The sequence below is a fragment of the Mizuhopecten yessoensis genome, unplaced genomic scaffold (assembly GCF_002113885.1).
Source record: "Mizuhopecten yessoensis strain PY_sf001 unplaced genomic scaffold, ASM211388v2 scaffold6135_1, whole genome shotgun sequence".
Taxonomy (NCBI): domain Eukaryota; kingdom Metazoa; phylum Mollusca; class Bivalvia; order Pectinida; family Pectinidae; genus Mizuhopecten; species Mizuhopecten yessoensis.
The window spans coordinates 2,809,361-2,927,039 of record NW_018406397.1 but is presented as its reverse complement, the minus strand read 5'-3'; the positions used below and the strand labels follow the sequence as shown (position 1 = coordinate 2,927,039).

Genomic DNA, 117,679 nt, shown 5'->3' with positions numbered 1-117,679 from the left:
ACAATAGGTCTGCTGTCACCGTTGCAACATTTGGGATTTTTATTTTTCTCTTTTCTTCATAACAAACTTTTTGTTTCCTAGTGCCTCGTTTAGCAATACCTCACTTTTGGCCTTGGTGTTGTTTAGCGATAGCCCAAGTAGGATAGGCAATGGGTTCTCTCCCCAGACCGGGATATACCCTCGCAACAACTTGTTTACCCGTTGTGAGTATAATGTGACCGGGTGGACTACTGTGTTGGGTGCCTTCAGCATGGTATTTCAATGCCTCCAGCACACATGAACTCAAGCAGGCATACATTACTAAAATGAAGGCATGTCCTTAAATAACCTTGGCCGTTGAAAGGACGTTAAACAAAATAAAACCAATTTGCTCACTGTATACTGTAAGAGGCAACAAATGAGGGAAACCCTTGCAGAAATGGGAATTTTCTTTTGTGTCTTTATTTCGAGACTCAAAAGTGACCAAAAATAAATCTGCAACATTTGGGATCTTAACTGTTTTCTCGTTTCTTCTTAACAACTTTTTAGTTTCCAAACGCCTTTCTTGGCAATGGTATTCTCTCAAATGTCCTGAAATGTTTAGTTATTTCCTGCTAAACGTTCGGCATTTAGGGTAATCACCACACTTTATTAACACTGTATAATATAACCTGATGTAACACTGTCCTGAGTGACTTTGACATAGAATTTCAGTAAGGTTGTTTTCTAAATTCGGCACTGGATCCACGTTTTCCGAAGAAGGCAAACACTTAACGTTGGCGTATTCATTTATTTTGCCATAGTTTAACGTCCTCGCAACAGCCTCCCATCGTCATAAAAGGACAGGTTTCTAATCAATTTTGATCTGTCCATTGTCCTCTTAGAAGAAAACAAATAGAAAAAAGCAATTGTTTAATTAACTATATATTTTATATTGATATTTCACATGAGCATTGAAAAGTATCGTATAGCGAGGCGTTTGTTTTATTACAAAACAAAAACAGCTTTTTTTAGAATCGCTGTGGTTTATTCTTGTGTGTTTTAAAGAGAATCTCCTGACAAAATACATTTGATAAAGTTTTTGGTGACTTTTTGTTATGCGATTAAAAATAGTCTCCAAAATCAGTTCTATTTGATTTAGTAGCAGGCTCTCTTAAAATACAATACATATGAGGGCGATACTGTCAAAGTCATCAAGGAGCGGAGCAAAACGGATACTTTTTTGTGAGGATGTAAAATATATTTTTCAGATATAATAGTGTCATAACTTGTACCCAATTCTGTTGCAATAAGGTGCGGCAATCAAACATGTTTCAATATAAAAACGAAAGAAAAATCATCCAAAATGTTGAATTTCTTATGCGGCAAAAATTTGGATTTTTCAAGCCCCTTTTTCACGAACGTTCCTCCAAGTCTTAGCTATGATTATATTGAACTCAAGAAATGCTATCCAGTGTTAAATTCATCATTTTAAAGTTGTCTTTTTCTCCTAGATTACGGAAAATTCTCCGGCCCCTGTGATAATACAAGTGATACACTTGCTGAAATGTCAATATAACTAATGAATATTTTAGCAAATATTGTAAGGGCCATAACAACATTTGCTAAAAAATTCTTTGCTTTAACAAATTTAAAAAAAAGCAGAAAATCAAAGAAACAAAAGATTGGGTCCAATCATATTGGAGGGGTTACCAACCGGCACCTATTCAAGGGCGTGATCCCACTACTGTCTGACACGGGGACTTCTGCCTGCTGTGTTTCCACCCTGGGCCGAATCGTCCCTCCTTATACAAGCTGGTCACGCTGGGCTCCGCTAATGTGGCCATATTGATACCAGACTTAGCGCGGACGCCCTATAGACACAGAACACCGGAGGGTAGAACCCCCGCCCTCAAACCGTCCACAAACCTCAGCCTCCAAGTCTTAGCTATGATTATCTTGAACTCAAGCAAAGCTATCCAGTGTTAAATTCATCATTTTAAAGTTTTTCTCCTAGATTACGGAAAATTCTCCGGCCCCTGTGATAATACATGTTCCGACTATCAGCCGACTATGATGACAGATAACGTGCAGGCCACATTATGCCCCGGGGGTCAAGTTGTGCGCTATGCGTTTGTAGGGTTAAAGGTCATACTGCTACGTGGCAAATACGTGTAAATATTTCGAAAATATGTTATCAAATATACAACCAAATTTGTGTAAAAGGCAAAAACAAATGAAGGTAATAAAATCAATATCAGGATATGTTAAAACAGTAATGTCTATATTGTATACTACATATGAAAGGTTATATATCCGATTTGTTTACATTTCTCTCGGCTGGGAGTTGTGGCGTGCTCCTGTAATCCAGTTACTTGGAGGCCGAGGTTGGTGGACGCTTTGAGGGCGGGGGTTCTACCCTCCGGTGTTCTGTGTCGATAGGGCGTCCGCGCTAAGTCTGGTATCAATATGGCCACATTGGGGGAGCCCAGCGTGACCAGGTTGTCTAAGGAGGGACGAATCGGCCCAGGGTGGAAACACAGCAGGCAGAAGTCTCCGTGTCAGACAGTAGTGGGATCGCGCCCTTGAATAGGTGCCGGTTGGTAGCCCGTCCAATATAATTGGACCCAATTTTTTTTTTTTCTTTATATTTCCGGGTTGTTTTTAATTTATTAAAGCAAAGAATTTTTTAGCAAATGTTGTTATGGCCCTTACAATATTTGCTAAATTATTCATTAGTTATATTAACATTTTGATACAGTAGTTATGCTTTATTTAGTTATTTCGACCGAATTAAGTCTTGACAACAATGAAATTTATGACGTTACAATAGCAAATATTGTTATAGTCTCATAACAACATTTGCCTTCTCAATGCATTACAATGGAAGGATGCAGAGCAAATCAAAATATAGGAAAATAATCGAAAAAATGCATGCATATCTTTTTTATATATGCAAGAAACCATAATTCCCGTTGTGCAAAATATTGACGCCACATTCAAAGAAATACAGTACAGTTTATTATAAAGTATAAAAGGTTTGATAGTTCTCGTAATGGTCGCTGAAATAAGTCAAAAGCAAGTTTGATTATTGCTCTCCTTTAAATTTGTTTTCATAATCAATACATGCACTATTTAATATGATATTCAAATAGCTGACTATGTAATTGCACTGCCTATAAACTACATACTAAACAATACCTTATGTAGGACATTCATGATTTTGGGTATCTCAAATGTCCCCTGAAAAGAAGACACTGAAGAAACAGACCCGATGCACGACACGCATCTGGATATAGCAGGTCTTTTCTTTTCTCTAACCTGTACGGGTTTATTCTCAAACACTTATGAAAATCTGGACATAAGAAACTTCGTGGCCATATGGAAATAAAACAGGACACTATCTGGATCTTTGATAGCCATATGGGAGCTCCAAATGGCCTTGGGAATGTAGTTCTTCATCTTCATATTATTAGCTTCCTCAGTCGATACCGACGATTACGGATGTGGGTCTTGTGCTGAAGTGCGTTAATTATGTACAGTGATTACTTTTTTGATTTTTTTTGTTATTTGCTATAGGATAAAAGCAGTGAGTGAGTGTTAGTTATGGTGTAGGTTTTGTATATGTTCGATTATGTTATATGTGGTACATGTCCTGAATTCTGCTAGTGTATTTGATTGGATTATTGTTGTGGGTAGGAGGTTCCCATACATTAAACGGAATCTTTCCTCACGGAGGCTCCACGGACTCGATTATTTACCAGAACCGTTAATCAACTTGAATCGCAACAGAGAAAAAATACGGAGTCGACTTTCATTGCTTCACGCTTTTTTAGATATAGTGAAAATACAAGTTTTCATTCAATTGAGAAAGGTTATTTGTGTTATTTATTTGTCGTTGCCGCAGTCAGATCATATGAAAATGGCTTCCATGGATTATAGGGCAATTTTTAAGTTTCACTTGCCGATAACGGGCTAAGCAGTCCTTTCTGCCACCCATTCAAGCTGAATGTCAAGCAGAGAGGCGAAGTACCAGTTTTGAAGACTCCAAACCACTTGCCTCCCTCTCTTGTCAAACGTCAATCACCTCGGCCTGAAGCGAGGTATTGTCAAGAAAGGTAGCAATGAAGTAGAAATAAATGTATACAGATCCTAATCGTTGCAAATGATGCATCAGTTTTGTTTGGTCGCTTTCGTGTCATCGTAGACTACAGGGCACAGGAATGAAAAAAGAATATGCTCGCTGTTACTCAATGCATTTTCCCCTGTAGGTTCGGGGAAAATATTCCTGGTGTATCTCGCTACATGTCGTAAAAGGCGACTAATGTTGGGTTCCCCTGCAAAATCAAGGGGTTTCTTCGGTGTTTTTTGCCAAGGGAACATTGCAGAAACTACAATAGGTCTGCTGTCACCGTTGCAACATTTGGGATTTTTATTTTTCTCTTTTCTTCATAACAAACTTTTTGTTTCCTAGTGCCTCGTTTAGCAATACCTCACTTTTGGCCTTGGTGTTGTTGAGCGTTAGCCCAAGTAGGATAGGCAATGGGTTCTCTCCCCAGACCGGGATATACCCTCGCAACAACTTGTTTACCCGTTGTGAGTATAATGTGACCGGGTGGACTACTGTGTTGGTTGCCTTCACCATGGTATTTCAATGCCTCCAGCACACATGAACTCAAGCAGGCATACATTACTAACATGAAGGCACGTCCTTAAATGACCTTGGCCGTTGAAAGGACGTTAAACAAAATAAAACCAATTTGCTCACTGTATACTGTAAGAGGCAACAAATGAGGGAAACCCTTGCAGAAATGGGTATTTTCTTTTGCGTCTTTATTTCGAGACTCACCCCTGTGATAATACAAGTGATACACTTGCTAAAATGTCAATATAACTAATGAATATTTTAGCAAATATTGTAAGGGCCATAACAACATATGCTAAAAAACTCTTTGCTTTAACAAATTTTTAAAAAGCAGGAAAATCAAAGAAACAAAAGATTGGGTCCAATCATATTGGAGGGGTTACCAACCGGCACCTATTCAAGGGCGTGATCCCACTACTGTCTGACACGGGGACTTCTGCCTGCTGTGTTTCCACCCTGGGCCGAATCGTCCCTCCTTATACAAGCTGGTCACGCTGGGCTCCGCTAATGTGGCCATATTGATACCAGACTTAGCGCGGACGCCCTATAGACACAGAACACCGGAGGGTAGAACCCCCGCCCTCAAACCGTCCACAAACCTCAGCCTCCAAGTCTTAGCTATGATTATCTTGAACTCAAGCAAAGCTATCCAGTGTTAAATTCATCATTTTAAAGTTTTTCTCCTAGATTACGGAAAATTCTCCGGCCCCTGTGATAATACATGTTCCGACTATCAGCCGACTATGATGACAGATAACGTGCAGGCCACATTATGCCCCGGGGGTCAAGTTGTGCGCTATGCGTTTGTAGGGTTAAAGGTCATACTGCTACGTGGCAAATACGTGTAAATATTTCGAAAATATGTTATCAAATATACAACCAAATTTGTGTAAAAGGCAAAAACAAATGAAGGTAATAAAATCAATATCAGGATATGTTAAAACAGTAATGTCTATATTGTATACTACATATGAAAGGTTATATATCCGATTTGTTTACATTTCTCTCGGCTGGGAGTTGTGGCGTGCTCCTGTAATCCAGTTACTTGGAGGCCGAGGTTGGTGGACGCTTTGAGGGCGGGGGTTCTACCCTCCGGTGTTCTGTGTCGATAGGGCGTCCGCGCTAAGTCTGGTATCAATATGGCCACATTGGGGGAGCCCAGCGTGACCAGGTTGTCTAAGGAGGGACGAATCGGCCCAGGGTGGAAACACAGCAGGCAGAAGTCTCCGTGTCAGACAGTAGTGGGATCGCGCCCTTGAATAGGTGCCGGTTGGTAGCCCGTCCAATATAATTGGACCCAATTTTTTTTTTTTCTTTATATTTCCGGGTTGTTTTTAATTTATTAAAGCAAAGAATTTTTTAGCAAATGTTGTTATGGCCCTTACAATATTTGCTAAATTATTCATTAGTTATATTAACATTTTGATACAGTAGTTATGCTTTATTTAGTTATTTCGACCGAATTAAGTCTTGACAACAATGAAATTTATGACGTTACAATAGCAAATATTGTTATAGTCTCATAACAACATTTGCCTTCTCAATGCATTACAATGGAAGGATGCAGAGCAAATCAAAATATAGGAAAATAATCGAAAAAATGCATGCATATCTTTTTTATATATGCAAGAAACCATAATTCCCGTTGTGCAAAATATTGACGCCACATTCAAAGAAATACAGTACAGTTTATTATAAAGTATAAAAGGTTTGATAGTTCTCGTAATGGTCGCTGAAATAAGTCAAAAGCAAGTTTGATTATTGCTCTCCTTTAAATTTGTTTTCATAATCAATACATGCACTATTTAATATGATATTCAAATAGCTGACTATGTAATTGCACTGCCTATAAACTACATACTAAACAATACCTTATGTAGGACATTCATGATTTTGGGTATCTCAAATGTCCCCTGAAAAGAAGACACTGAAGAAACAGACCCGATGCACGACACGCATCTGGATATAGCAGGTCTTTCTTTTCTCTAACCTGTACGGGTTTATTCTCCAACATTTATGAAAATCTGGACATAGGAAACTTCGTGGCCATATGGAAATAAAAAAGGTCACTATCTGGATGATTGATAGCCATATGGGAGCTCCAAATGGCGACCAGTTTTGAAGACTCCAAACCACTTGCCTCCCTCTCTTGTCAAACGTCAATCACCTCGGCCTGAAGCGAGGTATTGTCAAGAAAGGTAGCAATGAAGTAGAAATAAATGTATACAGATCCTAATCGTTGCAAATGATGCATCAGTTTTGTTTGGTCGCTTTCGTGTCATCGTAGACTACAGGGCACAGGAATGAAAAAAGAATATGCTCGCTGTTACTCAATGCATTTTCCCCTGTAGGTTCGGGGAAAATATTCCTGGTGTATCTCGCTACATGTCGTAAAAGGCGACTAATGTTGGGTTCCCCTGCAAAATCAAGGGGTTTCTTCGGTGTTTTTTGCCAAGGGAACATTGCAGAAACTACAATAGGTCTGCTGTCACCGTTGCAACATTTGGGATTTTTATTTTTCTCTTTTCTTCATAACAAACTTTTTGTTTCCTAGTGCCTCGTTTAGCAATACCTCACTTTTGGCCTTGGTGTTGTTGAGCGTTAGCCCAAGTAGGATAGGCAATGGGTTCTCTCCCCAGACCGGGATATACCCTCGCAACAACTTGTTTACCCGTTGTGAGTATAATGTGACCGGGTGGACTACTGTGTTGGTTGCCTTCACCATGGTATTTCAATGCCTCCAGCACACATGAACTCAAGCAGGCATACATTACTAACATGAAGGCACGTCCTTAAATGACCTTGGCCGTTGAAAGGACGTTAAACAAAATAAAACCAATTTGCTCACTGTATACTGTAAGAGGCAACAAATGAGGGAAACCCTTGCAGAAATGGGTATTTTCTTTTGCGTCTTTATTTCGAGACTCACCCCTGTGATAATACAAGTGATACACTTGCTAAAATGTCAATATAACTAATGAATATTTTAGCAAATATTGTAAGGGCCATAACAACATATGCTAAAAAACTCTTTGCTTTAACAAATTTTTAAAAAGCAGGAAAATCAAAGAAACAAAAGATTGGGTCCAATCATATTGGAGGGGTTACCAACCGGCACCTATTCAAGGGCGTGATCCCACTACTGTCTGACACGGGGACTTCTGCCTGCTGTGTTTCCACCCTGGGCCGAATCGTCCCTCCTTATACAAGCTGGTCACGCTGGGCTCCGCTAATGTGGCCATATTGATACCAGACTTAGCGCGGACGCCCTATAGACACAGAACACCGGAGGGTAGAACCCCCGCCCTCAAACCGTCCACAAACCTCAGCCTCCAAGTCTTAGCTATGATTATCTTGAACTCAAGCAAAGCTATCCAGTGTTAAATTCATCATTTTAAAGTTTTTCTCCTAGATTACGGAAAATTCTCCGGCCCCTGTGATAATACATGTTCCGACTATCAGCCGACTATGATGACAGATAACGTGCAGGCCACATTATGCCCCGGGGGTCAAGTTGTGCGCTATGCGTTTGTAGGGTTAAAGGTCATACTGCTACGTGGCAAATACGTGTAAATATTTCGAAAATATGTTATCAAATATACAACCAAATTTGTGTAAAAGGCAAAAACAAATGAAGGTAATAAAATCAATATCAGGATATGTTAAAACAGTAATGTCTATATTGTATACTACATATGAAAGGTTATATATCCGATTTGTTTACATTTCTCTCGGCTGGGAGTTGTGGCGTGCTCCTGTAATCCAGTTACTTGGAGGCCGAGGTTGGTGGACGCTTTGAGGGCGGGGGTTCTACCCTCCGGTGTTCTGTGTCGATAGGGCGTCCGCGCTAAGTCTGGTATCAATATGGCCACATTGGGGGAGCCCAGCGTGACCAGGTTGTCTAAGGAGGGACGAATCGGCCCAGGGTGGAAACACAGCAGGCAGAAGTCTCCGTGTCAGACAGTAGTGGGATCGCGCCCTTGAATAGGTGCCGGTTGGTAGCCCGTCCAATATAATTGGACCCAATTTTTTTTTTTTCTTTATATTTCCGGGTTGTTTTTAATTTATTAAAGCAAAGAATTTTTTAGCAAATGTTGTTATGGCCCTTACAATATTTGCTAAATTATTCATTAGTTATATTAACATTTTGATACAGTAGTTATGCTTTATTTAGTTATTTCGACCGAATTAAGTCTTGACAACAATGAAATTTATGACGTTACAATAGCAAATATTGTTATAGTCTCATAACAACATTTGCCTTCTCAATGCATTACAATGGAAGGATGCAGAGCAAATCAAAATATAGGAAAATAATCGAAAAAATGCATGCATATCTTTTTTATATATGCAAGAAACCATAATTCCCGTTGTGCAAAATATTGACGCCACATTCAAAGAAATACAGTACAGTTTATTATAAAGTATAAAAGGTTTGATAGTTCTCGTAATGGTCGCTGAAATAAGTCAAAAGCAAGTTTGATTATTGCTCTCCTTTAAATTTGTTTTCATAATCAATACATGCACTATTTAATATGATATTCAAATAGCTGACTATGTAATTGCACTGCCTATAAACTACATACTAAACAATACCTTATGTAGGACATTCATGATTTTGGGTATCTCAAATGTCCCCTGAAAAGAAGACACTGAAGAAACAGACCCGATGCACGACACGCATCTGGATATAGCAGGTCTTTCTTTTCTCTAACCTGTACGGGTTTATTCTCCAACATTTATGAAAATCTGGACATAGGAAACTTCGTGGCCATATGGAAATAAAAAAGGTCACTATCTGGATGATTGATAGCCATATGGGAGCTCCAAATGGCGACCAGTTTTGAAGACTCCAAACCACTTGCCTCCCTCTCTTGTCAAACGTCAATCACCTCGGCCTGAAGCGAGGTATTGTCAAGAAAGGTAGCAATGAAGTAGAAATAAATGTATACAGATCCTAATCGTTGCAAATGATGCATCAGTTTTGTTTGGTCGCTTTCGTGTCATCGTAGACTACAGGGCACAGGAATGAAAAAAGAATATGCTCGCTGTTACTCAATGCATTTTCCCCTGTAGGTTCGGGGAAAATATTCCTGGTGTATCTCGCTACATGTCGTAAAAGGCGACTAATGTTGGGTTCCCCTGCAAAATCAAGGGGTTTCTTCGGTGTTTTTTGCCAAGGGAACATTGCAGAAACTACAATAGGTCTGCTGTCACCGTTGCAACATTTGGGATTTTTATTTTTCTCTTTTCTTCATAACAAACTTTTTGTTTCCTAGTGCCTCGTTTAGCAATACCTCACTTTTGGCCTTGGTGTTGTTGAGCGTTAGCCCAAGTAGGATAGGCAATGGGTTCTCTCCCCAGACCGGGATATACCCTCGCAACAACTTGTTTACCCGTTGTGAGTATAATGTGACCGGGTGGACTACTGTGTTGGTTGCCTTCACCATGGTATTTCAATGCCTCCAGCACACATGAACTCAAGCAGGCATACATTACTAACATGAAGGCACGTCCTTAAATGACCTTGGCCGTTGAAAGGACGTTAAACAAAATAAAACCAATTTGCTCACTGTATACTGTAAGAGGCAACAAATGAGGGAAACCCTTGCAGAAATGGGTATTTTCTTTTGCGTCTTTATTTCGAGACTCACCCCTGTGATAATACAAGTGATACACTTGCTAAAATGTCAATATAACTAATGAATATTTTAGCAAATATTGTAAGGGCCATAACAACATATGCTAAAAAACTCTTTGCTTTAACAAATTTTTAAAAAGCAGGAAAATCAAAGAAACAAAAGATTGGGTCCAATCATATTGGAGGGGTTACCAACCGGCACCTATTCAAGGGCGTGATCCCACTACTGTCTGACACGGGGACTTCTGCCTGCTGTGTTTCCACCCTGGGCCGAATCGTCCCTCCTTATACAAGCTGGTCACGCTGGGCTCCGCTAATGTGGCCATATTGATACCAGACTTAGCGCGGACGCCCTATAGACACAGAACACCGGAGGGTAGAACCCCCGCCCTCAAACCGTCCACAAACCTCAGCCTCCAAGTCTTAGCTATGATTATCTTGAACTCAAGCAAAGCTATCCAGTGTTAAATTCATCATTTTAAAGTTTTTCTCCTAGATTACGGAAAATTCTCCGGCCCCTGTGATAATACATGTTCCGACTATCAGCCGACTATGATGACAGATAACGTGCAGGCCACATTATGCCCCGGGGGTCAAGTTGTGCGCTATGCGTTTGTAGGGTTAAAGGTCATACTGCTACGTGGCAAATACGTGTAAATATTTCGAAAATATGTTATCAAATATACAACCAAATTTGTGTAAAAGGCAAAAACAAATGAAGGTAATAAAATCAATATCAGGATATGTTAAAACAGTAATGTCTATATTGTATACTACATATGAAAGGTTATATATCCGATTTGTTTACATTTCTCTCGGCTGGGAGTTGTGGCGTGCTCCTGTAATCCAGTTACTTGGAGGCCGAGGTTGGTGGACGCTTTGAGGGCGGGGGTTCTACCCTCCGGTGTTCTGTGTCGATAGGGCGTCCGCGCTAAGTCTGGTATCAATATGGCCACATTGGGGGAGCCCAGCGTGACCAGGTTGTCTAAGGAGGGACGAATCGGCCCAGGGTGGAAACACAGCAGGCAGAAGTCTCCGTGTCAGACAGTAGTGGGATCGCGCCCTTGAATAGGTGCCGGTTGGTAGCCCGTCCAATATAATTGGACCCAATTTTTTTTTTTTCTTTATATTTCCGGGTTGTTTTTAATTTATTAAAGCAAAGAATTTTTTAGCAAATGTTGTTATGGCCCTTACAATATTTGCTAAATTATTCATTAGTTATATTAACATTTTGATACAGTAGTTATGCTTTATTTAGTTATTTCGACCGAATTAAGTCTTGACAACAATGAAATTTATGACGTTACAATAGCAAATATTGTTATAGTCTCATAACAACATTTGCCTTCTCAATGCATTACAATGGAAGGATGCAGAGCAAATCAAAATATAGGAAAATAATCGAAAAAATGCATGCATATCTTTTTTATATATGCAAGAAACCATAATTCCCGTTGTGCAAAATATTGACGCCACATTCAAAGAAATACAGTACAGTTTATTATAAAGTATAAAAGGTTTGATAGTTCTCGTAATGGTCGCTGAAATAAGTCAAAAGCAAGTTTGATTATTGCTCTCCTTTAAATTTGTTTTCATAATCAATACATGCACTATTTAATATGATATTCAAATAGCTGACTATGTAATTGCACTGCCTATAAACTACATACTAAACAATACCTTATGTAGGACATTCATGATTTTGGGTATCTCAAATGTCCCCTGAAAAGAAGACACTGAAGAAACAGACCCGATGCACGACACGCATCTGGATATAGCAGGTCTTTCTTTTCTCTAACCTGTACGGGTTTATTCTCAAACATTTATGAAAATCTGGACATAGGAAACTTCGTGGCCATATGGAAATAAAAAAGGTCACTATCTGGATGATTGATAGCCATATGGGAGCTCCAAATGGCGACCAGTTTTGAAGACTCCAAACCACTTGCCTCCCTCTCTTGTCAAACGTCAATCACCTCGGCCTGAAGCGAGGTATTGTCAAGAAAGGTAGCAATGAAGTAGAAATAAATGTATACAGATCCTAATCGTTGCAAATGATGCATCAGTTTTGTTTGGTCGCTTTCGTGTCATCGTAGACTACAGGGCACAGGAATGAAAAAAGAATATGCTCGCTGTTACTCAATGCATTTTCCCCTGTAGGTTCGGGGAAAATATTCCTGGTGTATTTCGCTACATGTCGTAAAAGGCGACTAATGTTGGGTTCCCCTGCAAAATCAAGGGGTTTCTTCGGTGTCTTTTGCTAAGGGAACATTGCAGAAACCACAATAGGTCTGCTGTCACCGTTGCAACATTTGGGATTTTTATTTTTCACTTTTCTTCATAACAAACTTTTTGTTTCCTAGTGCCTCGTTTAGCAATACCTCACTTTTGGCCTTGGTGTTGTTGAGCGTTAGCCCAAGTAGGATAGGCAATGGGTTCTCTCCCCAGACCGGGATGTACCCTCGCAACAACTTGTTTACCCGTTGTGAGTATAATGTGACCGGGTGGACTACTGTGATGGGTGCCTTCAGCATGGTATTTCTGTGAGGAAGTTCTCTTCATTCGGCATACGATCCGCTCTATTGCAAGAAGGCAAATACACCAACATAACCCTGGCCCCAGCACGCATGCATTTCACACATGAAGGCATGTCCTTAAATGACTGTTGATAGGTCGTTAAGTGAAAAAAAGACAACTTCTGGCTGCATGTTGTAAGAGGCAACAAATGTAGGAACCCCCTGCAGAAATTAGATTTTCTTTTGTGCCCTCTATTTCGAGACACAAAAGTAGTTGGTTAGTTGTTATCTCCTGCTAAACGTTCGGCATTTAGGGTAATATCCTGCTTCTAGCACACATACATACATGCATGCATATATTACGCAAATTGAGGCACAACATTTACTGACCTTAGCTTTTCATACGACCTTAAACACTATCAAACCAAACTCTAGACACCAGTCTTCTGATCACCTATGCTGTTGAAAGGATGTAAAACTATAAACAAATACAATCCAAACATTATATATCTACCAGTATTTGGTGTCAGGATTTCAAAACTTCTTCAATACATAATAATTAACACTGTATGTTAAGTCCTTCCGGTATTTATTCAATAGATAGAAACATTGCTTGCTGCTACAAATTCAGGGCAAGCTGAATGCAAACCAAAACATGAAACCTGAGCAATCAATTTAGAAAACATGACATGCATTGACTCAATTTGTGTATAGGATTGTAAAGGCCACTAAATCTGATTCCAATCCTAGACTTCGTTAGATCACCGGTTGTGTGGGAGTCTCATCGAAAGGTTTGAAATCTGGGATTGTAATCAGTTTTAGTGGGCCGATACAGATCCTGGTCAGTGTGCTTCAGAAACCATTCTTTAAAACAACAAAATAACTCAAATATTGTAACAAGAAGCCATGAGGGCCTGTATCACTCACCTGGATATTCAAACAGCCATGGCAAAATATTTGCTTTATTATTAAAGCATATTTTGCAATTATTTCTTTAAGTACTATGGGGGACAACACCCTTTCTTTATGTAACACTTGATTTCCTTGTCCTAACCCTGCTTTATAGCAAATATATATGAAAAATAACTAACTGGTCGAGAGGGGTAGATTTAAAAAAAAAAAAAAAAATGCCCCCAGGAAAGTTAAAGACCAATTATACATTGAAAGCAAATTTCATTGAGGTATTTATATATATACTTTTATCATACAGAGCTTTGTTATGACTTAGGAACTTGATGGTTTCCATGTTATGACACAGGGACTAAGCCACCAGGGTGAGGCTGACCCAGGCACCAGTCCTAGTAGCAGTATTATATTTGTCTCTCCATGCCTGGCAATTCTATAAATGGTAATAGTGTCGGCATCTCAAATGTTTCAAGTTGTGATCTAGACTAAGAATTTGGGATGGGGTTGAAATCAGGAGTGTATAGCATGATGGTGTTCCTCTCTTCATACCTAGCAATCGTATAAATAATTATGGGGTAGGGATCTCTACTGATTCTGGAACAGTCTCTTGTGCCGAGACCAGACCCTGAAGGCAATCCTTGCAGCAAGGTTGTATTTATGTAACGCCCAGCAAAAATAAATGCCTTTAGCCCAAAGATTCTGGTTAATATCCCTTCATCCTCGTAAAAAGAGGAAAGATTATGTTTACCATTTTGTCTTTTAGTCCTTCAAATTTCCCCTGCCAAATGGTGATTTACACCCTTCATTCATACAACTTAAGAGTCCCCTTGGCCCAAGGACGCTCAAGATCTTATTTAGCTGAAAACTCTTCACCCATGAGAATGGAGAAGGATCAGCCCATTAATGTTCAAGACCAGATTTAGTCAAATTCTACTTTCTACTTTACTGTTCTTGACTAGCCCTAAAGAAAAATGGTTGACCAATAACAGATTGATGATGCGCCATGGCATAAGCTCTCCTTTGGACCAGGTGAGCTCAAATTCAAGTTAGTCTTCAAACAACAACTGATTATGTAAATTTCAAACTGATATAAAGATTGACTGATACACAAAAATGGACTGTATGCCCTCTTGAAATTTGGAACACAAGTGAAAAAAGTTGTTGGTAAAAACTTAACACAAACTGGAATTTCATTAAATAACAAAGCACAAAGCAATAACACAATTGTTCTACAAGCTACAGTAATATGTATGACAAACAGCACTACATTAGTAAGCCCGAGTTTCCTCTTGCCCCGACACCAGACTTGACAGACAGATGTCTGGTAAGGGTCGGGCTATACAATAGTATAACCATAGCTAAAGCAAGGATAAAATTTAACGGATAAAAAATTATACGACATGTATAGGTAATCTCATGGATTAAAACTTAACATGATAACAGACAAGAGCACTTCTAGAATATATCTATATTATTAACGGAAGCTCATACAAGCATTTGGACCGAGAAAGAACACGTGTAATACTCGAAATCAGTATACATTTTCTTCGGATGCTCACATGGGAAATCACTTTTGCCATCAATTAAAATCTAGCACTGCAGAGCCTCCACAATATACACAAGTTAAACTTAATTAGCAGAGTGTATCGGGAAACTTTCGCCCCTTTATGGCTACCATCCGTTTTCCCTCAGTGTTTGCCTTTCACGTGCAACTAGTGTGAATAAAATGTTGTGTATTAATATTCACTTATAAGATAATTTTGTCCTCGTATCAGAGGGCTGAGGAGACAAAAGTTAAACCTTCCGTACACAGCACAGAAGACATCTGCGAGTTAAAACAACTTATTTCCTACATTGCATTATCATTTGCCTATTTATAACAAATTATGCCCGGTAAACTTCTCTGTATTATTTACTTGATCGTTACTGTAGCAATATTTAAATTTTTCAGTCTCATCATCATTCCTATGTTACTTCCGCTGTAAGATGACTTCAATAAGACATAAAACAAGCCTAATCTTGCCGAATACTATTTTATAAATGTATCTACTTCAAAATGCTAAACTCAGCAATTCTTTCCCCACAACAATGCAAAAATGACACTGTGTGAAATATCAGCTCTACACATGAGTACTCCTGTTTTCCCAAAGAGGGAATTGGCAAGTGTACATAATATATAAGCATCACACTCTTCAACACTGAAAATAAACTGGAGGGTTCTGTTTATGCAAATAAAACTTTGTTTTCAAACTTACATTCGTAAAACACATATTTGTATATATATATATATTCTATATTTTCGTATCTAGTATGTGGTATATATATATATAAGTAAAGTACTTGTTCAAATTTCTCTGTTTACAATCATCATCCTATACAACACCATGACAAAAAAATAGGTCTACACATTGTTAGTTTGTAAAGTGTCAATTTTAGCACGTAACAACCATATATATAACATCTACAAAATAATCTTAACCTTGTGTTTATCTGACAGCAGTTTCAACACGGTATTACGATCACAGAATGTCTACATTGCATCATCTATATGTATATTAATATAACCTGGACAGACTTTGTAGCAATAACTTAACAAAGTCACCCCTTAACACACATTTGAACTCTTCCAATTCGAAGGTTGGAATAGTTCATTATAAAATTTAAAGGATGAATGGGTTTATCACCTGCATAGCCTTATCACAGGTAACTTAAAGCACAAAGTATGCTTATGTACCATCACAGTTAAACATGTGTCCGTGTAGAAAGTAATTTGAACAATAGAATGTATTGACTATGTAAAGGAGCAATACTATCCACTAAATATTTATGAGTATTTTTGTCTCCCTGTTAGGTATGTACTGGGTATATTGTATCATAATGTATAAAATGTTGTGCATGAGAGTTTACTGCATTCCTTCCATTACTACACTTACTGTTGTACAAATTTTTACGCAACGTCACTGTCAAAATTTGGAAGAAAATGATTTTTTAATAATTGACTCATTGCTGAAGTTATCATTGTAGCCATTTCTTTCAATATTTTGATATTTCATTTGCATATTCTATCAAATTTTATATATTAGGTAAAGATTGCTGTAAAATATCAGCCATGGGCTTTGGTATGAATAAAGCTAGCACACAAACTTTTGAGGTAAAAATAGCATTGGAAGAAAGAAGCACAATCAGTGACGACCATTTTGAAGTACTAGACTTCTTTGTCTTTTGAACTTACACACCAGAACAAGAACCAGTGCTAGTGAAATATCCCAAGAATGGTAAGTGAATTTTTGCCATTCAGTGTGAATCACACTACAATTCCTAGACACATAACGTACAGTTCTTCGTCACTTGTTCAAACAGATGCACTAACCTATACGATATGTCGCTGGAGCTTATTCTGTACATTCAACAATGACCTACGCCAACGGTACGATTATTGAAACATTGTTGAGAGAGATCACGTAAGATATGATAACCAGGTTGGTACAGAGAATGAGATCTGTGTAAGGATGTGCGAGATATGTTCAAAGATGATTCAATGACGGTTGGTGATGTGGTCAGCTATGGACAGTCAGTGGTCAGTTCTCTGGCTGGTACACAATGCCGCCTGGGCCTGCCAGAGAGGTCTTACCCATGAGGTCAAGATCGACCTGACGAGCAGCCTGCCTGCCCTCAGAGATGGCCCACACTACCAGAGATTGCCCTCGTCGACAGTCTGTGTGAGGAAAAAAAGTCACCAATATTAAATCATTATATATTCTATAGTATATATTCTATATACGGTTTCCTATTGCTAAAATTATCTGTGAGTTCAAATAATTTATTGAACTCATAAAAATAATTGTATTATCTAAATCTTTAGCCAGAAATTTTGCATGTCCAACTTACAAAAACTTCAGTTGGTGAGAGACCTCCTGACACTTACTAACTTTTTTATCTTCCAAATCTAATATTGTATACAATATGAATAGCACTCAATTAATGACACACTATCAAAAATATTGAAAACTGAAAAAGATATGCAACTATTATTCATTACTGATAACAAGTAAATTTCACAAATTAAGTCATCTGGTTCATACACCTACTTTTTTGGCCATTTGTTTTAATTGTACTTTTAAAAGTCCCCCAACCTCAAGAAAAACATCAGTATCAAAGATGAATGAAGCGCCATAACTCGCATCAGAGTATACGTATACAATTATGTCCGAGACAAAGTGACTGACGTGGAGACAGAATGCAAGCCTTCAGCGCCCTCTGGTGGTACCAGTAGAGGACTAAAGTTACATACCTCCAGCTGCATACACTTTCGGCACACTGGTGCTGTATTTATTTCTTGGAGTCTGAAAGTTCCCTCGAGGGTCAAGTTTGGTTGAGATTTCCTCCACAATCTTTTTCTCCGGCCCCAGGAATCCCATAGCCAACATAACAATGTCACACTTGATCAACCGTTCAGATCCTGTGGGATGTAAAAACGAAAATCAACACTTCACAGATCACTTCCTGTCTATTTCATCAAGAAACAGGTCATCAAGGCTTTACAAATCGTAAGTTTCAATCCTTGGGATTCTATCATTGTATTGGATTACTATTAGAAGCAAGAGGTCAAAAACATGGCGTATGTGCGGTTCCTTTTTTTTAAAGCCCTAGTCTGTGAAGGATACCTCAGGTATTTATTAGTCCTGTATACAAGAATATTTAATGCAACGAGAATCAGAACACTTAAACCTTGTTATAATGTCATCATTTGTCCAAAGAAATTTTAGAATTATTAAGAGTTTGGGGATAAATTGAGAAAAAAACATATAAAGGAAATATGAGAAAATATGAAAAACAGACATTGAAATATGTTGACGGTAGGCGAGGTGGCAATTGAAACAACAGGTATTACATAAAGGTTCTACTATATAGTCAAAAGTTGTTCATAAGGTTGTATAAAAACCAAAAAAAGTAAATAAAAAGGGTTATAAAATCATTCCAAAAGTACTTCATCATGTCCATGCAGACATAACATAATTAAAATATGAATATTTTAACTTTGATAACATTGGTTGTCAAAAAAGGTTTGGCTTCAATGAATTTGATATCCTGGAACTTATTTATCATATCATGAAATCGCTGGGGCTTTTTTTTCAAGCGAATTTTCGTAACCCCTTGTACAGCAGCTACCACGTGCACTACCATGTTATTCAGAAGTACACATTGAGCATTGACAATGAGTTGAGAGTCGTACCTGGTACATCAGCCATCGTCCAGCGGCCGGAGTCGTCCTTCTTCCACTCTACTAACATGGTGTTGATACCACACACGTTGCCCTTCCCGTCATCCACAAAGTTCTGTAAAATATAGACAAGGTCAAAGAACACTTTACAGACATATACTGCGAATCAGTAGTTTTTGTGGGGTTTATATGATTTTGTTGATTTCGTAGGAAATCCATAAATAACTTCAAGTTTGATATATAATAGTTCTCTGTTTGAGCAGGTAATCTTAGTCCATGAATTCATGTACCCACGAAACGGTGTTTTGTCGGAAAACCACCAAATTTGGGTCCCACGAAAATATCTGATTTCACAGTATATACCGTCTACTGTACTTGACTGATAATGATGTCCAAAAGCACTGATAAACAAGCCATTCAGATTGATATGTCTCACCTGTGCCGTGCTTTGACCATCAATGCACATGTCAAGTTTGGTTGGTGTAGCACTTATAGTTTCAGATGGTGTAGCACTGATAGTTTCAAAGAAACTAACTTAAACGCAAAAATTTAATGTTGATGGAGATGCTGACAAAGTCAATGGACCATGAAAGGTAGGCCGCATCAGCATTAGATGTACTACCTAAGGTGCATCTATGGTTCAAGTTTGGTTGGTCTAGCACTTAAACTTTCAGTGAAGCTAACTGAAACGCAAAAACTTAACGTTGACGCCGCCGTAAAAGCAACACCTTAGTCTCGCTTTCACTACTTGGTGGTGGCGAGACAAAAACTCTTGCAACTAGAGCTGTCGCCAGGATGACTGACTAATACCCCCAGGAGTTGCATGGACAAGTATTTCGCACAAAGGGGCATAACTCCATCAGGAGAAGTTTTCCGGACAAGTAACTGCAGACGACATCCAGACAGACATTCAGACAGGGTGATTCCAGTATACCCCCCCTAACTTCGTTGTGGGTGTATAATTAGAAACCTCACCAACAGATTTTACATTGTAAATCTTCAGTTTTGCTTTGATCATATCCACACAACATACAGAACTCTCCTGGGAAACTAATATATACTTACTGTGCTCTTAATATTGAATATCCTGGGGTCCCGTCCAAACTTGAGTTCCACTTCCTCATGGCCATAGTCCATCTTGAAAACACGTGGCCAGGTGGGCCAGGGGTTGTCATTTGCCCGGGATGGGGGAGGTGGTGGCAGTATCTCAAAAGATGTGATGCTCTTGGCACCCTGTCACAAACAAAACGTAGCTTCTTAATTTGATATTCATGTAATTTATCTATACATTGTTACAAGATCTCCCATAGGTGATTGCTCAACATAGGCTTGACTGTAGTTTTACGTCATTTTCATAGTATTCATTGCCCAAAAAAAATCAGGCTATATAAAGGATAAATATCTGTGCTGAATTTGTATGTCCCACCTTTGTTATTCCAAGTTCACCTGTCTACTTAGAGTACATTAGTGAAACAAAAATTGATCAGCTGTCCCCATTACAAAACCTTGGACATTTTTCTTTCCTTCCTACCCTTCAATAAGTAGTGCCTCCCCAGGCACCTCTGGCTAGCCTGTAGTAAAATAATGCGACAGGTTGGAATGTCATGTTACTGTGTCCAGGTTATGACATATGAGTGGAATGACACCTTCAGGTGGCCTCATTAACTGCATTGTCTTCAAATGAACTTGAGGATGTAAAACACAAAAACAAATCTCTCCTCGTATGACTTTCCTATGAGGGGAGGTAGCTAGACAATCCCATACCATATCTTCTCCCTTCCCCTGAGACCTACCTGTCAGATGGAGGTCGCTATCAAGTCACATCCCAAGTCCCTTCCCCCCTCCCCTCAGAGAGAAGTGGCTATAAAGTCACACCCCATGTCCCCCCTCCCCTCAGACTTACATGTCAGAGTGAAGTGGCTATACAGTCACACACCATGTCCGCCTTCCCCTCAGACTTACATGTCAGAGAGAGGTGGCTCTACAGTCACACACCATGTCCCCCCTCCCCTCAGACTTACATGTCAGAGAGAAGTTGCTATACAGTCACACCCTACGTCCCCCATCCCTCAGACTTACATGTCAGAGGGAAGTGGCTATACAGTCACATTCCATGTCCCCCCTCCCCTCAGACTTACATGTCAGAGTGAAGTGGCTATACAGTCACACACCATGTTCCCCCTCCCCTCAGACTTACATGTCAGAAAGAAGTGGCTATAAAGTCACACACCATGTCCCCCCTCCCCTCAGACTTACATGTCGGAGAGAGGTGGCTATACAGTCACACCCTATGTCCCCCATCCCTCAGACTTACATGTCGGAGAGAGTTGGCTATACAGTCACACACCATGTCCCCCATCCCTCAGACTTACATGTTGGAGAGAGGTGGCTATACAGTCACATCCTGTGTCCCCCCTCCCCTCAGACTTACATGTCGGAGAGAGGTGGCTATACAGTCACACCCTATGTCCCCCATCCCTCAGACTTACATGTCGGAGAGAGGGGGCTATACAGTCACACCCTATGTCCCCCATCCCTCAGACTTACATGTCGGAGAGAGGTGGCTATACAGTCACACCCCATGTCCCCCCTCCCCTCAGACTTACATGTCAGAGGGAAGTGGCTATACAGTCACACACCATGTCCCCACTCCCCTCAGACTTACATGTCAGAGGGAAGTGGCTATACAGTCACACACCATGTCCCCACTCCCCTCAGACTTACATGTCAGGGGGAAGTGGCTATACTGTCACACACCATGTCCCCCCTCCCCTCAGACTTACATGTCAGAGGGAAGTGTCTATACAGTCACACCCTATGTCCCCCATCCCTCAGACTTACATGTCAGAGGGAAGTGGCTATACAGTCACACACCATGTCCCCACTCCCCTCAGACTTACATGTCAGAGGGAAGTGGCTATACAGTCACACCCTATGTCCCCCATCCCTCAGACTTACATGTCGGAGAGAGGGGGCTATACAGTCACACCCCATGTCCCCCCTCCCCTCAGACTTACATGTCAGAGGGAAGTGGCTATACAGTCACACACCATGTCCCCACTCCCCTCAGACTTACATGTCAGAGGGAAGTGGCTATACAGTCACACACCATGTCCCCACTCCCCTCAGACTTACATGTCAGAGGGAAGTGGCTATACAGTCACACCCTATGTCCCCCATCCCTCAGACTTACATGTCGGAGAGAGGTGGCTATACAGTCACACCCGATGTCCCCCCTCCCCTCAGACTTACATGTCGGCGAGAGAGGTGGCTATACAGTCACACCCTGTGTCCCCCTCCCCTCAGACTTACATGTCGGAGAGAGGAGGCTATACAGTCACACCCTATGTCCCCCGTCCCCTCAGACTTACATGTCGAAGAGAGGTGTCTATACAGTCACACCCTGTGTCCCCCTTCACCTCAGACTTACATGTCGGAGAGAGGAGGCTATACAGTCACACCCTGTGTCCCCCCTCCCCTCAGACTTACATGTCGGAGAGAGGTGGCTATACTGTCACACCCTATGTCCCCCATCCCTCAGACTTACATGTAAGAGGGAAGTTGCTATACAGTCACACCCTATGTCCCTCATCCCTCAGACTTACATGTCGGAGAGAGGTGGCTATACAGTCACACCCTATGTCCCCCGTCCCTCAGACTTACATGTAAGAGGGAAGTTGCTATACAGTCACTCCCTATGTCCCTCATCCCTCAGACATACATGTCGGAGAGAGGTGGCTATACAGTCACAGCCTGTGTCCCCCCTCCCCTCAGCCTTACATGTCGGAGAGAGGTGGCTATACAGTTACACCCTGTGTCCCCCCTCCCCTCAGACTTAAATGTCGGAGAGAGGTGGCTATACAGTCACACCCCACCTCCCCCCAGCCTTACATGTCGGAGAGAGGGGGCTATACAGTCACATCCTGTGTCCCCCCTCCCCTCAGACTTACATGTCTGAGAGAGGTGGCTATACTGTCACACCCTATGTCACAAATCCCTCAGACTTACATGTAAGAGGGAAGTTGCTATACAGTCACTCCCTATGTCCCTCATCCCTCAGACATACATGTCGGAGAGAGGTGGCTATACAGTCACACCCCACCTCCCCTCAGACTTACATGTCGGAGAGAGGGGGCTATACAGTCACACCCTGTGTCCCCCCTCCCCTCAGACTTAAATGTCGGAGAGAGGTGGCTATACAGTCACACCCCATGTCCCCCCTCTCCTCAGACTTACATGTCGGAGAGAGGTGGCTATACTGTCACACCCTATGTCACAAATCCCTCAGACTTACATGTAAGAGGGAAGTTGCTATACAGTCACTCCCTATGTCCCTCATCCCTCAGACATACATGTCGGAGAGAGGTGGCTATACAGTCACCCCCTGTGTCCCCCCTCCCCTCAGACTTACATTTCGGAGAGAGGTGGCTATACAGTCACACCCTATGTCCCCCTTCCCTCAGACTTACATGTCAGAGAGAGGAGGCTATACAGTCACACCCTGTGTCCCCCCTCCCCTCAGACTTAAATGTCGGAGAGAGGTGGCTATACAGTCACACCCTATGTCCCCCCCCCCTCAGACTTACATGTCGGAGAGAGGTGGCTATACAGTCACAGCCTGTGTCCCCCCTCCCCTCAGCCTTACATGTCTGAGAGAGGTGGCTATACAGTCACACCCTGTGGCCCCCCTCCCCCCAGACTTACATGTCGGAGAGAGGTGGCTATACTGTCACACCCTATGTCCCCCATCCCTCAGACTTACATGTAAGAGGGAAGTTGCTATACAGTCACTCCCTATGTCCCTCATCCCTCAGACATACATGTCGGAGAGAGGTGGCTATACAGTCACACCCTATGTCCCCCTTCCCTCAGACTGACATGTCAGAGAGAGGTGGCTATACAGTCACACCCTGTGGCCCCCCTCCCCCCAGACTTACATGTCGGAGAGAGGTGGCTATACTGTCACACCTCATGTCCCCCCTCCCCTCAGACTTACATGTCGGAGAGAGGTGGCTATACAGTCACATCCTGTGTCCCCACCTCCTATGATCACAACATCTTTGTCCTTAGCATGGAACTTTAGGAAGTCTAGGTCGTTTCCTTCTTGTTTCTTCTGCCAAGTTTCGAGGAAACTCATTGCAAAATGAATGCCATTCAGCTGACGACCTGTAAAACAGATCAATTCATTATGATCACAAAAATTGCATTCCTGGATTTCGGCATACGTCTTACTTGTATTGTTTGTTCAGCCTGTTGAGCAACTTGATGATGGTGTATGCCCATATAGCTAGAGGTTTACAGGTATTGTCAGGTTCCTAAGATGTAAAGTACCCCAAAAAAGTACTTACCAAATATGGCCAGGTTTGTAGGGGGGGGTTGCCTCAAGAGGCAGCACTTACCAAGCATGGCTAGGTCCCTAAGGGTGTGAGACCACCAGAAACAGCACTTGCAAGATTGGATAGGCCCCTAGGGAATGTGGCACAAAAAACATCACTAGGTTGGTAGGTCCCTAGGTTTATCTGGTCCACAGAGATAAGACTAACAAGGTATTGGAAGGTTCCCTGGGTGTGCGTGCCCACAAAGGCATCAATAACCAGACACCGATACAGATCCCTATGGTGTGTGGGCCCAAGAGTTGTGGCTTACCAAGTATAAGAAGGTCCCTAGGGTTTGTGGCCCCAAAATACAGGACTTACCAGTATGTCCCTAGAGTGTTGCCCCTAGAGACAGTACTTACCAGGAATAGGTAGATATCTAGGGTGTGTGGCCCCCAGAGACAGTGCTTACCAGGAATAGGTAGATCTCTAGGGTGTGTGGCCCCCACAAACAGTATTTACCAGGAATAGGTAGATCCCTAGGGTGTGTGGTCTCCACAGACGGTACTTACCAGGTATAGGTAGATCCCTAGGGTGTGTGACCCCAGAGTGAGTACTTACCAGGTATAGGTAGATCCCTAGGGTGTGTGGCCCCCAGAGACAATACTTACCAGGGATAGGTAGATCCCTAGGGTGTGTGGCCCCCAGAGTGAGTACTTACCAGGAATAGGTAGATCCCTAGGGTGTGTGGCCCCCACAGACAGTACTTACCATGAATAGGTAGATTCCTAGGGTGCGTGGCCCCCAGAGTGAGTACTTACCAGGTATAGGTAGATCCCTAGGGTGTGTGGCCCCCAGAGACAGTATTTACCAGGAATAGGTAGATCCCTAGGGTGCGTGGCCCCCAGAGTGAGTACTTACCAGGTATAGGTAGACCCCTAGGGTGCGTGGCCCCCACAGTGAGTACTTACCAGGAATAGGTAGATCCCTAGGGTGTGTGGCCCCCAGAGTTAGCACTACTGCATCATAGTCCTGTACTAGCTGTGTAGATGGGAGGTCCTTGCCCACCTCCACCCCGGTTATAAACTCCACTCCCTCCTCAGCCATGAGGTCAACACGCCGCTGGACAACCTACAATACAAATTAATCTCAGGTATATGTATAATATAGACAAGTTACAGGTAAAACACCTGTATTTTAACAGATACAACAAAGGGACAAGTCAATAATTGGTACAATTCAGGGAACAACAGGAAAATGACATAATTACTGTTTGTCCGATGTACACAATCTCAACTCTAGTGACTATGTTACCAGTGCTACAGCAATGTAGAAATAACTGCCATTCCTTTAACTTTCTACTACCTGGAATTCCTCACTTTGATACATGATAAAAATCCTTATTCTGATAGAGCGAACTTTTTTCCAAACAGTTTAGAAAGATGATTTCGAGTTGTAAATAGTTAAAAACAAATTTCATTTCTGAATATTGTTCGTATTTTTGTTCTTGAAATGTGTTATTCTGAATATTACAGAAACCAAAGTGTGTCGATTAACCTTGTTTGACTGACTGCAGGTTGGATTTCAAATTAATATGAACTTGTCAACAGACAAGTACTGGCATAGGAGACTGCAGTATGTTAGCCCTTCAACATACCTCCTTGCTGAGTTTCATGGTGGGGATGCCATACCTCATCAGACCCCCGATCCGGTCATTCCTCTCATACACCGTCACCAAGTGACCAGCCTACAGTGAAAATGGACCATCAGTGAAATAATCATCAATCATCATAGGACAAAGTTTAAAGGAAAATTTAACAAAAAAATTAAAACTGTCATGGTATTTGCTACATATTCACTGTCTGAATTTTCAAATATTTTAATTTCTACTGAAGTTGGACTCAATGTAACTACCAAATGTTACCGGTTTCATTTGCCCATAAAAGTAAGATTAGATTAACATTGCCTGTGCTTATGCACATAAGGGACATATATTCGACATTCAATAACTGCAGCTTCACATTCCAGAAGATATTGAACCTCGAAATTAGTGGTCAACTTGAGCTAGTAAAAAGATGACTGCTGTAGGCTTGTGGCTGAGCATGAGCACCGTGTCTAGACAATATTCTTCCGCGACAATTTATCAGGAAATTTTGTGTATTTAAACCTATGAATTCATCAATAAAAATCAAATATGACATTTAAAATATACTTTTTTGTTTTGTTCCTTCATAATTTGGCTGTACTGAACTATCAGCATACACCATTATGATGTATGAATGTCCTTCAATGACTACAGACTACTTTTTTGTGCATTACGTCAACACATAGACTTGCACAGGCTCCAGAATCTGGGTGAAAATATCAGAATGGAATTTCACAAGTACCAATTATTGCATTGAACACATACAGATCATGACACAAAATAAGTAACACTGCACCCAGATTTTTGTGTGAACACTTCAAAACAAAACATCAGTAAAATCTTATCACTAAATAAACATTATTTAGAGAGATTATTACAATTTTCAAGTGATTTTTAATCGGGTATCTTCCCTAGTAAACATTTGTGCATGTTGGATATTTACCTTGTTGAGTTGGGCCGCGGCTGCCATTCCTGAGGGCCCGCTGCCAACAACGGCCACCTTCTTGCCTGTCCTGTGCAGAGGAGGCTCTGGCTTTATCCAGCCCTGCTCAAAGCCGTGGTCAATGATAGAACACTCGATGTTCTTAATGGTCACTGCTGGAGAGTTGATCCCCAACACACATGCACCCTATTGGATTTAATTAGTACACATTGGTCAATACACATTGGTCAAATCTATATTACTTTATTGGGAGTCGATCGACCGTGTAAATTAATTGATGCTCAACTTAAAACATTTTTGTGAAGCAAATGTAGTGCCTTTCTGATGGCCCAAGACTTTGTAAAAATTAGAACTATCATGGTCACATTACGAATGAAAATGAAGCTACTTCTACTGATTCAAAACTCAGCTGTGGTTTTCTGTATTGTTATACTAGTACGACTACCTTTCCCAAGATATTTCTTGCTTGGAATAGACAATTTTTATAATCACACCGATTAATGTATATATGAAGTTATTGAGTCTACACAGACATTTGAATAACTTGCTTTAGACAGGTAAGGTAATTACATTTTACTCAACACATAACGTACCTCACAAGGAGCAGGACACACACGGCCAGTAAACTCGGGGAAGTTGTTTGTCTGTAACAGTTGGTCCAGGGCCTCCTTCCATTGGTTCTGTGAAAACAACACATGTATATATACAGAAGAAATATGGCAGACATGATCCCTTATCATACTGTATATCGGGCATTTTTTGCTCAGTCAATTTTTTTGCCCTTTTTCAATAAAAAATTCGCCCTTCACATGTAGTTTCTAATGGCTATATAATGCATGTTGTGTATCAAAATTCGCTGTCATGATAGATTCGCCCTCCAATTAATCTGAGGCGAACAATCCCCAGTATACAGTAGCAGTTTACAGCAAAGATCAGGGATTCCGCAAGATATACAAATAAACTAATGTTTTTATGGAACAGTAAGACAATGCCCCTCCATTTCCCAAAGAAAGTGATAGGTTGTTAACTGTTCTACTTTCAAATGGGTCTAGTTGAAACAGTAGTAAGGAATGGAAGCTCAGCAACTGTCCACAAAATAAGGGTCAATATTAAACAGTATAGCAGGAGATAACTACTAATGAAGAAAATGTTACGTTTTACATATCATGAATATATGATACATGAAACTGACCTTGAAGACAAGGTCATTCCACTTGGGTATAATGTTGCTGAGTGGACAGCCATTGTCGGACTGGCAGAAGGGCACTCCACAGTCCATACAGCGAGCGGCCTGCTTCTGTAATCCCTCCTTCACAACGCCATGATTGTAAATCTCCTGCCAATCCTTCTGGCGCGACTTCACGTCGCGGTACTGGTACGTGGCACGGTTGTACTTCACAAAACCTCTGTAAACATCCAAGTTTGGTTCAAACATAAAAATATCTAAACCTTACGTGCAGAATCAAGCACTCTTGTAAAAATAGCCAATAAAAGTAAAGTTACATATTTGTTTTCTGTGATGGTATCTTTCTACGATTAAGCGGGGCTAATAGTTTCGGGATTAAATTTCGCACACCATGGCTAGGTAAAAATATAGCACTAACTAGTGTTTTGTGAATGTTTTGGATATCATAGTTCAATGTAATTATATTCACTGGGTAGTTAATTTCGCACTATCTCTGGTGACCGCGAATATAGCAAAATTAAATCCCACTCGAATATTAACAATTATACAGTATGTTGTTTATCCTAGATGGGATGATCTATTTTTTTTTCATTTATTCATCCTTTACTATGGCTTCTTCCTTGACAACACTGTTTGCCCATTGTCAGAACAATGTCACTTGGTGGGATATCAAACTCTTTCTAGGTTATTACATTTCGTTGAAGTAGCGAAATAGACTGGAACAACATCAGTTGGTACCTTCATAATATATCAACTAGCAGTCAATAGTGAGGCTGAAAACTTCTAAAATAGCATTAAAACTCAAATAAATAGATTTTCCTCTTAGTATTACAGTAGTTTATGTCAGAGACAGTTTGGCCAAAAGTAATATTTACCTTAGTTTATCCAGCTTTTCAAGGTTTTTCTGGTTACGCACAGCATCTGGTATAGCTTCCTCTATATCTACAATCTTGGCCACCTTGGTCTTCGCCTGAAGGTCACATACACACAGTCGTTAAAACAAATACATCTCAGGGGACTGTACATATTTTGTATATCTTTCATATCTATATCATAAACATCTTATGGTATTACACAGGGGTTTCTGGTTAATCAGATCTTGTGACAGAGAATCAAATTTATCTTAACATTTCTTGACTAGAAAGTGTAAATCATTTAAGTTTAAATATAGAGAACAATGCAATCGTGGATGGAAAACATAAAATAACATTATCATCTCTCAGTTTAGCCTTTCTTTAAATACTCTGAAGTAAGGGATATTTTAGAAATTAAGATATGGGGGAAAGAAAGCACTCAAAACTATTTATTTCCTGGGGTTCACTATACAATTGTTAACTATTATTTTAAAACACATCCATCCATATATTATTAATAATCCCCCCGATCCCTACCCCAAATCCCCACCACATTTTCATATATTGATCTAATTATTCCCCCCCCCCCCCCATTTGTGTGGGGGTAGCCCCCCTTACTTTTTCCTCCCTGCCGTTGATGATGAGATCCTCCCCGTCGTCATTGCTGTCGCCATTCACGACCCCGTTTACAGCCTCATTGTGTACGGCTGCCTTCTCATTCTCCGCCTCCAGCAGGGCCCGTTTATACTCATGGGGGAACACCTATCAAAAAAGTCCAACAAACTAGTCTTATATCTCCTATTGAGTACACAAACACGATTGTTTTAATGCTAACACAAAAACTGATGAAAATAGCACCAGTTAAGTTTGTACAAAAGAAAACATAATAATCTATCTTTCCTTTTTTCCACATGAAGGTATATATATAATATACTAAGTCTGCAACCTAATTTTAATCTTGATTCGACAGAATAAAATTAGTATATACAACCTATAAAAGATTCCCTAAATTTGAGATAATTCAAATCTAGTCCTTCATAGTATGGAATAAGTATGAGGACTTTTTCTATCAGAGAATTTGTATTGACTTTGAACTGTGCAAGACTTTCCACGATTTTATGATTTTTCATACAAGTGGGACAGAGGATAACTATACATAACTATTGCAATGCTGTTTGCCACCCATCTCAATACTAAGTCACTTGCCTACATTAGTGAGAGGAATTACAGACTAAGACAATGATAGGCACCTTAACAAAGTGTTTCTTCTCTTCCTGCCAATTGTCAAGGATACTTTGGGCCAGACGGGATCCTGTCTTCTGCTGGAACTCTGTCAGGAGGTCCTGGACAAATGTAAGATCCTCGGGAAGGTCAAGGGGCTCCAGGGCGACAGATTCTTGGTTGCATCGCTGGTGGAACATCTTAAGTCTGACACAAGACAGATACTTGTAAATTAAATTGTTGGTTGTTGGTGAGGACCATCATATCATAGTAAAAAATCCATAGGAAACTTTGTCACATAGATACTTATGTCAATAAAACAATTCTTCCTTGCTGTAAAAAAAAAAGGAAAAAAAAAAAAATTGTTTTACATAAGGATCGCTGTCCCACTGCACTGTGTTTTTTCCTATATAGAGTTACCTCCCCTTAATTTTGTTTTGGATGTACCTGTAGCATAGTTGGGCCACTATTCTTCTGTTGACAAATTCGCTAAGTCTGTTAGTGCGGTAGTATAACAATTTGAGGACCTGGGTTCGAATCCTGGTCTAGGAACACTCAGAACACTATTATTGAACAAGTAACATTTGATATTTGTTGTAAATTGTAAGGCAGAGGAAAATATTGAAATGATCAGCTTCTATTGCTACAGCTAGACAGTCTGAACTTACTTGTCATATACATAGGCTATGCCACCAGACATTCCTGCAGCGAAATTCCGCCCTGTTAATCCAAGAACCACAACTCTGCCCCCGGTCATGTACTCACAGCCATGGTCTCCACAGCCCTGTCAAGTAACCAAGACAGTGTACAAGTCACAAACAGATAAACCATGGTGTCAGAAGATAGGTCACTGATACGGCTGAGCATATCATTAATTTTTGGTCTTTTAAAACGATTGTAAAAGGCTGTGACAATTTGATATAACTTCACAATTAGACTCAAGGAAAATTTTAAAATTCTTTTTTTATAATGTTATATTTATTGTATAAGGGGAAAATTTCACTGCAGTTTAACTTTCGCCTTTCCAAATTATTACAACAGTGAATATTAATTAGTACATAGCATACCCTATACAGTAATTAAATGTAAAGGGCAAAATTATACTGAATGAACATAGATGTTACTGGCGATGGGCAAATATTTGACTGGTCGAAAGTTTCACGGTATACTTTAACACTTTATCTGTTTGTTAAAGGCAGTATTGTCCTCCATATTGTTTCAGTAAGGACCAGACACACACCTCACAGACGGCTGTGACTCCGGAGTTACGGACACAGAACCGCTCAGCTGTCTGCCCACACAGGAAAGCCTTCCCTGACGTAGCTCCATACAGGACAACGTTGCCAACAATGATGTTTTCCTCGGTTCGGAATGATGGAGACATGTCCTTGGGAGGGTAGATCACGATCTCTCCACCAGACAAACCCTAGGGTCACAAAACAGGTCAATCAGACAATTATATAATCATCCGCTGTTTATATTTAGGTAAATTTATTTCAGTTCACTAGCAAGCTTAGGTCTGTTAAATCACTTGATATTATATTAAAAAGAGCATAAAAGGAACATAACAATATACATTGCCCATCACTTGCAATGAAACAAAGGAATAAGACAAGGTGCACTTTCTGCCAATTTAGTATTTCCTTTTTTTGCCCATATTCCAAATACTCTGGGGCATGAGACCCTATATCAGCACATGACACTTATCAAGATACAAAATTTTAAGCAAATTTAGTGTACGTAAATGAAAAAGCTAAGAGGTCACAATGTGCTCTGCACAAAATACAAAATAATATTGAAACCCAGCCAGCCAGACAATGCCATACCATAATGCATCCTGCCATAGATAGGCCTAGAAAACCAAGGCCCTTAGCTGAGGTCCAAACTATATATATGTAAATAGATCACCAATGTATGATTACTTGACATCCATATTCTCACAAATTTTACACCATTTTTTAATATAATCACACAATTATGTCCGCTGATGCCAAGAAACAATGCTGACAAATATCCTGTACCTTGCCGACGTAATCGTTAGCATCACCCTCCAAGGTCACATGGATGCCCTTGGCTAGGAAGGCACAGAAGCTCTGACCCCCTGACCCCTTCAGGTTGATGATGATACTCTGGTCGGGGAGTCCCTCCTCCACCGTCTTCCTGTAACAGAGGAACAATGATGTAATAATTAATGGTAATGGTACAATTAGTATGTATATCTGGAGCAGCACACACATCTCTGTATATTGTGGTCTACAAGACTTGATTTCAGTACATGTATTCTGTCTTTTCGTATTGCAGAGTTATCTGCTCTTGTGAGCAGGTATTGATTGTTATCATTAGTTTGTGTGAGAAAATAACGTTGTTTTCTCAAAAGTTTATGACGTTACTCTCACAAACAAATGATGTAACAATCAATACCTGCTCACAAGAGCAGATAACTCTGCAATACGATAAGACGGAATATGCAACACTCGGCATTATAGTTACTTACAGAGTATATGAGACGTGCCCCCCGGACAAAGGACCATAACTCCGTATATAATGGAGCACACACGATTGGATTTCAGTATCTTCCAACATCTAAAGAATTATCTCCGTACAAAATTTGATAATGTGAGAGACAGAATGTATGAGATATGTTCAGGACAAAGTTATGGTAAACAAGAGTCGTATTGATAATTCCTGTCATACAATCCAGTTTTAGATACCCATATGTAAAGGGTTGATATAATTCTGTAAATCGTTTTGTTTTACAAAGTACTTCTAATGTGGTACATGCATTATAGAACATGAACTACCGATGACCCATGGACACAGGAATATTTGCTTCCTCACGATAACCATGTTCCATGAAAGGTTTATATATGAAGGACATATAGAGCTGCCTTACAGGGACACATAGTAGCTGAGAGTGGCCCCAAATGTCCGGTCCTCGTTACTGATGTCCATATCTATGACCACCTGTTTCTGTTGACCCTCGATGACCTTCCGTGCCTGCTCCAGCACTTTGTAGTCCTGAGGAACAAAACAGAAATGTTTATCAGATAAAAGACTTGTTACTGACAATTAGGGTCAAGGTAACAGGGAACATATTGACAGATCTACACATTTAGGTCTACACTACCCAAGACACTTACACATGTATCAATGTTTTATTTATCATTATCATCTATCATTATTTTTTCAACAATTTCACCTGGTGTGTTATCTCAATATTTCATTGTAATTTACACTATATATATATATAAAGGTGCATTGGTTCAGATAAGTTTAAACAATAAGGTCTGTTGATAAATGAAACGCATGTACCTATAATTTTCTACACAGGTAATAATATACAACATTTTATACAACATTTGATTTAGCGCCCTATCTAGCTAACATAAGCCACTCTAAAGCGCTTAACAGTACATAGATATACAATTTATACAATTAGCATATGTACATTAATCAATACAATTTTGAGGAATTCGCAGGAGCTGCCTTATCAGGCGCTAACTACTAGTCCTATGCCACCTGGGTAATAACTTCTTTAAAATTTTGACATGAACATTCATGTTAACTTATAGGACACAAACCCAATCCAATGTATAACAACACAAAAGAATAAATATCACAAAGGTCCAGGTGAGTGATTCTACACGAACACATACCAGTCGTTTCTCCAGATCGAATTCCTGAGGAACGCTACCGCCCACAATATTGGTATCCGGGCGCATGTGTAACGCGTTGGTTAGCATGGCCTGGTAGTCCAGAAGACTGGCTTTGGGATTCTCCGGGTCAGGGTTGAACGCTAATCTGTCTGTGCATCCAACCAGTTCCTGGAACTTCCTAAAACCCATCTTAGCCATAATCTGTCGGATCTATTGGAAAGAAAACCTATATTAGTCTTTCAGTTACACAAAAGTATTTCATTATTGTCATTGAACCCTTTTTAGACAGTTTGAACATTTCATTTTTTACCACGCATGAAGTTGGATATAGAGTTTTAGGAAACATTATTAAGTACCTGCTATGCAGGAAAAGGAGTTTTTGATTATCAATTTACCTAGGTCAGGTGTGCTAACCATTTAAAAAAAACACCATGCTTTTACAGCCAGGAGCTTTTAATTCAGGATAGATTTGAACATTAGTCTTACCTCTTCTGCAATGAAGAATAGGTAGTTGACAACATATTCAGGTTTTCCAGCAAATTTCTTTCTCAGCACAGGATCCTAATATTGAAAAGGGAAATGTATATTTCAATGATATTATTGAATTATTTCAATCCATATAATCAAAGCATTATTTACGGAACAATATAGTGAATATAATATTTTAAAGGATTGTACATAGTAGATATCTCTATGGCCCTCAAGACAGTATTTGCACATCTTAATGCCTATATTTCTAAACTCCAATAAATATTTTTCTGAAAATGGTACATGTACTAGCAATTTAGAATATAGTTATAATTAAAATATATCGTATTTAATGTAAGTACGGGGTACTATTACACTGACCATTTTTTAGCTATTTTATCAGTCTAATTGACATATGAGTTATTTTTCCTTTAATAAGAAGTCCTATGATTAATTCTGCTATGAGCATATATTATACAGAATTTGTGCGCAACTGAATTCTATCCATGTCCATCTGGCAGTGAACGACTTACCTGTGTTGCTATGCCGACTGGACAATGAACAGCTTACCTGTGTTGCTATGCCGACAGGATGATGAATAGCTTACCTGTGTTGCTATGCCGACTGTACAATGAACAGCTTACCTGTGTTGCTATGCCGAATGGACAATGAATAGCTTACCTGTGTTGCTATGCCGACTGGACAATGAACAGCTTACCTGTGTTGCTATGCCGACAGGACGATGAATAGCTTACCTGTGTTGCTATGCCGACTGTACAATGAACAGCTTACCTGTGTTGCTATGCCGAGTGGACAATGAATAGCTTACCGGTGTTGCTATGCCGACTGGACAATGAGCAGCTTACCTGTGTTGCTATGCCGACTGGACAATGAACAGCTTACCTGTGTTGCTATGCCGACTGGACAATGAACAGCTTACCTGTGTTGCTATGCCGACTGGACAGGTGTTGAGATGACATTTCCTCATCATGGTACAGCCCATGGCTATAAGAGGGGCGGTACTAAACCCGAACTCATCAGCCCCCATCATGGCAGCAATCAAAACATCCCGCCCTGTAACACACACAACCACAACTCTCATATAAATACATGTATATCATAGAAAGATGTTTCAAGTCGAGTTAATACCAAAGAAAACCAATAGCATTAGCATCAGTCACAATCCCTGTGAAAGGATTTAACCTAACTAAAGTAGAGGAATTGTGATTGAGCTCACAATGATATACGTATAATCCTGCACTTGCCAAAATTTAAAGTTTCAAGGGCCACAACTCCAAAGGGCAGGTGAGCTAAAAGTCAACTGTGTTACAGATATATATACCTGTCCTAATTTGACCATCAGCCTGGAGGACCACTCTTGATCTAAGGTCATTCATGACAAGTACTTGATGTGTCTCTGAGATGCCTAGTTCCCATGGTAGCCCGGCGTTCTTTATCCCGGTCCAGCTGCTGGCTCCGGTACCACCATCATGTCCAGATATAGTGATGTGCTCAGCATGACCCTGGGAATAAATTACAGATCATAAATCATCAAGTTTAGATTATTGAACCAAGAAAACCTCTCAAATATTGTTTCATTGATATTTCCTAAAACTCTTACCTCAATTTTTATGAAAATAAATATACTCTATCTTGAATCATCAAGTTTATTTTATTGAACCAACAAAACCTCTAAAATATTATTTCATTTTTATTCACTAAAACTCTTGCCTCAAATTTTACCAAAAAAATCCCATGATTTTTTTCTATTGTCATGATGTAATATCATTTTATTGGGAGTGGGGAGCTTGAAAATATTGTTTAACATTACAGCTTTAATGCTTATTGTTGTATATGACTACAAATATACCTCCATTTCAAATGTGTATGTCTGTTCAAAGCTGTTGATAGGGCGTTAAACAATACTAACCCAAACTAAACCAAACTAGAGGTACTAATTTACCACTACATGGTAATTATGAGGACCTTCAGCATCAGACTATAGAACATCACTTAAACTATGCACCTTGAAAAGTGCATATCTTTTTTTTTTTTTTTTATTTGTGCAAAAGAGTGAACAATGTCCATATATTAGATAGTTACCTTGGCGACACCAGCTGCTATGATCCCCACGCCGACCTCCGACACGAGTTTGACACTGATTCTGGCTAGGGGATTGGCACACTTGAGGTCATAGATCAACTGTAACCACAACCAAAATGGGTATTATAATGGCACATGTAAAAGGAATATTCCTACAGAATGAACCCGAAATAAGTATAGGTTATACATGTCATACTTCTTAAATAAATATAGGATCTTACATTAGTTCCGATTTCATAAATTTCATATGAAATGAAACGAGTGTAAGATCATTTTTATCACATAATCAAGATTTGTGGCATTTATTCGTGTAAAATGACAATTTGCATGCAACCTTGAAATGTAAATACGTAGCCGCCATTTTGACTCCAGTGCCTAAGTCTGTGACGTCATAATTGAAACAATTGAAACTTAATTATAACCAATCACAGGGCTGATACAAAAAACATGACATGGGTATATTCACTGGATGACACAGTACAATATGTGATAAATATAAATATATATATGTACTCTCATCGGGACGGTTTCTAGAGACCAGTCTCTATGACACCTGATTTTAAGGAAATCTTGTAGTGTATGACTCTAAAAGAATAGCTCCTCTTTCTTAACCCTGATTTTGAACAATACATAAATTATTTTTGGAAGTTGGTAAAAAATAAAAATTGTGTACAGTTGTTTTGTTGTTGTTGTATCAGAAAGATAACATATATTAATGTTTACATCTATCCCACTAGAGTATTTTCTGTATACTACTGTGATATCAATAACAAACTATGCAAAGGTATTTAACACAAAATAGGACTATGTGTAATAATTTCTATGTGATGCAAATTATTTTTTTGGGGCTATTACACATTTGAGCATGGTAAATTTGAAATTTGTTTTATTCACATTGAATTATAAGCATACAGATACCATCCTCTATATCTGATTGGACTCATAATTACCTCTGCAAGATCCTCAATGGAGTAAATGTCATGATGAGGGGGAGGGCTGATGAGCCCCACCCCGGGGACACAGTGACGTGTCTTGGCAATATCCTTTGACACCTGGAACGAAACACATTAAATATTTATGCAGTAATGATGATTTAAACATTCTCTGGATTCTTTCCAAAATGGCTGCTTGTCATATAACTGTTCAATCTATATGAACAAGAAGTTATTCATGTATTCATGAATATTAACACAGTGCCCTACAGCTTAAGTAATTAAGTAATGTATAACTTAAGGTTAAAGCTCCATCAAAAAACACTAATTATAATCAAACTGAAAGTATGTCAAAATCATACGTGGCATACAAATTTTTCATTTGAAAATAAAGGGTGACAATGTATATTAACACCCTGTCCACCGCTGAGAAGAGAATACCAAACACATCTTTGTTCATTCTTAATAATTACAATGTTGATCACTCATTATTTTTCTGCAATGATTACATTAATTTGACACTATTCACGGACTGACTGTTACGGTACTAAAAATTTAAAATGACCAATCAGAATACAGGATGTCTATGCAAGGCTAGGTACACATTACCAACAGTTGCGTACCTTGTGACCTGGTAATTCGCCTCCTTCCCCTGGCTTCGCTCCCTGGGCCATCTTGATTTGTAGCTCATCAGCGTGTGACAGATACGAACTGGTGACTCCAAACCGACCAGATGCCACCTGTTTGATACTTGACCTCTTGTTAAACATGGGGTCCTCGTTATGGGTGTAACGGTCAGAGTTCTCTCCCCCTTCTCCTGTGTTAGACTTCCCTCCTACCCGGTTCATGGCTACAGCTAGAGTGGAGTGAGCCTCGATAGACAGGCTCCCAAAGCTCATAGCACCTGGCCAATTAAAAAGACAATACCGGTACATTAATTACCTTATATACCACTGACAAATTAAAATTGATTACCTGAATCAACAGGTGATCAAAATTTATTGTTTTCTAACTAGGACAGCAAGGATGAATAATCTTAAAAAGTTCTGTATTGTTTATATATAGAGTAAGATATATTAGCTTCTTTAACATAGCACATCTCAGAAATATTTTAGCAGGTTAATTGAAATTTTATATCGTATTATTTCTAAGGAAAAGAATATACGGTAATGATTGCTGTCAAGTAAATAACTTTGTTCATTTCTTTATTCTCCATTAAGATACAAGAATAAGTCAAGAAATGTCCCATTTACCTGTACAGAAGCGTTTGACGATGTTAGCAGCCTCCTCAACCTCAGACACGTCCAGAGGCTCCTTGGCATAGACAAAATCCAGCTGGCCGCGCAGTGTGCACTTCCTCACACTGTCCCACGACGACTCGGTAAACTTGGCGTAAGCATTCTTGTTATTATTTTTCGCAGCATCCTGTTCAGGTGATAACATTGTATAACAATAATACATGTATGATAACATTTGAGAACTACGAATTTTCAAGTGCAGAATTTTTGTTTTCATTTAACTTTCATTTGAAACAAATTTTCTGGCACAAACTCCCACGTTCAAAGTCATCTTATATTATTCATTTACTAATGTCCTCCATTCATACTGCAAAACAAACCATACTGTTAGAAGAAATATGATATTTATTTTAAATATGCTTCCATAATCCTTATTGTCAGTTCCAACTTGTTCTGAAATGGATGTTTCACTCTATTAAATTAAGTTTTGCTAAACATCTGTAAACACTGAACATCACATTTTGGATGTTCATCATAGAGGGTCATCAAATTATTTTACATTACCTGAAGGTTAGCTATGGACTGAGGGTCATTGATGTGTTTCTCTCCCCCGTCCCTCCAGTGGTAGAAACCAGGGTTCATGACAAGGGCGTCATCACATTCCCTGTCTGAGTAAGCCTGCTGATGTCTGTTGAGTGTCTGTGTAGGTACAAAGTCACAAGTCAGTAGCATTGCTGGTGTCCTACATATATGTCTACACATCAAATTTGTGATTCATGTCAGAGTTACATTGAGCCATTGAGGCTTTTTTAAACAATAAGTGTCATAAACATAAACATCCTTGTAATACTCTTCATCACAATTTAGATAATTATCAATGATTTTTTTTCAATGTCATTTCTTTCTTTGCCTTTATTTTTAATGCTAACATCAAACTTAAGTCCTCGAAAATGCAATGAAAATGTATTTATCAAGCAGATATATCTTTTTACAATTTCATATTTTTAATTACATGTATTCAATTATTGCCCTATTGTAAAGAATCAAGTGATTAGCTCGCATCATCCTTTGCCTTAAAGAGTTATCAATAATCTGCTTACCTCAGAAGCGAGTTCCTTGAAGGCGACTCCTCCTATAAGGGAGGCAGTTCCTTTGAAGCACAGGTCCACTACCTCCTTGTGTAGACCTACTGCCTCAAAGATCTGGGCTCCCTACAAATTTAATTAGAAGAAAATTGCAATTAACCTGTTAATACAAGGTAACAGGGCTTGAATACAAATGAAATATTTGTATGCTAAAATGTTATTTAAGGCATTCAGCCCTGAAGACACATTTGAACTCTTCTAATTCAAAGGTTGGAAAAGTCCATAAGGAACTTTTAAGGGTGAATGAGTAAATCAGCCATTTGGCTGACAGTTACTATTGAAATCTCAAAATGTTAAGAAACATCAGTATCCATTTCAAAAACTAGCCAGGCGGCCTCTTTAAAATACAATACTATGAGTCAAGACAGCAGCTCTCTTAAAACACTTTATACAGACATCAATTAAGTATATATTATTCATTAATAGGTTGCCACTTAAGACAAGTAAGAAACAGATGGTAATTGAAGGATCCCTGTACCACTGCCAAAAACTGTAACGGAGTGATGGAAATGACTTAAGCTTGTATAAATAATTTTCGAAAGAAAACCATACGTTGCAGAACTATGAGAAATAATATGAACCCGATACTTCAGATTATTACGCTAAGGCGCTGAGCTACCTGGTCAACAGAAGTGGCCTAGCCAAACAGTGCTACAGTTATATCTACAAGGAAATTAAGGGGAGGTTACTGTATATAGGAAATTCAAAACGCACACTGAAGTGGGACAGGGACCCCTTATATTGATGATAGCTTAGGTGTTAAGGTTCTTAGATAGAAAGTCACTCAAAGACAGGAATCCCCTTATAACTGGTCGTCACTTCATAAAGGGAACCACGTAGACAGCAAGTAAGTAAAGACATGTGCTCAAAATGGAGGACAGTTAGCCAGGTTCCTACCTTGTAACTGTGTAGGGTAGAGGTATATGGTTCGTACCTTGTAACTGTGTAGGGTAGAGGTATATCGTTCGTACCTTGTAACTGTGTAGGGTAGAGGTATATCGTTCGTACCTTGTAACTGTGTAGGGTAGATATGCCCATCTTGGCCATGACCTTGGAGATGCCCCGAGCCACAGCATCGCGATAGTTTGCGTAGACTACGTCATCTGGCAGAGGTGGGTTCAACAGTCCGTCCTCCCTCAGGCGGGCGATCGTCTCAAACACCAGGTAGGGGCAGATCGCGTCTACACCGTAACCCAGTAACGTACAAATGTGGTGTACCTCCCTGTGGAGGTCAAACATATATAATTACATATAATTAATACAAGCTCTAAATTTGCTAGCATTCACATTTGTCAAGCTTCTTCAGGTTATTGATGCATTATCCCAGTCACAGATGAAAGTATGATACAAATTCAAACAGTTTATTCACAGGATAATAGAATCTGGTTCATTATTTAACTGGTGTTTATCCATATATCCTCTTAACTCCAGTGACTATTTTTGGCTATATGTCCTGCACTGTTTACCTTACACAACCAGATTTCCTGGACTATAAGAGTTTGGGTTAACTTCAGTTGAAATAGAGATTAAACTTATCACATGTAGTTTTGTTTTGTTCGAAATGCTTCAAATACATCCATTCAACATAGATTTATACTACATATTAAGTGATTTTAAATAGTACTAAAAGACTGTCAGGATACTTTCCCCGAATTTCGAAGTAATAAATGGAATAATTAAATATAATTGTTCGACCAGATTCCCTTTTACTACAATATGGCAATGTTCCTGACCTGGCCTCGCCCGTCTCCAGCACGAGTCCCACCTTCAGGCGGAGCTTCTTGTCAATCAGGTGGTGATGGACAGCTCCCACGGTCAACAGGGACCTGACAATTAATTATTGTACGTCAGATACAGGAAATCAAACACATATAGTTAACAACGGATTAGAGAAAAGAATCATTAAGGATCCCTGTCCCACTGCACCATATTTTTTTCCGATTATGCAAAAACCTCCCCTTAACTTACGTTTGAATATATGGTTAAAGAAATAGTGTAACATTCTGAAGTTCTGAGTTCGAATCCCAGTCTAGCCCCATTCAATTTTTACATTCAGAACACTATTGTTGATTCCATTTTGTTATATTTCTTCATTATTTTTGTGATTTATCAAAGCTATAGTCATGCCAGGGAAAAACAGTTTCCAATACTTTATTACAGATTTTGGCATTGGTAAAAGAAATCCTTAAGCAAAACCATCAACTTAACTTAAACTTAACTAATAACAAAATTAAAATTAAAATGGTATAAAATCCTATCTGAACTTGGTATACTTACGGTATAGGTATACGGTCCTTGCCAATTTGGCGGTCTGTCAGACAGATTAATTGGTATTCCTCTGCAGCCTCAGCAGCCTCCAGACACACCCTGTGTAGAGCAGGGACCACTCCCTCCGGCCCCTCACTCACGGGGAATGTGATGTCTATCTGCTTTGTCTGGAAACACATGAGGAAGATTAAATCAGAGTTAGCTCCCTTTTAAGAAATCGTGTGCATGAGAATACTGACCTGTCTTATATAGCAGGACATGTTTTAACAAACAATAATAATATTTGCTCAATTTAGAAATACCTATACATTTAGTATTCAATAGAAATGAAGATTCTTTACAGCTTTAAAGACGTAGAAATGGTGGAGGTGCTCTTTTTCATAGCCAACACAGTTAAAGGAAAAGCATTCAGTCAATGAAAATTCCACTTACTATATAAAAGAGTTTTGCAAAAAATCCAATGTAGAATACTTATACTGACTATATTTATCACGCTAAGAGAGAGACAGAGACAGAGACAACCTACCTTCCATCCCTTGTGGGTGGTATATTTGAGCACCTCCATATCCTGTAGGGACAGTATGGGCTGGTCTAGCCAGAGTCGTTTACATTGCTCCGATGACGGGTCCAGGATGTTAGCCTCGGGTCCTATGGGGCATTCCTGAAGTTTACATTACAGTATTATTGTGATATTATTCTTGTTTTTAAAAAGTATTGTGGTTTTTTACAACATACAATATCAAGAGTTACCAATCAATTACCTTATTAAAAACTGATTTTTTCAATAGGTTTATTTCCATACATGCACATGTTTTTGTTCAGCGTGACTTACCAGAGACATGACAATTTTCTCCCTAAAGGGGTCTATGGGTGGGTTGGTGACCTGGGCAAACAGTTGTTTGAAGTAGTCAAAGATCAGAGGGTTGTATTGGGACAGACACGCCAGTGGAGCATCATTTCCCATAGAGCCCAGCGCTTCCTTCCTGTAATAGCAATTTTCACATAGATGTACACATCAGGAGAAAGAGAAATGTAAGGCAAAACTGGGGTTTGAACCAAACTCAAGATGGATGCTCTACCTATTGAGCAACTGGTCGCCGACAATCATCCCAGTCCATTTCTGCTACATTCCTCCCTACTTTTTCTAAGACTTTGCCCCCGAAGACATCACTATTAAAACCCCGGATTGGGGTAATCCCATTCCAAGCAATCAGCAAGTGCTTGACAGATTGGAACCCGGGAGCTTCCGATCTCTGGGTCGAATCACAAATTCTTTTTTGTGCACATTTACATATGATGTACTTTCACTATGCCAAGTTACCAAAAAATTCAACATACTTTTAAGGAGGAGTTGCGCTTATAATGTTTCTTGAACAAAAGATTTCAAGGGCCATAACTCCAAGAAAAATTGACAAACTGCAAAAATATTAATGGGTATCTACACACGATGTTCTTTCACTGCATAAAGCTACAAAAACAAACCCAACACAAAGTTAAGGAGGAATTTTGCTTAAATAAAAAAATATATTGTAAGTCCTACTCACTTGTCCTTGACCATGGGTAGTACCAGTAAGTTGATGGCCTCCACGGTGTAACCATACAGGGAAAGGCGTCTGTCCTTCTCCAGGAACCCTCCTTGACTGTACTCCTCCACCTCTGGTCGGAGCTGCTTCACGTCCCCATTGGGAACATGTGCTCGGTGGAGCTCACTCAGGGACATTGTCTACAGAACAGGGACAGAGATTCTTCAGGACTTGTTGGGAAAACAACTCTTCATAATGCTATACAAGTTATCATTCTGATGAGCATTAAAATGTATTATGACAAAAATGATCTTTTGAATATTATGAACATACATATATTTTAGAGGTATTCCAATTTAACCCTTTTCACGCTTCGAATAATGTGCTAAATTATGGTTGCGCTAATTGAAGTGTCTGTATATAGTTTTCTGTTGCATATATTGTGAGTGCACAAATTTGGCAGCACGCTAATCTTTTGTTCGATTATACACTAAAAGTTGAGTCTGCTAAAATAAGTACTTTTCACAGTTAGTCAATTTCTATTGATAATATGTAGACAAGAACCGACCTTGGTTTATCAGCCAGATTGAGATGTATCAAAGAATACAAGAACTGTCAGAAATGTGACCTACCTCTTCAGTCAGCCATTTCTGGTTGGGCCGGAGGGTTGCAATCTGCGTCTTGAGAACCTCATCCTTCATAAACACTTTCTGATGTGTGTCTACAAGCAACATCCTGCCAGGCTTCAGACGACCCTGTGAAAATAATAATTTCTGGTGAGAAATTGATACACTATACAATGTTTAACTCATTCACCCTTACATTTTTAGACTGGACTTGCCCAGACTTTGATTTGGTAAGGTTCAAATGTGACTTGAGGGGTGAGTGGGTTAACAGAACATCCATGTCCAGTGAAAGTATTCCTTTGTGCATTGTTGTTAAGATGATATGATGTGCCTTCTTTCCTGTCCATTGTGACAAAGTAATTCTTTTATAGTTTAAGCAAAAATGTGTGTGCCGTATCCACATTCGATGGCATTTAGGTCATTTATCGTTCTTGAAATTACATGTCGAGATTTGTCAGCCAAGCTTAATCCTTTTATGGCTTGGAAAAATAATATTGTACTTGCCATATATGACCCTACTTGAAACACCTCTGTTGTGGAAAATCAAGCAATATTAAATCAATGGTAAATCACAAAGTTCAAGAAAATTTTAAGGTTGGGAATGTATGATACAAGTTGGTTAATATGTCTTAATAGCACATTACACTGCGACAGTTTGAACATGTAACCCACCTTCTGTATGATGTCTGCGTGAGGGATGTCCACCACGCCCACCTCACTAGCCATATACATGTGGTTAGATTTGGTCACATAGAAACGTGAAGGTCGCAGACCATTCCTGTCCAAGATGGCTCCAATGTACCTCCCATCGGAGAATGTCAGAAGGGCTGGAAACAGTTTCATATCTCACCTCAGAAATGTTAAATACGTCAATTTATATTCACACTGCCTAATAATTTGTAGATTTTAGTTAGGAATAAAATAAGCAAATTGACTGAGATTTGGTTTTGTAAATAACTACACAAAAAATATCTGAAATCATCTTTGACCAACACAAAAACATCAAACTGTCGTTATTTACAACAATTATGAAACTAGTTCTTCAACCTTATATTAATCACAATTGTCGGCCAATGTGGACACATGCAGAAAGACTTATGTGGGAGGAAACTTAATTGCCCAGAGAAAACACACGTGGATGTGCAGGTGACCCAATACATTTCCTCATCCTATCAGGAACTGAAATCCACCTGTCTTGGTGCAAGTGTGATGTCCACTGCACCACCCGACCACCTAACATACAAATCTAATAATATCCTGGCTGTAGACGTGTAGTTTTCAGTTCTATAAGTACTGTAATAACTGCATAATTGTGAATTGAAAATATATTTTTGTTCAGGTTAAAGTAATCTGCAGGTTGTCCCCATATAGTATAAGGACGACTGACCTGGTCCATCCCAGGGTTCCATAGCAAAGGCGCTCCACCGATAGAATGCCTTCTTATCTGCGGACATGGTCTTGTCATTCTGCCAGGCCTCCGGTACCATGGTCATCACCGCCTGCAAAACAATATTCGTATTTGTTCCATCACGACACTTATTTCAGGCTATGTCTCAAAAATCATCACATGCATAAGTTTTCCATGGGTTTTTAATATCAAAATCTATCAGCAGAACTAGGACCCAAAGAATAGACAGTCTATATGATATATCAGGTTTACTTTGTATTCAAACCATATCTTTTCAACATGAATTTTAGTCAATTAAACCATGTTAGAGAATAAGATTTTTCTAACAACATCCGAGAAATTACAGCTAATTTTAGAAATATACAAGTAAAATTTCAAATATTTTGGAAAATCTTGTCAAGCAAATGATGTCTAGTTTCATCTTTTTTTTTTTTTTAAATTTGTCAAGATAAGAAGGTTCTATTACAGTGTAATCATTGAGCATGTTTTCCTACTTCAAATACGGGGTATATTTGAAAGTTTTCCTCCCCCCTCACCTCTGGGAGCTGGCGTCCACCAGCCATACACAGGAACTCCAGCACATTGTCTACACAGCCGGAGTCTGACATACCCTCCTCCACGACGGGGTACAGGTCGCGTAGCTGGTTCCCGTATACATCGCTACTCATCACCCCCTCACGTGCACGCATCAGATTGTTGTTCCCTCGTAGGGTATTGATCTCCCCATTGTGGGCCAGGTACCTGTAAAGACATTCAACTTCTTATTTGACACGAGCTTGATAATAGCATATCTTTCTCAAAACTTAATTTTGTTCAGGTTGAAAATATGAATTGATCAATTCTCAGCAATTCTTTTCTGTAAAGTTTGTTACAGTCTATAAATTGTCTTTGTTGGCCAAGGAAAAATTACCAGGAATTACTTTTGCAATTTTAAACATATCTTGACATCTAAATATGCTGTATGTGAATACTATAGAGTATATGTATCCTGTTATTGTCATCCATATGTTGTTAATGATTGAAATCTTTAACTTTCTTTGTGCTGACCAAAACATAGTTCAGCACATAAACCAATCCAGCTGAGATATTTCATAGGAAACACGTCAATCTTTATTGTAAGAGTTGTCTCCCCTACCTCTGAGGGTGCGCTCTCTCCCAGCTGGGAAATGTGTTGGTGGAAAATCGGCTGTGAATCAGAGCAATGTGCGTCTCAAAATCTGGGTCTTCCAGATCCTTGAAGTAGGTCCACAGTTGTGAGGTTGTGAACAGGCCCTGAAAATATCATCAGATCGTTTGGATACAAATATGATAATAATGCGATAAATATGCTGAACGTAAATCACCCAAATGCATGTACATAATGTATACCTGGTAGTTCAGGGTACACTAGGGTCTAATGAGTATAGAAATAGATGTATGCTCCTGAAGCATGCATGCTGTTGCATGAATTGACTGTAAGTGTGCTAGAAAAGGAAGTTTCCCATAACAATATACAAATATGAACATTTTTTTTTGGAAAGATAGTCATGTCAGCAGAAAATACATCTTGTGATAATTTTTCATCAAAACTTTATACTCTTGCATTTTGGATTGTCCTTTTAAAGTGAGATTGTCATTTGACCTTTTCACTAGAAGAGTAATGAAAAACATATAGAATTAGAGATTTCTGATTTCTGGAAGCCATAATTTTCTGCTAATCAAGCAGCTTAAAGCTAAAACAGTTCAAGTCTATGAAACTGGAAGAACCTGCTAATACAATCTTTGCTTTTTGAGATGGAATGACAACAAACTATACTATGAAATTCAAAGATGACCAACTGGCAGCTATCTTGGTCTTGTGATCAATACCCAAATTAAATTGGAGAACTCAGGAACAAACAAAACTAGCTTGTTAAATTGGAGAAATAAAGATAATAAACAAAGTCCTTTCTGAATTGTTGAAGAGAATCGTTTGTTTACAAAAAAACCCATCTAATTATCATATTAAATGTTAATAAATGTTACAAGCATGACCATGCCATCATTTAGGTAAATTGTTGACATATTTATCAGAAAGCTTTCAGAAGGTCATAGAAAAGGGTTTGTAGGTTTTCTTCTATGGAGCATCAAGCTCATAATCATTCTGAGCCTATCTTAGGCAATTATCTCCCTTTTTCCCTGTCATTTCTAACACTAACTTTCTACGTTTAGCTTTGACCTTATAAAGCACTAAATTAAAAATGCAAGGTAACATAGACTAACATCAATTGAAAGGATTACTTCAAAGAATTTGTATGCATATTATGATAAGATCTGTCTAAATCTAACTTGAATAACTCTATTTACAGGTAAAATCAGTGCTATGTGAAGCTTAAGGATCACTGATACAACAAGACATGGTTGCCATGTTTTCACATCAGAGCACAAGTTCCAGCAAGGTATAGCGGCCATGTTGAATAGCTTTTAATGGACATAGTATGGAATTTCTCAATATTAATCTGCCAAATCTTCAATATATACTTTCTAATGAAATATATACCATTGTATTTACAGTATGTACTTAAATATGTATCTGTCCTTCCTGATAGATTCTGTTGCCACTTTGGTTAAATAAACAATCGACAATGTATACTTTTCTTTTCAAAAATTGGTACAAAATGATCAAAGGGTATTTTTATGGACAAATTCCAGTATCTTCTTTAAAATGCAAATTACATATCTTGAATTACACTCTAATTCTCTAATTCCCTTGCTTTTATTTTTTTTAAATCCAGAGTGTAAACTAAGGTGATGTAAGCCTTTGATCGTTGTGTACATTAAAGAAAACCAAAATACTTGCACATTATATCACATCTAATCTACCTGTAGCCATGAATATCACAGATTTAAGACTTTCATTTCAAATCTTTCTTTTTATATTCAGTTTCTTTAAAATAAACTAGTAGTTTTCAGTAACAAAAATCCATCAGTAATTTAAAATGGATAAAATATTTAAAAGTGACATTTCATGTTTTATATGGAATTGTAAGGAGATTACTTTTGTGACCAGAACATTACAATTTATATAAGGATCGCTAACCCGCTGCACTGTTTTTTTTTCTACATATACAGTAATCTCCCCTTTACTTCTGTTCGCATATAACTGTAGCACAGTTGGGCAAAGACACTTCTGTTGACCAGGTCGCTCAATAGGTTAGAGCTATCAGATAGTATATCAATCTGAAGTCCAGGGTTCAAATTCCGATTTAGCCCGCCATTTTTTTATACTCAAAACACTGCTGTTGATTATATTTTGTTTATTTCATCTTTATTATTTCTCATAAAAGTCCCCCAAGTTGTTTTTTTTTAGAAACGATTTATCAAAGCCATAGCCATACCAAAAAACAGTTTCCTACAGTTTCCTAGTTTCCTACAGTGGTACAGGGATCCTTAATCCTCAGGTTTTTGTATACACAGTAGCCTGCCCTTTAATTCAGTTTGGATATAACTGTATCACAGTTTGGCCCTGCCTCTTCCATAGACTCAGTAGCTCAGTCAGTTAGAGCGATGGTATAATAGTCTGAAGTCCAGTGTTAGAAACCCGATCTAGCCCCACTATTTTTTTACATTCAGAACACTATTTTATGATTTTCCATAAAAGGCCCACAAGGTCAATTTTCTCTTCAGAAATGATTTATCAAACCTATCATTATGACCTGAAAAACAATTTCCAATGAGAGACAACAGTGAGTTAACGCCCTTTCAGATGGCGCTGCAACCAAGTTGGCCTTACAAAATTAATGCATACTGTAGAATTGCAAGTATTGAATCAAATAAAACACATTCTATAAATATCTGAAGCATATAAAATTTATGAATTAAATGAAAAGTGTCATTGATTCATTTTTAATTTCTTTTAACAATTTATAACATGAGGTGAAAATGTTTTAACATTTAATTAATGTATTAAACAAGTTTCAGTTTTTAACAGTAAATAATTACAATACTGTTTCAAACAAAAACATGTTTCGAATCATGGGGCATTTCAATTACTTTCGTTAATCTATCAAACATTATATAATCAACATTTTTTAATGCAACTTTATGGGGCATTTCAATTACTTTCCTTAATCTAATAAACATTATCTAATCAACATTTTATAATGCAACTATCTAAGTGTTAATAAGAACTAATAATTACGTATTATAGTTCATATCATTTGATCAAAAATATGAAATAAAAAAATATCTTTTTGAGTCTGTTGCATTGGCAGGCGACGCCACTGTCCGCATTGGAGTTGTAGGACTTAGTTGGTGGCAGTGCCATCTAGTGAGGAAGCAAGGGCACTAACTCACTGATGTCTTTCATTCTTTGTTTGTTTTTTGGCATTGGTACGAGGATCCCTTATATATATGTAAATGTACTCTTAAATCACCTGTATGTTCGTTTAGACTTGCCCTACTCCTAATGGTTTAAATCTAATATGATATAACACAAAATATCTAAGGAGGATAATCAATGATTTATTGACTTAAAACTGCTCAACATTTGTTCCATTTTCACAGAAAACCTTTTTTAAGTGAATTTGTATCATAAATTATACATGCGTTGAATAAAATAGATGCTGATGAAAGAAAAAATTGCACATTTTATTCATTGAATGCTTAAATTAGTTATCTGTGCCATGTAAAAATAAGGTCCTTAATTAAGTAAATTTATGTCTGGTCAGAAGCCAAACATTTAAGCTATTTTTGGAATCTATAAACACATATTCCTGCCAACTTATGTAATGAATAATCGTGTATGGTCCTGTCAAAACTCAAATGTTATAACACCTTTAAAATATTATAAAAATTTATAATATGTTATTTAAATTATTCAAAACAGCTGAATTTCCTACTTCACAGTCTATAAACACACCTTTTTTCACCCTGAGTATCCTGCATACTTGCTGCTTATCAATTGCAACATCCACAACGATTGATAGCGAAAGAAAAAACTTAGTTACAAATTCAGCATTATTGAAACATACTACTCAAATAAATTTCCAAAATATGCCTTTTTATTTTTCAGAATATTGATTCAGCAACTGTAGTAACAGACAAAACAGCCTGTACATGTGTATGTATATATTTATATATGTATTCAGTAATTAACACATACAGGCTAACACATGTATACTCCTGTTGTCAGTGTCAGCTATACATGTACTCTTATCGTGTTAGTTTTGATCAGAGCTGGGGGATGGTCCGAGCTCTGCTTCCTATACTCCAGTGTAATTAGTTTTGAGGTAATATTTTATTGATAAATTGGCGCCTATGATTGGATTGGTCTGCAATGTCTACAAATATTTATTTAATGAAATCACTGTCCATACACTGTACATCTGTAATGTGGCATGCTATGTTGCCCGAGCCAAATTCTTCAAGCCTTGGTAGCTTCACCAGATCTTTACAAAACTTTTAAAATTGTGTTGTTGTTTTCTTAAAACTTCTAAAAATTTACAAATAATACTTACTGTTGTCATCAAATAAATATTTTGAATCTCTCATCATGCCTTGTGTATTATTGAATATAATTATTTTAATAGTCTGCATAAAGTATTTCTATTTATCTTCCCCTGTAGCTTATCATACTTTCAATGGAAATACAATGTGCATGCTACAAGTGTAAACCTAAGGGCAGCCCTGGAGCCCTCTTACACTACTTCCCCACGTGAACACTAGCATAGATCTCATTTCATTCAAGGTCATGTGTACAGTAATTAAGTGTCCATAAATAACTATCATTCCCCTTTAACTTTTATCAAGCTTACCACATACAGGCTCATTCAAATGTTTTGCATCAGCAAAGACATAAATAGCATCAACACACTTGTATTTAGCAACACAATAAAACACCTTGAACTTTTAAAAAAAAATCCTATAAATGACATAACACCAACAATCTACTGGCTCACCTAATATTGTTACCCTGCTAATCTTGTTTTTCGTAAATGATATAATTTTTAATCTTACAAGTCTTATTTATTCACATATGATATCAGGGGTGGCGGAAGTGGTGGGAGAGGTTTCTGTGAGTGGGACTACAAAAGTTAAGCTTTATCAGCGAACAGGCCCCAACTAGAAGAAGTCATCAGGGGTTTCTATGAATGGGACTGAAGTCACCAGGAGTTTCTATGAATCGGACCCTGATAGGATGGGGTCACTGGTCCCACTTTCACAAATATTTCCTTTTTACTAAAGGAAATTCTTAAACTCAAATTTTTCCATAGAAAAGAATTACTGAAGTGAGGGAAAAAATCCTTCACCATTAACACTTGCCTTGAAAAAACAGTGAAGTAATTAATGAGAACATTCAGCTTGGGGCCTCCATAGTGTCTGTAAGTTGGGCCCGATAAGTGAGTATCTAGTGTCTGTAAGTCAAACATAGATGGAGCAAATCCCCGAGTAATGTCTATGAGTGGGCCCTAATACATGTAGTATGAGTCACTGATTGGTGTCTGTGAGTTAAACCTTGATGAGGTTTGTCACTAAGTGGTGTCTTTGAGTAGGGCTCTGATGGGGTGAGTCGCTGAGTGGTGTCCATGAGTGAGGCCCTGATGGGATGAGTCACTGAGTGCTGTATGAGTGCTTAGCCCTGTTGGGCAAGTCACTGGGTGCNTGGGGCGAGTCATTGAGTGGTGTCTGCGAGTGATGCACAAATGGGATGAGTCACAGAGTGGTGAAGGTAATTGGGGCACCAATTGGATAAGTCACTAAGTGGTGTCTTGGAGTGAGGCACCAATGGGGTTAGCCATTGGGTGGGGCATCAATGGAATGAGTCACTAAGTGGTGTCTTGGAGTGAGGCACCAATGGGGTTAGCCATTGGGTTGGGCACCAATGGGATGAGTCACTGAGTGGTGTTTGTGAGTGAGGCACCAATGGGGTTAGCCATTGGGTTGGGCACCAATGGGATGAGTCACTGAGTGGTGTTTGTGAGTGAGGCACCAATGGGGTTAGCCATTGGGTTGGGCACCAATGGGGTTGGTCACTGAGTGGGGCACCAATGGGGCGAATCATTGAGTGGTGTCTGCGAGTGAGGCACAAATTGGATGAGTCACTGAGTGGTGTCTTGGAGTGAGGCACCAATGGGGTTAGCCATTGGGTAGGGCACCAATGGGATGAGGCACTGAGTGGTGTTTGTGAGTGAGATACCAATGGGTTTAGTAATTATATGGTACATCTTAAGCTTGTATCTGTAAATGAGGCCCTGATGGGATGGAATAACTAAGCAGTGTCTATATGTTGGGCCCTTGGGCACCAGGAATCACTATGTGATGTGGTTACCTGAAGAACCCAAAGCTTGGGTCGAGACCATCGAGTAACAAATTTCTGTTTGTATTTGGAGTCAAAACATGAGGATGGCATTTGAGAGTATACATACCTTGTACACAATGACATCTGTAGACAGGGTACAGATGAAATACCTCAAGTCCTGCTCAGGGATGTGATGGGAGCTGTACTTTCTCAGCAGGTACACCTGTTCGTATACAAATTATCATGACAATTACAAGACCCTAAAATACCTCAAAATGTGTCGCTAGATCTAAAAAAAAAAAAACTGAAACAAATAAAGTGAGTGGTGGCTCACAGAGTTATCCCTCTCTCACATGGTGATAAAGTTAACTTTGACCCTGTAACCACTGAAATAAGTTTGGGTGTAGAATTGATGTTACCATACTATAGTGTAAATATAAACAAAATTGAGGATTTCATGATATACCTTACAAAACAAGCGTTTTACTTCAAAAGTTGTAAAGTGTGACCTTTGAACCTGAAGATCAAATTCGGTTTATAACCCGATATCAACATATCACAGGGTAAATATAGACTAAATTTGATGAGAGGTCCATGCAACGTCTTGTCATGTACTTGTAATTTATCTCATATTTTGAAAACGTAACTTACCTGTCGCTTAAACTCCTCAATGTCGTCACTGCCAGTCACAAACACCTAAAGAAGAAGAAAAATTCTGTTATTTACCACACCTACAGAAGCAAAGGTATTTCTGATAATCTTGTTGATAATGATTATACAAAAAACGTTCTCAATTCAACCATCTCTTATTTTCAAACGGAAATCATCAACACTTTATGGTAAGTTTTGTATATTTTGGTTGTTTGAACTATGCTATATTTTTTTCTTAAAAGCATGTTGATATTACACATACAAAGATGATATATAAGCTTGCATTAATGGTTTCTGTTGTGAAGTTCAAAGCAACACATCACCTTAGAAACAGTTTCTTTTAACTCCAATACACATTCCAAACACAATGTACCTGTTACACAATCTTACAAAAAATATCAATCATGAAATAGCTTTAATGCTTGCCTAAGACCTTACACCAGGATACATGTAGCTTACTGAGAGCCATTGTCCTGACAAATCAACACTGGTGATCACTATTGTTGATGGACATGGAGAATTTTGAATATGGTGCATATGTTTAATTTGAGATTTGACAATCGGGAGCTAATCAGGTGATTGCTGAATAGGGTTTTATTGTACAACATTTCTTTAAAATAGTGCCTTTTATTTTAATAGGGATAAAAATTGAAATATTTCCACATCTGAGTGCGTTTGTATGTACGTAGGAACACCAATGTTTTTGAGAAGTATCGGTGAATTTTACCTTTAATTCAGACTTATGTTGACATGTTTCAACTCAATGGGTGAGTTGAGTCAACCACGTCGACACAAATCTTAATTCAATTCTGCTTATTATACGATATGACTGCTGTCTACGCTCTGTTGGAATACATTGATGAGCTATTAGTAGGGACTTTGTATACTAACAGTATCCATGGCGGTAGACTTTGTATACTAACAGTATCCATGGCGGCAGACTTTGTATACTAACAGTATCCATGGCGGTAGACTTTGTATACCAACAGTATCCATGGCGGTAGACTTCGTATACTAACAGTATCCATTGCGGTAGACTTCGTATACTAACAGTATCCATGGCGGTAGACTTCATATACTAACAGTATACATGGCGGCAGACTTTGTATACTAACAGTATCCATGGCCATAGACTTCGTATACTAACAGTATCCATGGCGGTAGACTTTGTATACCAACAGTATCCATGGCGGTAGACTTCGTATACTAACAGTATCCATGGCGGTAGACTTCATATACTAACAGTATCCATGGCGGTAGACTTCGTATATTAACAGTATCCATGGCGGTAGACTTCGTATACTAACAGTATCCATTGCGGTAGACTTCGTATACTAACAGTATCCATGGCGGTAGACTTTGTATACCAACAGTATCCATGGCGGTAGACTTCGTATACTAACAGTATCCATGGCGGCAGACTTTGTATACTAACAGTATCCATGGCCATAGACTTCATATACTAACAGTATCCATGGCGGTAGACTTTGTATACCAACAGTATCCATGGCGGTAGACTTCGTATACTAACAGTATCCATGGCGGTAGACTTCATATACTAACAGTATACATGGCGGTAGACTTTGTATACTAACAGTATCCATGGCCATAGACTTCGTATACTAACAGTATCCATGGCGGTAGACTTCGTATACTAACAGTATCCATGGCAGTAGACTTCATATACTAACAGTATCCATGGCCATAGACTTCGTATACTAACAGTATCCATGGCGGTAGACTTCGTATACTAACAGTATACATGGCAGTAGACTTTGTATACTAACAGTATCCATGGCAGTAACCATCTGAATTGCACCTAATTTTCTACTTATACGGGATGCATGTCTCCAGCCCTCTTGAGTGATTTGGGGAAGCTTCGATAGAAGGGACGAGATGCTGATGATCACAAGCCAGACATGTTGATATTGAACAGACATGTTAACACTTAACTCAATGATTTCAAGGACTTGTGTGTGTAAAAACAGTGTCTCAACTTGACACAAAGTAACTCATTCATTTAGAAAATTACTTCACATAAAATTTTAAGATTTAGATGATAATTTACTCCATTGTCATCTGTTTAATTCTGCGAAACTTGAATTTACCAAAAAAACAAAAAAATAAATTTATTGCTAACGATTTTTTATTTTAGGTAATGGCGTAATAGTTCTTGCTATTATGCAATTAAGAAAATTATTTGGAGAATATTTAAATGGTTAAAATGATTGTGTAACAGGTACAGTATATGTTCAAAGTCAACAGGGAAGATAAACCAGGTATATGTACATATGTACCAGGTATACGGGAGTAGGACAAATCGTGTGTATCGCAAAACAAAGCACATGCATCCATTATGGCAAGACAATTTAAAATTTCAGCAACAGTGAAAACTACACCCAATCTACATATTAAACAATTTTACAAAACATTTCCGAAGCTATGTCCTTTCTATTCGTCTATTGGATTTTGGCTTTTGGCAAATAATAAATGAATATTTATCAAATTAATGACTCGGAGAGAACAATAGCACAAAGTATGACAGGTGAAACTGTTCTTTATATTGAAGAAGTAACCACTGAAAGTGTGTCTACCAGACTAAGTGTACGAAATAGTAAATCAACATTTATAGCTTTAGAGTACTCAAAGTGAAATGAATTGTTTTTATGAAGAACATAAAGTCAAAGAAAATGAGATTATTCTGCAAACATCAAACTTCAGTGTCTGTTTTTCAACAGGGAAAATTTATGTTGATACATGTATAACATTATTTAAATGTAGCAGACATACCTGGTTTTAAACTCAAAATTAAACAAGCCTGGGGCCATATGTAACTGTTTCCATTTGATTAAAAGTCGCATGGAAATCAATGTTTTACAATCTAAATAAATAGCACATGTAAATCTAAGGTGCAGTTTTCACTTTCAGAAAATTAAATCACACACTTGCGGTGAACCAAGGTCATTTGAGAATGTGAAGGTCAATGCTGATTTTGTTTGTTTGCTTTGAACTTCACAGAAACAGAAAATCATCTACAATATTCACACGAGTCCCTCCAACAGTAGAGAAGAGCTTGATGAAGTCAATACTTGCTGTATTAGACAAACCTATTTATAGAACATTTCAGTCACGTGACTTTCAAGGGCAGGTAGTGGTGATCTAATCACATGATTGAGAATTATGGGCCGCCTCGGGGTCGGAAATTTCATCTCTCCCCGACTGCAGACCTTTCAATCATAAAAGGTTCGAGGCATCTCTGGAAAATATGTGAAATCCTCCAGGAAAAATGCTGGCGTATTCGCCATACCAACAAAAAAAACACACACACTAATACAACAAAAATTGGGGAAAATTACATATGTAAACATTCTGGGAAGTAATCTAATGAAGATTGGGATTTAATGACAAGCTACACCAAAGTTCTATACAAATATATGGCAACATGGTGGCATATTTCATAGAATTCTTTTAAAATGTCATTATAAAATACATTGTTATATATAGCATTATACAACAGAATAAATTCCAGCAGTGCATTATAATAATTATGAAGTGCATAAAACGAACATTCCCGGGGTCAAATTAGAAAAAGACCTTGGTCATGTACATTGTAATTTTTTCTTGGCATAGAATTTTTTGTTATATTTGATTTAAAGATTTTTTTATAAGTTTGATGACACAATACCTTAACAAAATGAAAGATGAAAGAGATAGGAAATGTTAGTTACACCATGATATATATTCACCATTGGCACACACCCGCACAGAAACATTCCGGAGATCAACACACAAAACAAAATTACTATTTTCTACATGTACCTTTTTTAGAATCACTTTATTTAAAATAAAATTCAATTCATTTATTTTCAAGCACACTGATCGAAATTTTATGCAGGAAAACTTTGGTATTTGAATTTTTAAATTCATAGTTTTGAGATTATGTATATAAACACATTAATACTTCATAACAAATTTTTTACTGTTATGTTCAATTAAGGAATTCGTGGTAATATGTACGGTAAAAAAAATACCACTGGCATGAAAATGAGGCTATATACAGCATACATGTGACCTTAATTAACAGAGGATCACGTTTGTTTGAATTAATTGCAAATGACAGATTCCTTTGACATAATGTATGATTAAAGTGCTGATTATATACGTGTGGGTGAGAAGATTCAACATTGCAGAATTGTACAGAGGGCACAATTAATGGTCAACATACAGGAAACTTTCTGCATATAACGTCAAATTTTGGAATAATATTATGAGTGCAGTTCATAGTACAATATAGACAAGCCCCATCTCCCCGACTTATTAGAGGTAGAGTACATTAGTTACTGTAAACATACCTATTTTAGTGGACAACATATATACATTGTATATCCATTTTGTATTTATTTACATACATATATATATCTATATAAAGATTTATACTGTATTTAATCCATATTTTAGTGTACTGTGTATACTGTAAACATACATTGTATATACATTTTGTATTTATTTACATACATATATATATCAATATAAAGATTTATACTGTATTTAAACCCTATTTTAGTGTACTGTGTATACTGTAAACATACATTGTATATACATTTTGTATTTATTTACATACATATATATATATCAATATAAAGATTTATACCATATTTAAACCCTATTTTAGTGTACTGTGTATACGGTAAACATACATTGTATATACATTATGTATTTATTTACATACATATATATATATATATATATCTATATAAAGATTTATACCATAACTAAACCCTATTTTAGTGTACTGTGTATACTGTAAACATACATTGTATATACATTTTGTATTTATTTATAAACATATATATATCTATAATCTGCTTGAAGAAGCCCTAGAAGGCAGAAAGGCCTAGCGGACGATCTGAAAAATTTATGTTTTTATTCTATATATCTATATATAGATTTATACCGTAACTAAACCCTATTTTAGTGTACTGTGTATACTGTAAATGTACCTATTTTTATTAGTTAACTATGTCTTAAATTAAACAGCTTTTGGTTTCCTTTCTGGAGGAATATCTATTTTTTATTGCTAATTAATACACCTCCTTTTTCCGAATCTCTAAAGTGTTTGTAAATTTCCCTCAAAATCATAACCGTGCTAATACACTGACCATAACGTCATCGACTACTATAACTTATACATCCAGCAATAAGCCCATGCCTGGTAATAAGCCCACCCATATCTACTGCAGTTTAGCAAAAGTGATAACAAAGGCTATTTATCAAAGATTATATGTTATCTAGCCCTCTTACGTTTCTTGCTGGATAAATATGTTACATTAAAATATGACTGCACTAAAACAGGTATGTTTATAGTATATACATGTACCTGTTACTATATTTATTGTCAAAAACAGCACTGGAAATAATTTTTTGTCCAAACTAGTGAACGCAACATTTTAATGAAATAGACTCTGAAACATCCTACACAGGTACATTTTAAATATCTTCACAGTATAACAAAGTATATCTACTTTGTATTGTATCAATAAACATGGCCACGATCATTTTTTTTTTAAAAGTCCCAAAATGTATGATTCAATTTAGGTTAATCGTTGTCATGGAGGAAAATCAAGCATGGCAAATGAAAACTAATGGGACAAGCTAAGGAACTTTGACCTTACCTGTAGAATGAACGGCTCTGTTGTCTTCGCAACCCTTCCTATTATTGAGTTGTCTATGGGTACGTCCCTCCAGGCCAGAATCTATCAAATATGTAAATACAGGTAAAAACTACTGGTCAAAAGTAAACAAATTATAAACAAGTTTTTTTTAAAGAATCACCCCTCCCCGATTTATCATCTGTACAAAATGTATACACGAAAATTTATGTAATAAACAAAAACATTCTTAGTCTCCACTAGAGTCAGTTCAATTTAGTAGCTTAGACAATTTGGAAACTTAAGTATTCTCCAGAATATGGTGCCATTTCACTCATTAAGACCTAATATTGTGGTGTTTCAAGATTGCTGACAGAATTCATTAGTAGTTAATTATTCCAATATTTCGGACATTAAATACAGGGTTTTAGCTAGTGATGTTATACATATTTGTACAATGTGTATTACATCAGGTCTTGAGGTTAGTGGCATGGGAAATATGCTACTTCTATTTTCATCATTTAAATCATTAAATCAACAGAGCAACAATTCAATTTTATCATACTTGCCTAAATGCTTTGGAGTAGTTAAAATCATTTATCGTAAAAGAAAGTAATTAAGTTATAGGATCCAACACATAAGCATTTAATTAAGTTTAATCTGAAATCAAGTTTTAGGTCTAAATACTCACCTTACTTGACAAATAGTAATATTTACCTGGAGGTTATAGGTCGTTGCTATGGATGTAAATGCATCTTTAGTTAGCTGTGATTGGTCTTTATCAGCAAAGATCATCCCTGTGGCATAGCAACCTTCGTCAGGTAGTTCGATATTCTGTTCCTCTCTGGATGACGGAACAAACATGATTCAGTTACAAAAGCTGTTACTTTAGTGCAGTTAATTTAGATTTATGAGATATCATTGAATATTTTCTGAACTAAAAGCTTAACTCAGCTCTATTGCAAACATGTACTTTTGTCATTCTTTTGTGAGGAGTATCCTGTGAAAAACTTAATTCTATGTTCCTGTGTTGACTTTTGACGTTGTTTTTACTTTCTGGAAATGTTACATTTCAGGTGTGCTGTACACATAATGTTCATTTCGCACACAGCGTTTAGATTAAAATCCTTTCATGTCAAATCCCTTGAAATAAGTTACAGTGGTTTGGTTTGGTATATTGAGTCTAGTGTATGTGCTGGAGGTGGTATTTTTGTGTATTTGCCGCCTTGTGATAGCAGGGATCCCGATCTGATGCCGACCGACCTTAATAGTGCAACTTCACTGAAATACAATGCTAAAGGTACCCGACACAGTATTCCCCCCACTCACATTATACTGACACCAGGTAAACCAGTCCTAAACACAACCTGTTAAAGCTTTTCTGAACATCAGCAAAGCAGGAAAGTATAAGTACCAATTTTAAGGACTACCTATGTATTTTGCGCACACCCCACTTTGGGTATTAAGTTTCTGAAAAAAAACTGCGCAAATTACATGGGTTGTTACGGTAATTGGTTTGTCTTGGTCAGGGGACAGAACCCACAACATTCGTCACTTAGGCGATGGCTCAACGTCAAGGCCAATACTGGCCAAGTGAGGCAATTGGAAACAGAAAAGTACCAGGTAGTTAAAAAGTAGGAAAAAAATAAGAAAATTCCCAAATGTTGAAATGCATGCAGTAGATTTATTTGAGCAAAAATTCCTAATTCTGAAAGGGGTCCCCACATTAGTCAACTCTCCCAACATGCAGTGGATAACAGCAGGTAAGTAAACAACAAGTTAATATTTTAGGTTTACAATAACAGCATATCTTTCAAAGGTCAAACATTTTCATCCAAACATGATTTCTCAGAATTTGAAAAGATGGATCATTCTATCATTCAGGAAAGCATATTACATATATATATTATTGTTAAGTCAATAAACCTAAATGAGTAGATATTTGACTTAAGCTGTGTAGAAAGACAAACACAACGATAGCTAACAGCATCACATCTCTTCAGGCTAATTGTACAGAACATAGGCCTGGTGTGATATGCAATGCTGACAGTTATTTCTGGTATGGGAGGGGGCAATGGAGGGGGCAATGGAGGGGGAGGGGGTCTTAAGCAGTAGTGATAGCTCGGTGGGGGAGATACCTCCATGTTTTCATGTATTTGTGAGTCACAGGGCATGATGGGGGGGGGGGGGAAGAGTCTGTTGGGGGGAAAAGGCAGTTAACTCATTCACCCCTAAAGTCACATTTGAACCTTACCAAATCTAAATATGTTTGCAATAAAGGACTTGTGTCATGGGAGGGGACGGTTGTGAGGACAGGAGGAGGTAAAGTTAATTTGGTGGGTAGGGGTTGGGTGGGGTTAGGATGGGACAACAGAAGGGTACATTTTGTAAATTGATTGGAAAGGAAATTGAGAAATAAGGAAAGAACTGGAAAGCGTGTTACAGGAGAGACTAATGACTTGGATCAATATGTATCTGTGTTGATGGGTTATTGATACACTTCTGTCTCATTAACATACGAAGATGTGGATAAGAACACAACCACATGTGTTTATCATTCTTAGTTTTAGATAATGTCCGACACATATCTACTCCCATCCTTCATACATAGCTTCTCTACCCCCACCCCTCTCCCCCCTCACTCCAAACACTGATGATGTCTAGACAAGCTGGTAGGCCTGATGATGTCTAGACAAGCTGGTATGCCTGATGATGAGCTACACTTATATATTACAAAATACAAAGACCCCAGTCCCCTGGTATGGCAGTTTGATGGGGAATTACCTACATGTATTACGAGGCCCCCAGCCCCCTGGTATGGCAGTTTGATGGGGAGTTACCTACATGTATTAGGAAGGGGACTGGGTGGCCTGACCGGCCTGACCGCAGTGCCCCGCTTTGAATAGAACCTGACACTTTGTGACAGCAAGCACACCTAATGTTGTTGTTTTTTTCTAAATAAAGAAACAAACCTTTCTATCACTTTCTTTCTAAAAAATGTTTTATTCTGGTACAAAGTACAATAGTTTAACTGTTTATAAGGGTGACAGTCTGATTTTCTAGCTCAGCAGTTTATCCCCTCACTCTTAGATGGGTTATATCACACGTGAAAATTGTGAAAATAGAATAGGATTTGAAAATAAATGTGAATTTGATTCCAAATATGACGCAATATAAAATCGATGGATTTGCATCATACATGTACATATATTAAAGGTTTTCATTATGTGTATTCACAAAACTAGTTATATCATTTTGGACTTTTTTATATTGCTTTCATTCATTTTACATATTGGGATGCATGTTTGCCCCTGACTTTTAAGCCTAGACAGTCAAAATATCTTATCTTATATCACAACATACAAGTGGCCCCATCATCTGCAGACACCGTAGTATGACCTTGGCTGTTGTGTCATATGACCTTGGCTGTTGTGTCATATGACCTTTGCTGTTGTGTCATATGACCTTGGCTGTTGTGTCATATGACCTTCGCTGTTGCGAGGATATTAAACCCCAAACAAACAAACAAATCAATGTGCAAATGAGTCTCAATAGCTCTAAAATAAATAAGAATACATGTACTAAGGCACACCTGTCAAAAACATTATACATAAATGTACATTAAAACCACAAACATGATCAGGACAGTAACTAACCAACACATGTCTAAAGATATCTACTTTTTAAAGTTATAAATAACCCCAAACCGGTCTATAAAGGCGTCTCTAAAGCATTAAAATCGTTAATAAAATGGACATGTATATTGACAGGTATTTACGGTAACCTTGTACGTAGGCAGTGACCTTGATTTAGCTTAATGTCATTTACTTTTGATGCCAAACACACCGTTCCTTGGTAAAAAAAAGTATAAGTGAGTTTCAAAGTAATAAATATTTAATTTTACATGTATACTATACAAGCGGCCAATGGGCCTTAACGGTCACCTGAGTCCTACAGTTAATATTTTTGTTGTTGAAATATGTACCAATTTGAGTAAAAAATTGTTAAGTTTAACGTCAACTTAAGTTTGTCAGGACCATGAGCTGATCATTCCTAGACCGATTTTCAGTTAGATCAGCCTATTAGAACTTGTTTTTAAGTTTGAAAAGGGTATTTTCAAAATAGCGGCCATGGCAGCCAAATTATATTTCTGATCGACCCGTAAATTAACAAATCTTTGTCAGGACCATGAGTCGATCATTCCTACAAAGTTTCAGTTCAATCGGCCTAGCAGAACGTGACTTAAAGTTTGAAATAGTTTTTCAAAATGGCCGCCATGGCGGCCATATTGGATTTCTGATCAATCCGAAAAATAACAACACTTTGTCTGGACCATGAGTCGATCATTCCTACCAAGTTTCAGTTCAATCGGCTTAGCAAAACTTGACTTTAAGTTTGAAATTGTTTTTCAAAATGGCGGCCATATTGGATTTCCGATTGACTCGAAAAATAACAACACTTTGTCAGGACCATGAGGCGATCATTCCTACCAACTTTCAGTTCAATCGGCCCAGCAGAACTTGACTTTAAGTTTGAAATGTTTTTTCAAAATGGCGGCCATGGCGGCCATATTGGATTTCTGATCGGCCTGAAAAATAACAACACTTGGTCAGGGAAATGTCAGTAACCGTCCCATGAAACTTTAATGCAATATCTTTGCCAGTTTACGTATTTCAGCTTAAGTTGAAAATGTAAAATGTTAACGGATGACAGACGACGACGGACGAAGACGGATAACAATAGGTCACTTGAGCTAAAGCTCGATAAATGTCACTCTATACATACAGTACTATATTGTAAACACTGGTACCCTGGAGCCCGACCACGAAACATTCCACATGTCCAGCACATGGTCTGATCATGCGACAGTAAATAGTGCAGAAAATAACAATTTCATTGTATTTCCTAAGGTCATTTTATACTATTTATAAGTCACCTCATTTAAAATACCTTCTTAGCTTGACAAAATATTTATAGCTTAGCAAAGTAATCTGATATTGGGGCAAAAAACTATTTCTTTTGTCAAGGTTAAGTGATTTTTCAATTGCTGATCATGAAAGCATCTAGGAACACGAGATTTAGGCATGATGCATGACTGATGCACATGAAGTTTAGGGCGACCAGAATAAATTCCATGCTAAATTTAAACTTCTGTATACAGCATGTTTACCTGACCTAGATAAAATTCTGTTTCACCATTAAACAGGATAGAAAATGAAGGGGTTGACATCTTTATTTAATTTCCAATTAGAACAGTCCAAAACCATCTACCTTATTCATGTTGTCAGGGCAGGACACAGGTAAGTACAAGATACATACGAGGAAATTAATGATAAACTGTTATAGTATATGCACAAAAATAAGGGTTAGGCAAAAACAAAAATATTGAAGAAATTACACAAAAAAATCAACAAATAATTTTGAGTTCTGGGTTGAATGCTATTATAAGTATATTTCATTTATGAAGAAAAAGAAAAAAAGACACATGGGATTTAAGGTCATTGGTAGCAAAGAAAGAAAAAATGATTTTAAAGACAGTTATAATATAATTACTTTCTATTCCATACACAGTACAACAAGTACTGTGTAATGATACAAGTACCAATCACCTGGAGTTGTACATACTCCGTTGTCTTCTAGTCTGAATTAGTGACAGGTTTCATTCAGAAACACACATTTGTACATGAGTTTGAAATATTTTCTAATTAGGATGTTAAAATCAATAACAAATTTTATTTGACATCCCAGCCGATGGCTAAATAATGGTGCCCATATATACCCTAATTACATACATATATTTGATATGTTTCTATAATAGAAAACCTAAAGATAAATCTGTCCCTGTAAAAATTCTTCTCATCTTGTAATTGTTGCTGTAATGTATCTGGTGTCCAATGTATATTTGTGATCCAGGATTGGCGTAATTGAATTCTGTACCCCCTTTTCCTCGTGATCAAGGCATGTTATGGATGTGTACCCATTTGGTCTGTCCCTGATAGAAAGGGCAGACGTGTACACTATTAAACACAACAGAGCTTGCAATATCCCATTACGCTGACATTGCACTTTGTTCAAACCTGTCAGATGTTGAAGGATCTATTCCAAAACTTCTATCAGTGTGAAAAAGAAATGAAAAAATTGTGGTGTAAATATTTCATAAACAAGAGGCCCAAGGGCCTTAGCGGTCACCTGAGTTATATTATAGGTACTGGTAGCTTTATTTTATTGTTTAAGATGTGATGTGGAAATCAGCATGTAAACTAAGTGAAATACAATACTTGTCATGTCATCAAAGGATAAGAATTTGAAAATATTGGTAAATGTTCCCTTTGGGGCCCCCGGCCTAGCCCCTGGGGATGGGGCAGGAATCCCAATTTTACAAAGTAATACTCTCATTCACCAAAGATGATTCTGACTAAGTTGCAGTAATTTTCTGTTGAAAATGGATAAAATATACCCGAAAGTGTTATTTCCCAATATAAACTATAGTAAACTTTACCCCCTCCCCAAGGGAAAACAGATAGCTCGGGGTTCCTGAAATTTACGATTTAAGTAAAGCCCCTGATGGATTTTTTTTCCATGCAGAGAAAATGAATGTAGTACCTCTGAGTCTGGAGCAGAAAATTTTGGAAATATTGGTTAATTTTCCCTTTGGGGCCCCGCCCTGGAACCAGGGGTTGGGGTAGGAATCCAAATTTTACAATTTTGTAGCCTCATCTCACAGGATGATTCTGACCAAGTTTGAAAAAAATCAATCCACTGGTTCTTGAGAAGAAGATGAAAATGTAAAAAGTTTACGCACGACGCTTGACGGACGGAAAGCGATTAGAATAGGTCACTTGAGCAAAGCTCAGGTGACCTAAAAACCTACACCGCCCAACAAAATAGTTACATGATTATGCACATCGCTGAGTAAAAACACTGAGAAAAAACATTGCGGAACTTCCGACACAATAACTTGAAGACCTCCAGAAGAGATACATCTATGTTATACCGGCTCAATACAGTGGAGACAACATGGTAGAGGACAGCAATTATAATGATTTTATACCTAAAGTGTTTCAATGTACTTAGAAGTAAAAGAATCTATACTAGGTAGTTGAAGTATTCTGCCAAGATTTTTCTACATGGTTATATTATTATTTGCACATGGGCTCATATTTAGGTGCTAATTTGCACACATGTTTGTATGGCATCTGAAACTGATGTCCAGAATTGGAAACAAAGTAAATGGGGGCTCACATACATGTAGATACAAATGTATCATACATGCCCCCCCCCCCCAAATGGAATAGTACAAATTTTGGACATTTGACCTTTGAAATTTGACTGATGACCAACTAAATCTAATTAGTTCTTCAGGTGTTCTTGTAACCATCTTATAGACTAAATCTTTTGGAGGATTTGTAATCGAAATGATGAAAATAACAAACACAAGTTGTTTATATGTTTTCCTAGTATGTAGGTACAGGTGGTCACAAACGACATATTCCAGTACCTGTTCATTTCTCAAACCTGACCCGTGACAGGTATAAAGTATGCTGTACTGTCCCCGAGACCTACCTCCATTTATCAGGTAAATCAACTCACTCATTTTTAAGGAACACTGTACCACTGCCAAAAAACTGTGCGTACATGTAGCTATACGCTGGAAACTTTTTTACAATATCACAAAAGCTTTGATAAATCATTTCTGAACAGAAAATCATATCTTGCAGTAATGATGAAATGAACAAACAAAAAAAAGAATAACAAAACATTTTTTTAATGCAAAAAATACAAGGGCGCCAGACCAGGGTTTTACATAAAGAGGAACCCTGCTTCAAATACCCCCATTTTCCATTACAGGACCCATAAGACCTGAGCACCTGTGTCCCCATGACACCCTGAAATGATAACTTAAAAAATTCCAGTCTTCAAACTTTTAATGATGCATATGACTGAAAGCAATGAATACTGAAAATTATAGTATATGAGGACCCAAACTATTTATCTATGACCCCTAATTTTCAATTTTGGGGGTCCCAGGACTCTCAAATTCATATTGGGATGTAAAACCCTGGGCCTGACCAGGGTTCGAACCCTGGACCTCTGATCAATATACCATCACTCTAATAATAACCAACTGAGCTACCCCAGGTTAATGGTTAGTACCCAGGCCCAGTTTTCAACACAAGAAAACAAAGTAAAGGGAAGGTTACTGTATACACAAAAGCTACAATTGAATTATCTAGTGTTTTGCCTGCGATAGGGCAGGGATCCTTAAGATCTGACATGGCTATACGGTATTCTGTCTCTGAAGGAGGGTTACTGCTCCAGACTGGCATTACCCCGGGGTCAGACAGGGATGTCACTGACTTGTGTTCTCCCTATAACAAACAACTGTTACAGTAGACCTACAGCTTTGTACAGCAATGTACCTGTACCTGATCCTCCCATCTGGCGTTGTCACAAAACTCATACCTTTATAACATACAGCTTAACATGCTTATAGGGATTAAGGTTGAAACATTTTGATGACTCATGACCCTGCTATGGCAATTACATACACTTTAGGGTTTATCGATTGGCAGAATAGGCAGCAAATTCTCCCTGAATTTAAAATTTGAAAACAAAATTGCCTCTTGATTAGAGACAAAGACTTTACATAGAATATGTAAGCTAAAAATCTGACAATATTCTCTTTGCCATTTCAGTTTTCTTCTAGATGTTCTACGTGTGAAACAGAACTGGACTGGGTCAATCGTTGGAGCTCAATTGGTAGAGCGTCTGTCTATAGTTTGGAGGGGCTCGGGCTCCAATCCCGGTCTGGCCATGCATTTTTCCACTCCTATTACATTTGGTTCTTGTGACCAACCCTTGTTACAAGTACTGGGTGAATACTTGGCAAGGGGATACACAAACTTGGGTTGTCAATAGTGAGATCTTCAGGGACAAAGACTTTGAAAACTGGGGGAGGAATGAAGTCGGCAACAAGGTAGCTCGATTGGTAGAGTGTCCAACTAAAGTTCAGAAGGTCCCAGTTTCAAACCCCAGTCTGGCCATGCATTTTTCCACTCCTATTACATTTGGTGCCTGTGACCAAGCCTTGTTACAAGTACTGGGTGAATACTTGGCAAGGGGATACACAAACTTGGGTTGTCAATAGTGAGAGCTTCAGGGACAAAGACTTAGAAAACCGGGGGAGGAATTTAGTCAGCAACCAGGTAGCTCCAATTGGTAGAACGTCGTGCCTTTTTCCACTCCTATTACACACATGACATTGTGTTAGCCTTAACAGTAGTAATAACCTGAAAGATCTCGGCCAATCACAAGCCATAGCAGCCAACTTGTTTCATGGGATGGGATATGTTCTTGTTCACTGCACTGAATACCATTTACCTCAAAGTATGGTGGTCAGGTGGGACATTGGATAGTGCACTCGCCTTTAACCTAGATGGTCATAGTTTAATTCCCTGATTGGATGTGAAAAGGTATAGGGTCACCTGCCTAACCATGTGGGTTTTCTCTGGGTACTCTGGTTTTATCCCACATTAATCAATTTACCCCTAAAATCACATTTGAACCTTACCAAATCAAAGACTAGGCAAGTCCAGTTCAATAAATTATGTAGAGGTGAATGAGTTAAAACCTCCTACATTAACATTTGGGCCAACAAGTGTGATTCATAAATATAAGTATATATCTCAGCCAATAATGCAGCGCCGATTATGGCTCCCATTTGAGATTAGACAGTGCAACGACAATAAAAGTGAGAAAGTTGGAATACTATCCTCAATGGTCTTGAATGTCCTATCAGTGTCTGAACGCAGTCGTATACGTACGTAACAGAGTCCTACGGATCGGGAAAGGTCCAGAGAGGTCGGTCAAGCACTCCTGACAGTAAGGTGCATCCCGTAAAATTCTGAAAACTCAGCCGATTTTATCTAGTGGGATTACAATCGTGACTAAATGTGACAGATTCTGCTGTATCGGATCAAAATCGTGACATTGTCCTGTGTTTTCTGGGCCCGTATTCATGATACCGTTCTCATGCTCAAGTATGGAATTTGTGCTCAAGCCGAATTTCTTGTTCTACTTATAAATTCATAAACAAATCTTATTTTTTCAATGATTTAGAAAAACATTGAAGAGACTACAAGCCGACAACTGTTTTCAATGTTTACATTTGACTTTTTGACCGTTTGACATGATTTAAGCGAGTTACAAGAAAGTAGGTTTGAGCACAGAATCCATGCTTGAGCATGAGAACAGTTTCATGAATACAGTCCCTGTGGATCGGGATGCTGTTGTGATGAACAGGTATGATTTGGAGAAATTTTTCATTGCCATTTCCTGCTGATTGAGTCCAGATGTCTTCCATCAGCGTCGGTTCACTGTCTGGTCACTGTCTGATCCCTGTCGGATCGCATTCGGAAGAATCTGGATGTTGTCGGGACAGGTTCGATCGTTTTTTTCCATGTGGAAGATAACAAACCGGATCGGATTCTGAGTAAGAACGTGAGAATTGGGACAAATTCAACTTGAAACTGCTGAATAGGGACGCTTCCTGAACAATATCTGATTGTTGTTATGGTTAAATAAATGTTTTTACAAATTTGTGAATATCCCGTCACGAATCACAGGATCTTGATCAGACTGTTGACAAATTTTAATCGGGAATGGTCCTATCAAGGACGGCAGTAAAAGTCCTGAATGTGTGATCGAGGTCTTAGAAGTAACGCATGGTGGCTATCTTGGATTTGAGACTCCGGGTAATATGGCGTTAATATATCCACCAGGTACAACCAAAATGAACAGTCAGAAAGGGCCGTAAAATGTAGTTTTGACAGTGTATCACTCTGTTTTATTGTAGTATCATGATCGGTGACCTTGACCTTGACAGGTAGACATTTAGGATTTTAGAATCCTAGTGTCATTTTTCATGTAGGATATTTACCTAAAACTATTTACCATCCAAATAAACACGGGTTGTTCAAAAAGGGCAATGCAATGTATTATTAACCCCCATTCCCCATTCTATTTTAGAGACAGTGACTTGACAGTGCAAAGTCAACTTCAAGAAAATAAAGTATGGAAGGACAGGCACAGTTTTGTTCAAAACCATCCAATTTTTGCTATATTTTCATTCACATAGAACATTTATGAAATGCACTGCAATCATAACAACCCAACAATAATAAATCGAACAAATAATGATTTTGTAGAAATATTTTCAGTATTTCAGTCGTGGGTGTTATAATCTTACTCCACATTTGATTTGTGTAGGCCATAGAAAATGACCTTTAGTATCACTGAATGTATAGTACTGCGGTTCAATTAAGTCCGATAGATGTACATGTACAATGTATAAGTCAAAATGACAAACACTGACCTATATAATGACCCTGTATGAGTATTATTATGATTATGAAATAGGACATTGATTGGATAAGGTTAGATCACCTTTTATCAAACAGATAATTGACCTAGCATCTTTTCAGCAGGTATAGACAGACATGATAACGATAATGTCATTGTTTATCTTTTATCTAACTGGAAATATGCTCCGTTTTATTTTTCCCATTTAGCCCCTTGAACAAAAGGGAAACTCAACATGGGACAAAAAAAGACATGCATGTACATCAGTTGATTCACCTACCTATGGTGAATTTTAAAATTCAAAAAGCCAGTGGGCAAAAATTTGGTTGGCAAAATATTTATTGATAACATGCACACATATCACCGATTTGTGAATCAATGTTTGTACATTCCGTTACTCAGATAACCTCAACTTGAACCTAAATATGCAGATAACCCCATTAAAAACCAGGTCGTGACCGATATAAAAGTTGACGACAGTATCATAGCTACCATGTCAGCTTTTTCTAGATGGTGTCTGAGGTCCGGTTTTCTGTACAGTATTACTGGTTATATAATTATATCCACCAAGAAAAGCACTGACTGGTTTAGTTACGTTTTAGAGGGTTTAATGTTGTATCAACAGCTAAGGTCATTTAAGTACATGCCTCCATGTTTGTTGTGTCTATGGCTGCTGGAGGCAGGGTATGATAATGTATTTGCCTCCTTTAATATCATGGATGTGATGCCGACGTTAAGAGTGCTACCTCAATGAAATACCATGCTGAAGGCACCCAGTACGCTATTCTGACCGGCCATCATACTGACAACGGGTGAACCAGTTGTTGACATTAATTACCTTAAACAATAAACGTTAAGCAGGGAATAACAACTACATTTCTACGGATTATGGTATATGTATGTCCCGGCCTAGGGACAGAACCCATTGCCTTCTTCCCCTGGACGAATGTTAAACAAGAAAGGGAGGTGACAGTGACTGGACAATATTGCAATGATTAAGTGAAAACATTGTTACATAGACTTCAACTAATTTCCATACATTAGATATTTTCATAGTTATACATTCTTGTCATACTACAAAATATGACCTAATAATTTCCACCAGCCAATGGTAAATCTCTTTGATGTTCTTTAACTGATCAAAGGCAGTACATCAATTCTTGTTTGTATATAGACAGGTGTCTTTATAGACAGGTGGTCATTCTACACAATCTTAATTGACAGTAGTTCTTAACATGTCTTTATACACAGGTGTCCATTGTAGACAGGTGGTCTTTATAGACAGTGGGTTTTGTAGACAGGTGATCTTTATAGACAGTGGGTTTTGTAGACATGGGATCTTTATAGACATGGGGCTTTATAGACATGTGATCTTTGTAGACAGGTAGTCTTTATAGACATGGGGTTTTATAGACAGTTGCACATTATAGATTAGGGGCTTTATAGACAGGTGATCTTTATAAATTGGGGCTTTACAGACAGATGATATTTATAGATTGGGGCTTTATAGACAGGTGATCTTCATAGACAAGGGACTTTATAGACAGGTGAGCTTTATAGATGGTGATCTTTATAGATTAGGGCTTTACAGACAGGTGATCTTTATAACAAGGGACTTTATAGACAGGTGATCATTATAAATAAGGGACTTTATAGACAGGTGATCATTATAGACAAGTGTGCATTATAAACAGCGGTCTTTAAGGTAATTCTCAGTGTACTCATTGTTGAAACTAGCCTGAGTAAGTTTATCTAAGACAATTTAATACCAGATAGGTGATACATCCTTCATCTTCACACTTATTTCTGAATCAACACAAAAACATAAATCTCCGATAAAAAAAGGGGTGATTAAAAGTGTGTGTGTGTAAGAAGGCGGTATTACCTGAGGATCTTGTGGTAGAGTTTGTGCGGAATGCCAGTAAGGACTCCCGCCCCGTCCCCCGTGTCATTGTCGCACCCACATGCCCCGCGGTGCTCCATCCGCTGCAACATGATCTGTGCATCTCGCAAAACCTGCAAAACAATGATATACTACAGTATACCAGTGCTGTAAGTACATATGAAATTTCAGAAAGACACAGCCAATACTTGAGATATAGGGAGAATAAACTTCAAACAGAGCCCAACCCCTATGCCCCTAGGGGGGTCATACCCACCAATTATACAAAATTGAAACTCCTTGGTCCAAGGATGCTCCAGACTAAATAAGGATAAAATCCCTTAATCCAGATGGTCGAAGAAGGATTTTAAAGGTTTTACCTCTATTTCTCCTATAGGGCCCCGCCCTTCTGTCCCCTGGGAGACCACACCCACTGCTTATACAAAATTACGTCCCCTTGGCCCAAGGATGCTCCAGACTAAAGAATAATTTGCTATGTTTCCCCTATTGGGCCCCGCCCCTCAGCCCCAGGGGGCCAGACCCACCATTTATACAAAATTGGTTCCCTTTCCCCAATGGATGCTCCACATCAAATATGGACCAAATCCTTTCATTCCTACAGAAGAAGAGGGATTTTAAAGAATAATTTGCTATCTTTCCCCTATTGGGCCCATCCTCTCTTTTACCTTTACAATGTACAGTTTAAATTTCTGATGTTGTTATTGGTTTGGTTTGTTTGTGCTTATTATAACGTCCTATTAATAGCTGTGGTCATTTAAGGACGAGCCAAGTCTTGGTGGAGCAGGAAAACCAGAGTCCCCGGAGAAAAACCATGGACCTGTGGCCAGTGATTGGCAACTACCCTATATGTAGGCCTTGAACCCAGTGTCGAATGGTATTGTGAAGCATGGTAATATGAACCTGCCCCATGGTGACCCAGTGGTGGAGAGCTAGTTATCGTAGATGGGCAGGTGTCTTATAACTATAACCACTCAGCTACTGCAGCCCTAGGCCCATATTCATGAAACCTTTCTCATGCTCAAACTAAGTTTTGTGCTCAAATAAACTTTCTTGAACCTGTGATAGATTAATAATTAAATGGGGTTTTTTCAATGATTTGGAATAATTATGATGGCATAGAGGCTGAGCTGAATATTATTTTGAGTGTTTTCACCCGACTTTTTTATCATGCTACATGATTTAAGCCAGTTACAAGAAAGTTGGCTTGAGCTCAGAATTCTTTCTTAAAGCTGTCAGTGCAAGTTAAAAAGCTTTCAATTGAGATTTTAAAAAACCAGTTGATGTTTTTCTGGTTTAGAGATCTTCCCCATCTCATCCTTCTACATTTTAGTTTGTCCTTGTTGCTTGGTAACGAGTATGGGTCATGCTGGGTATAAAAAGCGTATTTCCCGTCAAACCGGTTATCATTTCTTCAATATGTGCACAAGGTGACACTCTATACTATATATATAGAACACTTCCACGCACAATTTTTTACCGACATTTTGTATCAGACCAGTTGAATAAAATCGAAAAAGAACACATAAAAAATATCATTTATCTAAGAAAAATGAAATTGCATTAAAATACGACCAATTAAAATATCTAATGCACAATGTGTTAGAGCAGTTTTATGCACAAGAAAGACCGATGTTATATATGGGATTTATAGAATTGAAGCATGTTCAGTAATAAACCTTTTATTTTGGATACATAATTTTGGAGAATGTGCCATAAGTAACAACCAGCTTGGCAGTGTTTCAAAGTTTAAGGTGCGAGTGTGTTTGATTTTTGATATTGGTTGCCGATCAGGGTGCGGGGTGCATTGAATCGCAAGACGTTCAGTTGTAGAATGATAACCGGTTGAACAGGTAATGCACTTTTTTGTACCAAGCAGAACCCATACTCGTTACCAAGTAAGGACAAAACTAAAATGTCAGCACTTCCTTAGAAACAATAGTCGGAAGATATGGGGAAGATCTCAAAACCAGAAAAACAAAGTTTGATTTTTTTTTTTTAATCTCAATTGAAAGTTTTTGATGTGCACTGTCAGCTTTAAGTATGAGAATGTTTTCATGAATTCAGACCCAGGTATTGCTATTTTTTATACATAGTTTATGACCTGTCAGAGAAGAATAACTTTAATTTTGACTTGACCAGGAACTGAATCCAAACTCTCGGCAATTTCAATTTCTCTTGAAATATACTGCAGTCACAGTATATGCAATGGGAAACTTCAACTCTCACAATCATAATTAAGTCTAACATTTTAAGCCCGAAAATCCTTAAAATTAAAATACCACTAAAATCTGCACATTTACACTCAATTACAGTATATAAAAATCTATTTTTATCGTTCATTCATTGTAAATACGTACATTGTATATACATTATTAATAATAGTATTTTAAGGAAATACTACAGAGAAATCAATATAGAACATTAAGTTACCAAACCATACTTCTATACAGCATATAGTCTAAACAATGAGTCTGTGTCTAGTGAGGCAAATTGATTTTAACTGTCACAACCCATTGTTTATACATGTAATGAAACTTAAATGCTTTCTACATGCAATAGGTCATTGATTGTAGATACCAGTAGTATACCAAGAAAGGGAACATTCATATACCCCTGGGGACAGCCACAGAATCAACTTCAGACTATATTGGTAAACACCTACACACACACAAGCACGACTCTAGCACACTACGTCTCCATCAGCAATTCTGAGAGCTCTCTAGTTCACAGCCAATCCCAGAACCACATCCCATGTTGCTGACGTCAAATATTCCCAAATCAATTGTCTCGAATGCAATTTGTTAAAATAGAACTGTATAAAAAGCACCAACATTTTGCCACAATTCCGTCCCAAAAGCCAGTCCTCCAGAAGGCCTTATTGATTTCATATCAACACAGCATTATAGATTATTTCTGTGTTTAGACATTGCTTGATGTACTTCTAAACCATTCTAAACCTAATGTTGTGTATCAACACAGTCTCTCTTCACTATACTATATTTAGAGAGTCGAGGTACTTGAATTCCTGTAGTCATCTAAGGGTTTTCAAAAGGGGAGGAAGATGAAGATAAATTAACACTAAGTCTATGAGGAGGTTCAAGTGATCCAGTACCCTTTTAAATCTATATAATACATATATATATGGACCGTGGAGTCGGGACTCATGTGCCACATTCTTGTGGGGTGGATCAAGGGGTTGAGCTCGAGGGCGAACACATGGATTTTTTTTTCTTAAATAGGCCAAAGTTATTTACATATTTGTTTGTAAACAACATGTTTTTCAAGGTGAAATTTCCCCTTATTTAACCTTAAGTCTTGCTTTAAAACTTAGAGGGTGTTGAAAGGGAAGGGTAGGGGGAGAGGTATATATGTGCCACACCTTATTGAAACAAATACTGCATGTGTACAAAGTAGCTCTATATTGTTCAGATGATTCAGACATTTGGCAATGCATGCCTTTTAAATCTATGTATGGTGTATGTAAATGATATGTCTAATCTGCAGCCCTTTCCATTTCATTGATAAATGAGGACAATTTTCAGCACTTTCATCTGATAAATTATTCAACAGAAAAATATTTGCATTTTTAAATGAATATGTATTTAAATAGTTTTTCATCCTTTTTTACAATCTGGTATGTGACCTTAATTTAAATTAATGGAATATTTTTCCTTGTAACATGACTAATGTTTTGACTGCTTCAATAGCACAGTTCTGTCTACAATTTGGAAAGGTTTGTTTGTGTTTTACGTCCTATTAACAGCTGTGGTCATTTAATTAGGATGTGCCAGATTTTAGTGGTGGAAGAAAGCCGGAGTTCCTGGAGAAAAACCAACAGCCTATGGCCAGTACCTGGCGACTGTCCTACGTAGGACTCAAACCTGTAACCCAGTGGTGGAGGGCTAGTGGTAGCGGAATGTCAAACGCCTTAACCACTTGGCCACCACGGCCCCTTTGTCTACAAGAGCTTACAGATGAACTGAACAACTGGGTTCATCCATTGTTCGAAACTTAAACTGCTGACAGTAGTACTTTTGCATGACCGAAACAACTATCAACGGTTATCCGGTAAACAGATGACTCGGTCAGAAGACTGTGAACCACTTACCAAAATCAATAACCGAATAATCAGACATGAACCCTATGGGGAGCCCAATGTTAACCAGGCTTAGACCTACAAATTATTCATCAATAAGATCAAAATCAGATTTTTTGTAATATTCAGACTGACTTGTTGGTGTCGTTTTTGTACTCAACTGAAAAGTTATATAAAGGTTGATGATACCATAAAAAGTCTTCACAGGAAGCAAGAATTCAAAGTTGTGGATTGCCAATTTTTCAAGGTTACAGAACTTGCATTATTTCAAGACTGCATGCTTGACTGAATTCAGCGAAACATTAAAAGGGATGCAATCAATAATTAATTGGTTTGTCGATCAAATTGTGTTTCTCTAGAACAATATAATGGCATACCAGTTCGAGTAGAAATAAATTAGATCCCACTTTTTTCTGAATGAAGTAGTCCATAAACCGACTGATCATGAGGTTACATGTATGTATTTCCTGCGTTTAGGTGTTGAAAGCTTGAAATACATCAGTATAATTTCATGCTAGTTAATATAAATTCAGTGTAAATACGTTTTGAATAGAACATTTGATTACCAAACTGACCGATTAATCAGTTATTCGGTCAGAAGATTTTTCTAGTAACCGGTTACTAAAATCTGTCTTGTTTGACAACCCTAATAAATACATGACAGTATGTGTTCATTGCCTGATGAACCTAGTCAGTTATCTTGCTTATCATGATTTATAGTTAATACAATTTTCCTTAACTAACAATATATCTTCCATTTAAGTAATTATATATATAATGAGAGATACCTAGCGTGTATGAGCAGGTAACATTATACATTGATTGCCCTTACACAATTCTTTGTTTCTCAGAGGTTAATCAAGTTTCATGAGGGCGAATTGAAACATGATTAACCTTGGAAAGGGCAGTAATTGTCAATTGTGGTGGCTTTTGTTGTTTTTCTAGACAGGCTCCAAAAAATGGAATTAAGATCGGAGAAACTTGAGGGTATGTGGACGGCAAAATGATCTTTTGTTGCCTGGTCATGTGACCAGTATCATCCAATCAGACAAGCTGTTATAAAGCTTAGGCATAATACCCCCCCCCCCCCCCCCCCCCCGTAATCATTTATAACACATTATTTCTTATAAAATTATATTGTATAGCTATACTTCATCATTTTCCTGTGAAAATTACTGTATACAAGGAAATTTTCGCCACAGTTCCCTTTTCGCCGTCCGCAATAAGGGCGGATTTATCATGAGAGTGAATATTCATTCACAGCCCACTCTATATAGTAATTATATATGAAGGGCAAAATTTACAATCACAAAATCATGAATTTTACCAGTGAAGGGTAGATATTTGACTGTACGAAAGGTTCCCGGTATACAGTTCACATTTGCATATAACTACCTTATGTGATCGGACGCCATCGATGCTGACAACAAATCCGACACCACAGGCGTCACTTTCGAGAGTAGGATCGTAGAGTCCACATTTCTCTGGAATTCCAGGAACACGACCCTCCACACAAGGCATCCCTAGCCCTGTGTAAATCTAGGTCAGCCTCGTCGGACTAGGCGTTGTTCTGAATGTGTTCGATTGTACAGGCCAATGAAGCCTCTTCAGATCTAGAGAGTGTGTTGTTCTGTGAATCTGCACTGTTTTATTTGATCTGTTGTTTATCTTCAGTTTACCGTCACGATATGTTTAAGCTTTTTAAGGTTGTATCAGATTATCTCTGGTGCCAAATCAAACAAAATTGCTGCTTCTCTTTGGTATTATTGGTATCCAGACCCAATGTCGACAGATATAATACCGTTTACTGCCGTATTGATCTGCAATGGAGGAAAACAACATACATTAGAAAGAGATAATTACAGTATGTATGCCATGCTTAAATTGGAAACAACTGGTAATACAGGACTGTAACAGGTGCTATGTTAAAATTACATCTCACACTTTCTACTCTCGTTTCTTCCCACATACACAGAAGATGTTTTGTACAGCTTTTAGGTACCAATACACCAACATCAAAGTGATGACAAACCTAGGCTGTAATGTAGGGATTTCAAGATAAAAAAATATAGTTAAACTGTAATCAAACTACATCCTTGTAAAAAAAAAAAAAAAAAAAATCTAGTCTAGCTCCTGAAGTCATTTCGGTACATATATAACAACTATATTGTACATACGTTTCCAGCGTAGCCGAAATCGACATCGATTTTATAGACATCTCGTTCACATTTTAAAACCTTTGTGTGCATACGCTTCATTGGTCATTTGTCTGATGAATATGACAGTGTACATATTGTACTAGTCATCGAAACTTCACATTGAAAATTTTATTAGTTGTGTTAAAAGAACTTTGCATAATCCATACTTACCAACCTGAAGAAAATGTTTAGAAATAGCTCCTGAACATTCTCTATTTTATATGACCATCAAAGTGCCCTTTGGATTATAATCAACTGCAATTTTTGTTTACAAATAATTATAACATATAGTTCAAATTTTCCTCAATAGAAGCAAAATTAACTTTGAAGTGAATATAATCTCCCCCATTGAACAAAAAAACACTCAAAAAAAAAAAGATTATTTTTCTGTCAAAAACAGATATAATTTCTAGATAAATTACTTCTAAAATCAACTCTAATGAAAAATGCTGCCAATATAAAGGAAAAACATTCTTGATTCCAAAATACATAGAATTGATCTTCATGTTTCTGATAATACATGCCTCTATGTACAAATGTCGATGTGAAATCCCTCAGGTACACACAGCCTATCGATCTGACAGCACGTACAACCCCATATCTATGACCTGTCTGCATACATAGATATCGCCTACAGTCTACACAGACAAGATGTATAGGATTATACAGAGCTATACAATAACATGGCATATCATAACAATTATCACTGGTGTTAGTAACACAATTAGGTGCACACTCCTCCTAGCTACTGTTACAGGTTGTGTACATCTCTTACAGATGGAGATCTGCCAGATGAACATAGACAACATTCGTAAAGAGCGACAAACAAGTCTAAATGTCAAGTTGTAACACCTGTTAACGCATAAAGAAAATCAATTAAGTCTATTTTTAATTCATAGGTTTTAATTATTGAAATATGATATCATTATAAATTAATCGATTAAAGTCTCAATCATCTTTTTAGGAATTTTAGTGAATCACAGAATTTTTTTATATACACCTCAGCTTTGGCAAAAGCTTGTAATTAATTAGTAGAGAGGATGGCTAGGATTCTTGGATGGCCTTTCAATGAGACACCTATCACAAATTGTTCCCGTCTACCAAGCAGTATAAATAGCTACCTGGCAGTACCAGCATTCTGAAAAATGATCCTGTGAAGGACCGGTGTCCTTCTCAGACAGGAAGAGAGAATTACTAACATAAATCTAGATCCGTTTCTTAACTCCATAAAAATCACCACGATGAACTCTTCATCTTTGTGTCAATTAAGGATGTATGCTACCCTACACATTTTAGTTGTGTTAGTTATCTCCCCTAAAAGTTATTTACCCTAACAACTAGGAGTAAAACGAGTGCTTGCAATGCTTGTGTTCCTGTACAGCTTCCATTGTTTCACTGAATGAGAAGAGTCAAAATTTCCTCATACGATAACAAATATAGATGAAATATGCTAGTGAAATTCATTACATGGAGTTCAACACTGGTTTTTCACCCTACATGCCCCCCAGCCTGTTCAGATGTCATGCAATTTTTTCCTAGATAGATTTGATATTTTGAAATGACCTCTACCTGAACCCATGTCTATTTCCTGTTTACACAGCTGAGAGGTATGACATCCCCTCCTCCTCTTATATGGATAGGAGAGTTATCAACACTTCAACTTATAGCATTGTGCCCTTAACATATTTATTTAGTAAAAAAAAATTAGATTTTGTCTGCCTTGCTGTGGTATTAGGAAATAATCATGTGTAAAAAATCGCTGTTTCTAATATACTAAACAACACCAAATGTACATGTTGCTTTCTGATTATATTTAATCAATACATTACATAAATACAGGATCGTAAAAGTGTTTTCATTTTAAATGAAATTTTCTTTTAAAAGATTTTTTTTTATTTCAGCCAATATCTGGCAAGTTTCATAAAGCCCACGAAATGGAAACTACCATAAGTACTTGCCAAAAATTAAAATACCCCTGGTATAAGCATATTTATATACACAGTCAACAAATTACCATAACTATTTGTTGCCACTTGTGTGTAACCATTTTTTTTAATAAAGTTAATGTTCCTTTCAATTGTGCACATTTGTAATTACAATAAAGTTGTAAGCTGTGATAATAGAAATATTCAATATGTGTTTATCAATTTCCACTAGTCCGTTATAGACAATTTGAAACATTTTCACTTAGCAACATCTATTCTTTGACCACATATCTACATGAACTAGGCCGTAGGTCCTTCAACTTTTCTTGCCAATCAACATTTTATAATTATCGGTTTTTGTGAGGTTAAAATAGTGAGAAACAGCTACAACATCAATTATTTGTGTTACTGTCTCTATACTAGTGAAAAAAATAGCCTGTTACAACAGAGTTATGTCCCTTTTACTGCTCTCTCTGATCAGCATCTGAAACACGTGTGTACATATATACATGACCGTGACTATATTTACACACACATACACACACATGCACACATAAATATGTATAATATAAACAAAATGTATCACAAGTCTACACAGTTTCACATAGTATACACCATTAACCCACACCAGTTGATGTTACAACTGCAAATAACGGGCTAAGAATAAACGAATGCAATGTTTACATCCGACATCGTGATTGCATGTTCCGCTTCATTTCATGCGATCGACACACATGTGTGCATGTAAAGTATGGGTATATTTTTTCAAAAACGACTAAAACACTCACGTGTGGATCCAAGTTGCCGTAGAGCATGTAGGGGATCTTGGTACACCACGCTACACCGGTACAGACTGATTTTATAATTGTCTGTTTCCCGGCCTTACAAATCTACAAACGATGCCGGTGAAGGTTATTTGCTACCGCGGCCACGTGAACCGAGCGTGTATCGCGGGCTTGTCGTTTCATTGGCTGGTTGTTACAGTTTCATTTATTAATGGTACATGTGTGCATTTCATTTACCTGTGGAAAAAATTGGTCAACATATTCAACTGTTGCCCCAGTGACGTATCAAAATATAACTTTGGCTGCCTGTAATTAACTGTTTCTGTTTTAAAAGCATTGTACCAGGGATGTGTAGTGGATGTATGTACTTTTCCATATTTTTTTTTACATAATAGACCCACGTGTACGTGTGTATGTAATGAGACGAAGATCTTAAATTCAAACAAGAAAAAAACACCTTGCAATATAGACATGAAAATTACTTAATGAGAAATTGCATTGGATGGCAAATTATATATCGTTTTTTACGCCTTTAGACAGTAAAAAGCTGACAGATGATCCGAGAAGTATATCTCTAGTGTTACCCTTAATATTGACATCATACAATCTACCTAAACATTTATTATCTTACCTGTCTGTGACTAAAATTGACCGTTTCATCTTGTAAGCGTCATGCTATAAATAATGTACCATGTTTTACCCCACCTTATACATTACAGAGGCATACAAAGCCATAGTCACGGACTTAGATAACTGATCTAATTCCGTGGTAGTATATAACGTCTCTGACATCTTGTTAGCACGGAAAAGTACACAGGAGTTTTAACGCGGGAGACTACCGAGAAAACGAATGAGGTCGATTCAGTTTTTTCAAGCCTGATCAACAGGGACCTGAGAATTTGTGACAGTTGAGCTAGGTATATTTGGACCAAAATGGAATTGTTTAGAGTTTTATTGGACGTTTTAGGGGTTTAGATCATAGAAACACCACACCAATGACGGTATAAACTAGATAAAAATGCCACACCCGAATTCTCATATCCCTGTGGCGCACCCCTGCAGGTGGGGGATCGGGAAAAGAATAACCTGCTGTTACCCACTGCATGTATCGTAGGAGGTGACTAATGCAGGACCCCCTGCAGAATTGGGGATTTGCTTTGGTGTCCCCTATTTGGGGACACAAAAGCGACCAAAATATATCTGCTGCACCCATTGTAATATTTTGGATCTGTATCTTTCTTTCTTCTTCTAAGCTAACTACCTTTTATTTCCTAGCGCCAGGCTTGGCAACACCTCACTTTTGGCTTTAATGTTGAGCATTCGTCCAGGTGAGGATGGCAATGGGCTCTGTCCCCAGGCCGGGACATACCAAAGTCCTTAAAATGGTGGTTGTTATTCCCTGCTTAACGTCCAGCATTTAGGGGAATGGCAACAACTGGTTCACCCGTTGTCAGTATAATGCGTCCGGGCGGAATGCTGTGCTGGGTGCCTTCGGCATGGCATTTCAGTGAGATAGTACTATAAAGTCGGCATCAGATCCGCGCTACCTCAAGGAGGCAAGAACACCAACATACCCTGTCTCCTGCATACACACACGCGATTCGCACATATGAAATTAAAAACAAGAGAATGCTAGCTATATGCGAAAAAAAGAGTTTCCAAGAAAGAAAAAAAATCATATCTTTAAGCGTACGAATTGTTGCTCTTTGACATCTCGTCCCTGCAGGTAGGGCGTAAGAATTGTACCTGCTGCCCCATTGCATGATCGTAACAGGCGACTAAATTTGGGATCTTAGCTTTTCACTTCTTTGTAAACAACCTTTTTCTTCCTAATGTCTCCCTTGACAATGCCTCACTTTTGGCCTTCAGTTGAGCGTTCGCCCCTGTGAGGAAGGCTTTGGGTTCTGTCCCCTGGCCGAGACATACCAGAGTCTGTAAAAATGGTAGTATCTACTCCTGCTTAACCTTTTCAACACTGTAGACTGGTTCACCCGTTGTCAGTATAATGTGACCGGGTGGGGTGTCCTGCTGGGTGTCCACTATAAAGTCGGCATCAGTTCCACACGGCTATCACAAGGAGACAAACACGAACATATCGCAGCCTCCTAAAACACACACGCATACACTACAGGCATGCATCTTGCACACAGGGGAGGCCATCCTTAAATGACCATAGCTGTTGATAGGACGTCAAACAATACTAAACCAAACCAAACCAATTTTTGATATCCGTTCGTGTTTTAAAATGGACAAACAAATATTTTCAACCAGGTCAAAATAAATAGTCTATTGGGCGATATTTCATAAATGAAACAAATAATTCTTATGGTAAAACAGGTTGTGTTTCCCGTTTCATGTACACTGTACATGATTATAGCGCGCGCATGTACATCTTTTAACAGGCGTGTTCGTCTACGGCCAGAAGGCTGCTGGTCCATGGAAGTACTACATGTTTAAACAAAATCATTCTTTTTATTTATAATTACATACATAAACCAAACTATACACGATCGCCAGAACGTTCGGGCGTTTTTTCAATCAACGTAGCTCTATTTGGACCTAAACTAAGGTGTTCCGAGTAATTTTACAGCCTTTAGGGGTTTCCGAAAGTCGATCTCAAACCCTAAAACATGTAAAATTACTCTGAACACCTTAGTGTTAACACCAAATAGATCTGTAACAAATTATCAGGTCCCTGTGGTGGAAACCACAGGACGTGAGAATTTTACAGCTAGTCTGTCTGTCTGGACAACTCCTTCTAAAGTAATGGACCAATTTCAAGGAAACTTTCCAGATATGATAGCTACCACCTGAAGTTGTGCATTAAGGTATTACTTTTATTCTGAACCTTTTTTCAAACCCAATATTGGGTTTGATCTGTGAATACTTTGTCCACGTCCGGTGCTTCTCCGTGCGTGAAAGCCTTCTGGGAAATTAAGGCCGCATACTATCTTCAAAAATATGATAGTAAACCCTATGTAATTATAACAGTTTACTAGTGAAATATTATGAATTCTCCATTTGATAAAAACATATCATAATGCAGTGAAGATATACGAAATATTTTATCTTCAAATGTGAAGAGATCATTCAATTCTCTGCGTACATTTTCAGTTGCAAGTTTAGATGAAGCGACGGCAGAATAGGTGATTGTGTGTCCACCTATGCAGCACACATTATTGTTTTTATATAAATACACTATTAATATCATTTTGGTCTGGAAATCTTACCAGACTTCGGTATCACAATTGATTTAAACATATTTATTGCCCCAAATTTGAGCAGAGGATTAGGCACAAGTTCTATCAACTTATCAACGCCTTTTCCTCCAATACAGCACATATTGATATTTATATCACAACGATAATTTCTCTTCGTTGTAATGTGTAGTTCGAAAGTTGAATTCCAAGATGTTGAATTGTAGTCCAAATATAAATTTATTAAAATAACTTTCTCTAGGTCGGTGGGTGATTTCTGGGGTATCCAAAAACACACCCGTACAGTCCGATGCCCAGCTCTTAACTGATCACCAAAACATGCAGGACAGTGATACATTGACAATTAACTCAATTAAGTTAATTTGATTGACAGCTGTCACTTATCTCTCTATTCTGACTGGTGAGTACCCGAACAGGTAAGGCAATTAGCCTGTCCTTTTTCCGAGACTTTAGTGTCATACTTGGTAAGACCAGTTAATTTCATTACGTATCATAATGGTATATGATGGACACCAATAGTGCTTGAGTTAATCTGACGACAATGAATCAAAGCAGCTATATTCACACATAGAGGTTTTCTTAAGTGGTACAAATGTAATTAAATAGCTTTTAGGCATGAAATTGTTACTAAACGAAATTAAATGGCGAAAGTTTGTAAGAGGAAATCCAAAATAATGAATGAGATGAAATGTTAAATTAATGTTCATAAATAGCACTATTATCATAAAATTCTTTATGATAAATCCCTCCGGCTTCAAAAATGAAACGTCCTCGTTTCAAAAATATCTCTTGGATTGTCACTTTTTTTCCAAAACGATTTTTCAAAGAGCTGTACTGATGCCTGAGTTTAGTATGTAGTATATTTAAATTGCGTTCGCCAAAATTATAATAAGATGGTGGAGACGAATTTGCACCATTGGATATAGCAGATTTAAAAGTATTTAAAGATGGCAATGTTCTTATTGTATTGTCTAACGAATTCCAAAGACGTAAACTCGATGGCAAAAAAGAAGAGTTGCTTGAGGAGAGTCTGAAAGAAGGAATATTGTAATCATTTATGTTACCCACTGTGATTGGCAAAAGGGCCGATAAATAACTGGGGGTTAAATTGTTTTTCATTTTATATAATTATTCAATTTTCGCCTATCACAACTATCAAAAACATTTTCTCAAATCTCAAGCTCAAATCTTAAGTTTGAATTCAGCTGAGATTTACCGCCAAATGGGTATCACAAAGCTGGTAAAACGTAAAGGTTAAGTCTCCAAGGTTGGAGCAGACTCTGGAATCATTTCTAATTTCATTACTGTATTTGTCGCTTTATGCCCAGCATTTGTATACGTAGTTATGGGATGGGGATCTCAATCGTTTTAAAGTTATGGCCCAGGGACTATGTCTCTAAGGGTGGGGCCAAACCCCTGGGCAATCCTGGAAACATACGTGCATTCTTCTCTTCATTCTCAGCAATTGTATATATGGTTAAAGGGTGGGGATCTCGACCATTTCCAAGCAATAAACTATTTCTGGCCCCACCCTTTAGCCAAGGGGGTCAGCCCCACTGCTTGTACAATTTGAATCCCTGCCTCCCATGAATGCTTCCAACCAAATATGATTGATATCCAGTGCATAGTTCTCCAGAAGAAGTCATTATAGCAATTTAGCCAAATTGCCCCCGCCCCTCAGCCCCCTTGGGAGTCAGCCCCACCATTTGTACAATTTTGAATCCCCATTACATAGGGATGCTTCAGGTCAGAATCCCTGCCTCCCAATCTTTTAGTTGTAGAGAAGAAGCCGCTTCAAGCAATATAGCCAAATAACCCTTTTAGGCCCCGCCCCTCAGCCCCCTGGGGGGGCCCCGCCCCTCAGCCCCCTGGGGGGGTCAGCCCCACCATTTGTACAATTTTGAATCCCAATTACATAGGGATGCTTCCAGTAAAATATGGTTCAATGATATCCATCCCATAGTTCCAGAGGAGAAGTCGCCTAAAGCAATATAGCCAAATAACCCTTTTTGGCCCGCCCCTCAGCCCCCTGGGGGGGTCAGCCCCACAATTTGTACAATTTTGAATCCCCACTACCTAGGGATGCTTCCAGTCAAATATGGTTGATGTTCATCTTTTAGTTGTAGAGAAGAAGTCGCTTAAAGCAATATAGCCAAATAACCCTTCTTGGCCCCGCCCCTCAGCCCCATGGGGGGTCAGCCCCACCATTTGTATGCTACTGACCAAAAATGATTGATATCAGTTCTACAGAAGAAGTCGTTTATAGCAATATAGCCAAATTGTCCCTTTTGGCCCACCCTCAGCCCCCTGGTGGATTAACCCTACCATTTGTACAATTTTGAATCCCCACCACCTAGTGATGCTTCCAGTCAAATTTAGTTAAATTCCAATCAGTGGAAGAAGTTGTTTGAAGAATTTGTTGACGGACGGACGACGGATGGACGAGTCACGACGAACGCCACGGTATGGCATAAGCTCACCTTGGTCCTGCAGGTGAGCTAGAAAATGGGGTCCTGCAGCTTTGCTGCTTTTTCTTGTTTACGATGTTTTGGCCCTTTGTTGAAAAAATCCTGAAACTTTTTGTCCGGACAACTCCTTCTAAAGTTAACGATCGATTTCAACGAAACTTTCCTGATATGATAACTTCCACCTGAAGTTGTGTATCCAGGTAATATTTTTTCATTCTGACCTTTTTTTACGGAGATATTGCCCTTTGTTGAAAAATGCTTGCCTGCACAACTTCTCCAAAAGTACTGGACCAATTTCAATGAAAGTTTTCCGATATGATAACTACCACCTAATATAGTGTGCATCCAGGTTTTATTTTTTCAATCTGTTCCTTTTTTCTGAGTAATGGCCCTTTGTTGAAAGACAACTCCTCCAACACTATGCAGCCAATTTCAATGGAAGTTTTCAGATATGATAACTACCACATGAAGATGTGCATCCAGGTATTTTTTCCAACCCTTTCTTATGGAGTTATGCCCTTTGCTGAAAAATACATGTCCTGCCAACTTCTCCTAAGCTACTGGACCAATTTCAATGAAAGTTTACAGATATGGTAACTGCCCCCTGACGTTGTGCATCCAAGAAGTACTTTTTCATTCCGGCCTTTTTAAAAGTTATGGCCCTTTGTTGAAAGAAACCTTTGTCTGCCTCCTAAACCACTGGGCCAATTTCACTGAAAGTGTACAGATATGGTAATTTACCCCAATGTCGTTCATCGGGCTATCATTTTTTTTAATTCGACCCTTTTTAAGGAGTTATTGCCCTTTGTTAAAATCTTTGTCTTGACATCTCTTCCTTATCTAATAGGACGATTTCAGCAAGAAAGCATTACTGGTGGGAGACTTTTCGATTTTCCGTCATCGAGATCTTTCCGCCCTTCTCGTATATTATCATCATTGGGGCTGGTATTTTTTACCTAAAATCGATCTAACCCATGATTGAATTTCAATTTGATTATAAATAATTCCGTCTTTGCGTATTGCAGAGTTATCTTCTCTTGGGAGCAGGTTTTGATTGTTACGTCATTGGTTTGTGCGTGAAAATGACGTCATTTTCTCAAAAATTGATGACGTTACTGTCACAAACAAGTGACGTAACAATCAATCCCTGCACCCAAGAGAAGATAACTCTGCAATACGCAAAGACGGAATAGCTACCGGATATTTGTGCAAGTACTTTACCCGGGCGACAGAAGTCATTATGTAAGGATGCAAGGTGTGTTAATATTGACACTTTGCTACGCTATGTCGTCCATATCATATATTAAATACTGTTTATTCTTCCAGCGCTAAGGTCAACGCATTCCTTTCTCGTCAAAAGACAAGATAAACCACAGTCATGTATTACTTATTTTGCAATAATTTCATGATTTTTTGCTTTCAAATTCCACTAAATGAAAGAATGCATTGTTAATTTCTCTTATGCTTTGAAAAGTCCGTTTATACTATAGTGTCAAGTACTACCTTCTATGGAGAAATATCTTAACAAAGGGATTAGTGGTGGCTCGATAGTGGTACAACGGGATTAGTGGTTGCTGGATAGTGGCACAACGGGATTAGTGGTGACTGGATAGTGGCACAACGGGATTAGTGGTGGCTGGATAGTGGAACAACGGGATTAGTGGTGGCTGGATAGTTCTGAATAAAATTACTCATTACTCATTACTATCATCACATATGCGATACGTGTCGATCTTTACACGTACATACTTTTGTAGTCCGACTTTCATCTGGTCCCGATACCAGACATCTATCTGTCAAAATCTGGTGTCGGGCCAGAGGAAACTCTGGCTAATATTTTTGGTGTGTTTACCATATAAACAACTAGAAAGCACGAATTTTTATTCATATATTTATTTTTCAATCAATAACATTTGCAATACTTCTTCCATCTTTCTTGAAAACAAGAATGCACCAACACCAAATGCTCATACACATATACGTGTATAGTAAATAAACAAACAACGGGCACCTGCAGCACATACATATTGTTATGTTAACATAATAGTTCTATACACAGTACACGTCCAATACAGAGATTCACGGTCCTGTTATCACAATGGCGTACATAGCATTGTTCGTGTGTATAATGCACGTCACCACTCGTGCCTGAACATGAAGTCCGACCTCATCACACATGTATCAGTTAGTATGGAGGAGAAGTTACGTCCGACTTACGTACTGACCACGAGATCACTAACAGTGGGATTTTCATCCTAGCTTTATTGTGGCCAGTCTCAATCCTTCCACAGAGTGCAAGCACCAGCGCGCATTAGATGGACGTCTTTGATACACTGCACATGTGCCTGACGCTCGCGCCGTTGTTTGATGACGTCAGCAAGGCCTTCTACGATCTCGATATCTTGGTTGTTCACTTCTACCAAGTTACCATGGAAACGGGTATGATAATTGATTACGCATGCAAATCGAACACGAACTGTTTTCTTCACATGCGTATTTGTGATTTCCATGGATTCCTCGATCTGTGGACATTCCGTGGCTGATTCTACAATGACGTCACCAATTGGTTGAGAGTTTGAATCGTAAAGAACAAATTTCTCGCCCTTTTCCAGAACATCGTGGCTGAATGCGTAGCCACCTTCGTCGTTGTCTGACCAAAAGAAACAGTCGTTGACGTTGAGTTTGTCTCCCTTGAATGTCAAGCGTTTTCCGTACCCCATGCCGACTGAAGTCAGGTAACGCCCTCTACCTTCAAACACGTCATCCTTCCTGCTGACGTAACGTACTTGGTACCGGAAGCCAGGGCAGATCCGTCGATCCACATAGAAACCTACAACGGAGAAACCCAAAATGAATACGATTGCATTTATTTAGTTTTAGAGTTTTTCAATGCAGAGTTTTAAAAATGTGATCTGCCAATTTTTATATCAATAGATTTTGTTTGTTTGTTTGTTATTTAAGTAACTTTGAAGTTGAAGTAAATCGATTATTTTGATGCTACTGATGTGCTTCCGTATCTGATTGGTATTTAGATATTCGTACATACTTGTTTCATTTTTCAAATCTTGTACGATTTTAATATCTCCAGTTAAGGTGTTTAACGTATTATACAAAAATAAACGTGAATTATATACCTTCTTACACTTAAAGTTTCAAAACAAATTAAATGGCTTCAGGTACATTATGAAGGCAATGTGAAGTTGACAAATGAAAAAAAATGGTACAGGTATACAGTATTTACAGTGTATTGATGTATACAATATTTACAGTGTATTGATGTATACAATATTTACAGTGTATTTGATGAATGAACTTGCGTGGTAGGATGTCCCTCCGCAGAGGAGAACAACTTACTACTCCCAATTATATGAGCAAGTTCATGTTATACGGACATCGTCCCATCACTGGGCTGCGGTTGTGTAGACTTAGAACTTCTCAAAAACTGAAAGTAAAAATATTGTCAAGAACACATGGCAAAGCAGGGCAATACGTCACTGTATGAGGCTTATCTGATTTCTGATTAATCATACTTGTCAAACCTATGTGCAATACGTCATCGTCGGTGAATATTGGAGTAGCATCTTAGACTTGTACAAGTCCTCGTCAATTGTACGTGCATCTTCGCTAGCCAAGTGTTTGCTTCGTATAACGAACACTTGGCTAGCGAAGATGGGTACTAGGGTCTCGAGTCAATTTTTGAAAACCGTCAGCATCATATAAGAAAAAACATATTAGTCGCATGAACTTTTAGTCATTATGGCATAATAAAATGATGGTTTCTACATAAAATATTCAAAGATCATACAGTATCACACCTGGTACATTTTACCAAAGATGTGTTTCTAACATCAAAGAGATCCTTATGCCGTGTTGGTTAATACACAAGATCATGTAAATACGACGAGGATGTGAAAATCTATCCCAATCATGAATAATAAAGGCTAATTTGATAAATAGAAATACATAAAATATTTAAAACACATATTTATAACATGTATAATCTTTTGAGGCGCTTCGAATAAAATAGTGAAAATAAAATGAGGGTATAAAGTATTCTAGCTGTTGACACATTATAGAGACTCATACACAGATGATCCTGTCCAGTGTTGCGTTTCAGTGGTCACAGCTAACGTTAGGTGATCATTTGTCAAATATGTAAATTGTACGTTACGAGATAGAAAGCGGTGAACGGTTGGTATTACAATAATCAGCCATCTACAGGCCCGCTCGCTCGAACACTTTTTAGCTTCACGGGTCATTAACGCACCCCGTTATTTTCGAAATGGGTTTGACAAAAAAATACCCTTGACTAGAGTTCGTCAAGGTACAAACTAACCCTTTTTATACTAGATAAAAGATTTACGTTAACGACACGTTTTAAATAACTTGGCGTTCTCATTTCAGCAAACGAAGTAGGAGTTATTACACGTGTGCTGTTTACTGGTACACAACTGTAGCTCGTAAGCTCAGTATACAACATATGACGCGTGTAACTCTCATTTCCGTTCACCACTTCCATCAACATGGCCTATAGTTTAACTTCCATTCTCGTCATGTCGTCATTGCTTGGTGGAACATAAACGTCGCTGGTGGGACCAAAACTGGTGGTCAATGGACGCCAATTCATATAGTTTTATTTATGCTAAATAGGGGTAATACTACCCAAATTAAACAAGTATGTTAAATTGAAAAGAACATGTTTGTGATAAACGTGCTTTTATAACCATACCGGCGGCGGCCATTGATTTCACCTATGAATGGGCCCCTTAAGTATTAAGTTGCTACTCCAGATATTCGGTGACGTATTTAACATTCCAGTCAGTGTCACTAAACACTGGTGATTTGTCTACAAGTCGGACTTATCCTATGGTGACCGCACTAAATACGTAGAGTACAATGGAACAACGCTAACATAACCCCCAAACATGGCGACCCCATATGAGAGAGAGCCTACCTTTGACTGGGAACTCGTGAGGGTATATACCCTGTATTGTGTACTGGACTGGAACATCATGGACATCTTCCCCTCTCAGGATCAAACTCTGGCCAGAGGTCAAATCTTCTGACGATGACGATTCTTCCTCAAAAGGTACTTCGTCTGGACAAAATGGTGCCCTATCTTGCCCTTCTAAGAGCAGGTCCTGCAGAGACAGGCGGTTCCTTTTGGCGGCATGAATACAATTGGTTATTCCGGATCCAAGGGCCTGTCTGGTCCTAAGAAGGGTTTCCAGGTCTTCCGTGCGCAGTGTAGCGTACAGGGATAGCCGCTTCGAGAAGCTTCCGTCAGAATCTACATCCAAAACTGATGGGACCGGTGCTATGATGTCGACAATGTCCATGGTTTCTTTCTTCAAAATGAAATTCTTTTAAAATCAATGAATCGTTTTCGTTAAGCGTTAACGCGTTTATAGTACAGCTATATGGATTATATAGAAAATGGCCTCGATATACTCTGATGTTTATTAACAACAGCTCCAGCGCTTCTACACTCTCGAGTGACTAGCTTGGCTTGCTGTATAATTACTCGAGTGGGGATCAATACTAATGTATACCGGCGCTTCTACAGACTTCCAACAAATTGACCAATCAAATTGCCCCGTGCAGATCAATATCGGTTTTCATTGGTTCGCCAGGCTTGGAATTTACCCACGTGAAACAGTCGTGTTTTATTCATGTCTGGTTATATTTATCAACCGCATCCTTAACCTCGCAATGAGAGACAGGTAGTGTGATTGTACAAGTCAACAGAAGAAACCGACATCGTGTTCCCCTGGCCTGCCATGTATGATGTAGCTGTGAATTCACAACAGTGTGCAGTGGCGGATCCAGAGGTTTTTTTGGGGCTTCAGGAACCCCCCCCCCCAGGAAATTTGAAAACACCCCAGATAAGTCTCTGGATCCGCCACTGGTGTGCACATATACAATAAAGTATACATAACACATTACGAGTTAAGAGAGTTACGAGAGACTGAAATCAGGGACGTAATATACTGTCCCTGCTATAATTGAGTTATTTAAAGGGCACTACGAGAGAGAAAGCTATATAGTATATGCCACACAGATATATTATATTATATAATGCATACATTTCAATATACAGTAATCAGCGATATATCAAATTATTACAACGTTTAAGGAAAGCTGCCAGAGTTTTTGTACTTTATTTAACCACGGACTTAGACTCCTAGTCCGTGATTTAACACAGTTCTCGTTTGATAACTCAAATTCATATGTCCATAGCTTTATCATTAGAAATACCATGTATTTCGTCATGATAAATGACAGGTATGTGTGATATGTAATAGACAAAACGACATCAAGTTCCCCTTGCCTGCCATTCCTACAGTTACTGTGAATTCACAACAGCGTGTGAAAGTTCAGAATCCCTCAAAAATAACAACAAATATGACATACTTGTGTTTATGTCAATACATAGAACACACGTAATTAAGGCGACAATGCAGGTTAACACATATAGAAACAGTACCATATGTTTTGAGAGTGCAACCAAGCTATTTATAATAATTAGGTTCTTCTCGAAATTTTGATAACTCAAATTCATAAAATCATTATAAATGTCCATAGCTTTATCATTTGAAATACCACGGATATCGTCATGATAAATGACAGTTATGTGTGATATGTAATAGACGAAACGACATCAAGTTCACAACAATGGGTGAAAGATCAGAATTACTCAAAAATAACAACAAATATGACATTTTTGTGTTTATGTCAATACCTAGAACACACGTAATTAAGGCGACAATGCAGGTTAATTAGTTTTGTTCATGTTTACATAACGTTCAATCTTTCAACTAGATCATCATTTAACACAATAGCGACTGGGACAAACATATAGTAGCTAATGGAGATCCGGTTTTAACCAGATTAACGCATTGGGTCGTCATGGTACCGACCGGCCTTGGCTGGAAAATTCCGGCCTGTTTGTTTTTACGTCCTATTAACAGCTATGGTGACAGGTGGAGGACGACTGCCCCACGTAGGCCTCGAACCCGCGACCAAAGTTCAAGTTCATCAGCTACAAGTAACAAAAGTGCAAAATACCATTTCACAACATTACACACACTCACAACACTATTACAAATAAACGAAGCTATTTATAATAATTGGGTTCTTCTCGAATTTACAAATTGTATGTATTATTTCTGAGGTATTTTTCACACCCAGTTGTGGATGGCTCGTGGAAGCAGAATGTCAGACGCCTGAACAACTTGGCCACCGCGGTCTGAGTTCAGTATCATATTTCAAAACCTTACTTATATAGGTTATATATTCTAAATAAATTCACTGCTTGATTTCTGTTCTGATATTTGTTTAAATAGTTTCATGCAATAATACGATTCGAAATAAAATGACATTTGAACATCAAACCAAAATACCGTATGATACTGATATATACGTACACTGTTAGTACAAAAACATGTACCAAAAAAAGGAAGGTGCTGTCGGTGCTGGAAAGGACACATGGCCTCAAATACATTTTACTATGAGCTAAATGACTATAAGTATNGACATACATATGTATGTATACATGTATGTTTGTATGTGAGCATAATTATTCATTTGCTTCTCCCGATCGCCTTCTTCCTCTCGTTTTCCTCATTGAATCATTATGAAATACATTGTTTATAAATATGTGTAGTAAGCCATCTTATGATGTATATATATGCTTAATTGAATTCGTAAGGAAAGGGCGCTTATAATGGTCTCGAAACTTACCATCAATCCTTTTGCTTTATAGCAATAAAAAATGTTTAAACTAAAGAAGAAGGTGATGCATTAAGTCAGTGTTTATTTTACAGGTATGAAAAAGTGTATTAATTATTATTTAACCTTAAACAGGGAATTGTACTCTATTTTATAAGTACTTTTGAAGTATTATAAGATTTTTGTGATTCAATTACATTTCAATTACATGAAGCATCACCTTTTATACACATTTTGTTTTAAGAAAATATGAAACTGTTACTGCATTTTTATTCCATCATTTTCCAAGAGTCTCGTAATTTAGACTACTATGGTTTTTAGACGTGTTTGGTTATATCAACTATAAGGGTATTCAATTTTATTAAGATATTTCGCAGTGATGCACGTGGACTGAATTAAACAGTGTTTTTACTCGCGTGGTCAAGCGTGTTACTCTTTAGGAAATGACAAATACTTCTAGGAGATTATGATGTCCGTTACGACAACGAGGAGAATGCACCCAACTCCGGCAAACTGGGAAAACAATTTGTATAATGAGCAGGGTCGATAGAGTTATCTCCCCTACACTTTTTTTTCTACCAATCTCTGTTAGAAATAATGATGATGGTAGGTACAATACAATGTATGTCACAAAATGACAGAAATTTAGTTTATGCTATATATTATTCTTATGCAGGAGGCAAAGAAATATTAACAAGAAAAGTTTAAATATTTTTCTGTTTGGGCGGCTAAATCTAAGTAGAAAATATCAAAGAATGATGTCATTAAACTCATTCGTTTTGAATATTTACACATCCATGTATATTTCCATATCATATGAATTATAAAGTACGTTTTGTAAGCGTTGTTGTAATTGTGTGAAGTACGTTTTGTAAGCTTTGTTGTATTTGTGTGAAGTACGTTTTGTAAGCGATGTTGTAATTGTGTGAAATGCGTTGTGTAAGCTTTGTTGTAATTGTGTGAAGTACGTTTTGTAAGCGATGTGTAATTGTGTGAAGTAAGTTTTAAAAGCAATGTGAAGTACGTTTTTATTGTGTGAAGTACGTTTTGTAAGCGATGTTGTAATTGTGTGACGTACGTTTTGTAAACGATGTTGTAACTGTGTGAAGTACGTTTTGTGAGCGATATTGTAATTTTGTGAAGAACGTTTTGTAAGCGATGTTCTATCTGTGTGAAATGCGTTTTGTAAGCTTTGTTGTAACTGTGTGAAGTACGTTTTGTAAGCGATTTGTAATTGTGTGAAGTAAGTTTTAAAAGCAATGTGAAGTACGTTTTTATTGTGTGAGGTATGTTTTGTAAGCGATGTTGTAATTATGTGAAGTACGTTTGTAAGCGAAGTTGTAATTGTGCGGAGTATGTTTAGTAAACGATGTTGTAACTGTGTGAAGTACGTTTTATAAGCGATGTTGTAACTTTGTGAAGTACGTTTTGTAAGTGATGTTGTAACTGAGTGAAGTATGTTTTGTAAGCGATGTTGTAACTGTGTGAAGTACGTTTTGTAAGCTTTGTTGTAACTGTGTGAAGTACGTTTTGTAAGCTTTGTTTTAGCTGTGTGAAGTACGTTTTGTAAGCATTTTTTTAATTGTGTGAAGTATGTTTTGTAAGCGATGTTTTAACTGAGTGAAGTACGTTTTGTAAGTGATGTTGTAACAATGAGAAGTACGTTTTGTGAGCGATGTTGTAACATTGTGAAGTACATTTTGTGAGTGATGTTGTAACTGTGTGAAGTACGTTTTGTAAGCTTTGTTGTAACAATGAGAAGTACGTTTTGTGAGCGATGTTGTTACTGTGTGAAGTACGTTTTGTAAGCGATGTTGTAACTGTGTGAAGTATGTTTTGTAAGCGATGTTGTAACAATGAGAAGTACGTTTTGTGAGCGAAGTTGTAACTTTGTGAAGTACGTTTTGTAAGCTTTGTTGTAACAATGAGAAGTACGTTTTGTGAGCGATGTTGTAACTTTGTGAAGTATGTTTTGTAAGCGATGTTGTAACTGTGTGAAGTACGTTTTGCAAGCGATTTTTTTTAATTGTGTGAAGTATGTTTTGTAAGCGATGTTGTAACTGAGTGAAGTACGTTTTGTAAGTGACGTTGTAACTGAGTGAAGTACGTTTTGTAAGCGATTTTTTTAATTGTGTGAAGTATGTTTTGTAAGCGATGTTGTAACTGTGTGAAGTACGTTTTGTAAGCTTTGTTGTAACAATGAGAAGTACGTTTTGTGAGCGATGTTGTAACATTGTGAAGTACATTTTGTGAGTGATGTTGTAACTGTGTGAAGTATGTTTTATAAGCGATGTTGTAACTGTGTGAAGTACGTTTTGCAAGCGATTTTTTTTAATTGTGTGAATTATGTTTTGTAAGCGATGTTGTAACTGAGTGAAGTACGTTTTGTAAGTGACGTTGTAACTGTGTGAAGTACGTTTTGTAAGCGATTTTTTTAATTGTGTGAAGTACGTTTTGTAAGTGATGTTGTAACTGAGTGAAGTACGTTTTGTAAGCGATGTTGTAACTGTGTGAAGTACGTTTTGTAAGCGATGTTGTAACTGTGTGAAGTACGTTTTGTAAGCGATTTTTTTTTTAATTGTGTGAAGTACGTTTTGTAAGTGATGTTGTAACTGTGTGAAGTACGTTTTGTAAGTGACGTTGTAACTGTTTGAAGTACGTTTTGTAGGTGATGTTATAACTGTTTGAAGTACGTTTTGTAAGCGATGTTGTAACTTTGTGAAGTACGTTTTGTTAGCGATGTTGTAACTGTTTGAAGTACGTTTTGTAAGTGATGTTATAACTGTTTGAAGTACGTTTTGTAAGCGAAGTTGTAACTGTGTGAAGTACGTTTTGTAAGCGATGTTGTAACTGTGTGAAGTACGTTTTGTAAGCGATGTTGTAACTATTTGAAGTACGTTTTGCAAGCGATGTTGTAACTATTTGAAGTACGTTTTGTAAGCGATGTTGAAACTGTGTGAAGTACGTTTTGTAAGCGATATTGTTACAGTGAGAAGTACGTTTTGTAAGCGATGTTGTTACTGTGTGAAGTACGTTTTGAAAGCGATGTTGTTACTGTGTGTAGTACGTTTTGTAAGCGATGTTGTAATTAAGTGAAGTACGTTTTGTAAGGTATATTGTATGGTGTAGTGTTAGATTTGTAAGCGATGTAACATATGTTGTCAGCGACGCTGTAAAATATCAGGTTTATTTTGTTGATTTGACTATGTGTGCTGTTTGACCATAATTAATAAAAAGCATCAACACTGTATTGAGTTAATAAAGGATAAGTGTGTTCGTGTTGCCCAGTGGTTTGTGCCCTCGCCTTTCACCAAGACGACCGAAGATGGAATCCCTTATCGGACGTGGAATGATATTGCGCCACCTGCACAACCATATCGGTTTTCTCCGGGTACTCCGGTTTCCTCCAATTTATTAAGTCTCTCTGTGCACTTCACAAAATGACCGATAGAATTGTATAACTCATTACAGTGTTATGGTATTGGCAGTGGTACACGGCTCCCTAAGGTGAAGAATTAGCAGACTAAAAAATAAATTCCTACTTCAAAGATGAGATTCAATTGATTTAATTATTCTTTTTCTCTTATGTCGCATTAGACGTATAATTACACTGTATACTGTTAGTCAGGATTTTATTTAAAACAAACTAATCTTTGCAAATGATGTCAGAAATATAACAAATATGTTTTGTCTCTGTCGTCCAGTAACATTGTCTGATCAGACTAACACAAGTCATTTAATTGGATAATAAGACAATGTGGAAACGTTAACGCTGTTACCCCCCCCCCCCCGACCACCCCTATTTGAGATCCAAATGGATTGTTTAGTAACATCCTTTCGTCCGCCCGCTTTTCCGTATTAACGTTTTACAACGATTATAAAACAAGTTACTTCAACTCATATTTAAAACTTTTTTGCCCCGGATATTAGCACACAGGGGGTCTTACTGTGGAGGAGGAGGAGGAGGGGGGGGGTCGCTTTTCGGGTTCAAACATCTAAGGTCAATGCTGCTATAAACAGAACTTTGCTCTCCGTAGATTTGTGTGAGTTAACATTGGTCGATTGTGTTCAAATTTAAAATGATCTCCCTTACCAGAAACATACAAGCAAAAGTCAAGGTCAAAAACAAACCATGTTATCCACTGACCTCAAATATTATTTCTTAGCAAACCTTCATTTTTTTGATAAAATGAAATATCGAGATTGTTATTTGTGATATTACTAAAAAGGGTTGTGTTGGGTTTTATACAGCCCCTCTGGCAAGCATTACCTTCAGTCGATATTCGTATTGAAGGGAGCTAGTTCTGGTTTATAATGATGTCTTCATAATAAATTGACCATTTTTGGTTAATGATTGTTTTATTCAAATCTCAAATCAACAATATTTCGGTAAAGCAGGGAGAAGTAAAGCTTCTTTTGTATCACGGTCATCGCAACTCGCCAGGATCAAAATGCTCGCGACTATCTTATTTTCTCATCTGAGATACAAATGTTACAATAATGACCCCTTCTGAGCGAATAGAAACATCGTCGTTCACTGTCTTTAAGTTTACTTCAGTTTAAAGGCGGTTGACCGTAATATTTGAAATTGTCATATAATCAGTACACTTCCATGTTGAGTTCATGGCAAATAAATAAGCAAATTCCATAGGAATACAAAAGCGAAAATATCTTTGAATATGATTCAAATGGAAAGTGGAACAATATTCAATAATGTGTCTCGCATACAGCAAAACCACTCTTTCGGTTTCTGAAAATAATAACAATCATCCTCCATTGTACTACACTTTCATGAAAATGTTAATACAGCACTTTTTAAAATCAAAAGTCCGTTAAAATCTACCAAAATATTGTTCCATGAAATGTTTGAACGTCACTCAAAGAAGATGCCATGTACTAACCCTATCGCCACCAGAGAATTGTTTTTGTACGTCACGCATGCGTGACTGTCGGTGGTGGCGTCCCAGAGACACCTACTGGCGATCTGAACGCCATGTTCTGTTTGCTGACCAATGCACACATTACAGATAATTTTATGTCGCGGAAAGTTCATACTCTTTACTTTGTTCTTAATGGCCACCGAAAGTTCACAGCATAATCTAGAGCACACGACGGGGTCATAGGTGACGTTGTCAAGGTGTTCTTGTAACAATGTCGTGATCTCCTTACGAACTCTGAAGGAAAAGAAGCCTTCATCAGGTTTCATTTTGTATGTGTTTTCTAAGCGAACTTTTGGCTTGGATTCTTGTTGTTCATCCGGTGTATCTAGGGTCTGTCCTAATAGTGCCCTGGTCATGCGCCTTACGTGGATTCCTTGTTGTGAACTCTGGGCAAGCTTAAAGAATGTCGACTTCCGGCGATTAGGGTTGGCAGCCGTACATTTGGATACAATCTCTTTTGAGGCCCGTCGCTTGCTTTCTGATGACCCATCATCAGTTATCTGTAAATATACAAACATCTATATCAAATAGATAAAAGGTTGGGTTTAACGTTGATAATATTAAGTCGTATACGTTGTCTGTGGGATAAGTGTTATTATTGCATTCTTTAATACTCGTCAACACACAAAACCTTACTAGGATTCATACGTGTGGTCTTATAAAAATATCAGATTGAGAAACACCCTACAAACGAAACAGTATGACAAATGTGAAACTTCTTTTGTCAGTAAAAACAGCTAGATGTGTTGTTTTTTTGGGGCCGTTTCACTATTTATACGTCACGAAATGAAAGATTTAGCATATAAAATACTGGTTGTTAGTAATACCAATGGTTTGTGCCTCATTAAAAAATATATTTTTCTAACATAGCATAACCAAATTATAATATGTAACGGAACTACAACAGTCGTGTCACCTTATCAACTGTGTTGTTAACCTATAGCGAACCGTAAACTTTGACAGTGACGTCATTGATAGTTGTGTACTTACCGTTAATTCTGAAATTGTGACGTCAATGATAGTTGTGTACTTACCGTTAATTCTGACATTGTGTATCCTCAGATATCACAAACACACGCCAAATATGTGTGGTGAACCTGGAAAATATGATATTGGACAAATATTATATTTGAATTAACTCAATTTTATTTCGAGATTAAATTGTAATTATTTTAAACTAGAGACTAATAAAATCTATTCAAACCCTCGGGGCAAAATATTGAGAAAAAAGGACCCTCCGCAAAGCCTCGGGTCTCCTGCTCAATATTTTATTTCTTGGGTTTGAATAACCTTATCCATACCTCACATCAGGGATGTATTCTATAAATCTTAGACACCTTTCTTCTCGGAAACTCAACATGAAAGCCGCTATCTAATGTATACCATATCACCATGGGTAAGTGCTACAGGTTCATGATAAACATTCCTAATGTAATATTCCTCGGTTTGGATTATCCTTTACGTATTATACTAACCCTGGGATTATTTTTGTCGTAATCTAGTTTATTACGCATTGATAAGGTATTTTGCGATTAACTACCCCCATGAAGGTCAATTACACACTGCTGAAATCGCGTTTAGAAGTTGTGTCTTAGAGACAGCCGATAGAAGATATGGCAGTTGTGTTTTTTTATGTATATAGAATGTGATTATTTTTCGAGAAAAAAAACCGTGAAAGTTCATGATTTGTTCCGTTTGAGAAAATCCTTCTTGAAAAATCCGTTCTTTTTGAGACGTAGTAAACGACAATTGTGAAATTTACACGTGTTTTGCTTTTATTGTATTTACTGGAAACTGTTTTATGTTATTTCTAGATGCGGGGTGGGGCTGGGCCTGTGGCTGGGGGTTATGACTATTTATAATTTTGCCATGCTATATAAACTTATTTGTAGAAGGTCAACACATGGAAAGATTGACGATACCGACACAAGTAAGTGAAATATGCAAATTTGGTCTAAGTGGATTATAAAAATATTCATGCAAAAAGTGTTTATATGTGACGTTTCGACGACCACAGCGATCTAGCACTAGTCATCGAAACGTCACACATAGATACTTTTTGGTTGTGTTACATGAAACTTTTCATAATCCTTACCTACCAACCTGAAAAAAATGCTTTAAAAAAATGCTCTAAGTGGAAATAGCAGTTCCTAGTCTGTTGTAAATTATGTGGTTATCGCCCTTTTATTAAAAACCAACAAATAGCGTTCAAAAATACCTGACGAGTTATATGTTTCATAAACATATAATGAAAAATAAATATCCCAGAAACTTAATGGGTAAATTATCGTTCACACTACCTAAAACCCCCAGTATAATGAAGAAATAAAGGTGTGTAAGTAGTATTACCATACCTAAAGACCGTCATAAATCACCCATAATCGTCCAATCAGGTAATATACTTATCATGCATTGGCGTATAGAAAAATGCCAAATTCTGATCTACAAATTAAATTATTACATTAAGAGTACATGTAGCATGTTTTACTCCTTATTCACCTACATTTAAGTATACCTCGACTAAGCGGGTAATCCATGTCCCTTTAGCCACTTCTATAACGGTTTTCCGCCTCAGAGTTCTCCAGCCTATTTTACATCGGACTGTGTCAATGTTTTTATATTATCACGTTTATCGATATAAGAGTGGTAGTAACATAAGCCGTCTTGTTTTGAATATCAAAAGTTGAGGGGAAATTTTAACGACATAGCAACGACGCTGCAATTCAAAATTAATGAATAACAGCAGATGAATTCGATTTTTTTCATATAAGAGTTACGATGCTACAAGTATTGAAAGCCGGAGTCCCCGGAGAAAAACCACCGACCAACGGCCATTTCCTAGCGACTGCCCCAAGTAGGTTTCGAACCAGCGACCCAGTGGTGGAGGGCTAGTGGTAGCAGAGTGTCAGACGTCTTAACCACTTGGTCACCGCGGTGTCTGAGTTGAGACGTTCTATGAATGAGTTGAAATGATATAAGAGTTGAAAGTACAGACATTACGTACCAAAAGTTAAGTTGTTGATTTGATAAATATCAAACACAAATTTGGACGGTTCATATACGAATTTAGATTATTAGATTCCTTTTCTATGACAAAAGTAATCGCACCGATTAACCGGTATAATTTCGGTGCGGATGGAAGGGAGATAATTCGTCCGTAACTCGATAATTTGCTTTTAGTTCTCCTTTCAAGCATATTTCAACATCTTAATCTGCCATGTAGTGACTAAAATACATTGAGTTCTGTTTCCTCGGTTTTTGAGATGGTAAACGAAGCTTTCAAGTGACTTTCATTGTGTTTCATCTTTCTGCTCTAATCGCCGAGTCGTAATGGAGTGAAAAAAATAAAGATAAACAGGCATTTATAAAAGTTAACATGTTTTCTGTTGAATACAAGTTATTCCCTACATATTCATACCAGGATAAATTTGAGTTGCGGGCCTTTTTAGGGCGTAAGAACAGTTTTAAATTATCCCCAGTTATGTTCCTGACAAGTGTTAACAAACGGCTAGTAACAAAACAAATATAATCAAATGTAGCACATTTATCGACGAGCATGGAGTTCGAATCCTCGAAGCGGACATATGTTTGTGAGAAAAAAATATAATGAATATATACCCCTTTGTTATAGTAAATGAGCAAGGAAACTGGAACTCTTCTTTGTTGGAGATACATCACAGAAGGCTATGGCTCCCTACCTTAATTTAGTTTTAAGAACAAATTTTATTTAGGACGACTAGTTTATTACCAAGTGGGTATTTGATGGAATGACCCCTGGTAGTTTCGCATTCATAATCGGATCTGTGTTACTTTAGAACATTTCCGTAAAAAATAACACAGACATTATATCAGTAAGAATCCCAGTCCTGTACGCGTGCTCCGACGATCGTATTTATCTTCTGTCTTTGATTATTGTGAGTAAGCTTGTGTAAATAGGTAAAGTAGATACATTTACAGTTATAATTGCCTAGATTACGTATTATTCTTGTAAAGAACATTTACAAAGCTGCTCTCAGGATTTAAAAATATCGGATACAATAAGTGCTATAAGTTCAGTCGAAGCTTGCTACTTTAGAAGATAGACGCTTGAGTGGAGAAAGGTTTACGAACGGATTACGTGATTTATTTTATTCAAAGAACAGTTCTTTTCTCCCTCGATACCTTAGCATATAAAGAACAAGCTATTTAATTTGTAAAAAACGTTGACGATCTCCGGAAAGAACTTAACACGAAATCCAAGCACACTACAAATATGCTGTTAAATAGTTCTAAATTTAACGCGAAATTTCTGTTAGAGTTGTTTTCCTTACATATGTTTTTAATTAACATCGTCTGAATAAACCGTATTACACCAGTATCAATGGGAGGTAGCATACAGCATGAAAGAACCTACACGTACCTGTCTCTTAAAACCAGGAACGCGTTTTCTTTCCTCTTGCAGATCCGTACAGAATAAAACGGGTGTCCTTTTCGTCTTTTCGCAACTTATATAGTGTTCAAATACATGTCTTGAGACTTTATGCACATTTTGGGGCAATTCATGCAGTCAATTTATTTAATTTATGGACACGTTTGAATCGTGTGTCCCCTTTTTACATATCCCTTTTTTAAATCAGACGCTACCGATACATTTAAACTAAGGTAATACATTTCTGTCAATATAACCCCGCTGTATAACAAATATCGTATTACTTATTACGTTGTAACTCGTTAACAACATCCAACAAGTCGGTCGAACCCGGAGAAAAATGTCCTTATTGTATTTTGGAAATTCTTAAATATTTTTCCATATTTACCCTAAATCTCATATTACTTATTACGAAGTAACTCGTTGGCAACATTCAACAAGTCGGTCAAACCCGGAGAAAAACTGTCCTAATTGTATTTTAGAAATTATTAAATGTTTTTTCATTTTGTTCCCTGTCCTACGTATCTATCGGACAAAAGGAACCGTTTAAGTCCATTGTAATATTTAAAAAAAAAGTTTAAATGATATGTTACTTACCTGTATAATAGAAACAGCTTGTCCTTTCTCTGGGTCAGTAGCTTTTTACATTTTCCAACAAAACTCGTATTTTTTTTAAGGAAAATATGATCAGTCCAGGCTTTCGTATCCCGTACCCTGGGAAACCTCCTTTCAAATGCGGGCCGATGTGTATATTGACTATAATCCCTCTAGTTTACTGCCAATGTGTATTGGATGAGGGTTTTTACTTAAAGCTTGTAACAACGGAGTCCTGTTTACCATATACTAGTCAAGCCTAGCGATTAAGCCACTTGATCTGGGTTTATTTTAATTATTAAACAAATATCCTCTTTAAATATTTGATTTGGGTCTCGTCAATTTAAACACGTTACGGCATGAGAATGTATGACTATCAGTGTTCGGGGGTAAATCGACAATGTTCCATTGTTCATAGATTGTCATTGTCATATGGGTTGTGTAATAAAACTGAGTTACGTTGGGTTTAGGTGCAGGATGTAAAAAAACAAACATTATTTGACCAAAATATCTATTTGTATGTTTCAATTATTATAGGACCGTTATCATTAGAAGATGATAAACATTTATCTTCTAGTGCACAAACAAACAATTTCACACCTGTTTGTAATGTTTAAACACGCTGTAAACGTATTTACGGGGAGTATAGAGAGTAACGGAATTACACATAAACCAAACTGTCCGGACAAACGACGTCCTACTGTTTACATAAACCAAAGTGTCCGTACTAACGACGTCCTACTGTTTACACAAACCAAAGTGTCCTGTCTAACGACGACCTTCTGTATACACAAACCAAAGTGTCCAGTCAAAGTGTCCAGTCTAACGACATCCCACTGTATACAGTGCCCAGTCTAACGACGACCTACTGTTTACCTAAACCAAAGTGTCCTGTCTAACGACGACCTTCTGTTTACATAAACCAAAGTGTCCTGTTCAACAACGACCTACTGTTTACATAAACCAAAGTGTCCTGTCTAACGACGACCTTCTGTTTACATAAACCAAAGTGTCCTGTCTAACAACGACCTACTGTTTACATACACCAAAGTGTCCGTACTAACGACGTCCCACTGCATACACAAACCAAAGTGTCCTGTATAACGACGTCCCACTGTATACATAAACAAAAGTGTCCTGTCTAACGACGTCCTACTGTTTACACAAACCAAAGTGTCCTGTCTAACGACGTACCACTGTATACACAAACAAAAGTGTTCAGTCAAACGACGTCCTACTGTATACACAAACCAAAGTGTCCAGTATAACGACGCTCACTGTATACACAAACCAAAGTGTCCAGTCTAACGACGTCCCACTGTATAGACAAACAAAAGTGTCCAGTCTTACGACGTCCTACTGTTTACACAAACCAAAGTGGCCAGTCTAACGACGTCCCCCTGTATACACAAACCAAAGAGTCCTGTCTAACGACGTCCCACTGTATACACAAACCAAAGTGTCCAGTATAACGACGTCCCACTGTATAGACAAACAAAAGTGTCCAGTCTTACGACATCCTACTGTTTACATAAACCAAAGTGTCCAGTCTAACGACGTCCTACTGTTTACATAAACCAAAATGTCCAGTCTAACGACGTCCCAATGTATACACAAACAAAGTGTCTTGTCTAACGGCGTCCTACTGTTTACACAAGCCAAAGTGTCCTGTCTAACGACGTCCCCCTGTATACACAAACAAAAGTGTCCTGTCTAACGACATCCCACTGTATACATAACCCAAAGTGTCCGTACTAACGACGTCCCACTGTATTCACAAACCAAAGTGTCCAGTCTAACGACGTCCCACTGTATACACAAACAAAGTGTCTTGTCTAACGACGTCCTACTGTTTACACAAACCAAAGTGTCCAGTCTAACGACATCCCACTGTATAAACAAAACCAAAGGGCCCAGTCTAACGACGTCCCCCTGTATACACAAACCAAAGTGACCAGTGTAACGACGTCCCACTGTATACAGAAAACAAAGTGCCCAGTCTAACGACGTCCCACTGTATACACAAACCAAAGTGTACTGTCTAACGACATCCCACTGTATAAACAAAACCAAAGTGCCCAGTCTAACGACGTCCCACTGTATACACAAACCAAAGTGTCCTGTCTAACGCCGTCCCACTGTATACACAAACCAAAGTGTCCAGTCTAACGACGTCCCACTGTATACACAAACCAAAGTGTCTTGTCTTACGACGTCCTACTGTTTACACAAACCAAAGTGTCTAGTCTCACGACGTTCCACTGTATACACAAACCAAAGTGTCCAGTATAACAACGTCCCACTGTATACACAAACCAAAGTGTCCTGTCTAACGATGTCCCACTGTATACAAAAACCAAAGTGTCCAGTCTAACGACGTCCCACTGTATACACAAACCAAAGTGTCCAGTCTTACGACATCCTACTGTTTACATAAACCAAAGTGTCCAGTCTAACGACGTCCCACTGTATACATAAACGAAAGTGTCCAGTCTAACGACATCTTACTGTATACACAAACCAAAGTGCCCAGTCTTACGACATCCCACTGTATACACAAACCAAAGTGTCCAGTCTAACGACGTCCCACTGTATACACAAACCAAAGTGTCCTGTCTAAAGTCGTCCCACTATATACACAAACAAAAGTGTCCAGTCTAACGACGTCCCACTGTATACACAAACCAAAGTGGCCAGCCTTACGACATCCCACTCTATACACAAACCAAAGTGACCAGTCTAACGACGTCCCACTGTATACATAAACGAAAGTGTCCAGTCTAACAACATCCTACTGTATACACAAACCAAAGTGGCCAGTCTTACGACATCCCACTCTATACACAAACCAAAGTGTCCAGTCTAACGACGTCCCACTGTATACACAAACCAAAGTGTCCTGTCTGACGACGTCCCACTGTATACACAAACAAAAATGTCCTGTCTTACGACATCCCACTGTATACACAAACCAAAGTGTCCAGTCTAAAGACGTCCCACTATATACACAAACCAAAGTGCCCAGTCTAACGACGTCTCACTGTATACACAAACCAAAGTGCCCAGTCTAACGACGTCCCACTGTATACACAAACCGAAGTGTACAGTCTAACGACATCCCACTGTATACATAAACCAAAGTGTCCGTACTAACGACGTCCCAATGTATACACAAACCAAAGTGTCCAGTCTAACGATGTCCCAATGTATACACAAACCAAAGTGTCCAGTCGAACGACGTCCCACTGTATACACAAACAAAAGTGTTCAGTCTAACGACGTCCTACTGTATACACAAACCAAAGTGCCTTGTCTTACGACGTCCTACTGTTTACACAAAACAAAGTGTCCAGTATAACGACGTCCCACTGTATACATAAATCAAAGTGCCCAGTCTAACGACGTCACACTGTATACACAAACCGAAGTGTACAGTCTAACGAAATCCCACTGTATACATAAACCAAAGTGTCCTGTCTAACGACGACCTTCTGTTTACATAAACCAAAGTGTCCAGTCCAACGACGTCCCACTGTATACATAAATCAAAGTGCCCAGTCTAACGACGTCCCAGTCTAACGACATCCCACTGTATAACGACGTACCACTGTATACACAAACAAAAGTGTCCAGTCTAAAGACGTCCCACTGTATACACAAACGACCTACTGTATACACAAACCAAAGTGTCCAGTATAACGACGTCCCACTGTATCCACAAACCAAAGTGTCCTGTCTAACGACGACCGTCTGTTTACATAAACCAAAGTGTCCTGTCTAACGACGTCCCACTTTATACACAAACCAAAGTTTCCTGTCTAACGACGTCCCACTGATACACAAACCGAAGTGTACAGTCTAACGAAATCCCACTGTATACATAAACCAAAGTGTCCAGTCGAACGACGTCCTACTGTATACATAAACGAAAGTGTCCAGTCTAACGACGTCCTAATGTATACACAAACCAAAGTGTCCGTACTAACGACGTCCCAATATATACACAAACCAAAGTGTCCAGTCGAACGACGTCCCACTGTATACACAATCCAAAGTGCCCAGTCTAACGACGTCACACTGTATACACAAACCGAAGTGTACAGTCTAACGAAATCCCACTGTATACATAAACCAAAGTGTCCAGTCTAAAGACGTCCCACTGTATACACAAACGACCTACTGTATACACAAACCAAAGTGTCCTGGCTAACGACGACCTTCTGTTTACATAAACCAAAATGTCCAGTCTAACGACGTCCCACGGTATACACAAACCAAAGTGTCCTGTCTGACGACGTCCCACTGTATACACAAACAAAAGTGTCCAGTCTAACGACGTCCTTATGTATACACAAACCAAAGTGTCTTGTCTTACGACGTCCTACTGTTTACACAAACCAAAGTGTCCAGTCTAAAGACGTCCCACTGTATACACAAACGACCTACTGTATACACAAACCAAAGTGTCCAGTCCTGTATACACAAACCAAAGTGTCCAGTATAACGACGTCCCACTGTATCCACAAACCAAAGTGTCCTGTCTAACGACGTCCCACGGTATACACAAACCAAAGTGTCCTGTCTAACGCCGTCCAAATGTATACACAAACCAAAGTGTCCAGTCTAACGACGTCCCATTGTATACACAAACCAAAGTGTCCTATACACAAACCAAAGTGTCCTGTCTAACGACGTCCCACTATATACACAAACAAAAGTGTCCAGTCTAAAGACGTCCCACTGTATACACAAACAAAAGTGTCCAGTCTAACGACGTCCTAATGTATACACAAACCAAAGTGTCCGTACTAACGACGTCCCAATATATACACAAACCAAAGTGTCCAGTCTTAAGACATCCTACTGTTTACATAAACCAAAGTGTCCAGTCTAACGACGTCCTACTGTATACATAAACGAAAGTGTCCAGTCTAACGACGTCCCACTGTTTACATAAACCAAAGTGTCCAGTCTAACGACGTCCCACTGTATACACAAATCGAAGTGTACAGTCTAACGACGTCCCACTGTTTACATAAACCAAAGTGTCCTGTCTAACGACGATCCACTGTATACACAAACCAAAGTGTCCTGTCTAACGACGTCCCACTGTATACACAAATCGAAGTGTACAGTCTAACGACGTCCCACTGTATACACAAACCAAAGTGTCCAGTCTTAAGACATCCTACTGTTTACATAAACCAAAATGTCCAGTCTAACGACGTCCCACTGTATACATAAACGAAAGTGTCCAGTCTAACGAAATCCCACTGGATACAGAAACCAAAGTGCCCTGTCTAACGACGATCCACTGTATACACAAACCAAAGTGTCCAGTCTAACGACGTCCTAATGTATACACAAACCAAAGTGTCCAGTCTAACGACGTCCTACTATATACATTAACCAAATTGTCCTGTCTAACGACGTCCCACTGTATACACAAACCAAAGTGTCCGGTCTAACGACGACCTACTGTATACACAAACCAAAGTGTCCAGTCTAACGACGTCCTTATGTATACACAAACCAAAGTGTCCAGACTAACGACGTCCCACTGTACACACAAACCTACGACGTCCCATTTTCATTGCGCTGTAGACAATGTTATTATCAAGAACACAAAAGAGGAGAATTAAAACGTAATATGTTCTCTATTTAACACCAAAGAGACGTTTTATTGACGAGTACGTAGGTTTTGTTGACACAAATAAAAGAAAGTTGGACTTCGTTACATTTGTAATTATTTAGGATGTTCTTTATGTTAAAGAAATCCTCGCGTGTTTAAAACCGGTATAAGTTAACATTTGGTATCATTATTCTTCTTCTCTTTATCACATCCGATAAAACCCCTTTCCTTTATAAAAAGGAACAGCCGTAAAATGTTGTTGATTATTGTGAGAGTTCATTAGGCGTGAAATCCTAAGAGACAACTAAACATCGTGTTGATTTGATTTGACAATGGTTCGGACACCATTTGGAGGTCGTAGCACAGATATGTTGTAAACTTCGTCTAGTTAAAGGGACATCACGTGAAGAGCCATATATTGTTTTATATATGTGTTGTATTGGGCTTGAGGGTCAGCTATACAGAACTATATCCAATTCCTATAATGACGTGTTGACTGCGGTGACGTATGATGGTATGACGTCAGAATGGTTCACTGTTAAATCCGGAGTTCGACAAGGTGGGGTGTTGTCAACTGTTTGACAGCCTACTTTGCACCCTAGAAAAGAGCAACCAAGGAACTAGAACCGTGTCTATACCGGCAGGTAATCCTACTCTCTCTCTGATGATGTTGCCTTAATTGCTATAACACCAGCCTCGCTACAAAATATGTTAAATATATGTCAAACCTACAGCACGACATGGCAGTATAGATTCAATAGTTCCAAATGCTCTATTATCATGATAGGCAGATTCATTCCAAGGGAACCTTCGTTTTCCTGGTCAATAGTAACCAATCCTATTCAAATTGCATTATCATATCTACATCTCGGCGTCCCAGTTTCCAATAGCATGAACAATGGCGAACGGGTTGCTAAAGCATGTGAAAAAGGAAGAAGAGTCATCCATGCTGTTCTTGGAATGAATGCAAACTCGACTTCCATGAATGCTTTAGTGAAAGTTAATCTATACAGGAAAGTCGTCATTCCATCAATTCTCTTCGGATGCGAACATTGGTCGCAAATCAACCAGACTGACATCCGTAATTTAAATACGTTCCAGCATTAAGTTGCCAAACTTATCCTAAACTTAAGGAAAGGGACACGGTCAGACATCGCAGAAAGCATATTGGGGATCCAGCGAATAGGCCAACGGAAACTCATCTTCCTAGCACAACTGATTCACCTAGATTGTAGATACATTGTAAAATAAAAAGAATGTTCTTCGTCCGTCTATATAGCTACATTGTTGGCGAGGAAGACGGAAATACAACACAACAACGTGGTTTCATCCCGGATATAGTTGCAATACTTCACAAATACAACCGAAGATCCTATCTCGATAAGTACCAGCGAGAGTTCAAATTCCAGGAAAAAGGTGAGTGGAAACGTGTCGTAAAGAGAGCCATTAGCCGTTTTGAAAATATTGCCTTAAAAACGAGGCTATCCAACAATGATGACTTTATTAGATTTAGACGAATTCATTCGACGTACCATCCCTATGTTCTGTGGGCTGCTTGCAAATGTACGAAGCACATTAGACAAGTGTACTTCCTGTGTAATGGGTTGACCTGTCTTACTTCGCATCAAATCCGACGATGTACCTGTTGTCAGATAGACGTCCAAGCCACGACCCGCCATATATGTGTGTCGTGTCATTCAACCAGGCCACTGATAAACCGCCTCTTAACTAATGCTATGAACGAGTATAGACCACAGGTTTATAGTTATCTAAATGACACGGAAGACGAGGACTTCCTGTGTGCACTTTTTGGTGCAGAGTCCCTAGTCCCAGATTTGCCAGACCACCCCACCAGAGACGATTTCAGACTTAAGTGTGCAGCCTTCATCAGGGAAGCTATGCACATCGATTATAGCAATAACTGAACAGGCACTGCTACTCATCTATTTGCTGAACCACAATTGTGTTTTCTTACCAATAATATATAAAGTAATATAACATACATGTATATTGAACTGTGATGACATATGATGATCATTCGGAATCGTATGGTCTGAGAAAGTCTATTTGGCTATTATCCTATCACTAATTATTGATTAATTAGTATGTGTAAATACTAGCTGAATATTGGTGGTAGCGCTAACTGTGATATGTGCGTGCGTGCGTGTGTGAGGAAGGGTGCGTTCGAGTGTGTGCGAGGATGTATGCGTGCGTTTGTAAAGTATGTGTGCTTACGTGTGTGAGGGTGAGTGCGTGCGTGTGTGAGGAGGTGTTCGTGATCGTGTGTGTGATGATGTGTGCGTGCGTAAGTCTGATGGTTGGTGTGTGTGTGTGCGTGTATGTGCAAGGAAGTATGTGCGCGTGTGTGATGATCCGTGTGTGTGTGTGTGCGTGCGTGTGTGCATGTTCACCTGAGATTTATATTCACTGAACTGGACCAAGGAAATTGTTTTCCTCAGTGTCTACTGTTATTGTAAATGTGTATATATATAAATCATGTGCTTCAATTACATTATATGTTTATCTACAATTTATCTCCATATCGGGGAAATAAAGATTGATGACTTCCACTTATGTTATCTTGCTATCCCCATATTCATAGTCCGTTCCAAATGTCCAGTTTGCCCACTTGAATTGTTCGGGAAAGAACCATATTTTAGTCACGTCAATTAACAAGTACAATAACAAAAGGCATTTGGTTGTGTTAATTGGGAAACAAGAACAAATGTACTTATACACATGTACTTTATACACATGATGTCCCTTTGAAAAGAAACGCCAATATACAATTTGATGAGATTCTGTACTTTCGTAAAGTGTGAACAGAGACCTATATCATAACTACAGTTATATATGCATCTCTGAGCTGAACATTGTTTTATAAAGACACTATCTTTGAGGAACTTTCCACGAATTAGATTTTGACCTCGACTACGTGTTGTGACACAAGCGACCCTTATTGGATTATTACAGGACAGTGACCACCTCAGCAAGTTGATAATACATTTACAGTAGGCTTATAATAACTGTTTATAATATATCGGAGCCAAACGTTCAAGTATTGAAAAAGGACTTTCATTATAATGGAAACCGATCACGTGACACCTGTACAAGCCCCTCTTTTATTCGGTCAGACGCAATAAGATTAGCTCTAAGTTGTTGACAGATGCCGAACAAACAAATGAGTAATTATACGTGACACTGTGAACCTGTGTAATCTTTTTTTTATATTTACCCATACTCCACCTCGTCGGAGATTTTAAAACAGTAATGCGTTGATTTATAGGTGTCGAAGGTTAACGCACGACAGATCCATTGTAATCGGTTACCCAAGTGGAGTGGCTCTGGACAGCTACCCAAAACTTGCGCAAGGCCTTATATAACGCCAATGTTATATTTAGACAAGCTGAATGGTGAATGCATTAGCCTCTATTTTTTGAATTAGGGTATCGTGTTCGTCATCGTTAATAAAAAGATTTAATCAATTGGAGTGTCTAGTTTTTTTACTGGTTCAATTGTGTATGTCTGGTTGGTTGGTTGTACGGGGTTTAACGTCCTAACAGCTGTCATTTAAGGACGTACCTCCGTGTTTGTTGTGTGTGTGTGCATGTGTGTATGTGTGTAGAGGGCATGGTATGTTGGTGTATTTGCCTCCTTGTGATAGCACGATGCCGACTTTAGAGTGCTATCTCACTGACAAACCAGGCCGAATTTCACATGTGATCGACAATATTCATCGAGTATTTGTTTTGAAGAAAGCACGAATACATTTACTGGAGGCGGTGTATGTTTGTATCGCTACGTAGATTAGAGTAATCATTGTAAATTTTCGTGTTCGATAGAGACATTTAATTCAGTGTCTTAGTGCATGAATGTAAAAGCCTTCTATTCACAAATCCTAAGTAACGTACAATATAGTCCAAAATCCGACATTATAGTAAAAGTCAACTTCATTGATAAAAATAGCACTTACAAATCACACTAATATAATATAAAAACGAAAAGTACACCATTAACACATATTCTGTGTACAATAACTGTGAAGGTTTTATAATACACAAGGATTAGTGACCGTGTAACAATAGTTTAATTCTTTATACATCCGCTCTAGCACCGGTGTATTGACAAAGTATGTTTAATTCTCGTCTCTGGTGGCGTGGTAAACCTATTTACATAGGATCTGATCGCTTCAAACAACATGTTTGCGTTTTGGGCGATATAAACCCGTGTGTTTGGTTATTATAGTTGGCTTATGACCCTGGATTCGGTGTACCTATCTTACAGGTACACTGTATATTAGAGCGTACAGAGTGTAGAGGTCAAATCTGCAATACTGCTTGTACAGAATCTAGATGGAACTATATTCAAGATGAAAAATCTGGCATAACGTGTATACTACTGTTATATGCTAAATGTCCGATACCTAGATGATGATATAAAGTACTTACATTGAGGTCAAAAATACCAGACCTGTAAGTGTATCATACCTAGAGGTCAAACGTTTCTCACATACAAGTCCAATGTATCAAACCAGAATTTCAAAAAAGTAATGAAATCCTGAATCCGCCCTGATACATACCTACAAAGTTGTATGAGCCAAGAAATACAGTACGGACAAAGGCTTGCAATGGTTTGACATTTGATCCCTATGTGTGACCTTGACCTCTGCGTTCTGGCGTTTTTTGGTATATTGTTACATTATTTATTTATAGTAATACTGCTCTGTGTTTGTACTATATGAACACCATAATTATTCAGTTCTTTTAAAAAACCGTACGTAAGTTAGAAGTTATGAACCGGAGTACAATATGTTCACCTTTGACCCCATGTTATGACCTAACATTGGAGGTATACAGACCTGTGGATACGACGTGTCTCGCCGTCTTGTCAACCTGAAGTGTAATCGATTAATATTCAGTAGTTACGAGGATTGCCATGGTAACATATTGGCCTCCTTGTTCCGACCTTGACCGTGGAGGTACAAAGCACACCGTTTCTTTCATATCGCGCATACATTTGACGTTTCAAAACGCGTCCAGCTGTTCAGATTTTTTTTTACAATTTGGACACAGGTGAACACACAAAGTGACTTTTACTCTAAAAGAAAAGATATTTCCGTGTGGATGGGCCAATAAGAATCAAACAAATCGTTTATTTCCATTACACTACATTCCACAAATGGTATTCACATTGATTATTTTCGACGTCACACGGAAGAGGTGTTGATTTCGATTTGCAAAGATTACCCCGGTCGAATCACATTTCTGCGGAAAAGTGAAATTGTATCTACTGTTTACTAGTAAGATTCAAGAATATCTGGAAAAGATCGGAAGTACATTTGCTCCACAATGATCAGTTTTGTAAGTTGCACGATTCTTTGCTAGGACAAGACTCTGTGGTATCTCGGTACACGTTTTGTCTAAATAGTGCTTGTGGATTCAGGCAAATGAATTTCCACGGGTTAAAAAAGTGATCTTGAAATCAAACTCGTCAAAAAAACTCGAAAAGTAAAGGTTAAGTCGAAAACAAATCAGACAAAAATATCAAAACATATATAGTAGAATTTCACGGACCAGAGAAAGAAAACCCAAAATTTAATTTAACGTAACGTTAATGAACAACAAAGCATTACTATCTACACTTGAACGCAATGTAGATGAACAATAAAATGAACAGAGTTAAAGAAACACGTGAAGCTAGAACAATGTGAACACATCTGTAAATTGATAGACTTGTTTTTATCTGTTCTGCTTTCTTTCCCGCTGTTTGAATTCATAATGCTACAGAATAGCGGAAGAACGAAAGCGTGACGATGTGCATTCGCATGTCCGTATCATTACGACTGCATTTCAATGTCAATCAGATCACTTCGCACGTTTCCGTCGCATGCCATTCCACGGAAAAGGCCGAGCGTGGTCTGATTGAAAAGTAGGTATGACGTATTTAATTCGATTGAATATTAATTAAGTAATCGCCATAACGGGGGTCCATTACATAAGTTTGATAGTAAGTAGTTAAAGACAATCGTTAAACAAACTTTGGGAGTTTTAGTGCCATGATCTGACATCAACTTCGGATATAAAGAAACAATCAGGGCAACGTTCGCCAGACGGCCTTGACTTGGAGAGCTGTGCCAACTTGTTTATAAAACTAGTTTACATAAATTATAAGCAAATTCACAGGAAAAAGACAGCACAACATAGTTAACCTCTTACCGAAAAAGTTTTGTTTATTAAAAAGGATCGTGTGCAAAGAAAAAAATTATACTTGAAAATTATTTAGATCAGAAGAATTTCGAATGATTGGATTTTTTTGTTTTTAATATGATAAGGATTTCTTCAAAAACACAAATCTGTGTTAAGTAATTCTAACCCGTAGGTAGGTAGTCCTAATGTTTAATATGCAGATTTTAAATTTACGCACGTGGATGATCTATATACATATAGGTAGTAGCTTTAAATCTGTGGGGGTTCAAAGGCTAAATGACGGGACTTAAAATGTAAACAAAAAGGACACCAGCGCCCTAGAATCCAATTATACAATGCTAGTAATAACAGTCTAACGGGGGATGATCATACTTGATTAATCCCCCACAAGAATACATATTCACTACATTCTCATGAGACAATTATTAATTGCAGGATCTAGATATTGGATAGCGTGTTAAACATTCTGAGTAATCATGGTTAAAATATACAATCCTCTAGTGTTTTGAATACACTTAAGATAATGTATTCCATCGGCCTCATTTCCGTATACTTGTGACTGCCATTTTGGTCAAATGAACACTGGATATCTTATAAAAAATATCACGCTACTGGTCGTTACATAATTCAAGAATCGCTCTTTTTAATCGAATTATGATGAAAGTCTTGTGTGTCTACAGTTCCTACCGTCCATTTCTAAATGAGACCAAAGGCTGTCGGCTGCTGGCCGCGTTAGACTGGTGACCGCTTATATAGTGATTTTCGTCGTTTCGACCGTTAACATCAGGCGATCGTTTATAACAGGTGGCCGCTAAAGCAGGTTTGACTATAATTTTTTAAAACAAAATAGTGATTTTGTGTAATGATTTTTGTTCTATAAGAACAACGAAAGATTATTGGTCCGTTATTTGTCCGTTATCCGACTTCTCGTAAGATTTATTGCATATATATTTATTATCTTTCAATTTTTAATTATTGCGTTATGCCGGTTGAATTCCCTAGGCGAATTCTGACCCATTTACCAGGCCCAGCTTTGCAATATGTACATGAAGTGTCTTTTGAATCAACAAAGAGGCGTGGCACAAATCGACATCTCACAGTCCGTATATAGCAATGGCCCTGAAGGTGGACGTTTGGTAATAGTATAAAGTCCAACGTATTATAGTTCCGTTCATGGTTGGCCATTAGTGGCGAAAATACAGTATAAATATGTTCACTCCATATATTAATAAATTCATG

At 38.1% G+C, this 117,679-nt stretch overlaps 3 protein-coding genes across 5 annotated transcripts; all 3 read right to left on the bottom strand.

Moving 5' to 3' along the window:
- Nucleotides 1–13,332: 13,332 nt before the first annotated feature.
- Nucleotides 13,333–81,349, bottom strand: LOC110451591 (putative glutamate synthase [NADPH]). Its single transcript, XM_021499710.1, has 45 exons — nt 81,247–81,349; nt 77,731–78,155; nt 72,222–72,352; nt 59,693–59,819; nt 59,000–59,080; nt 53,328–53,372; nt 52,804–52,899; nt 46,554–46,690; nt 45,955–46,159; nt 45,398–45,509; nt 44,683–44,837; nt 44,017–44,139; nt 43,406–43,584; nt 42,694–42,844; nt 42,388–42,522; nt 41,871–42,028; nt 41,327–41,419; nt 40,602–40,815; nt 39,549–39,659; nt 39,013–39,147; nt 38,464–38,635; nt 37,834–38,114; nt 37,229–37,330; nt 36,279–36,377; nt 35,518–35,698; nt 35,116–35,249; nt 34,194–34,268; nt 33,708–33,917; nt 32,945–33,069; nt 32,073–32,211; nt 31,292–31,477; nt 30,720–30,835; nt 30,081–30,258; nt 29,449–29,592; nt 28,852–28,946; nt 27,983–28,196; nt 27,384–27,470; nt 26,791–26,976; nt 25,860–25,949; nt 25,174–25,333; nt 23,884–24,053; nt 19,953–20,120; nt 18,900–19,002; nt 17,958–18,125; nt 13,333–17,381 (listed from the first exon to the last, which is right to left on the bottom strand). Exons 2-45 carry the CDS (start codon nt 77,854–77,856, stop codon nt 17,245–17,247), a joined length of 6,234 nt encoding a protein of 2,077 aa, XP_021355385.1. The 5' UTR covers nt 77,857–78,155; nt 81,247–81,349; the 3' UTR covers nt 13,333–17,244.
- Nucleotides 81,350–88,872: 7,523 nt separating this feature from the next.
- Nucleotides 88,873–92,478, bottom strand: LOC110451592. Of its 2 annotated transcripts, none has more exons than XM_021499711.1 (2): nt 91,884–92,478; nt 88,873–89,759 (listed from the first exon to the last, which is right to left on the bottom strand). In XM_021499711.1, the coding sequence occupies exons 1-2, from the start codon at nt 92,266–92,268 to the stop codon at nt 89,206–89,208; spliced, it is 939 nt and encodes a 312-aa protein (XP_021355386.1). In that variant the 5' UTR covers nt 92,269–92,478; the 3' UTR covers nt 88,873–89,205. The 2 variants fall into 2 exon arrangements, 1 of the variants encoding a protein (XP_021355386.1); XR_002463094.1 differs by having other exon boundaries at nt 89,341–89,759; nt 90,223–91,976.
- Nucleotides 92,479–99,000: 6,522 nt separating this feature from the next.
- On the bottom strand, nt 99,001–104,812 carry LOC110451601 (tctex1 domain-containing protein 1-like). Of its 2 annotated transcripts, none has more exons than XM_021499719.1 (3): nt 104,606–104,812; nt 100,635–100,697; nt 99,001–100,100 (listed from the first exon to the last, which is right to left on the bottom strand). In XM_021499719.1, exons 2-3 carry the CDS (start codon nt 100,647–100,649, stop codon nt 99,534–99,536), a joined length of 582 nt encoding a protein of 193 aa, XP_021355394.1. In that variant the 5' UTR covers nt 100,650–100,697; nt 104,606–104,812; the 3' UTR covers nt 99,001–99,533. The 2 variants fall into 2 exon arrangements, with proteins under 2 accessions (XP_021355394.1, XP_021355395.1); XM_021499720.1 differs by lacking the exon at nt 104,606–104,812 and adding an exon at nt 104,000–104,096.
- Nucleotides 104,813–117,679: the final 12,867 nt, after the last annotated feature.

Excerpts from the sequence above, each read along its gene's own strand:
- LOC110451591 (XM_021499710.1), bottom strand. The coding sequence starts at position 77,856 with ATGCCTTGTGTGGAGGGTCGTGTTCCTGGAATTCCAGAGAAATGTGGA. Across the intron at positions 36,378-37,228 it reads CCATTGAGGATCTTGCAGAG|TTGATCTATGACCTCAAGTG; the intron begins GTAATTATGAGT and ends TTGTGGTTACAG. Across the intron at positions 30,259-30,719 it reads ATAGCCTATGTATATGACAA|ACTTAAGATGTTCCACCAGC; the intron begins GTAAGTTCAGAC and ends GTCTTGTGTCAG.
- LOC110451592 (XM_021499711.1), bottom strand. The coding sequence starts at position 92,268 with ATGGACATTGTCGACATCATAGCACCGGTCCCATCAGTTTTGGATGTA. Across the intron at positions 89,760-91,883 it reads TCACGAGTTCCCAGTCAAAG|GTTTCTATGTGGATCGACGG; the intron begins GTAGGCTCTCTC and ends TCTCCGTTGTAG.